This window comes from Globicephala melas, chromosome 12 (assembly GCF_963455315.2).
Source record: "Globicephala melas chromosome 12, mGloMel1.2, whole genome shotgun sequence".
Taxonomy (NCBI): Eukaryota; Metazoa; Chordata; class Mammalia; order Artiodactyla; family Delphinidae; genus Globicephala; species Globicephala melas.
Window position 1 is genome coordinate 29,609,807 of NC_083325.1, and position 144,179 is coordinate 29,753,985.

General features: G+C 37.4%; 1 protein-coding gene and 1 pseudogene across 8 annotated transcripts; both read right to left on the minus strand.

Moving 5' to 3' along the window:
* Positions 1 to 1,387: 1,387 nt before the first annotated feature.
* On the minus strand, positions 1,388 to 85,007 carry ZNF638 (zinc finger protein 638). 8 transcript variants are annotated; one of them, XM_030877502.2, is made up of 28 exons: positions 84,899 to 85,007; positions 72,299 to 73,811; positions 67,603 to 67,664; positions 61,475 to 61,513; positions 60,438 to 60,730; positions 59,030 to 59,304; positions 57,507 to 57,653; positions 56,465 to 56,587; positions 40,605 to 40,663; positions 40,334 to 40,386; positions 32,305 to 32,355; positions 30,356 to 30,427; positions 29,477 to 29,563; positions 29,132 to 29,200; positions 28,686 to 28,726; positions 26,825 to 26,956; positions 24,813 to 24,941; positions 22,870 to 22,911; positions 22,235 to 22,369; positions 20,961 to 21,086; positions 16,581 to 16,618; positions 10,916 to 12,140; positions 10,259 to 10,324; positions 7,441 to 8,395; positions 6,523 to 6,627; positions 4,067 to 4,165; positions 3,207 to 3,325; positions 1,388 to 1,704 (listed from the first exon to the last, which is right to left on the minus strand). In XM_030877502.2, the coding sequence occupies exons 2-28, from the start codon at positions 73,607 to 73,609 to the stop codon at positions 1,639 to 1,641; spliced, it is 5,919 nt and encodes a 1,972-aa protein (XP_030733362.1). In that variant the 5' UTR covers positions 73,610 to 73,811; positions 84,899 to 85,007; the 3' UTR covers positions 1,388 to 1,638. The 8 variants fall into 8 exon arrangements, with proteins under 8 accessions (XP_030733362.1, XP_030733363.1, XP_030733361.1 ...); XM_030877503.2 differs by having other exon boundaries at positions 28,686 to 28,723; positions 84,889 to 84,999; XM_030877501.2 differs by having other exon boundaries at positions 84,889 to 84,999.
* Positions 85,008 to 100,204: 15,197 nt separating this feature from the next.
* Positions 100,205 to 110,894, minus strand: LOC115864185 (ATP synthase F(0) complex subunit C3, mitochondrial pseudogene; annotated as a pseudogene).
* Between the last annotated feature and the right edge of the window lie 33,285 nt (positions 110,895 to 144,179).

Genomic DNA, 144,179 nt, shown 5'->3' on the forward strand with positions numbered 1-144,179 from the left:
GAGTTTCACATTTAAATTCTTAAGATTAGGGAGTTCCCAGGTGGTCTAGTGGTTAGGACTTGGTGCTTTCACTGCCGTGGTTTGGGTTCAATCCCTGGCTAGGGAACTGAGATCCCACAAGCCACATGGTGTGGCCAAAAATAAAAAAATAAATAAAAATAAATTCTTAAGATTAAACACCAAGGTTGATCCAGGCAAGATTAAAGAAGTTCCTAACTTCTCTGGTTTTAAAAGCTTCAGAAGCAGCCCCAGGAAAAGATTCTTTAAGAGTCTTATTTACTCTACTGGTGTTTTTCTTTTTTGGGGGGGGCGGGGGGCGGGCTGCACTGCACAGCTTGTGGGATCTCAGTTCCCAGATAAGGGATTGAATCCGGGCCTTGGCAGTGAAAGTGCCAAATCCTAACCACCAGACCATCATGGAACTTCCCTACTCTGCCACCTTAACTTGCCAGCTCCTTATACTCCAACCTTTTAATAGCTCTTCTCCCTCTTAGTACCTCATTCACCTATATGGTTTTAATTACAACAGACTCTTGGCATTCACAAGCCATCCCTCTCCCCACCCTATTCCTTACTCTGTGGCGTGTAGTATTTTATCATTTTGCTCAGGCTGTGGCTAAGTGTGAACTGAGTGTGCAGTGAGTTTGGTGAGCAACAACAAAAAGATGTTGTGTTCTTCACTCCACTCTTGCTGACTGTGAGCTAACTCTTGTGCTGTGATGGGAGTAAGAGATCTAAAAAAGTAGTTGTTTTTGTTTCCCTCCATTCACCCTCTATTGTTAATTGGTGCATTCTAATCTAAAGAGATAAAGAATCAGATACTAAAAATTCTCAGTCAGTAGGCTTATGTCTGAAGCATGGCCTCATCTAAAACTTTACAGTACAGGGCTGTGTCCAGCACCTAACAATCCAGTGAATTATTTTTTTGTACCTTTACAACTCCCCACAAACATATTAAATAATAATTCAAGTGGTTTAAAAAGCAATTCTTGTGGTCTACAGAAAGTAAAGGCTACTCTGTCTTTGTAGTTTCAAGTTAAAATTAAATGACTTGCTAGGAGCTACCTTAAATGGGTCCTGGCAAAAATAGCAGATGTTACCAGACGCAGAAAAAATGTCTTTCTAAGCCATTAAAAAAGTCAAGCAAGGTTTTACTCAAACCTACCTGAGCCAAACATGCTGTAATTGAATTTTACCCAGAAAAATTGAGAGTTTTAAGAAATCTTTGACCTGTACCAGTTGAAGCAAAGTCAAACACTGTCACGCCTATGATTTCCAGTAACACAAGAAGAATCACCAAACATCCCAAGTCTCAGTGGTTGTAGAGAAAGAAGCCTGCCTGCAGAGGCCAGCAAGTCTTTAATCAATCAGCCACAAACACAACATGGTATTTTAAATATACAGTAGGAACATTTATTTTAACACTTCTAAAAGATATTTCTCCATGCCTGATGATTTGATATAAAAATCAAACCCATCATACTTTCCCCTTCAGTCTCTACATCAAGGGCAATCAAAATTTGTACAACATGAATATTTGCTTCTGAAACAAAAATTACAAATTAAGTGATAACAAAAATACACAAATCAACTGGACCCTAAACGAATTTCTAATGAATTTTTTCCCCTTTCCCCCAATCACCTAGAGCTTCTTTCTTCAGCCTCATTCTGCTCCTTTTCCTTTCTTTGCTTGGCCATGAACTTCTGTTAAAAGCAATTCATAATATAAAATATGTATTAGATGTTGCTTTGCTGTGTTACAAATGTATCTAATATATTTCACTGTATTTATAATTTAAAGAGCTTGATCCTACAGAATAAAGATTAGAAACACAGTGCCTTACATTAACATTCCTTCCTTCCATTTGTGAATCATCTGATATTTATGATATACTTATGCATTATCTTGATGCTTGGGGACTCAGTGGTCAAGAAGATAGATAAGGCCCCTTACCTCATGGAGCTGACATTCTAGTAGGGGAAGAGAAACAATAAAAGAATAAACAAGATAATTTAGGGGGTGGTGGTAAGTATTATAAAGGAAAGAAAGACTGTAAAGCAAATGAGATTGACTGCTTTTTGGGTTGGGAGGAGTGTTCTACTTTAGCTAGGTCTTTCTTTGTCAAAGGCCTTTCAGGGAAGCTGTTACTTGAGTTGAGACCTAAAAGATGAGGAAGAATCAGCTATACAAGGGGGGCTGGGAGAGGGCAAAGGAACAGCAATATAAAGGTGCAAAGGCAGCAAAGGGGCCTTTCATGTACGAACAACAAGAGAGCCAAAAAAGCTGAAACACAGTGAGCAATAACAGCGAGGTCAGAGAAGTAGGAAAAAAATCAGATCATGTAGGGCCTTACAGACCCACAATAAGAAGTTTGCATATTATTCCAAGTGTAATATGAAGCCAGTGGAAGATTTCAAGTGGAAAAGTGACATGTTAAGAGCATAGGTAGCACAGCACAATGTTTAAGGGCATAAGCTTAGAATAAAACAAAGGTAGGTTCAAATCCTAAATCTGCCACTAACTAGCTATGTGATCTTGGGGATTAGGTACTCTTTAATCCTGTTTCCTCATCTTCAAAATTGGAACTGATAGCATCTACCTCATAAAATTGATTGGGGGACTGAATAAGCTTCCAGCAAATAACAGCTCAATGAATGTTAGATGAGTGTCTGTGCCACAAATTCAATACAGAGGATATATAAAGCAACTCTCAAATATTCAGGAGGAATCAGAACCACTGTTTCAATTATGGCTAATGATGATTCTCTAGAGTTCTAATCTAAATGTGTCCCAAAGCCATGTACAACTAAAAACAGGGGTGGTAGTAGTGAGGAAATGGATTAAATAAAGTTAAGTGGATTCTTTGGCTAGACAAGTCTGAAACTTTAACATGTTATGTGTCCATGACTCTGCAAGAGGGCATCAGAATATACAGTTTCCCACACTTTAATGGAGTGTCACATGGGACTAGTGATATACAAAATCTACTCTGGCAAACGCTGCCAGAGGAAAAGGAATAAAAACTAGGAGTTACTGGCAAGATACAGTGAAGGACATGAATAGTACTTTGAACTTAAGAGGAATAAACAAACCTTAAAAAGTTCTTCCAAAAGGAAAGAATGTACATTTTGTGTGGACACTTCAGTAGTTTGACTATAATACCACCACCTGAAGATTTGATGAGTTAAAAATAAGAAATATCTACCTCTGTATTTTGCTTATGACGTGTACTCCTGCAGTGATTTGTCATTGCTTTTTCACCTGAGTAGAAGAGGGAACAAATTGGACAGAAGAATCCAGCCTTCGGTACAAGAAAGTCTAAATCTAGAGGACAGGAAGAGAGAGGGGGAAGAGGAAGGAAAAAAATTAACGATAATTTATCTAGAGCTGTGTTAATTTATCTGAACATGATAAACATACTAAGCACAGTATACATTTATGTACAAACATAATACACACTGTTATATATCTAGGGATCAAGAGCAATTAAGCCTCTAATCACAAAACAGAAGTCTTTATTTTTAAACAAATTCTGTAATATTCCAGAGCCTCCAGGAATGGCAGGGAATTCCTTCAGAATAGCAGTTCACTGGAAAAGAATCTGGTAGTCTTTGAAATAAACCTCTTAGGAATCCACTGTTAAAATAAAACAGGGAGAAGAGGCAAAATGATAGTCAACTGTCTGCTTGAGGAATACAATGGGTAAACAAATAAGGTGCCCCTTAGCTCATCTGAGCTGGCCATGAACAAAGTTTGCTAGCTAAGCTTTTCCATCATGTCCTACTCAACTGGAATTTCTGCCTGGGCAAGTATAACTCAATTCTTACCAGAGCAACAAAGAGAGTACATATCCCAGACTTCACGAGTGCAATAAAAATATCTTTGTCAGGTAAAAACACAGCTTAATAAACTGTTCTCAGAAATGCCAGTGTACAAAGCTTGCTAATTTCCACTCTAATCATCTAAGCAAGGTCATTGCATTACTCATCTAAACAACAGAACACTTATTACGGTTCTGAATTTTTATTTCACATGGATAAGGAAAAAATGTCATTTTTACTTTACCTTCAGGGACATCAGGTGCCACTGATTTCCCCAAAGAGTCCTCAATCTTCTGGCGTTTTCTTTCTGGTTCTGAATCCATTAATCCAGATTCTTCATCGACTAAAGTCATTAAATTTTTCAAGGAAAAAAAAAAGTTATTCAAAATAGATTTATAGATTTTATACTAAGTGATGTTATCTGAGGCTGATATCAGATAATCTCTGCCTTCAAAGATTAATCTATGAAAAAAAAGATTAATTTATGGATCATCTCTCTAAGTAAACCCTTTCTTGGTTAATCCCACCGGACTATTCTTCCAAGAGTCTTTATATAAGGAATAAATGGGTAAATCTGTTCAACCTTATTAAATAGATTCAAGGATATGGGACTAAAGCTTAGCAGCATATTTTATTTACACATTGTTCAGGAAAAATTTTAAAGGTAATGAAAGAACTTCAAGTTCTATATTACTGGCAAGAGTTAACGTGTGTATGAAAAAGTGCTGGGGTGGGAGAAGAGTGTGGATCGAGGAGAAAAGGACAGGAGCAGAGAATAATTCTGCGGTCCTGTATTGAAACCCTTCCAACCAAGAAAAACAAAGCCTAAACTGATGGACTAAGACCCTTGTTAGACTGAATCACAAGTGAAACTACAAACATTCAAACTCAGCAAAGTGAATTAACATGTAAGAAGCACTCAATGTTATCAGCAAAATGCCTAACAGGATCTCGGGGGAAGACAAAAACAAAAACTGGTTCCAAGCAATTCTGGTTACCCTCAGCAGCTGAAATACCTAACTGTTGTAAAGCACTGGACAAATCTCTCTCACATACATATCATTCATTTAGCTTTTATCTCGTGTGAGACAGGCAGGTCAAATCATTATTATCCCTATTTCTTCACAGATGGAGAAAAAAAAACCAGAAGAGGTTAAGAAACTGATTATGTCCAAGGATGCATAGCCAGTAAGTGACAGAGACTTGTGACTTCAAGTTCAGTGCTCTCCCCATGTAACTGGGCTACTCTTTCCCTAATCTGAGGGGATGGTTAGAAACTATGAAATCGTTATTTACTGTTCTCTTACTCCTTGCACTCTACCAGTCATCAAGTCCCAAAGAGTCGATTAAAAAGGCTGTCTCGCTTTTCTTGACTTGATGCTTAAAACAGCCTCCAGTGTCTTGCTACAACCCTCAACAGAGTAATACTTTCTCAAACACATTTGCTGCTACCACGCCAAAGGCACCTTTATCTAATAATAACAACAACAATAATACATATTATATATAATTACATAATTAAGAGATTAAAACAAATATTTTAAGTTTAAAATTATTTTAAAAATGACTTTTTCTTAAGCTAGGTTCTTTCATCAAATATATTGTCTATTAATGAAAATAAATGGTTACAAAAGCAGTAAAGAAATGATTCTTTTTCTGTTCTTCTGTTGAGATGAGGCAGTTCTAAGCAAGCTGGTAGCTGAAGCTGCCCTATCACAACAGAAATCCCGAGGGGGGAAAGCCCTCATGAAATTATGCTAGAAGCATTTGTCAGTTAGTAAAACCATTGACTATGGCTTGGTATCAAGGAGAGGTTAATGGAGAACAATAAACAAAGGAGGAGTACCCACTTAGCCAAGGGAGAGAGCATCAAGAAAGAGTACATAATCAACAGTAACAAATGATGCAGAGAAGTCAAATAAGACTAAATTAAGAAGGAAAAAACTTAATCCAGTATGACAACAAGCAGAAGGGTTTTAGGTTTTTATTACACCTGGTTAGGAAATGGGAAAGGAAGGAGGCCTAAATAAACTGTGGAGCAGCACTGAGGACCCAGCTGAGAGCTAGGTCAATGAGATTCCACTGAATCACAGGTGGTAGTTTTTCCTTAGAGAACATAGGATACAAAAGCAGGAGGGCAATGAGGGTGCTGTTTTCAAGGAGAATGGTACTAGGGATTTAGGATTTTGCTATGAATATATGGACACAATGACAAATACTTGTTAAGTAACTGCAGTATTCTAGACACTGTTCCCTATTTCTTTCAACATAAACTGTATTAATGTTATTAAGACATCTTCTTTAATTCATGGCTGCCTGCTTGGCAGCATCCACAAAGCAAGGGACCTGGTACACAAATTAAAGCTAGTTAATAAATAATTTTTACTTGATGCTGCAACATGGTCAGAATAACCTTTCACAGATCATTTCCACGAAAATTTGTCACATTCTATTATAATAGGATCACATATTATTCTCTATTATCCCATTCCATTATGTTCCATTATCTCTATAATTGCAAAGATAAAAATCTTTATCCAGATCTAATCATTAATGGGCTGCCTTCCCTCACTCCCTCAACTCCCATCCCTGCTCTGTTCACTCTTTTTCTACTTTTCTTCTTAGACAGTAGATCTTTGGAACTTTAACCACCTCCTCATATTGTGTTACTCTCCCCCACTTCTATCGATCCTGCTTTACCTTCACTAATTTGGAAGGCCTCTTCATCTTTTGCTGGTTCTGCCGTAACAGCTTTTTCTGATGGTGGCGTTTTCCCAATTCTAACTCTCTTGGCTGGCACTTTAGCTTTAAAGAGAAAGTCTAATTTATTGCTACAGTAACAGTGTTTAAATTGCTTTTAACTCTGAATAACAACTTTAACACCTTTTTTGCAAACAAGATAGATATTACTCAAATTTGGGAAGGAAACCTATTTCTAATATAAAATAGAAGAATTCTGTTTTTAAAAATTCAGCACTAGTCTAAGCATTCTCCTTTTATTTTCCCACTTATCCTGATCAAAACTCCACCTTCCCACCTGCTTTTCTCAAGGAGCCTACACACATTTTTCTATTTTGTTCAAGACTGTGGGACCTTGCTAGTATTTTTTATTCTTAGTTTGGTTAAATCTTTCAAGATTTTTGTATTTGAAATTATTTTGATCTCCCTAAAGTACTGAAAGTGAGCTGACCTATTATTCTATACCATCAAAATATTACTTAAAAGTGAAATGGTACCTTCACAAATTTTCCCAAATCCTAAGTCTAAGCAAAAACTAGGAGGCAGGCTGGTATAAACAGCCTTCTACTTATCAAAAGCTGTATTTTCTCAAAAATACAAACATATCATTTTCATTCCAATTCTAATCTGGGTATTTTAGTTTGCTTTCTGGCTTTGTTATCTTTTCTTGAGATACAGTAACTTGGGGTAGGGTCTGAACTAAGAGAAATTTGTGAAACTTGAACATATTTCTTTGGAAAGTATCACTTGGCCATAACTATCTGTTGGCTTCTTATGTCAATACACAGTGAAATTATTGGTAATGCTGTAACATATATTTAAAAAAATTTTTAATGTAGTCCCCTCATAAAACAAAAGCTACCACTTCTGAATATCTACCTGCTAAGTGTCTTTCAATCATGGTTTTCAGATCTTCTTCCATAACATTCTCATTTACTGGACCCACTTGGGACAAAGCTTCAAGTTTTGTCTTCTTTGTGTCCATAGCTCTCTTTTTTCTATCCCCTCTTTTATCGGTGGGATGGTCATGTTTGCTTTGTGTTAATTCAACTTTTAAATCGTTGTCTCCATCTTCCTCCTCTCCAACTTCATCAACAGTAACAAAATTAAGCTCTTCTTTAAGGTTGTTAAAATCTGCCAGAGAGTCTTCATCCTCTTCAGTTACTTCATCTAATGTCACTAAATGCAGATCACTGCTGTCATCCTGTATTTCATCTACCGTAACTAAAGCAGAAGGGTCTTCAGGCATATGAGAAGAAATGAACCCAATGGAATCCCTTCCAGTATTTTCCTCATCTCCTTTAGTATTTAAAGCAGCAAAACTTATGTCTGCTGACTCATTTAAAGGTAGCTCTTCCACTTCTCCAATTTCATCCACAGTTACCAAGCGTTCCTGTTTGAGAAGATCTTGTTCTTCAGCCACTGACAGTACAGTAACATCTTTAGGTTCACTGTGGGAAATGCAATCATCTTGATCAATTAACTCATCTAATGTAAGAAGTGAATTTGAATTTTTTACCATTTCTTCCATATTTATTTCTTCTTCATCAATTACTTCATCCACAGTGACTAGAGCTTGTGCTATATGTGCAGCTGCATCTTCTTCTTCCCCAATCTCATCCAATGTTACAAAAGATAATTCTCCCTCAACAACACGAGAAGCAGAGACTTTCCCCTTCTTCTTCTTCAAGTTAAGTTCAGAGGAAGGGGTATTTTTGAGAGCTTCTTTCCTTTTTCCCTTCAGTGGATTCTGCTTGGCTTGAAAAGGATTCACTTCTTCTATAACTTCATCCACAGTAACAAATTCATCCAAATTAAATGGAAATAAGGGTTCCTGTTGGAAAGGTAAAAAAACTCACAGAATTGTGAACAACTACTGATAACTGGCTAGATTCCATACAGTCTCAATAAATGTGCATGACATATCTATCATTTGTGAGAATTTCAGTATAGAGATGTTTCCAAAAGCTGAAATTAGTAATTTTTCAAAGCCCCACAAACAAATCCAAAGAGTGAACAATGCCAAAGGTAAAATCCTAACAATATCAATCTAATTCCACCTTTACTTAATTTCAGTAAGATTACAATTATTTCCTAAATGATGTGCGAATTGGAAATATGATGTACAAAAATACTACATTAAGAGCATTTATCAAACAATTAATATAATATAAAGAATTTACTATTCCATACGTTAAATGATATCTACCAAGTGTTTTGGAGACTTCATGGACTACTAAAAGCACCTCAAATGCAACTAGAAAGTTAATAGCTAACTAGATTGTTCCATCAATCAATTTATATACATATTTTAAGATGTGTAATACTAAGATACAGGCACATTTTGCTTTATTGCACTTTGCTTTATTGTACTTTGCAGATACTACTTTTTACAAATTGAAGATTTGTGGAAACCCTGTGATAAGTCTAATGGCGCCATTTTTCCAACAGCACTTGCTAACTTCATGTCTCTGTGTCACATTTCAGTAATTCTCACAATATGCAAACTTCGTCATTATTATTATATTTGTTATGGTGATCTCTGGTCAGTGACCTTTGATGTTACTACTGCAAAAAGATTATGATTCACTGAAGACTCAGAAGATGGTTAGCATTTTTTAGCAATAAGGTACTTAATTAAGGTATGCACATTTTTTTAAAGACACAATGCTACTGTACACTTAATAGAGTACAGTATAGTATAAACATAACTTTTACATGTACTGGGAAACCAAAAAGTATGTGTGACTCACTTTTATTGAGATATTTACTTTACTATTCTGGTCTGGAACAGAACTTGTAGTATCTCTGAGGTATGCCTATATAAGATTTATATTTTGAGAAAGTTATATGGAAAATTTATTACTAAGACTTAATGACAAATATGACTGCACTTGAAAAAAAAATTGTATCTGTAATTTGAAAAATGGTGCCAATTACTAAAGAAAATAAATTCCTGGCAGGCCTCCTACACATTTAGTACACTATCAATGGTCAATTACTGGTAAATATAATAATGGCATTACAATACATACCCAGTAAATTTAGGGCAGGAGGGGGAATCTGTAAGCAACTGTACTATCAATTTATTAAGCCATGGAAGAACCATAATCCTTACTTCTGCTTCTTAAACTACTAACATTTCTCCTTGCCCTAATAAAACAGACCCAAATTTATGCCCTACCAGGGGAAAAAAGTAAAATAACTGAAAAAATATTCTATGAATAACAGAAATCTAAAATACCAAACAGCCAAATATATTGTAACATGTTTATTTGGCAGCAGAAGTCAGTACCAAGAAAGTAAATCTTAAAGCCCATCTAGTTAGGATAAATTGAGCCATACCAAAAGGATAACAAAATGGAGAGGACTCAAGTCAAATGTCAACCTCCTTTACATAGATGATTTTATTCTGTGTTACAACCCATTCCTACTGATGTGAGACTGGACGTGTCTTCCTACTCTAATCCCCTTTCCATCCCTGTGTAACTTTTTGCCCCACACCAAGAACAAACTATTTAGCCTAGCTCAAGGTCAGAAAACGAACTGGTGGTGGGGTCAAAAATATACTATCTCATTCCTGTCCCTTGCTCTATATCAAACTAATTATTACAGGAGAGACACAAGTTACAAGGTGGACGAACTCTTTTATGGAATGATGGAATAGATGGGTCTGTGTCAGTAGATTGTTTCTTACCTCTTTGGGTTTGGAACTTCTACCAGTGGTGCTTTTAGAAGTCTTAGTGTTTTGCCCAGTCAAAGTCTGAAATATTAAATAAGAAATACAGAAAAACAGAATTTACAACTAGGTTATTAATATTCTTTAAAACACAAAAAGAATTCAAACAGCAAATACTACCCAAACACATTCAATTATACAAATATTTAACAGGTATACCAAGCTAAGTCAACAATCATTTAACAGTATAGGCATCATCTCCGTAAGCTGTAGTTAAATTCAGTTTTACTGTCTAAGTTGGGCCATCAGTAAGCTGATAAAGGGAGCTTCAATTTAAAAGAGAAAACTGTTTCCCACTTCAGGAGCAGAGTGCTAAATCACCTCAGGAGATTCAATGCAGAATTTTTTTTTTTTTAAATACAAAGTTTTATTTCTGACCACACTTTATCCAAATAATGCTTTCACACCTGTTAATAAATTATAGACTTGAGCTTATTATTCTAAGTGTCTACTGGCTTAAATCAATGGAGTCATTTAAGAAAGGGAAAAGGGAGCTTGGGGGCAAAGGGGAGTGAGGAGATGAAAGCATAAAACAAGATTACATCTCCTACTCCTTAGCTACAACAGAGATAATCACTTCATAGATTCTCTGAACATTCTTCCTACCCTCCTCACCTTATTGTTGCTGTCATCCCGTTTCATGGCAGAAGGTTTAGCCTCTGTTTCCTGAGACTGTTTCGTAATATCCCTGTAATCCAGTTTAGAATCTTTGCCTTGCAGGGCTGAGATCCTTCCACTGCCTCCTCTGGTGACACTGCTCTGAGTGGGTTTCAATTTACTGCTGTTTTCAGCCAAGCCTGATCTGGCACTTGTAGGTTTAAGGAGACCCAATTCCTTGGCTGAAAGTTTCTTTTCAGCGTTTATTTGATCTCTGAGTACAGATTTTAGAAAACTTTTCTGGTTTTCAGATTTTGAAGCTGTAGCTTTTGCCTTTAGAGAAGAGACCATACCAGCCTTGATGCCTGATTTACTGCTAGATGCATTTGATGCAGGCAGCATACTAATTTTACTAGTTTCATCAGACTTACTGGCCTGAACCACTCCTTTATTTGGGCATGCCTTGGTCACTGAGTTTTCTGCAGGCTTTTCTTTCATTGCAGCCACAATCTTTTCCAACTTCTCTGCAACCATCTTATCATCATTCTTTTCAGCCTTCTCCATTCGTATTTGCAGATCCATTCTGGTTTCCTTGGTATTTAATTCATTCTCCTCCTTTTCATCCATATTACTTTTTGCAGAAATTCCCTTTGTGCTCACTGCCTGCTCATCCCCAGTGGAAATTCCAGGTACTAAGGCCACAACACAAGTAGATGGTACTATTTCTGAAACAGTTTCATGTTTGTCTACTTCAGCTACAGCTTCTATCATAGACTGTGTAATCTTAGAAAAGAAATCTTCTGCTTCAGATGGAGAGTCTTCTAGAATTCCTTTGATGTTCCTTTCTTCTATAAATGCACTATCAGATGATGATAATTCTGTTTCAGGGTTAATAATTTCTGCCTCTTCCTTCTCAAAGTCACTGGCATACACCTGCTGATTTAAAACAGACTGCTCTCCATTTTCAGTGAATAAGTCAATACTGGCTGGAGTGGATGCTACAAGAGGAATTTCCACTTTGACCTCCTCTCCCTGAGTTTCAACTTCAAATGTTTCAATAGCAAAGTCAGAGACACACAGTGCTTTTTCTGGTTCTTCCTCACAAGGCTCTTCCTGTTGTATAAAAGTTTCTATTTGAATGCTGGGAATAGATTCTTCTTCAACTTCACTAGGTTTAACAGAGGGACTATCAGCTGCTCTTTGCACCTCACTTTCATCAACTGGACGGTTTTTCAAGTCAGGGCTAAAAGTATTTAAAAACAAAAAGAACACAAACAAAAACACAAACAAAAATCAAACTATGATGAGAATTCAACCATCATAAATAGTCCTGTCGATGCTAATTGTTAAGACTTCCTGATACAAGAGCAATAAGTATTGGGAAATCCAGTCAATCAGCATTATAATGGTTAAGAAGTTTTGATGTAAATATACAAATAACATAAAATTTTAAAAAGATCCTCATTGCACTAAAGATTTCTTTTTAGTTCAAAGGAAATTATGGCAATATTATGACCACTGATACAATCATTTTACTCATACAAGTTATAATCATTTTTTTTTCCTTCTGTGTCAAGTTGCCCCTGAGACCAGAAGGCTGAATGTGAATTTGAGACATCTCAAATTATTATTAGGTCCTATCTCCCCAACAGTGGTAACTGAAATAATAGAATATGTTTATGGTTCGTGAAACTAATGATCCATGCATTAAAATTTACAATTTTATAAGTGAGCCTTACCTAAAAGGAACAGAAACTGATAGGCCACAGTTATCTTAACCACGTCACCTCTTTCTTTTGGATGTGAAACAGATTTGTTTTCAATTTCCCAAGAACTGTATTTATTAGTAATACTTAAAAGAAAACTTTCTTTGGAAATGTCTTTTAAATACTCTGTTGGAGATTTAAAGTTAGAGGCAAAGCTGATACAATCACCTTAACATAAACATGTATTCTTATTATAAAGTATGTGCCTTTGGCTATATCACAAGAAGAAATTTGTTAAAAGAAATCCTTCCAGTTACAGAGACTAATTTAAGATTCTAATATATAGCTTAAAATTTTAAGTAAAATTATTTAGAAGAAATGGAGGAAATACATGGCAAATACATGCAACTGATCTAATTCATCGAGGTCCTCCCAAATCCAACATAAAAATAAAAGTGTGCGATACAACTATTTTCACTGAGACAGAGACAGAATAAACTGTTTTTATATTAATGCTCCATAGATAAGAGATTATCCTGAATAGTAATAAGGAAAATCTTAGCTTCTGAAGACACAGCCAGCACGCTGTCAACACAATAATGTTTAACAAATACATCTGCTTAATTACATTAGAAGGTACAGCTTGGAAAAAGACTCCAGAAAGTGATCCTGCCATATCAATACCTCAGTGTTGACTTTTTCCTCCTACTCTTCAAGGAAGGAGGGGATGAGACATCCCTTTTGATATGCTTCTCAAAGGGTGGCTATATACTCTTTAGTTACTGCAAGATGGTGTCCGTGTCCTGAGACATTAATAATATTTCAGAAGTTTGGAAAAAGTGCTACCACATCAGGGTCTAATCATATGAGCCAATAAACTATTCCTCCCTCCTCCAATGATGGTAAGTTTAAACTTCCAGAGGAGAAAACTTTTCTAAGAGATCAGAGAAACACCTCTTAAAGAAAAGCCATTAAGGCAAAGAGTTTGAGGAATTTATTTAAGTTAAAAAGTCAGTAACCATAGACCTTTATCAAATAATATTCTAGTCAACTGTATAAGCTATCCTTTGTATGCTGAAAGGGTTTAAAGGTTTGTATTTGAAATGATTCACATCCCTTATATTAAAAAATACCAATGGGGGCTTCCCTGGTGGCACAGTGGTTGAGGGTCCGCCTGCCGATGCAGGGGACACGGGTTCGTGCCCCAGTCCAGGAAGATCCCACATGCCGCGGAGCAGCTGGGCCCGTGAGCCATGGCCGCTGGGCCTGCGCGTCTGGAGCCTGTGCTCCACAACGGGAGAGGCCACAACAGTGAGAGGCCCGCGTACCGCAAACAAACAAAAAAAACCAATGGCTGATTTTTGGTGTTCCAAATTCTTAGGAAAAGTAAAAAAAAAAACTTGCAGCCAAGCACAAGTATGACAAAGAAAAAGTTGTGATATTCAGTTAAAGCAGTTATGTAAATATTATTTCTCAAGAAATAAGCTTTCATTTTTAAGTTACAAGACTCATTTCCAATAATGAACATTAAATTCAAACTCCTGCCTCAGTACAGAACTGCATATTAACCCTAAAGGCTTTACAAACTAGAGCTATACAAAAACACCAATTTACTGGGCTTTAGAAGGAGAACAATGGAGATTTTGATTCCTGGCTCTAGGATATAGCAAGTCCTCCCCCTTTACCACATTTAAAGTTTGTCAGTAAATTTAAAAAGCTGTTATCTTTTATATAAAATGAATCACTATGCAGTTTCACACTTGAAACAGACAGCATGAACCTACTTAGGAAAATGGCTTAATTCCATATTTGTTCTTGTGTGCCAGTCTTTTAAAATTATAGTGCTTTCTTCATAGGATTTATTTTCCAAAACTTAGTACCTAGTTTTCTGGCTGATATGGTAAAAACCTTCAGTGTTCATCAAGTTAGCTTGGAAAGTCAGTTTGAGATGTCAAATAAATGAAATTATTAACACCAGAATATAAAAAACAGTCTTTTAAAAGAACAAAGAAAACAAAATCATATTCTGGAAACTGGACCGAAAAAGGATTCCAGGAAGGCTGGGTTCAGGATAGGGGTATCTAATTTCCCACTCCCCTGTCCTACCCCACCCCTCCATAAAACCAGGGTTTCAAAATCTTCAGAGAAGGTATATAGTAAAAGCTGGCCATGAGAACAAAGGTTAACACCATACCATACACTTTCTGAGAAACTTTAGACTGAGACATAACACTGAAGATCAGTATTTATTTCAGAGGGCCACTGAGTACTGCCCAACATTATTAATGAACTGGTGAACATTTCCTCTTGCACCCTTATTTGGAGCCTTAATCATATGATAAATAAATAATGTTCACATGGGGTTGGTTAAAACAGGGAAAATGTAGAATTTTATTAAATTATTAATATATCCATGTGAGATTTCTTTTAAAAAGGAAACAAATACTCTACATTAACTATAAACAAGAGGATCATGTTAACGAATTAGCATCCACAAGTGCTTAAAAAAAAAAAAAAGGACCAGTATTTTCTCAGGATCAGCTTACTCCAATAAAGAAATGTGAAGTATTCAGCCACATCCCATGTCTTTTTTCTCTAATGTCATACAAGTCAGAAAAAAACTGCAAAGTGGGAATTAAGAAATTATTAGTGCTAGAACTTTAAAAATTAATAAGATTAGACAACTACTTGTAAATTCATTAAGACATATCTGATTTTAAAAGATAAGTGAAAACAATGAAAGAGAAAATGACCAAACGCACACAATAACTATTCTTTTGGCCGTGAAAGAAACTGTCAAATGAAACATATAAAATGGATTTTTGGAAGAGCCTGCTTAATTACCAGCCAGAGTTACTACAGCCAAACTGCAGGTCTATCTATACTACTACATGCAGCATCGTTACTTATTCAGCCCTTTGCGGGCTTTTGTAGCAAACACTGCTTGCTGTTGGTTATTACTTCTTAGGCATGTAAATATAATTGGTATGCTGATGTGCAACTTAAAAAAGTCTGTGTGGATACATATAGCCAACCTATTGCTTAAAGTTACCGATATATTTTAATGTACTCATAATCATCTTTATCATTTAAAAGTCTCATTTTATAAAAATTAATTACTGAGAAGAAAAATCTATAAGACATCCTGTTTTTCAGGCATCTTATAATTAGGCAGTGTATCAAATAAAATAAACTTTCCATATTTAAACACTCAAACTCCTCTTTCAAACTGATAAGCTCTTACTCCACTGACTAAGAAATAAGGGTAAACCACTTAGTATGAAAGAGAGAAAGAATTCTCTATCAGTGATTCCCAATGAAGAACAGTAAAAGGGAGGTTATTCATTGGTGGGACAAGGGTGGTGATAAGTGTGGTATTCATCAGGATGAGGAAGTCACTACGAAAAGGATATACTATATGTGGTCAAAAAAAGTTGTGAGTTACCAGTTTGTATAGACTCTGAAGAACAAGCTTTCAACCTCTGAAAATATAAAGCAGTGTACATATTATTTTGTTTTATACCAAAATACACACTAAATATTATCTTTCTGGTTTTAAAAACTCAATGAAAATTTAAAAGGATTATACAAACTTAAAATTTACACTGTGCCTATTCTGGAATAGAAAAATCTAACAAGAATATAATACTGATAACAGAGTTGAGCTGTTCAAGAGTCTTAGCAAAACATTTCATAAAGAAGGCAAATTTATATATTTAATTCAAACTGTGTGTACACATTCACTTCTCCTAAAAAAAAAAAAATCAGTAAATATCTGAAAGAGACCAAAAATAATAACAAAAAAAGCCCCTAGGTCAAACAGAGCCCTCCAAAAACCCCAAAACAAAAAACACCCTCATAACACTCATAAAAGATACAAACTTTTTGTTACTAGTGAACTACCATAAAATACAGAAATAATATTCAGTAATTAACTACGTACTATAAAAACTGTTAGCAAACTTAAAGCAACATACCTTTTTTTCCCTAGTTCTGGGTCTTTCTCAGCTTCAGCCTGTAATATAATTCCACATTTTATTAGAGGTTATTCTACTGGATTTAAAATATTTAACTCATCAATGCAGTGTTTTCAGTTCTTAAAATCTAAGCTAAAAAAAAAACCCATACCTTAAAAATATATCAAAACAGATAGTTTTCAGTGTCCACATAACCATCAGCTTCTAGAATTTTTTTCCCATTTTTAGATAAAGATCTCTAAATAAGATTATACAGAATAAATGACACACAGAAATTAATGAGAAAAATAAGTTTCCATAATGTTTATAATAAATAAGAAAATTTTAACTTTAAAAGCCTGGAAATACCACCTTTTGCTAAGAATAAAAACAATCAACCTGAAATATCAACATATTTTTGTGCAATTATTATTTTAAAAGACTTCTATTTATGAGAGACTAGTTGACTTAGAAAGCTTTCTACTCAAAACACATAGAAGTGCTGGACAAAATTTAACAATAATCCTTTTAAACATGAACCTGAACCACCAAGAAAGCAATGTCCTGGGGCCCAAAATGAAAGGAGGAATTAAAATTCAGTGCTTATGTATCAAGCACTGATCCAGGTACTTAGGATACATCACTGAACAAACAGCAAAAATATCTGCCCTTTAGAACTTACATATACTAGCTGAAGGCTTTTTCTGTGGGGAATCGTGTGCTGAGTTGAGAATTATCTTTCTCTAGATTTTCTCAGATTAAAAGCCAAGAATTATATTGTATAGAAACTGAATAATATTTCTAGAGAGGTTCCCGGTGGGGTGCTGGAGTCCCAGAGTAAAGACCTTCTTTACTAGGGTATCTGGTAAGGTATCCAGTCTACACTGTAATGGTATATAAAGAAAATTAAAGATGGCAGTTGATAAGTCCCATCCACAGTGCTTACAAGCGGTCTTCTCATTCACGGGAGAAACTTGTTAGAGGAAACTGAAACCGAAACCAACCTATATAGTAGAGAAAATCTATACCAGATACCTGTATTAGCTAACTTGCTTCTTTATTCATAAATTAATAGAAGAGAAAAACAAATGCACAAGAGAGAACAAATTAAGGATACAAAACTGACTCAAGATATTTCAGAGAACTGCTTTAAAAACAACTCTAAAGAATACTCTCTAAAAAATTTTTCTAAAAAAAAATTCAATAGGATATAGCATCCATAATATCAGTACAGGTGCTACTTCCATAAAGACAGAACATTAAAATTTGAAGAGAAGAAATATTCAAAGACATAAGAGGAAAATTTTCCTCAGGTGAAGAAACACACTAATTTTTAGATTTCATAAATTCAATGAAGGATCTAAGCAGGATATACGAAGTAAGTCCCAAACCAAGTTAAAACCTTGCTCAATGTAGTAGCCATACTGATCCTCCTTGGAATTCCCGAACCACCAAATATGTCCTTAAGGCCTTAGCTCTTGTTCTCTCTAAAAACCTCTTCTCTTTGATACGTTAGTAGAGTTCGCTCTCTTACTTCTTTCTTTCAGGTCTCTCAAATAACTCTTTCTCAGAGGGGCCTGACCACTCTAAAATACACATATCCCCCTGTACACCCCGCCATCCAGCACACTCTATCATTTTTTCTTGATTTTTCTCCACAGCACTTCATAGCACTTTTTACCACCTCACACTACGTATATATACGTGTGTGTGTGTATTTGTGTGTGTGTGTGTGTGTGTGTGTGTGTGTGTATATATATATATATATATATATATATATAAAATAAGCTCCTTGAAGACTGGGCCATTGACTCCTCTGTTTACCAATGTATTCCAAAGTCTAAAACAGTGCTGGCATAGAGAAGGAATTAGATAACAATTTGCTAAATGAATTAGGAATAAATGCTAAAAGGTTTCAAAGAGGAAAAAAAAATTACATAGAGGTAGGATTGGAATCAGCCTTCTCCTTAACAACACTGGTTAAGAAAAACAAAACAATAAAAGCAAGAACAATCTGAGCACAGAATTCTCCACCTGGACACACCATCAATGAAACATGTAAGAGAAAAATAAAGTCATTTCTAAATATGCAGGGATTTAGAAAGTTTACTGGCCATACATACTTTCTGGGAAAATTATTTGACAATATATTCTGGCAAACAGAAAGTAATCCAAGACAGTAGGAGATACAGAGTCCAAGAAATAACAGAAGTAACTCAGAAGAGCAATAAAAAGAAAATCAAAGGTATATAGATGCTTTACAAAGCAAATGGCCATAAATTTAGAACAGGGTGTCAGAAGGATAGCTCTAAGAAGAGAGCATATCCTATTCAACAAATAGTAATTAAGTTATGTGACCCGAGTAACATGAAGACAGTCTTCTTTTTTCCTTTCGACAACAAAAAACAACTCCTTAACTGTACAGGAAAGCCATAACCCAAATACTGAACAAAAACACAGCATCATTTTGAGAAAAGACTGCGAGTATAGGAGAGTCACTTCCAAGTGTGCAAATTACACGTATTTCTTTCTTTATAGAACCACTCTCATTACTAAATTCTGCAGTAAATATCTTCATAATCAAGATATCAAAAATGCAGGTACTGGGTTTCAGTACTTAGAATTATGCCTTCATACTCTGTATGCAAGGTAACTATAGTTATAGAATTAAAGGTTGTAACGTATTACATGTGGAAGTAACATTACAGGTAACAAATATGGGGGGAGGATATTGAACAGAGGGTAACATAGGATACTAATTAACTCATAAACATGGTAAATTAAAAACTGTTATTAAAAAAATCTGGGGGCAGGATTTATTTCCACCTCATAGTCTAGCTTAGGCTTTCATTACCTCTCATACAGACTATTACAACACCTTGAAATTAGTCCACCTGCCTCTACTATCCAATTTATGATTTGTTAAATGGATATAATGGACATTATGTGACATGCTCAAGATTACAAGGCTAGCTTATCAGTGGTTGAGCTAATAAGTCTTTTACAATAAGTTAAATGTGCTCTTCAAGAATGAGGTTGAGTTAGGATGTGGGAAATAAAGCATTAATTTAGGCAGAAGTTTCATATAATTTCCACTTGTTTCATTTTCTTTAAGTCTAAGAATTTGGGACCACAATTCTGGAAGAAAAATTTCTGTGTAGTCTGTGTTTACTGTAATTCTGAACATAGTTGAAAGTAATAACTTGAAACATACCACAACACAAAGTTTTAAAAATACAATGTTCTGTTAAGAAAAAAAAAAAGTTAAAAACTTCAAAAAATTTTCTTCTGAAATCAGGTTAAACAAGGCACACAAATTTGTGCTTAAGGACTTCCCTGGTGGCCCAGTGGTTAAGAATCCGCCTGCCAATGCAGGGGACACGGGTTCGAGCCCTGGTCTGGGAAGATCCCACATGCCACAGAGCAACTAAGCCTGTGCGCCACAACTACTGAGCCTGCGCTCTACAGCCTGCGAGCCACAACTACGGAGCCCGTGTGCCACAACTACTGAAGGCTGTGTGCCTAGAGCCTGTGCTCTGCAACAAGAGAAGCCACCACAATGAGAAGCCCGCATACCATAACGAAGAGTAGCTCCCGCTCGCTGCAACTAGAGAAAGCCTGCACGCAGCAACGAAGACCCAATGTAGCCAAAAACAAATAAATAAATTTATTTTAAAAAATAAATTTGTGCTTAAATCAGTATCATGATGCCTTCATTTACTTATAGGTGATCTATTTAATTTGGATTTAGATGGTGGAATTTTCTCTTTCTTGAGCTAGCACAAGAGTTTTGCAGATTAACAAAAACCTGCAGACACCAAATATAAGGCCCTATTTACCTCTTGCTATTGAGATACAATGAAACTATTAGAAAGAGAAAACATCTGAGTTTCAATTTAATTCTTTCAAAGGTAAACTATTCATAGTTTTCAAAGATTATTACTGTGCAAGCCAAGAACCTGTAAAATCTTCTTTCTTATAGAAGAAGAGAGTATAATAATTTAAACAAGTAAAAGAAAAAAACCAAACTTTTAACAGGAGGAAGTCAAAATGGACTCAATCTAGAGCTGCATTCTGGAGATAACCATGCTATGTATATGGCATCACTCTGCACATATGTCCATAGCAAGCATCAGAATGAATATGCTACATTTTCTAAAATTACCTCAATTTATTCTCATTTATACAAATTTATACTGTTCCATAAACCATGAAAATTGGAATAATGATTGCAAAATAAATTTTTAAAAGAAACAGTATCTAAACTCAGAATGAGTTTGACTACTGTCCAAGAATAATTCTCGAAATCAGCTTCAGAGTGTATCTTCTAGCTTTGGGAGAATGATCTTTATGCTTTCCTCATATTCTAAAAGCACAGAAGTTGATACAAAATAATCTTACCTCTGATGAGTCTAGCTTTGGAGATAATGTGCAGATCAATACATGGTTACCTATGTTCTGTGGATTTTGCTTCAGAAAGCTGTACATTGACTGAGCAGATTCAGGACTATCTAACTGAAGAATTGCCTTTGGAAAAGACAGAAAAGTATTAATTACTAGTTCCTAAAAGAATTAAAAGTAGAATTACCATAAGATCCAGCAATTTCATTTTTTAGTATATACTAAAAGAATTGAAAGCCAGAACTGGAACAAGTATTTGTATACCCATATTCATACCAGTATCATTCACAGTCAAAAGGTAGAAGCAACCCAAGTGTCGATCAACAGACGAGTAGATAAACACATGTGGTACATGCATACAATGGAATATTATTCAGCCTCAAGAAGGAAAATTCTGACATATGCTACAACACATGCTGGAAGACATGCGAAGTGAAATAAGCCAGACACAAAAGGACAAAAATTGTATGATTCCACTTATATGAGGTATCTAAAGTAGTTAAATACAGAGACAGAAATTTAAGTTGTAGAATGGTGGTTGCCAGGGGCTAGGAAAAGGGGGGATGGAGAGCTGTTGTTTAATGGACAGGGAGTTTTAGTTTGTGAAAATGAAAAAGTTCTGGAGATGGACAGTGGTGATGGCTGCACAACAACATGAATATATTTAAATGCCACTGAACTGACACTTAAACATAGTTAAAGAAATTTCTTAAACATGTCGAAGAAATTAGTATCTACTACTTGGTCAATTAGGTATCTTTTATGAAGCAAATACTGTCAACTTTGCTATGAAACCCTTTCTACCTTTCTAGGTAATACATGGTTGACCAAAATCTAATTTTCATGGACACGACTGAATTAAATAGAGAAGACAGAGGGCACAGAAAACGTAAAGGGACTTTAGAAATACCTGGCTGACATCCTTTCATTTTATAAGTAAGAACTAAAAGTGTAAACCAACTTAGCTAAGGTCACAAAGGTAGTTAAGGCTAGATGAACACAAGTCTGCACTTCCCCAAAAGATAATGCTCTTTGCACGTATTACCCTTCTCCCTTGTGCAAGTTTTTATTTCCCCTTCAAAGTAAGAGTTCTTCTTCCTGCCAAAGCCCAGGAGAAAATATGATGGTATATCATAATTCTGCTAAGAGGCTGAATAATGTTTATAGGTGCTTCAGTTCAGAAGCTGAATTAAAAGTTACAGACCATAAGAATATAGGGTTCAATTATATATTCTTTACAGAACATACAGCGAAAATAGAAGGGACCTTGTTACCTTGTTTTTATTACTCATGTATACGTGGTGATCCACTTTTCCAAACTGAAGTCCAACACAAAGTACACACTGAAGTCCATCTTCTGGTAAGTTATCAAGATGTACAAATCGATCGTAAATTTTATCTACATTTGCCTGTAGTTTTTGTTTTTGTTTTTTTTAAAGAGACAGCACAGAAAAAGAGAAAAACAGCTAAAGTATCAAAGTGTAAAACACAGATTAACAATTTATTTTTCAGAGGTCAGGTAATGTCCTCTCCCAAGAGTAAGAAAATGACCATATAGGTAAAGATAGTGAGGTCTTAGTACTAGATGTGAATAATCAGTGAAACAACATACTAAAAAAGGAAGTATAATCTTTCTTCTATCAACATAATATGTACCCAAAACACTTAATATACCGAATATTTACCCAAGTCAGTTAGGCTCCAGAATCTAAAAAATATTGCACATTAGGACTCCTTTACCCTCTATTTCTTATTTTTACCAAGAGAAGACTCATCTGACATCTCCATCACCTCAATATTTTAAAACTAGTGCTAAGATTTTCTTCAATTCCTGACAGGTGAACAATAAAACAACTAATGTTTCTATCAGTTAAACAAGTGTACAAAAGCATTTAAATGCAAAACTCACCTCTGGGTCGTTTTCTCTAATCAAGGTTGTAAACATAGCTTCCTAGAAAGGCAAACAGAGGAAGATTGAAGGTGTAAGCTATTTCTTATTTGTATATTTAATTCGTCAAGATTTACTGATATAATAATCTATATGAATAAGCATTAAGAACTATTTCATAAAATGAGAAGTAAGCAAAATTTCTGTTCCTTCCAACAATCTTTCCCTCTTCCTAAAACAAGTTATCTAAGTCCCACCCTACCCACAGACTTTTTTAATTCTTCCTAATCCCCTAAGTACATTAAAGACTAATAAGGTGGTACCATTTAGGGGAAGACACTCAAATTCATATACAAGGAATAAGAGATTTAATTTAGCAGACAGTAAGAGAATTCAAATTACACAACAAAAAGTCAGCTAAGCATAATAGGGGATGAGGAAGAACAGAGATGTAGGCTAGTAAAAAAAACATCACAGGGTATTAAGTGTATAGTGATTTGGTGCTGCTGAATTATATAAAGAGGCCAAGACTGGCACAACACAGGGATGTCAAAGCTGGGAGAAGCTAGCTGATAAAAGGCTTAAATGTTTGGAAAAGGAACTTTATCTTATGAGACTATGGTTCTTAAATTTTTTTTTCTCTTCGACACTACTGTATATAAGACCACCCCAGCAATTACATCACATTAGAATGATTCTCAGTGGAAGGCTTTTTCAAAATACATGCATTTTCAATGTTCATTACAGCACTATTTACAATAGCCAGGACATGGAAGCAACCTAAATTGTCCATCGACAGAGGAATGGATAAAGAAGATGTGGTACATGTATAAAATGAAATATTACTCAGCCATAAAAAGGAACGAAATAGTGACATTTGCAGAGATGAGGATGACCTAGAGATTGTTATACAGAGTGAAGTAAGTCAAAAAGAGAAAAACAAATATCGTATAATATCACTTATATGTGGAATCTAGAAAAATTGTACAGATGAACTTATTTGCAAAGCAGAAACAGAGTCACAGATGTAGAGAACAAACATAGTTACCAAGCAGAGGTGGTGGGGTGGGACGAACTGGGAGACTGGGATTGACATATATACACTACTATGTATAAAACAGATAACTAATGAGAACCTACTGTATATCACAGTGAACTCTACTCAATGCTTTGTGGTGACCTAAGTGGGAAGGAAATCTAGAAAAGAGTGGATATATGTATATGTATAACTAATTCACTTTGCAGTACAGCAGAAACTAACACAATATTGTTAAGCAACTATACTCCAGTAAGTATTAATTTTAAAAAATACATGCATTTCCACCTTCCTCTAGAGATTCTAGCATCTCTGTTTCATGCCTCTTAGCAGTAAATGTTTGTAGGCCACACAGAAACAATGAAGGGTTTCTAAATCAGTTTAATTTGAAGAGGTTTGAATTGTATGCCAGTCTCATGACTTTGGGAAAAAGGTTTCGAGGGAGATAAAACTGAAGGTAGAGGATATAAAGAATAACTATTTTAGCCGGCATTTTAAAGAGGTGAGGCAATGGTGAATGGGATGAAGAGGGAACAAATTCCAGAAATATTCAGGAGTTAGAACAGACCAGACCTAGTGACCAGCTGGTTATGAGAAATGAGAGGAAAAAATTATAAAGGTAACCTCTGGAATTCCAGTTTGGATGACAGATAATGGCAGTGAGATAAGAATAGGGTTCTTTACAGACTACCGTTTTCAACTTTTCTTTTCCATTCCAACATACATGAGGGATTGGATTCCCTCAATATGGAGGTAACTCTCAAACAATGAGATGGGCAACTATGGAGAAATATAGGAAGATGCTTTCTCAGTGTTTGAGAGAAAATATGTGACCCAAAGAAAACTAGAAAACATAATGGACTATAATAAATCTGTTTTAAAAATTTAATAATATTCTAGTGAATAAGATGGTAAGTCCATTATTTACCTCGTCTTTTAAATTCATGTTGTCAGGAGCCATACTTATTGAGAGTTGATTCCCATCCAGTGATATTGGGAAGCAGGTATAAAATTTTACCATAGAATCTGCAGATTTTCTGTTTATTTCTATAAATGCCTTTTAAAATACAAATTATAAGAATGAAAAAATAAATCTTAAGTTACTTTTTCTTAAAAAAATTTAATACTTAAAGAGTCAAATGAATTGAATAACTTAGTAAATGTTTTTAAGATAAAAAAAGCATTCCTTAGAACATTACGACCATAACCAAGAAATAATGAATGAATGAACTCATAAGGCAATACTAAAGAGAAATAAGAAGGGACATTGTAGTAAATGACACTAGGGAAATTTTATTTATCTTATTCATCACTATACCCTTTGTACCTAGAGCAGTATCTAGCATGTAGCAAACATTTAATGAACATTTACTGAGTAAATAAATTTAATGATTGACAAAATATGAGAAATATGAGGAATGAAAGAATCAAAGAAACATGTAATGGTTACCAAGTTATTTTTTATTTTGTTGTTTTCATAAGTGTCAAATTGTAACTCCATACGTTTTGGTTTTAATTTTCATACCTGGGTAAGTAAAGAGATTGAACATTCTTCCATATGTCTGATAGTTAATGAGGTGGAAATAGTCCATATTTTTATTTATAGTTGTAATTTTTAAAAATAGATTCTCTTTATGTCATTTGCCAATTTATTTATTAAACTTTTAATATTTTATAGCATGTTTATATGAACCGTGTTTCTCATTTTACATATTTTAAATTTTTAATTTCCATTTTGCTTTATATTAATTTTAGTTTCACAAATGTTTAAAATGTTTATATGACTGAATCTGATATTTTTCCATATAACATCTAGAAAAATATTAAATCTCCAAATAATTAAATTAAATCTCCAAATAATTCTACTCAACTCTAATCAAAACTGGGCACAAATAATCTAGATTTTCTGTATTTGGATTCTATATTTATCTATATACACATCCACTTTGGTATATGATGCAAAGTATGAATTTGAATTATTCATTCCCAGGTTCCCACAATTTCCCCCTATTTTAATGTATCATCACATAAAATTCTTACATTAAATAATGTATTCTTATTCTTGTCCATCTCTAAACATTACAAATAATGTGTTTTAGAAAACAGCTTTATTGAAATACAGTTTACATATCATAAAATTCACCTGTTTAAGTGTACAATTTAATGGGTTTTAATACATTTATAGAGTTGTGCAACCATTCAAATAATCTACTTTTAACATAAGGTAAAACTGCATATGACTACTTACACTTACTCTCCCCTCCTACGTTGTTTTCTTAAGCACACTTGCTTGACTCTCAAAAATCTCTAGTGATCATTAACTCCACTCCTTCCTATAGTAAGAACACTACTCCCCACCACTCTAACGGTGTTGTTTCCATTATTTAAACTTCCCTGAAATTCACCTCCTATAAAATACCTTCCAAAAGTTGTTCATTATTAACAATATTTTGTTTTGTTTTTAAATTACAAAAGCAATATATACTCATTATAGAAAACTGAAGACATACAGATAAATCTAGGTTGTTCTAAATACTGATGACTTCACTAGTCTGAGTCTGAAAATGGTTATTTCCCATTTGAGTATAACGGGTAAAAAAAACAAACAAATAGTAAAGAGTGCTCAAAAAAATTTTATAAGTTGTTGAAAAACTTTGTATTAACATATTACAGACGTAAAGTATTTTCTGTTAAACTAAACGTTCGAGCAAAACTTCAATGGGGAAATCCATCCTTCCCAACGTAAAACTACATCTGATTAGAATAATGTATTTTTAAAATAAAGGATTATCTGTGTTTTATATTTTAAAAATGCCTTAACTTGAGACAGCTTATTCTGAGGTGCTGCTCTTAAACCCTTTCGTCCTAGTTTTGTGAAGTTAATGTTTTTCAAAATGTGCTTGCGGACAACATGAATTCACAACTATTTTCAACTCTTACCTTTTTATGAGATGATAAAATCAAAATATCCTTTAAACCACCAAATGGTTTTACTAGGTTGTAAACTTCTTCAATAGAATATCCTTTATTAGGCAAATCAGAAATAAGTACCACACACATTTCTTCTGTTTCCTTCAAAACCAATTTAAGAATTGACATTAAAACTTAACTGCTGTTATATTTACTTAAATGTACACTGCAGATCATATGTTATGTTAGTATTTAAATTATATTTAATACTAAATCTGATTAATTCAGAAGGCTGGTCTAAACCACAAATTAAAAACAAAACAAAATGCACTTTTCCACTCTTCAAGTACACAGAATAATTCAGTCATACCATCTGTCATCTAGTCAAGGTCTTCAGTTCTCTTCTGCAACCACTGCTTAAAAATAAATTTAAAAACACAGGTTTGCCTGTCTCTGACTACAGCTCCTTCCTTTCATGTACTGTTGCCATTCCTGTGCCTTGTGATGCTAAGATCCCCATGCTCCAAATTGGTCCATATTCTTTTATCTTACTGAGTAAAATAATCCCTTGTTGGCAATATAAAAAAGCTTACCGAGTCTCTTAGGATCCTTACCCCATAACCCAATCCCCACTACAAAGTAAATACTTTAATTTCTGCCTTCTCTTCTCTCAGATCTATTTTATTCTTCAAGATCACTCTCATAAATGCCAACTTTTCCTTTAGTGGATGTTGGCGAAATCCCCAAAGGCATAAATGTGGCAACTTGCGACTTTTCTTTTGGTGGGGGAAGGTGGGAAATTATAATTTTCATAAGCTAGTTGAGAATGATTTTTAACTAGCAAGTAAATTGTGTTCAAAAATGATTCCTGGGCTTCACTGGTGGCGCAATGGTTAAGAATCCGCCTGCCAATGCAGGGTACACGGGTTCGAGCCCTGGTCCAGGAAGATCCCACGTGCCGCAGAGCCCGTGTGCCACAACTACTAAGCCTGTGCGCCACAACTACTGAGGTTGTGTGCCACAACTACTGAAGCCTGTGTGCCTAGAGCCCGTAGCTCTGCAACAAGAGAAGCCACCGCAATGAGAAGCCTGTGCACTGCGACAAAGAGTAGCCCCCGCTCGCCACAGCTAGAGAAAGCCCGCGTGCAACAACGAAGACCCAACGTAGCCAAAAATAAAATAATAAATAAGATGAATAAGTTTATATATGTATAAAAAAAAGATTCTTTCTAAAGTGCAGTAAGTAAATCTAAGATACTCTACTGGTGTTTTACAATACTCTTCTTAAAACAAAACAGTAAGTTAACACATACTACTTAGTTAGTTACTACTTGAAGAATGGAGCAACCAGTCTAAAATAAACTTACCCTGAGCACCTGAAGGATCTCAAGATCGTAACCAGTAAAGTCTAAATTAATGAAATCTTAATATATTCATAATAACAGATATAAGCACATGAAAACAATAAAGTGAACTTTATGCCCTTCAAATAGAACTGCAAACTCCACTTGCTCCTCTAAAAACACAAAAAATAAATGGTATTCTAAATACTAACATATCTCCAATTAGCTTCTAAGGAAAAAGAAATTTCACAAAATTCCATGGGTTCTCATTTGACAACCTGTTATCTATTCAAAAACCCAACTGGCCTAACATTTTCTTCTCAGTGAAAAGTAATCCTCAATAACATGTACATTTATTGATAATCTGCACCTAAATTTTTGTAACTCAAGATTTTTTTTAACTCAAACCATATTTTAGAAGTCTCCAATGACCAGGATTTTTCACCATACCAAATCTGTGTATTTTTTACCTAGGTTTATAGTAAGAAAAATACATTGTGTCAAAATTTCTTAAGCTTTATAAAAATAAGTAAAATATAAAAGCTGACCTTGTTAACTGGTTCATTTTCTGTGGCCTCCAAAGCAGCTTCTTAAGATACAAAATAAAATAAGAATTCATGCAGATATACTTTATTTATCAAGATCCCACTTTATTCCACAATGGATTAAATAGTAGCTACTTGAAAATGTATACAGTGGGCAAAAGACTAGAGAATTTAAGTAGGATATAGCTACATAAGTAACACTGGCTTTTCAATAATACATTCAGCTTTATTCTTTCTGAGAGCAAAATTTCAGACTAATCAAGAGACAAGGTGAAGATGTGAATCATAATACTCCTAATTTCACTTAGGTATGACTCTGGTATTGAAATATATATGTATATATATATATACACACACATATATATATATATGACACAAAATTATTTTCCTAAAATTTAATTTTCTATCTTTAAACATAAAAGAACAAAATAAAATTTCTATTAACCTACCTGAAATAGTTTCTTTAGCACCATTTTCAGTGGCTTTGACTTCCACACTCGTCTTTATTTCAGAGTTTTCTGCATGAAATAGTCTGCTTTAATAGTCTAGAAAAATACACTAATATAATTAAACTAATGAATCTAAAGAGGAACTTAAGCTAGTTTATTTTGTTACTTCGAGTCTCCTTAGGCTGACCTGATTTAAGACAAAGCTAATACAAGTTTTCCTTTGAAACACCAAATAATCCTTTTGAAGATTTTTAAGCAAAAAATTTTATTTCAAAATATACCTAGAGTGTATACCAATAGGATTTAATGAAAAGAAAGCACTGCATGACAGCATTTCCAGCTTACCTGGTACAATCACAGGTTTATTGGCGTCTTTGTATTTGACAATTCCAGCCTTTTTGACTTCTAGAGACTTCTTTCCACTAGATTTTGCTTTTAAAAGTAGAGTTGAACCATTATTCTAAGGGTCTATTCAGTCATTTAGCATGTTTCATACTAATATATTAGTAAATAAATAGTTCAACTTCATTATAAAAGCAGCTCTTTTCCACATATTTATTTCCATTTATTTTCAGTATCTGTTTACCAATAAGATTAAAAGCAAATTTAAACTGAGATACAACTTTTGTTGAGGGCTATTAATGATTCACAAATTATGAAATCCTCATGTGGCAAAAGTACACCATAATCACACACATAAAAATCATTATTTTATAACTTCCACAAAGATTCTTTAAAATTACATTAGTCAATTGGAAAAATATATTAATAAACGGATGTTATTTTCAACATGTTACAATTTAGTGTATGGATGTATGGAGGATACATCCTTGTAACATGGAAAGAAAATCTTTAAAGTAACAAGTATCAGAGGAATTTTACAAGCTGGGGAAGGTAATATGAAGTGACAGCTCTAAAAAAATGAGTAAAAAAAAGATTAAACGGGGGGAAAGTGGCAGAGCAACCTATGATTATATGGCTGTCAGAAATGTTTCCTAAACAAAAATGTAACCGCAATGGCAGATACTGTCAAAGACCAAAGCATCAAAAAACACAAGTCATATGTGTGTCAGGTTCTAAATATCAAAGAATTATTTACTAAACTTTTCAAGATGTTATTACATACTACAAATTAAAACTTGCTTTTGATATCATATTTATTACATTCTTTAACACAGAATTAAGAATAAACTTAATATAACCTCTCTTTTCCAACAGTCTTACCTGTTTTGATTGAAGCTTTATTACCTTTAGCAGCTACTGTTACCACAGATTTTACAGAACCCGCTGATTTCCCTAAATCACAAAAGCTTAGTCAAAACTGATTTATTTAACTAGTATCAACAATTCCCAAAGAACCTCACAAAGAATATAAGAGCAACAAACTATATTTTATTCAAAACAAAATGCTATCATCTTTAGGGACACAGGTCATTTGCTGAATTAGAAATGATAATTTCTTTAGGAAGAAAAATATCATTGAAATAAGAATTCACCTCCCCTTTGGGGTACTTAAAAACAGCGTTCAGGCAAGTTACACAGATCTCTAAATGTGTGTATCAACTTAGTAATTAGAAGCAAAATTACTAACCTCAAGGATATAAACACAATCCCATGATGCCTTTAATGGCTCCAAAAGCAGTTATATTGAGGACCTCCCAGCTCATGCTTCCTTGGCTCCCAGTTGATTAAAAAGCACTTAAGAATACCTACATCATTGTCAGGCCACATAGAGACTATTTTGACTCATTCCTAATGGGCCCTATCTGAACAGGATTATTTAAACTGTCTGACCCTTCTTTCTACGTATGTATATTACTGTTGCTTATATTCCAAAATGATGCTGTTTATAAAGACTGTGATCATCTAAGTGTCACTAAAAAGATTACCAGAGTCAAAAACCTCTGCATTCAGAGAGCAACAGGAGGTTTAGCTCTGAAAATTAGGATGCCCAATGAGCAAGGTAGTATAAGGAAAAAGCCCAGGATCACAAGTCAGTGAATTCAGGTTGAATTCCAAGTCAAGGTGTGAAGCCTGGGGGAATTTACTGATTTCTGTGCACGTTTCCCCATTTATAAACCAGGGTGGTAACTGCCTTAACTACCTAACAGGACCTTCTGTGAGAATATGACCATGCTTTTGAAGTTATTAAACAAAAAGAATTACCGACATCTGCAAAATTTAATCAGAATAGTTTACAAATCCACACTTTATATCCAAAGACAGACCTTAATTACTGCTCATAAGAGAAATACCAATCTTTATAGATTGTCACTCAACCAGTCATTTCTTAGTAATTCCCAAGTTTTGTCACACTGCAGTAACCTTAGCCCCATGAGCTCTTAAGGTGTTTCTTTCACTATCCTGTGTTACTACCACAAGTCGATTCACTTTACTACTTCTAGTTGGGTACCAGAACTTAAGGAAAAAATATCTAGAATTAATTTCCAACACTCAAGGGGGAAGCTACTGGTTTTAGCACCCACTCCCCCAGATTTCCACCAATGACTCCTATAAACTTACTATTAAAGTAATATCAAACTGTTTGCTAAATAAGTGCATCTTCAAAACATGTTTTCTAGCCACACCTGACTCCCTCAGATTACTGCTTCTAAGAAACTACTATATGATAATTATGGATCTGCCACCAACAGTGGTTCAAGACCGCCTCCTTTCCTTCCTACCATTATAAAGACAATGTAATACATTTATCTCTATCCTCTTAAAAAGATGACTCTGAATTAACCGGCATTTCGCAGAAATGGGAGGAAAAACAGAAATGGGGATAATGCTAGAGGAAGGAGAAAAAAATTAATAATTACTTTAAAATCCACTATGGCCCATAAAAATGCAAAGAGAACATAATTTGCTGTAAGTTTGTTTATAAAAGAAAGTAAACAGAGAAGACCTCAATAAAAGAGAAAGACGGAAATATCGCCAATATTCATCATGAGAAACAGTTTGCCAGTTAAATTATTTTATTTTGATAATCACTGCAAGGAAAGAGCATTATCTACTAAACTTGCTTTCTCAAAACTTCTAGATGACTATAAATTTCACAGATTGGTATATACTCAGCACACACTGTGTCACATGAGATCCAAAACTACTGATAAAGACTGCTTAAATAATTTAAAGTTAACATGTTTAGGATCCTAATATAGAAAACATACCTGAAGATTTATTTACTTTGGCTGCAGATGTCTTGGTTTGTCCAGGTTTGGCTAAAATAACAAGAAAAATATATCAGTATCACATTACAAAAAACATCACTTAGATTTAGGAAAGAGCTAACTTAGCATAATTTTGGTAAAAACACTGCAAGAAACATCCTTACACTCATCTTTGTATGCCCATGGAACTATAACTATAGGCAAATTCTTAGCCATGGACTTGCTGAGACAAAGGGATAGATTTAAATTTTAACAAACATGAAACTGTCCTCCAGAAAGGTTGTACCAATTAATATTCATCAATAGTATACAAGAGTGGGGCTTCCCATTTCCACACAAACACAGTATGTAAAAGAAGTTATTAATCACTCCAATCTGAGTTAGAAACTAGGATGATTTAATCTTTGTTTCTTAAATTTTAAGTAAAGCTGTGTCAATTTTCATATGTGTAAATTTATCTCTATTTCTTTGTGATCTGTCTATTCTTAATATCTGCCAATTTATCTTTTGGGTTTTGAGGATTTTCTTATTAGAGTTCTTTATACATTAAAATTAATTTGTATCATATAGGTAACAACCTTTTAAAAAGTTATGAGAAATACTTATACAAAAATATTTTCGTGTAATCAATGTCTTCCTGATAGGGGAGGACTTTCTCATTCTGAAATTAAAAACAAACCAAAAAACCCTCCACATTTTCTTTCAATACTTTTAACTACTGTCTATGTATCATGTTAAATCTCTGATCCAGCTGTAATTTATTTGTTTATTTATTTGGCTGCGCTGGGTCTTCGTTGCTGTGCGCAGGCTTTCTCTAGTCGTGGCGAGCGGGGGCTGCTCTTCGTTGAGGTGCGTAGGCTTCTCATTACGGTGGCTTCTCTTGTTGCGGAGCACAGGCTCTAAGCGTGTGGGCTTCAGTAGTTGTGGCATGCGGGCTGCAGAGCGCAGGCTCAGCAGTTGTGGCGCACGGGCTTAGTTGCTCCACTGCAATGTGGGATCTTCCCGGAGCAGGGCTCGAACTCGTGTCCCCTGCAGTGGCAGGCAGATTCTTAACCACCGCGCCACCAGGGAAGTCCCTTGTAATTTATTTTGATACTATAAACTATATACTTTACAAAGAGGCTAGTCAATTTAATGAATAATTCATCTTTTCCCTGCTAATTTGAAATATTACCATAATGATTTACTGATATTCCATATGCTTGGGGGAGTATTCATGGAATCTATTCTGTCCTACTGATCTTTTGTCTATTTATGCAATTATATGAAACTATATGAATCTTTTAACTTTGTAATATATTTTAATATCTGTTAGTGCTGTTCTGTCCCAATTACTCTTCCTTTGCAGAATTTTCTTGTCTATTCTATGTATAAACTTTATTATCAGCTTATATAAATTCAAAAAATCTTTACTGGTATTAGGTTCCTAATATTTATCTTTTAATATAAGAAAAAAAGGCATATTATAATGGTGAAAGGCTTTCTATCCAAAAATGAGCTGTTTTCTCATTTAAGTCTTATTTTATGCCTCTTAGTATTTAAAAGTTTTCATAGCTTCTACCTTTTTTATTATAAATGGAATATTTTATTAGTATATTAATATTTTATTAGTATATTAGTATGAATGGTTCTTTTTTATGTAATAAAGCAATTAAAACTTTATAGTAATTTAGAGAATTAAGATGTCTAATTATTTAATAGCATTTCAATAGATTCTATTGGGTTTTCCATCATACGTATATATTTGCAAACAATAATGTTTTATCATACGTTCCAATTTTTATGCCTCTTGACTTGTAGTGCACCAGCTAATGGCTATTAGTTTTAGAACAGTATTTATTTTAACTCATAGAAGTGATGTTGAGTATCCCTTGTTTTGGTCCCAACTTTAATGGGAATGCTTCTACTGTTTAACTCTTAAGCATATGCTGGCTTTTGACTTGATATATGCGTATTTGTTATGCATATAAATAAATAAAGTATGTATACACAAACACACTATCATATTAAGGAAGTAGTCACCTACTTTAAGAGTTTCTCAGCATTTATCTCCCTCTATTTAATATAGTAAATGGAATTGACAGATTTCCTAATTTTGAACCATCTTTATACTTCTGACATGACCCTCGTCCCCCTCTTGGGCATACTATGTTATTCATTTAATATACTTCCAGACACTAAAATTTTACTTAAAAACTTTACATCAAATATTCAGAAGTGAAACTGTTCTATAATTCCAATTTAGTATGATAGCTTTATCAGCATTTTAAAACATTTCTCTAACTTTTAATTTTGAGATTACTGTATATTCACATGGAGTTGTAAGAAATAATAGGGAGAGATCCCATATACCCTTCACGGACTTTCCTCTAATGGTAATATTTTGCATAACTAAGTATTATATCATAAACAGGAAACTGACATTGATGTAATTTACAAACATTCCAATTTCCCCAGATTGCATGCGCGTAACGTATATTTAGTTCTATGAAATTCTATCATATACGTGTAGATTATGGTGATCATCAGTCAAAACAAAGAGGAGTTCCACCACAAGTATCTTTCCTACTACCCATTATAGAAAGAGCCATCTCCTCCCTCCCCTAGAATCCCTGACAACCACTAATCTGTTCTCTATCTCTTTAATTTTATCATTGCAGGAATGTTATGTAAATAGAAGCTTACAATACATAATTTTTTTAGATTGAGTTTTAAAAATCAGCACAATTGCTCTGTAATCCATCCAAGTTGTTGCATGTATCAATAATTCATTCCTTTTAATTGCTAAGTGGTAGGTATTCCATGCTACAGACATAACACGGTTTATTTAGTCAGCCATTCACCTACTGAAGGACATTAGGGTTGCTCCCGGCTTTTGGCTATTAATAGAGGCTATAAATATTTGTGTACTGGTTTTGTGTGAACAGGTTTTGTGTGAAATGTAATTCACTTGCCTGAAATAAATGCCCAAGAGTGTAACTGCTGGGTCTTATGGTGAGCACACGTTTAGTTTTGCTAAAAAACTACAATACTTTTTTCGAGAATGGCCATACTTTTTACATTCCCACCAGCAATGTTCAAGTTTCTCCACATCTTCAATAGCATTTGGTATTACTATTTTCTTATTTTAGCCATTGTGCTAAGTGTGCAGTGTCTTTGTCAGCATTCGATGTTGGTATTAGCCTGTTTTTTCCTTCCTGTTTCCCCTCCCCCTCCATACTCCCTTTTAAAGAATGTTTTCCTTTCCTCTGCATGCTACGGAATAGTTGAAATCAGAACTAGAGTTATTACTTCCTTTAAGGTTTGCTGGAACTCACATGTGGGAACTATTTGGGCAGAGTGCTTTTACTGGGGAAATAACTGACTTAAACAAAAAAAGTCATTTTCATCTGGGAATTGAAAAGATAAAGAGACATGCACTTAAAAAAAAAAAAAGAGTCCGCCTGCCGATGCAGGGGACACGGGTTCGTGTCCCGGTCCGGGAAGATCCCACATGCCACGGAGCGGCTGGGCCTGTGAGCCATGGCCGCTGAGCCTGCGCGTCCAGAGCCTGTGCTCTGCAACGGGAAAGGCCACAACAGTGAGAGGCCCACGTATCGCAAAAAAGAAAAAGGAAACCAATAAAATCTTAGAGAAGAAAAAAATCATTAATTCAAGAATGACAAATCAGAAAATTTTGGTTCACTATGTGTTTTTCCAAGGGTTCAGTTATTTTTTTTTATTGAAGTATAGCTGATTTACAATGTTGTGTTAATTACCGCTATATAGCAAAGTGACTCAGTTATACAAATATATACATTCTTTTTCATATTCTTTTCCATTATGGTTTATCACAGGATACTGAATACAGTTTCCTGTGCCATACAGTAGGACCTTGTTGTTTATCCATTCTATGTATACCAGTTTGCATCTGCTAATCCCAAACTCCCAATCCATCCCTCTCCTGCCCCCCTCCCCCTTGGCAACCACATATTCTCTATGTCGTGATTCTGTTTAATAAATAGGTTCATTTGTGTCATATTTTTGACTCCACATAAATGATATCATATGGTATTTATTTTTCTCTTTCTGACTTACTTCACTTAGTATGATAATCTCTAGTTGCCTTCCATGGGTTCAGTTATGACACTAATACAAATGTGATTTGAGTATCCCTATACTCTTCCTCCAGCAAATATTTATTCATTAACCCTTACACCACATTAGATATTAGGGTACAGAAAAATAAAACTACAAATATTCCCTTACCCAGCCAAGTGAAAGAGACAGACTTATTAACAACCTATTAATACCAAGTAATTTAACGTACACAATACAGTATTTCTAGGAGGGAGTTGGGAGCATTTAACTGCCTAGGAGTCAGGGAAGGTATCACAAAGAATCTTCATCTGAGATGGGCCTTGAAAGATAAATTAGAATTTGCCCCACCTCGACCCTCCAAAAGGAGTCTTAATTGACTTTGTATTTTCAATACCTTGCACGAGGCCTGGCACCTACTAAATAGCTACTTCATAAGCGCTTACTTAGTGAAGTTAACTGGAATTTAGACAATGATTCCACACAAATGGATAGCATAAAGACCCGAGAAATGAAATAGCACAGCTGGAAAATAAACCATTCTGAGTAGCTTAAACATAATATACAGTTGCGTGACAAGAGATTGAAAAAGTCATCTGGGCCAAAGGGGAAGGGGTAGTTATGAAGAATTTGGGTTTTCCCCTGTGGGTCACTAGGAGTGGAATGATCAGATCTGCTTTAAAGTGACCTCAGGGCAAGAGTGTTAATACCGGAGCAGAGTAGAATAAAAATCGCCAGTCGGGAGGCTATCTTCAAAAATTCAAATGTGAGTCTAAACTAAAACATTTACAGCTGTGATGGAGTAAAGGTGAGATAATTCGAGGTATATTCAAGAGAGAACTAATTTGAATCAGCCACCTATTGGATGAGAAGAGGAAGGATGTTATTTAAGTTTGAACTGGATGGGACAAAAAAGAAGACAAGACAGGGTAAAGGATTACTAATAGATTCCTACACTGGATAACTAGTGGTGTTGTTAGATAATATAAGAAAATGAGGCATAAACTTGAGGGGGCAGAAGAGGTTTATGTATGTATGGGAGATGTCACTGGTCCTTAAAGATATGGAAAGGAAAGAAATCAACCAGCAAGAAAAGTAGGACATGAGAAGAGGAACAGACATTTAGGGAAACAATGAAGGTAAGATAAAAGAAGAGCAATCAAAGGAGATATAGAACAAGTTTTCATTCTCAGAGAGGTACTTTAGTATAGGTGAAAAGCCTGGGAAGCATACAGTTTTGGGTTTGAATACTAACTCTTCCATGTGACCTTGAGTAAGTCATTTAACCTCTCTGAATCTGTTTCCTCATCTATCAAAGGAGAACAGTATGAACTATACTCATACGGTGGTCTGAAATATTAAGTGAAATAACAAATTGCCTACTATAAATAGTGTAACCATGGCAAGTTTCTTTCCCTTGTTTTCTGTCTTCTGGCACAAGTTAAACTATAAACTACTTAGAAATAACTCTCTGATGTATCCTAACCACTTTATAAAACGCATCTAATTATGGGCATATAGCCGAGTGCTAAGTAATTAGCACTGGGTAAAAGTTCTAAAGTTTCCCTTTCTGATAAAATTAGGCTTTTGCTCCCTCCCTGTACTTTCCTACATCCTTTTAGATTTGTGCTTATAACCAAAGTTCTCTTTGTTTTTTAAAAGTAAATTTATTTATTTATTCATTTATTTAATTTTTGGCTGCATTGGGTCTTCGCTGGTGCACGCGGGCCCTCTCTAGTTGCAAAGAGCGGGGGCCACTCCCCGCTGCGGGGCACAGGCCCCTTACCGCGGTGGCCTCTCCCGCTGCAGAGCACAGGCTCCAGGCACACGGGCCTCAGCTGCCACAGCACACGGGCTTCAGCAGCTGTGGCTCGCGGGCCCCAGAGTGCAGGCTCAGCAGCCGTGGCGCACGGGCCTAGCTGCTCCGTGGCATGTGGGATCCTCCTGCACCAGGGCTCGAACCCGTGTCCCCCGCACTGGCAAGCGGATCCCCAACCACTGCGCCACCAGGGAAGCCCCCAGGGAAGCCCCCAGGGAAGCCCCCAAAGTTCTCCTTAAAACTACCCTGACTTCCTATCCCTCTTCAATCTGACATTGCTGATCTCAAAAAGCTATCTTATCTTTCTCACCTGACACTTTCTCAGCCTTGGGCTCCTCTCTTCCTTTCTACATTTATATTAGAAGGGAGGAAGTACTTAACTTGAAGCACTTCTCCCCCTACGCATTACTTTTATTATGTTAGGGCCATTCCCAAAATTCAAACCTTAAACTTAACAAAAAATTTTCCTAAGTATCCCACTTTCAATGCCATGTGATTGACTAAATGATATCTCCCATAGATATTCCTTGATACCTGATATTTAGCAATGTTCTCCCCCAGTTCAAAGAAATCGCCGCAGCTAAATTTTATTATAATCAACATTACCACATTCGTTTAGAAAACTCCATCCGGCCTGAAACATTGAAATTTTTAAATTATTTTTTTAATTTTTATATATTATCCACTAAAAAATTCTGTATAATAAAAATTCAGATTTTAGCATCCCAGATCATTTTAATTAACCTTTTAATATCAGGTCCTAATTACCTGAAAGTGAATCCCAAATGTTTTCTCAATAGGATTTTTCAATCACTCCATGTATCCAATCTACATGAGAATCCTAAACAACTAGTGGTTCTTTATTCTCTAAGGAAATTTCCCGGAGTTTGTACCAATTATTACTAGGTCTTACACAGAAAAAATGGGGTGCACTTATCCAAGCTTTGGAAACAGTGGGTTAAACAAAGTTAAATAGGTTTCTTTCCTGCAGGATTTCATAAAGTGAATGGGTTTGTGGATTATTTTTTAAAGGAAAAAAAAAGGTATAATACATATCCTAACCTTCATCTGATCCAAAACATGTTCTATGAATAAGTCTTTCACGCAACACATTTTGAGAAATGCTGTTAATGGGGTCAAATTAAAAAACACCCCAGCACTAATCTTCAAGGCCTTTCTGTTACCTTTTTTATGTCATCTGCTTAACTGAAGTAATCTTCTGCCTCTAAATATTATCCGTTTACACGTTCACATTTAAAACTTTAGTAAAAATTTATTGCCTTCCAGAAGCCACTCATAGTCACCTCCACTAACTTCCAATAACTTCAGGACACTATCCAACTAAACATTATGGAAAATTGAGATATTCTACACAATCCAATTTTCCAGTCACTTGAATATTAGTTCTAATACCAAAAACTCTTTTATCTATTCTGAATATAAATCCATGAACTACCTATCTTTCAAAAAGATAACATACAAAACACAATTTAAGTTTCCTAATATATTGTTTATGTCTTGTCCTTCACTATCACACTGTTTACTAGATTCAAGAGTGTATGTTTTGGCAATAACTTTTTTCTCTCGACATTTCCAATCCTAAATGGACTGAGAAAAAAATAAATGAACTGGGTTTAAAATTGTATGCAAAATTCATTTAGCTAGATTCATAATAAAGACCTGAAGTATTTGCCTGTGTGTAAAGAAATAACACATGAGTGTAATATCATCTATTTCTGTTTAGTCTTTTTTGTTTACTTTTTGGTTCTTAGCAGACTTTCAAAATCAAAGGGGACCACACAAGCAATCTTAACATACCTTTATGTTTTGTCTTACCAGTTTACTGGGAGGGAATGGAGACAGACACTGCAAAATTAACCTAAATAGCTATTAACTATGGAACTATGATAGGTACTTTGCATACATTATCTCATTGAGTCCTTATATTTATTCCACAAGAGATTTCATAATTAAACACTTAACATTAACCATTAGCTTAATACAGGAGCCAGTGTGGGTCCCCCTTGTCCTAAAGCACAATGAATAATGTTTTCCTAGCATCATCTTACAAGAAGTTTCTAGTCATCTGACAAAACATACTCATTTGGAGGAGTACTGAAAGTAACAACTTACTAGCAGAAGCTGAAGTCACAGTTTCAACAGCCTTGGAAGCATCTGTATCTTTTCTATTAAAAGGAGAAAAAAATTTAGCAAAGAATAAAATTCTAACTTCTAAAGATGCAAAGCTTAAATCTAAAAAAGTTTAAAATAATTCAGTTTGAATGATGCCCCATTTAAACTGGAGTCAGGATGATAAAATATATTAAAAATGTCATTGTAAAATTTAAAAATTTTAATTCATATGCATAGTCATTCTCACATAGGAGATGATGGAATTACTTACTTTAAAGTAGATGCAGATGTTTTCTTTGAATCTGATATCTTTTTCTTCACCTCTTTGTTCTATGAAAGAAAAATATTTTGAAAAATTTAGTTTCTTCCCCAATTATAAAAAACCATTTAGAAAATACACAAAAGCATAAGAAACGCACACGTACATAAATCTAAAATATTCCTACCCTAAAGTATAAATGTTAATCACCGTTTTCTATTTATAGATAGAAATTCTTCAATTTGTGATCATACAGTGTAATTTTACATCCTGCCTTTTATCACTTATCTACATTTTCTTATCACTACCTTTCAAAAACATTATTTCAAATAGTTCTATACAGGGAGATCAGCTCGGAGCTTTGTGACCGCCTGGAGGGGTGGGATAGGGAGGGTGGGAGATGCAAGAGGGAAGAGATATGGGGACATATGTATATGTATAACTAATTCACTTTGTTATAAAGCAGAAACTAACACACCATTGTAAAGCAATTATACTCCAATAAAGATGTAAAAAAAAAAAAAAAATGGCAGTGCCATGAGGGCAGGGCATTTCCTTTTTTGCCAGTATTGAGCGTCCGCGGTCTGGTGCCTAGCATAGGCTAAATACACGGCATTTTTGTGAACAGAAGCCGGGATTCTGGCTGTCATATTTAACGAGGAATTATAGTCTTATTATTGGGGGGGAGGGGGTGTAAAAAAAACACAAAAAACAAACAGTGCTATAATATTTCTGATGTCTAACTGCTATCACTCTGGTCCAATCTTTTCCTTTAATTACCGTAATAGACTCATAATGGTCTCTGCTTCTGTCTTTGCCTTTTCACCCACCCTCACTCCATTTTAAACATAGAACCAGATTGATCTTGCCATTCCTAAACTCAAAACCTTTCATCACACTCAGAGAAAAAGCTAATACTTAAGCGTTTACACCACACATTCCATGCACTCTCTACCCCCAAACTACCACATACTTCTCCCCATCCTCTACTTCCAATCCTAAAGCATCCTTTATACTTCTCAAACAAAACAAACTACATAGGCATGGACCTGAGAAGCCTTTTGCAGTTGCTGTTCCTTCTCTCCGGAATGCCCTCAATCCAAGGAACAGTTTGCTCCTTCACCTCCTTTAGGTGTCTGTTCAAATATCACCTATTCAATGAGAGCTTCTATAACTACCTTATGGAAAGTTGCACGGCTCCTCATTCCCCAAAAAGAGCACTTCTATTTCCCTTTTCTGTTACTTTTCTCCACAGCACTTGCTGTTAATAGACATAGTATATATATATATATATACGTTTAATTTCCTTGTGGTCTTTCTCCTCTTCGCTATCACTGGTGCCTAAAATCATGCTTGGCAATTAGTGAACATTCAATAAATGTGTTAAACTGATCTGAACTTAACAAAAATTGTTGTCATGTTATTTTATGTTTTCTGTTCTTTTGGGGCAACCTTGCCATTTCCTTTTGTTCTATATGGGATTTTATCCCAAACATCTTCCTCACCCCAATGGTTTAGAAGATAATCATCCTCCTACTTTTATTCTACTAATGGGTATCTTCAATGTTAAAAGAAATGTGAATCCCCTAATTTCTTCTGTATAAATTTAAAAGCCCTTACACCTTGGCTTACATGCCACTTAAAAAAAAAATTTATTTATTTATTTTAGGCTGCGTGGGGTCTTTGTTGCTGCGCGTGGGCCTTCACTAGTTGTGGCGAGCAGGGGCTACACTTTGTTGCGGTGTGCAGGTGTGACTTCTTTTGTTGTGAAGCACAGGCTCCAGGCGCACAGGCTTCAGTAGTTGTGGCTTGCGGGCTCTAGAGCGCAGGCTCAGTAGTTGTGGCACGTGGGCTTAGTTGCTCCGTGGCATGTGGGATCTTCCTGGACCAGGGCTTGAACCCGTGTCCCCTGCATTGGCAGGAGGATTCTTAACCAATGCACCACCAGGGAAGTCCCCATGCCAATTTCTGATGACATATTTTAGACCAAAATTATTATTGTTTTTAATTTTAAGTAATTTTTTTTTTACAATTTATGTTATTTTATTAAGATACGAACTATTTGGATCTTACTCTACACTTAAATGGTTTCATTACTCATCACCAATCATTTTATATCATAACTTCTCCATTTCTTAAGTTGTTCATTTTGATAGCAATATTCTCGGAAAGATAGACTGATGAAACGTTCTTCGAGCCCATACGTGTCTGAGAATACGATCCTAACATACAACTTGGGATTTGACTTGAAATGCATGTACTGCATTACAATCAATCTTTTTTTCCACTCAACCTTGAGAATGTGTTGCTTGGCTATCTAAGGCTAGTCTACTTTTTACGTTTATACTGTTTCTGCCTGGATCACTATAGCTTGCACCTTTATAACTATGAAAATTAACATCTTTACCAGTTTTTAAGTGATGTTCTCTTTCTGAAATTCCAGTTATATGCAGATTGGGTCTCCTAGACGTATCCACCATGCCTTTCCTCTTAATCATTTTAGACTTTTTAACCTTCCTTAATAGACAATAAGTTCTAAGAAGAATGGAAGCACATCTGCCTCGTTCATCACTGCATCTTCTTCATGTACCATAATGCCAGACACATAACAGATGTTCAAGAAATAGTTTCTGAATTAAAGTAAAACTAAACTCTCTTCTGAATTGCTTGTATCTCTGCAGTTTTATCTCTGTTATTCATTAGATTTTCCATAACACTCAAACCACTGTTCACTGCTTCCCAGCACTGCTTTTGTTTCCATTCAGTCTTCTTAAATCTAAGCTGGCTGCTTGCTCTAGGTTTTAGATGTAATGTCCCCATGAATCTTGCTGAAAACAGTAAATTAAAAATTTTAAAGTCTTGTTTGTTTTGTTTTTGCAAAGGGTTGACCTGCAGCACTATTTTACAATTACAAGGGTACTGTTTGTTGGAAAATCTGATTCTACTTTTTTATCAAGGGCTCCTGCTCCTTTAAGGAAAATTTTCAGTATCAACTTGTGTCCATTTCTCTGGAAAAGAAGAATGCTTGCTTTCAGGAGATTGGTTAAGAATCATTATTAAGGATTGAGGTCTATGCTGGCTTATGATTAAAAACAAGGTTACTGAGTTTGGCAGAGTTGTGCAGACCCATATTTTAATCTTTCAGGCTTAAATACAGGGATGTAGAAAATTTTAACCTTTTCTCTAACATTTCATTATTGACTCCAAGAAGTAGCAAAATGAAGAGAATGTTCTATGAATCACAGCCAGAGTCCAAGGCTATCCTAACATGAGATATCAAACGTGGGCAGAAAAGTTTCATCGTAGTTTTGACTGTTCATGCCAAAATTAAGATGTGGATCAAGAAAACTTTAGGGCTGCCCTTTCTTTTCTAGTTTGAGTTTCAAGCCTATTTTGGGCTTGCTCTATTAGGAAAACTTAATGTCTTCCCCTGTGATAACAGGCCAGGAAGATTGTCCCATATACTTCTAATCTGAAGAAGCCATAACCAGAGTTCTGTTGGGGATCCCCTCTGGTCAGTCACAACACAGAAGTCAGGAGTTAGCATTCTAAGGCTTCAGTTCAGCACCATCCAAACCATATTTAATTGAAGAACATCAACGTTTTTGACAGGTAGATGGCATGTTTTCTAGTTTCTAGTGCTGATACTTAGCCCATTCATTACCATGAAAATCAAAACAGTAAAATATGGGGACTTCCCTGATAGCGCAGTGGTTAAGAATCCGCCCGCAGGGGACACCGGTTTGAGCCCTGTTCGGGGAAGATCCCACATGCCCCACATGCCGCAGAGCAAGTAAGCCTGTGCACCACAACTACCGAGCCTGTGCTCTACAGCCCGCGAGCCACAACTACTGAAGCCTGCATGCCTAGAGCCCGTACTCTGCAACAAAGAGAAGCCACCACAATGAGATATCCACGCACTGCGACTAAGAGTAGCCCCTGCTCTCCACAACTAGAGAAAGCACGTGCACAACAACAGACCCAAAGCAGCCAAAAATAAATCAATATGATTGGGCTATCTGACTTGCACTGCTGCCTTACCAAACTTATCAATAAGTCACTCTAATACCCTAAATGTATCCTTAGTCACCCATTTTCCCAGATTAAATGTTTTAGAATTAAAGAAGACTTATCTCCCCAGTTCTCCAAATTTAATGATCAGCCAGTCTTGCTTGAGAGTCACTGGTATAAGCTACTTCTCCTTTCTATTCTCAAGGTTACTATCTACCCCAAACCGTTACTATTATTAGTAATAGTCTGGCTGGCTAGAGGAGCACTCTAACTGGATCAGTGATCTTTTCTCTTCTTTCCTTTAATCAATTTGCTAAGCTTTCTTTGCCTTCAGAGTCATTTGCCCAACTAATTCATTCTGCAGATCACTTCCTGATGAACCTTTCTAATCCATCCATTTCATTATGTCATAGCACTGCTGAAAACCTTGAGTAACATTTAACTGTCTACAGGATAAAGTTTAAATTTTTAAATTATGCATTCAATTCTTGATTCCCCTTATTATCCTCTGCAACTAGACATGGCCACGTGTCACAGTTCTGGTAAATCAAATGTAGGTTAAAGTTGCTGGGGAACTTGCTCTTCCTGGAGGGGTTGGGGGGGGGGATAAAAATCCATTCTGCTCTTGATTTTTATTCCTTTCTTTCTGCTTGGAAGACAGAAACAATACCAGAAGGTACAGCAACCATCTTACAAACAAGAATGAAAGGTACACGCTAACGATAGTGGAGGAGAAAACCAAGAAGGCTGGGTTCCTGAAGATAGTATGGAGCTGCTGCACCAGCCATGGACCGCCTGCCTGCAGATTTCCTGTTATGAGATAAATAAACCTCGGATTTGTTTAATAAAACAATGGTGAAGTTTTCTGTTAATTGAAAATGAAAGAAATTCTAAATTGGTAATAACTAGGGTCACCACGTAATTCATTATTCAAATCAGGACAATGGGACAATGGAATGGGCATGTATATAGCGGGTGTTAGTAAACTAGGACGATGCGTTACTCTGGTAGTAACTAACCAGAAAACATAAGAGAAAAAAATAAATAAAAACTCTTTTATCTAATAGCAATTGAAATAATATTTATGATGTATATAAATAAATATAAATAAAAGTTAAATTTAACACTTCCTCCAAAATGTACGTTATGGAAACACTACAAAAGAATGTCATGGAAAACAATGTGGGACTTCCCTTGTGGTGCAGTGGTTAAGAACCCACCTGCCAATGCAGGGGACACAGGTTCGATCCAGGAAGATCCCACATGCCGTGGAGCAACTACGCCTGTGCACCACAACTACCGAGCCTGCCCTCTAGAACCCACGAGCCACAACTAGTGAGCCCTCGTGCCACAGCTACTGAAGACCACACACATAGAGCCCATGCTCTGCAACAAGAGAAGCCACTGCAAGGAGAAGCCCGTGCACCACAACGAAGAGTAGCCACTGCTCACCACAACTAGAGAAAGCCCGCGCACAGCGATGAAGACCCAATGCAGCCAAATATAAATAAATTTATTTAAAAAACATGTAAAACTTGCTGAGGGACACTAGATGAAACCTAAATAAATGGAGAGATAAACCACGTTTCTGACAGAAAGATTTAGTATTGTAAAGACATCAATACAAATTCAATATAGTATCATTTAAACTCTCAATAAGATTGTTCAGAGAACTTAAACTGATTCTGAAACAAATACTGAGGAGTAAATGTTTAAGATTAACCAAAATAAATTTAAATAAAGAACAAAGAAAAAGGATTCTATTAGAAAACTAAGCAAATATTATAAAGTTACAGTTGTTATAATAATTGAAACCATACAGTGTTTGTAAAAAATAAACAGACTGAAACAGATCTGTGTGTATAGGATAATTTATACACATAAAGACAGCTTTCCAAATCAATGAGGAAAGACAAATCAGGCATAAATGGTGTTCAGTTAATTGGTTACCCATTTTGGAAACAATATTGATACTATTCACACATATACCACAAATCACGGATTTAAAACATAATGGAAGCATATCTTTTTGGCATTGGTACAAAGGTCTTCTAAAACAAGATAAAAGAAAGAAAGCAAAAGCCATTAAGAGGAAAAAAGGTAATAAACTTTAGTACACTGAAATTACTTAAAACTTTATATATGTATACATACAAGCAACAGTCTAAAAGAAAATACTTCTCATTTATAACACAAAGTTAGTGTCTAGGATAATGAACATCTTCAGATGAAATTTTTTTAAAAGACAAATAACCTAAAAACAAAACAAAACAAAAAAGACAACCTAACAGAACAATGTGAGAAGATATATACAACAAGTAATAGAGATAGCTAGTAATTATATTAAAAGATGTTGAAGTTCAATAACAATCAGGAAAATGCAGCTTAAAACTAGATACCAGATGGGATCAAATGGTGGAGGAGTTAAGACATGGAATTCCCACAGGTACATCAAAAATACATCTACTATAGGGCTTCCCTGGTGGCGCAGTGGTTGAGAGTCCACCTGCCAATGCAAGGGACACAGGTTTGTGCCCCGGTCCGGGAGGATCCCGCATGCCGCGCAGCGGCTGGGCCCGTGAGCCATGGCCGCTGGGCCTGTGTGCCCGGAGCCTGTGCTCTGCAGTGGGGGAGGCCATAGCAGTGAGAGGCCCGCGTACCGCAAAAAAACCCCAAAAACCAAAAACCAAAAAACATCTACATGTGGAACAGCTCTCACAGAACATCTACGGAACACTGACAGAAGACCTCTGACTTCCAAAAGGGCAAGAAAATCTCCAGGTAACTGGGTAGGGCAAACGAAAATAGAAAAGAAAGAAAGGAAGAATCTGCCTGCCAATGCAGGGGACAAGGGTTCAAGCCCTGGTCTGGGAAGATCCCACATGCTGCGGAGCAACTAAGCCCGTGTGCCACAACTACTGAAGCCTGCGCACCTAGAGCCCATGCTCTGCAACAAGAGAAGCCACCGCAATGAGAAGCCCGTGTACTGCAACGAAGAGTAGCCCCCACTCGCTGCTACTAGAGAAAGCCCGCACGCAGCAACAGAGACCCAATGCAGCCATAAATAAATAAATAAACAAACAAACAAACAAATAAATAAAAATTTAAAAAAAAGGAAAGAAAGAAAGAAAGGAAATCGGGACAGGACCTGTGCCTCTGGGAGGGAGCTGTGAAAGAAAAGGTTTCCACACACTGTGAAGTCCCCTCGCTGGCAAGTACATCTTTCAGATGGGTAGGCTTCAGAGGAAAGCACAGCAACAGGTGTGGGGAGTGCAAAGTGCGGAGAGACCTGCACAGAGGCTCATACCGACTGGCACTCCCCAGCCCGAGACGCTTGTCTGCTCGCTCACCTGCTGGGATGGGTGGGGGCTAGGTACTGAGGCTTGGGCTTCAGAGGTCAGACTCTGGGGAGACTACTGGGGTTGGCTGAGTGAAGACAGCCCTGAGGGGGCTACGGTGTAATGCACCACAACTGAGGAAGTCCAGGAAGAAAGCTGGGCCCACCAGAGAGGCAAGGCACCACTGTTGTTGGGGGGTACGCAAGGAGGAGGCTGGCCCACCATAGGAGCTTCTTTCTCTGTGCACTCGCAGGCGGCAGGACACTGCCTACACAAGCTCCAGGGGCGGGTGTGCAAGCCACTGCTGATGCCAAGGGCCCTGTGAGTGGGTGCAGGTCACTGCCCCCACCTTCCCAGGAGCAGGCACAGCCCACCACTGCTGAGGGTCCCATGATCGGGGCCAACTGCCCTGGGAGCGTGCATGGCCCGCCATTGCTGCTGAGGGTCTCACGACCCAGTGCCAACCACTGCCCCCACCTCCCCGGGGGTGTGAAAACCACCCCTACCACTGTGGAGTGACCCACAACTGGGAGCCAACCACTGTCCCTGCCTTCCGGGGAGCTTGCAGGAGCTGTGCACCTGTGCAACCCCTATCAAGGGGATAACAGCCAGCACATGCTAAGGAAAGAGACAGCAAGCATCCAAACCAAAAACAGCCCTCATGCCAAAAAAATATTAAACCCACACCAGCTACACAGGGACACTCCCACTTATAAATCGCTCCCCAAGACTACAGTAGATAATTGTTTCCCCTACACTCACAAACTAAGAGATACATAAACAAAATGAAGAAGCAGAGGAAACACTCTCAGTTAAAAGACCAAGAAAATTCCCCTGAAGGAACCAACAACGAAACAGACCACTTCAGTCTAATAGATACTAAGTTCAAAAAGGAGGTAATGAAAACACTGAAAGAGTTAAGAAAGGCTATTGACAGAAATGCATATTACTGTGAAAACGAATGAAACTATACGGAGGAGCCAAGAAAAATGAGAAACTTCATTTGCTAAGACAAAAGCTGAGCTCAAGGCAATGAATAGCAGAATGAATAATGCAGAAGAAAGAATAAGTGACCTGGAAAAAAAGACTAACAGAAATTACACAACCAAAACAGCAGACAGAAAGCCAAATGAAAAAGAATGAAAGCAATATACGAGACCTAAGGGATAACATAAAGCGGGTCAATCTACACACAATAGGGATTCCAGAAGGAGAAGAAAGAGAAAGGGAATTGCAAATGTATTTGAAGAAATTATGGCTGAAAATTTCCCAAACTTAAAGGAGGAAACACATATCCAGATACAGGAAACACAGAGGGTCCCAAACAATATGAACCCACAGAGACCTACTCCAAGACATAATAAAAGTGGCAAAAGTTAAAGAGAGGATTCTAAAGGCAGCAAGACAAAAACAAAGAGCTCATTACAAGGGAACCCCCATAAGGCTATGAGCTGATTTCTCTCAGAAACACTGCAGGCCAGAAGGGAGTGGCAAAATACATTCGAAGTCTTGAAAGAGAAAAATCTGCAACCTAAAATACTCTACCCAGCAAGACTATCATTTAGAACAGGAGGAGAAATAAAGAATTTCTCAGACAAGCAAAAACTAAAAGAATACAGCAATACTAAACCTATGCTAAAATAATATTGAAAGGTCATCTCTAAATGGAAAAGAGGCAAGAAGAAATAGGAGGGAGGAAATCACAATTGGAAGGTAAATCACTTAAATTAGCCAGTATACAGATCAAAAAGAACAAAACAAAACAAAACAAAACACCCCATTTGTGAAAGCAATGATAAACACAAGGAACAGCAAAAGGATAAACATGAAGATATAAAAAGGGACATAACATCATAAAATGTGGGGAAGGAGAGTAAGAAAATGCAGATTTCTTTTTTTTTTACAATGTGTTTGAGCCTATCTGACTATCAGTCTAAAGCAAGCAGACATAGGAGGGGGTTAACATACTTGAAAAACAGGGCAACCACAAATTAAAAACATACAATAGATTCACAAAAACCTAAAAGAAGAGAACACAAGCATAAAATAAAAGGAAATCATCAAACCACAAAAAGAAAAAGAAAGGAACAGAGTAGAAACAAAGAATCAACTGAAAAACACCATTTGTAATGGCAATAAATACATATGTATCAATAATTACCTTAAATGTCAGTGGACTGAATGCTCTGATCAAAAGACATAGAGTGGCAGACTGGATAAAAAAACAAGAGCCTACAATATGCTGCCTTCGAGAGACCCACCTTAGGGCAAAAGACACACATAGATTGAAGGTGAGGGGATGAAAAAAGATATTTCATGCAAACGGAAATGACAAGAAAGCGGGAGTTGTGATACTCATATCAGACAAAATAGACTTTAAAGCAAAGGCTAGAAAGAAAGATAAAGGACACTTATATAATGATAAAAGGATCAATACAGGAAGAGGATTTTACACTTATCAACATATATGGACCTAATATAGAAGTACCCAAATACATAAAACAAATACTAACAGACATAAAGGGAGAAACCAATAGGAATACAATAATACTAGGAGATTTTAACACCCACTCGCATCAATGGACAGATCTTCAAGACAGGATCAATAAGGCAACAAAGGCACTAAATGATACAACAGAACAGTTAGACTTAATTGATATTTTCAGGACACTACATCCAAAAACACCAGAATATATATTCCTTTCAAGTGCACACGGAACATTCTCTAGGATTGACCACATCCTACGTCACAAAACTAACCTCAACGAATTTAAGAGTATGGAAATTATTTTGAGAATCTTCTCTGACCACAGTGGCATGAAACTAGAAATCAACCACAGGAAAAGAAACGAGAAAAAAACTATTACGTGGAGACTAAATAACATGCTAGTAAAAAACCAATCAGTCAACAAGGAAATCAAAATGGAAATTAAAAAATGCCATGAGACAAACAACAATGGACAGAAAACACAACCATACAAAATCTATGGGACAGAGCAAAAGCAGTTCTTAGAGGGAAGTTCATAGCGATACAGGCCTTCATCAAAAACAAGAAAAATCTGAAGTAAACAACCTAACCTACCACCTGACAGCATTAGAAAAAGAACAAGAAACAAAACCTAAAGTCAACTGAAGGAAGGAAATAATAAAGATCAGGGAGTAAATAAATAAAATAGAGATTAAAAAAAAAAACAAGAGCTGGTTCTCTGAAAGGGTAAACAAAATTGACAAACCTCTGGCCAGGCTCACCAAAAAGAAAAGAGCAAGAACCCAAATAAACAAAAAAAGAAATGAAAAAGGAGAAATCTCAACTGATACCGCATAAATACAAAAAACCATAAGAGAATACTATGAACAACTATATGCCAACACATCTGACAACCTAAGAAGAAATGGACAACTTTCTAGAAACATACAGCCCACCAAAACTGAATCAAGAAGAAATAGATAATTTGAACAGACCGATCACTATAACTGAAATAGAATCTGTAACAAAAAAACTGCCCACAAACAAAAGTCCAGGACGAGATGGCTTCACAGGTGAATTCTACCAAACATGTAAGGAACTTATACCAATTCTTCTCAAACTCTTCCAAAAGACTGAAGAGGAGGGAACACTCCCAAAGACATTCTAAGAAGCCACCATCACCCTGATACCAAAACCAGACAGACACCACCAAAAAAGAAAATTACAGGCCAATATCTCTGATGAATGTAGATGTAAAAATTCTCAACAAAATATCAGGAAACCAAATTCAACAACACATAAAAAAGATCATACGCAACAACCAAGTGGGATTCATCCCAGGTTCATAAGGATGGTTCAACATATGCAAATCAATCAATGTAATACACCACATTAACAAAAGACAAGTCAGAAACCACATGATCATCTCAATAGACGCAGAAAAAGCATCTGAAAAAATTCAACATCCATTCATGATAAAAACTCTTACCGAAGTGGGAATAGAGGGAACATATCTCAATATAATAAAAGCCATTTATGACAAACCCAGAGCCAATATAATGCTCAGCAGTGAAAAGCTGAAAGCCTTCCTGCTAAATCTGGAACAAGACAAGGATGCCCACTCTCACTCTCTCTTCAACATCATATTGGAAGTCCTAGACACAGCAATCGGACTAGAAAAAGAAATAAAACATATCTGAATTGGAAGGGAAGAGGTAAAATTGTCACTACATGCAGATGACATGATACTATATATAGAAAACCCTAAGGATTCTACACAAAAACTACTAGATCTAATAAGTGAATTCAGCAAATTAGCAAGATACAAGATTAACATTCAGAAATCGGTTGCATTCCTTTACACTAACAATGAAATATCAGAAAAGGAATGTAAAAAAAAAATAGCTTTTAAAAATTGCACACAAAAAATAAAATACCTAGGAATAAACCTGACCAAGGTGAAACACTTATATGCTGAGAACCATAAAACATTAATAAAGGAAATAAAAGAGGATTCAAAGAAATGGAAAGCTATACCATGCTCTTGGAATGGAAGAATTAATACTGTTAAAATGGCAATACTACCCAAAGCAATCTACAGATTTAATGCAATCCCTATCAAACTACCCATAACATTTTTCACAGAACTAGAACAAATAATCCAAAAATTTATATGGAACCATAAAAGAGCCAGAATTGCCAGAGCAATCCTGAGGGAAAAAAAGAAAGCAGGAGGCATAACTCTCCCAGACTCAGACAATACTACAAAGCTACAGTAATCAAAACAGTGTGGTACTGGTACAAAAACAGGCATACGGATCAATGGAACAGAATAGAGAGCCCAGAAATAAACCCACACACATACAGTCAATTAATCTTCAACAAAGGAGGCAAGAATATACAATGGGAAAAAGACAGTCTCTTCAGCAAGTGGTGTTGGGAAGTTGGACAGCTGCATGTAAATCAATGAAGTTAGAATACACCCTCACACCGTGGACAAAAATAAACTCAAATGGCTTAAAGACTTAAACATAAGACGTGACACCATAAAACTCCTAGAAGAGAGCACAAGCAAAACATTCTCTGACATAAGTCATACCAATGTTTTCTTAGGTCAGTCTCCAAAGGCAACAGAATAAAAACAAAAATAAACAAATGGGACCTAATCAAACTTACAAGCTTTTCCACAGCAAAGGAAACCAGAAACAAAATGAAAAGACAACCTACAGAATAGGAGAAAATATTTGCAAATGATTCGACCGACAAGGGCTTCATTTGCAAAATATACAAACAGGTCACACATCTCAACAACAAAAAAACTAACTGAAAAATGGGCAGAAAACCTAAATAGACATTTCTCCAAAGATGACATACAAATGGCCAATAGGCACATGAAAAGATACTCAACACTGTTAATTATTAGAGAAATGCAAATCAGAACTACAATGAGGTACCACCTCACACCGGTCAGAATGGCCATCATTAAAAAGTCTACAAATAATAAATGCTGGAGAGGGTGTGGAGAAAAGGGAACCTTCCTATACTGTTGGTGGGAATGTAATTTGGTGCAGCCACTGTGGAAAACAGTATGGAGGTTCCTCAGAAAACTAAAAATAGAATTACCATATGATCCAGCAATCCCACTCCTGGGCATATATCCAGATAAAACTGTAATTCAAAAAGATACATGCACCACTTTGTTCATAGCTAACTGCTGGACAACGATCATCAAAAAAATGTTGGAAGCTACCAAAAAAGATACCCAACATCCAGAGACTGAGAAGAAGCCACAACGAGGGGGCAGGATGGGTGCAATCGCGATAAAATCAAATCCCATACCCACTGGGTGGGAGATCCACAAACTGGAACCTGAGCCCCATGTCAGGCTTCCCAGCCTGGGGGTCCAGCAACAGGAGGAGGAGTCCCCAGAGAAACTGGCTTTGAAGGCCAGCAGGGTTTGATCACAGGAATTCCACAGGGCTGGGGGAAGCAGAAACTCCACTCTTGGAGGGTGCACACAAAGTCATGTGTACACCAGGACCCAGGGGAAAAAAGCAGTGACTCTATAAAAGACTGGGTCAGACCTACCTGCCTAGTATTATAGGATCTCCTGCGGAGGCAGGGGGCAGCTGTGGCTCATTGCGGGAACAAAGACTCTGGCAGCAGCAATTCTGGGAAGTACACACTGGCATGAGCCCTCCCAGAGGCCGCCATTAGCTCCACCAAACATCCTGTAGGCTCCAGTGCTGGGTCGCCTCAGGCCAAACAACCAACAGTGCAAGAACACAGCCCCACCCATCAGCAGACAAGTCTCCCTGAACACGGCCCTGCCCAACAGAGAGACAAGACCCAGCTCTACCCACCACTAAGCAGGAACCAGCCCCTCCCATCAGAAAGCCTGCACAAACCTCTTAGATAGCCTCATCCACCAGAGGAGAGCAGAAGCAAGAACTACAATCCTGCAGCCCGCAGAACGGAAACCGCAATCACAAAAAGTTAGAAAAAATGAGACGGAAGAGGAATATGTCCCAGATGAAGGAACAAGATGAAACCCCAGAAGAACAACTAGGTGAAGTGGAGATAGCCAACCTACTAGAAAAAGAATTCAGAATAATGATAGTGAAGATGATCCAAGATCTCGGAAAAAGAATGGAGGCAAGGATCAAGAAGATGCAAGAAATGTTTAACAAAGACCTAGAAGAACTAAGGAACAAACAAACAGAGATGAACAACACAATAACTGAAATTAAAAATACACTAGAAGGAATCAGTGGCAGAAGAAATCATAAATGACCTGAAAGAAAGAATGGTGGAAATCGCTGCCACAGAACAGAATAAAGAATAAAAAGAAATGAAGACAGTCTAAGAGACCTCTGGGACAACATTAAATGCACCAACATTCACATTATAGGGGTCCCAGTAGGAGAAGAGAGACAGAAAGGACCTGAGAAAATGTTTGAAGAGATAATAGCTGAAAAATTCCCTAACGTGGGAAAGGAAACAGTCACCCAAGTCCAGGAAGCGCAGATAGTCCCAGGCAGGATAAACCCAAGGAGGAAAGCTGAGACAAATAGTAATCAAATGGACAAAAATTAAAGACAAAGAAAAAATATTAAAACAAGGGAACACCCATAAGATTATCAGATGATTTCTCTGCAGAAAGTCTGCAGGCCAGAAGGGAGTGGCATGATATATTTAAAGTGATGAAAGGGAAGAACCTATAACCAAGAACACTCTACCCAGCAAGGCTCTCATTCAGATTTGATGGAGAAATCAAAAGCTTAACAGACAAACAAAAGCTAAGAGAATTCGGCACCACCAGACCAGCTTTGCAACAAATGCTAAAGGAACTTCTCAAGCGGGAAAGAGACCAGCAACTTAAAACAACCTTGTACATATATAGACTGCTATATCAAAACCTCATGGGAACAGCAAACCCAAACACTACCACAGATACACACACAAAAAAGAAAAAACAACCCAAATCAAAACTAAAGATGATCATCAAAACTAGATACCATTTTTTACATACTGGATTTTAAAACTGCAAATATTAAGATGTCACTGATAATAGAGAAACACCAGTACTCACATAAATTATTAGACTATAAATTATTAGTCATTTAACAGGCAATCTAATATTATTTCTGTATACCCTATAACCCAGCAATTCCACTGTAGATATCACCTTAAAAAACACTATCATAAATGCATTAAGAAAGGCCTGTGAAAGCCATATACAAGGAAGTTAACTTAAGTCCTATTTATAGCAATTTATAGTAAACTAGAAATAACCTAAATAGCAATCCATAAGGAACTGGTGAAATAACTGTGGTATATTCATAGGAAGTAACACCACATATAACCTTAAAAGAATAAGGAAAATCTATAACGTACTAACATGGTTTGATCTCCAAATCAAATTAGTAATTGAAAAATGTGTGCTCCAACGCAGGCATTCTTCAGTAAATAAGAAAATAAAATAAAAAGAACACATATACACAAAGCAAAACTTACTGGATATTTTAAAGTACTTCTATAGACATTATCTATGGATATATAAACTAAAGCAAAGAAAATGATCTACAAAGACTAAACTCCTAAACGTTGATACTTCTAAGGAAGCAAAAGGCCCAGAAGAATATATACACTATGATTCTGTTTACAGAAACTTCAAAACAGGCAAAACTCAAGTACGGTATTAGAAACCAAGGTGGGGTTACACACTCCCTTCTGCCCCGGAGTAAGTATTCAAAAGAAGTATGCAAGGGGCTTCCAGGGTGTTGTTAGTGTTGTAGTTTGTGACTTAGGTAGAGGTTTCACAGACTTTTGCTAATTCTGTTAAGTATTTTCCCCTAGTCTATTGCTTATCATTCAATACTGTTTACAGTGTGATATATATATGTATGCATAAAGATGTTGCTAAGTTCAATGTATTTGAATTTATACCTAATCTGTGGAGTGAACATTTTTGTTTTATGCCTTTTTCTGTATGTGCCATACTTAAACAAAAAATTAATCAACAATGAATCACATAAGAATTTAATTCAGTTTACCTGTGACTTTTTCTTTCCTGGAACACATACTTTCACACTTTTCCCATTTATCAGAAGTGGTGTTGTTTCAATGTACTTCATGACTGCAGTAATTGCCTCTTTAAATTCCATTTCCAAGTAAGCCTAAAATGAAATGCATTCCACTTTTAGTCAAAAAAATCTACCTTAAAATTCTCTGTATGACCTAATATAATACTTCTTTGTGGAATATAAAACTGAAATTACCTCAAGTCCTGGTTGCTTTCACCTCTTTTTGTTTTGCTGAAGTGTAATGTGGTGTTTAGGATGTTTTCACACATGAAATGGACACTTAACCTTATAGAATTTCTATACCATTACCAAGGTAAGAAGGAAGCATGGGTCCATGGCAGGATCATGGAACAATAAGAAATGGGAAGGAGGGCTCACTGAACAATCGAAGAGAAGGCAGGATCTGGTCTAGCTGCTGTAAGTCTGACCTTTTTAAGGGTTCTTGCAACAAAGAAAATAATACCAACTATGTTCCTTTGTCTTACCTCACAATTTTTTACGTTCTGCTTAACCTAGGGTTTGTAGTTCTGGTGAACTCTACTATGTGAGTTATAGGAATACAACTCATATGTAAAAAAATACTGTACAGATAAAATCATTTTTTTAATATGACCTTACTGGTGTACTAAAGCAATGAATGGCAAACTATGGCCTGCCACCTGTTTTTGTAAATAGTTTTTTTGAACACAGCGATGCTCATTCAGTTATATATCATCTAAGACTGTGTTTGTACAACAGAGTTGTATAGCAGAGTTGAATAGCTGAAATCCTATAACATGCAACGCCTAAAATATTATCTGGCCCTTCACGGAAAAAGTGTGCTCTTCTAAGAAAACAGTGTGCTGTTTGAAACGATATAAAGCAGTATTTAGGGACATTGTTCATTCAAATCCGACCATTTACATAATTCAATTAACAATTGTGTATGCAGGAAAAGCAGCTAAAAGATCCAACAACAGTCTTTATAAAATAATGACTTTGTATGAATTTTAGAACAGACTAAATAACTCACTTCCTTTCTATATGGAACAATCAGGACATCATTAACTTTTCCAAATGGCTGAAATATTTTTCTAATATCTTCTTCAGTACAGCCATCCTCTGGTAATTCAGATATAAGAAGAACGGGACCATAATGTGAAGACTGATCTTTCCGAAGCTTTTTTTGGGATGAAAGAAAATTAAACCAAATTAAGTGACAAAGTACAGTAATAATAATTCCCAATATAATTTCTTCTACCATTAATCTTAGTCCTTTAAGCAGTCTTTTCAACATATTTTAGCATATTTAAAAAAATTTTAAAGGCCAAAGAAAAGTAGTAAGAAATATGTTTTACATTTTACCACTCAAACCCAACAGTGGTCAGTTTATGGGTAACCAATCACAGACGCTCTTTTCTGTTTAGAAGCATTTTGTAACAAACAAGACCTATGAAATGAAATGGTCCAAAACTATTAAACAGTATTTTTCTATATGAATCTGCATGGCACATCACTAGTGAAGCTGAAATTATAGCTTTATTTACTCTGTGTTCTAATAATTAAAAATGTTATCTAGATAGGCATAATATTTTTAAAGATTTATACTACATACAATTTGAATATATTTTATCAAATTTGCCACCTATGTTAAAAATTGACTCAAAAAAAAAAAAACTTTTTAAAAGTTCCACTGCCACCATCTAGAAGTCTAGAAACAAAATGAAAGAACGTTACAGAATAATTAAGCCTCTTTGAGATTAATTCCCTGTACTCAACATTTCTTCCTAATTAATGCTCTTCAAAATCCTGTAATTGCAGGTTGATTATTTTAAGTTTATCCTTCTAAATATAAGCTCTCTGGGGCAGGGAACTGTAGTTGTTGAAAGTTAAGACAATGTTAAGAGAAATGTATACCTAAATACTTGAAGACTTGTTATTATTACAATATAATAAACATTTGAAAATCTGGCCTATCAGGATTTACTCTGATAGTCTCTTTATATATTATCTGCTATAATAGTAATTTCATTAACATATACAATAAAGCAATACCATCAAAATACACCAATAAGTTAGTACCCAGAAAAGAGACTAGTATTCTACACTGGATAATGATTTAACTTATGAACTGTACTGCAAAAAGTATAAAACAGATTAAAAATGACCAATTCTCAGCAGAGACTCACTAATAACTTACTAACAAAGATTATAAAACCTCATTAATGCTGCTGATTACATCCATTTCCCCAATAAGGGAGCAAAACTTATCACAAGGATGTGTTTGTATGGTTAGCCAAAAACACCAAACTGTCAAAATGTTCTCACTTTTGATATATCAAATGCCAAACCTCTAGGATTTGTAATCTACAGGACTTTAATTATTGGACTTTTATTATATTCAGAAGAGAAACCAATGAATATTCCATATCAACATAACAAGTCACGATTTCAAACTTTTGGAAATATGAAAATTAAAAATTCTGAAAACTTTGTTTTCTCTTTGTCATATTAACAAATGTATGCACACACTTCCAGTAACAAAGAACTACTGACCTTACGTTGTAGAGAAACAGCTTTATCAGACACCTGTTTACTTTCTGGTGAGGTGTCATCTTCAAGATTCTTTGATTTGTAACGAGTACAATGTCCTATATTTGAATCACTCTTTGTAGAGCTCGTAGATTTAACTGATGGCCTTGCTCCACTGACAGTTTTAAGTTTTTGTGCTGGTGAGTGTCCTTTATCAACTGCTTCAAGATGTTTCTGTTTACTGAATTCTGATCCATGCCCAGACCGTTGTACTACATCTTCTAATGCTTTTTTTCTGTCTAGTAAAAAGGACATAAATACTACTTCAACTGAAAAGAACTTAAGGTAGGAAACATCTCATCACATTATAAAAAAAAAAAAGAATCATCTCTCAACTGTCCAAATATTTACCACATTGAGCTACTGTTAGGCCAAACAGGTGGCAAACACACACACACAAAATTATTATTCTTTAATTCCTCACTCAAAAGTGAAGATGTAAAAACATGAAGATCCCTTATTCTGTGAGCTTCTCTTATACCAGTGGTACTCAAACTTTAGTTTCAGTATCCCTTTACACTATTAAAAATTGAGGACTCCAAAGAGCTTTTGTTCAATTTATCAATGTTTACCATATAAGAAACTAAAATAGAATTTTTAAAATATTAATTCATTTAATAATAAACTCCTATGTTAATATAAATAATATATTTTTATAAAAAACTTTAATTTCAAAACAAAAATTAGATGAGTAGCACCACTGTATATTTTCCAAACGCTTTAATGTTGGGCTTAAAAAAAGTCTGAATTCTCGTATCTGCTTCTGCATCCAATCTGCTGGATACATTATTTCAGCTGAAACATTTAAAGAAAAATCCAGCTTCACAAAGACATGTAGTTGGAAAAGGAAAGACCTCACAGACCTCTGCAAAGATCTCAGAAAAGAATTACGTAAGAGCTATTTCCAGAAAGGTCACTAAACCAATACAAAGACACAGGTTGAAAATATGAATAATTTTTTAATGTTTTAAATTAATTCACCGAAGAGAAGTCTATAATCAATTACTAAAGCAAACTAAGATGTTTGTATATCCTTGGTTTTTAAGTTTGATGTTGGGTGGATAGATACAGTCTCCCACACTTCTTCTGATACATAATAAAGGGAAGAAGAATGAAATAGGTTGGGATGTGGGTTGGATTTCATATAGAAATTCTAAAATTTAATAAAGTAGAACATTCCATTTCTTAAAAACCTTGAAAGTTTTAAAAAGAGCTGAGCCAAATACCTCAAAATGTCAACATTTAAAAATATCTTGACAGTAGTATAGAAGTCACCATTTCAAGCTTAATAGAAATAAAAAATTCAAACAAACAAAAAAGCTAAAAAAATTTAGTCAAAATAAGTACTTATTATTCACAACCATAAGTGTACCTGATGATCTCACTGATCTCCTTGATGTCCTTTCGGGGCTAACTGATCGATAGCATTTTGGACTAGCTCTAAATGGATTTCTCATTCGATACGGTGAACGGGATCTGGATCTGTATCTAGGAACGAAACGATGGCAAATTCTTGGACTTCGACTTCTTGGTCTGTACATATAACGTATTGGGCTTCGGGATCGACGGAATCTGTGACTTGAGCTTGATCTCCTAGAATGTCTAGGACTGGGAGAATGAGATCGTCTTCTTGGAGTTTCGTTTTCTTTTCTATTGCCTTCATTTCTACAAAGTGCAGGAAAAAACCACAAGATTCATCAATTTAACAAAAATTTAAATCTATACTAAATGACAGATTTCTCTTCTTAAAAACAGACTATTAACAATGCCAAATTCTGATACCACGTATTTACATAAAGCAAAAACCTGTTTGACATGATGCAATTCAGCCTTGTAGATGAGTAAGAAACAATCAGAGCAGATGATCACCTCTCTCATTGCTTAGATTCCTCTGTTTTGTTAATTTACAAAAGAATATTATCATCCATTTCTTGCATTTTTCCTATACCACTATTATATCCAATTATGTTTTGAAAGTATTATATTACATGAAGAATTTAGGAAATGACTTACATAAACAAATGTTTTTCAACAATTTTTCCTGAAACATTATGCCATCCACAAATATTTCTTTGACTGTTGTACTTGTGTACCTACACATTGAACCGGGAACCCCATTCCCAGCCTTCAAATCTAAGATCCCACAAGCATAAAATAATAATAAAAGTACAAAGTATTTTCAGAACAGACTTAAAAAAAAAAAAAAAGTTCACAGATGGGAGCTATCACACTTAAACTGGGGTAACTAAAGAAAGATTCATTGAGCTGGTTCCATTTGCCTATTGTTTAAAAGTAAAAATGGTCAAAACAGGACTCTATTCAAAACAGTACCTTTAAAAAAAAAAAGTACTTGTTTACTTTTAAAAGAAAATCAAATTTCAATAATACCACTATTAAAAAAATAACTACCTTCTTGATGGGAGGATCTCAGGATTCCAATCGGGATACCTATTTTGAGAATAAACAATATTAATGAACAGTTAAAATAAGATTATAAGGCTCAATCTTTCCCTGCAATATATCAAGAGGTCTGTTCAAAACCAAAGTTAAGGGAATTCCCTGATGGACCAGTGGTTAGGACTCCGTGCTTCACTGCTAAGGGCACGGGTTCAGTCCCTCACTGGGGAACTAAGATCCCACAAGCCATGTGGCGCAACAAATAAATAAAAATTTTAAAAATTTAAAAAACAAAAAAATTTTTAAAAATTTTTAAAAATTTAAAAAGTATTTTTAAAAAGATTAAAAAAGGATAAAAAACAAAGTGAACACAGTGATTTATTAGTATATTAAAATATGAATATTTTCTTCAAAGTAAAATATTTTGAGTGTCTAATTCAATAAATAAGGTATTAGGCAATTCAGGGAAAAGAAACACATTCCCTATACTTCAAAGGCCTCGACGTTTATTTAGGTAAAACAAGCAGTACATATAGAAGTGTTGAGATGTATAGAAGAGGTATACAACACAAGCTTAGGTTGGGGTTAAAGACAGTTCTCCCACTTTGCAGAACTCCAGGGGACACCACTCTACAGAATAAGACATGAATAGTGCCCCTTACACTGTACCAAGTGCTCCTCAAGAGAGGATCTAGTGGGAGGATTCAGGGGAGAATTCAAAGAAAAAGGTTGCTTTTCAGGGGAACTAAGATCCCACAAGCCATGTGGCAAAAGGTCTGTTAATAGGCATGGATCAGGTTAGGTTTCATACAGTGGTGATACATAAAAGAAGCACTGGAGGCAAAACATGTGTTCTATTCCAGGAACCGGTATGGCTGCAGCATGGAAGTGATGAAAAGCAATTATGAGGGGGAAAACCTGGAAAGGCAGCTCAGAGACAAACTATGAACGTCCTTGAAATCAGGTTAAGGAGGCTGCACATAATTAAAAGGCAACAGGGAACAATAAACATTTCTGAAATGAAGGGAACATAGGAATGTTTTCAGAACAACTGGAAATAAATATCTGGATTAGAGAAAAAGATGAGGGCTGGGATATTTAGAAATCAGGCATCAGCTATACTACTAAGAATGAGTGAGATAAACAGAGAATAGAGTTTGTGGGGAAAAAAGAGGGCTGAGGACAGAATCTTATGCACACTAACACTTAAGAGTAAAGCAGACAAAGATACACCAATGAAAGAGATTAAGGGTTAATTACAGAAAGAAAAAGTAGGAGGAACAGTAACATCATAGAAGCCTAAAAAAAAGACATCTTTATCCTCATCTTTTCTAGATTTTCTGGACTCTTAAAAGTTAACTGGAAATGGTGATTAAATTAAATTATTGAATCACTGATGTTCAAAAATACAATTTCAGTAACCAAGAGGAGAGCCAGGTAAGGAAATGAAGGCAGCAGACTCAACAAGTCACCTGGCAGGAAAATAAAGTGAGGTCAAAACCTTACTAAAAGTAAAGTGGTTTTTATTTGTTGATATTTATCTCAGACATCGTTAGCAGGTTAACTCAAAAGCAATTCTCAACTCTCTTTTCCCATGCCTGCCTCCACAACAAAGGCTTAAAAAAGCTAAATATTTGCTTTCTCAGCCTCCTTAGAAGATAGCCAGTGATAGGTTCAAACCAATGAGACAGACACAGGTACAAAACCACTGGCAGACTTCTGAGAAAGCTTCTGCCCACTTCTTCCTGCTTTAAGAGCAGACATGATGCATCTTATAACTACAGTGTGACAAACTATGAAGGCAAAAAAACTTAACTTTCAATCCAATGTATCTATCACCCAGCATCAACAATTGTTAAAACATGAACAATTTTGTTTCATCTACTACTACAGTTTTTAAAACTTTTGTTACTCTGTACCATGTAAGAAGATACATTTCCGGTCTTACGTTACTGTGTTTAAAAGCAAGACCTTTGAGAGTTCCCTGGTGGTCTCCTGGTTAAGATTTGGCACTTTCACTGCTGGGGCCTGGGTTCAATCCCTGGTCGGGGAACTGAGATACTACAAGCCATGTGGTGCGGCCAAAAGAAAAAAAAAAAAAAAACAACTAAAGCAAGACCTTTGGAATCAAACACAGCTGGGTGTATAAGTGTAGGTACTGCCACTTAATGACCATGTATCTGAAAGCCAGTTACTTACTATGAGTAAGGCTTAGCTTTCTCTTATGTACAATGCTGGAAATACAGCTGGTTGTCGACACACAGAAGTTATTAAATTTCCAGATCTTTCCAGTTCAAGAGTGGGTAACCATGTTTCAGATGTGAAATGATGTTTCAGATCTAGGTTAACTGCTAGAATACATATTCTTGTCTCTGCTGCCCAGAGCAGAAAGATAAAGCATACATACTATTCTGCAAATAGAGTTTGGACTGCCTGTATACTGCCTAACTAGTTTTTGTGGGTTTTTTAAACATCTTTATTGGAGTGTAATTGCTTTACAACAGTGTGTTAGTTTCTGCTTTATAACTAAGTCCATCAGTTATATATATACATATATCCTCATATCTCTTCCCTCCTGCGTCTCCCTCCCTCCCACCCTCCCTATCCCACCCCTCTAGGTGATCACAAAGCACCGAGCTGATCTCCCTGTGCTATGCGGCTGCTTCCCACTAGCTATCTATTTTATGTTTGGTACTAACGAGTTTTTTTAAATGTGTTTCAGAAGCATGATACATAAGCAATTTAAACATAATGGCTAAGAACAAGGACCTAAGTAAACGACATTATCTGTATCCCAATGTGATGCAGTAAGTATACACATCACCTATAAAGTTTTTGTGACAAAAATGTTCAACCTGAATTTAATGAAGAGGAAAAAAACTAGAAAGGTGCAGAATGTGGAATATTCTACAAGACAACTTTTGTGGACATTTCAGAAGTCAACCATTGTGAAAATATCCTCCTCAAAAGGATATTGGGATTGACATACATACACTATTGATACAATGTATAAAACAGATAACTAGTGAGAACCTGCTGTATAGCACAGGGAACTCTACTCAATGCTCTGTGGTCACCTAAATGAGAAGGAAATCCAAAAAAGAGGGGATATGTGTATACATACAGCTGATTCACTTTGCTGTACAGTAGAAACTAACACAATATTGTAAAGCAACTATACTCCAATAAAAAAAAATTAATGCTAAAAAAAAAGTGTAGGGGCGGGGTAGGCAAAGATAGTTATAAAGGCATTTTGGAAACAAATGGGAAAATTTGAACTTGGCCTATGTATTGGAAGGCATTATGAAATCATTGTTAATCACTGTGTTATACTGTGGTTATAACAGATAACCACTGCAGAAAAATGTCCTTATTCTTAAGAGACAGATGTTGAATTAAGGAGTAAAGTGTCATAATGTCTAATTTATTTTCAAGTAGTTTTCAAAAACTATAATATTAAAAATGTGCATATAAAGATATAATAGATATGTCAAATGTTAATAATTGGTTAATAAAGACAAAGACTCTATGAATGTTTATTATCCCTTCAACTTTTTTGCGGCTTAGAAACTTTTCAAAATAAAATGCTGAGAGAAAAAAAAGAGCAAAGATCCATTAGTTAGATTAGTTGTGCCAATTATTGGCTGTGTTATAGTAGGGAAGTTGCCTCTCAGTTTCCCCACTGGTAAAATCACAAATAATCATTATACATATATCTCATAAGGTTGCTTTGAAGATTAAAGACACTGTGTAAAGCACTTAGAAGAATGCCCAGCACACAATAAGCATACAGCTCTTATTATTTATTATTTTTAATACTAAAACTTTAATGCACTGTATCTTTTCTCAAGTTAACCAACTACTCTTATGTCATAATCCAGAAAGATCCAAGACAAAGAGAGAGAAGAGATAATCAGCCTTAAGAAAAGGAATAAGAACCTAAATATACACCAGCAGAGGAATGACTAAACAGATTAAGGTTTAGAAACACAACGCAGCTTAAAAAAAAAAAAAAAATGAAGTAGCATATATTTTGCCATGGAAAGATCCAAAGCACCTAATCAAATCTAACATATTTGTTAAATTTTTTTTTGCAATAGAGAGAAAGCCATAAAGAAACTATTCAAGAGCATATAACCTGAAAAAGATAAAAATGTAAAACAAGCAATGAAGTAGCAGGCATGGAAAGCACATGCTTTAAAATCAGCGTCCTGGAGACTTCCCTGGCAGTGGTTAAGAATCCGCCTGCTAATGCAGGAGACACGGGTTCGAGTCATGGTCCAGGAAGATCCCACATGCCGCGGAGCAACTAAGCTCGTGTGCCACAACTACTGAGCCTGTGCTCTAGAGCCCATGGGCCACAACTACTGAGCCTGCGCTCTAGAGCCCATGAGCCACAACTACTGAAGCCCACATGCATAGACCCCGTGCTCCGCAGCAAAAGAAGCCAGCACAATGAGAAGCCCACGCACCGCCACGAAGAGCAGCCCCTGCTCGCCACAACTAGAGAAAGCCCACATGCAACAAAGACCCAACGCAGCCAAAAATAAAAATAAATATATGTATATTAAAAAATCAGGGTCCTGTGTGCATTAAAAAAAAGGCTTATCTACACAAAAGTCTTTAAATAGGCATAAATGCCATGTGATGTAGTAAATTAATGGCAGTGCATGTAGCTAGAATCCTCTTACTAGCATTAATGCCTACCTACAGCAACTAACTAACTCCCACCTAAATCCCTTACCTTCATAAAAATGAGACATCCCACTGGGTATCTGTGGGAAAATTTGTGGCGTAGGAGAGATTTTCCACTTACAGTGGCAGTAAGGCCTATCCAATTCAAGTAACAAATTATCTCCGCATGATAACCAATGTTTGTGTGCACACATCTATACAGGTAAGCAACTCTATTATTAGTCTATACAATTAAGGTAGGACTTATATCACACTCAACACATGACACCAACCGAGGTACAGTACCCTATTCCTGCAACCATTATAACTGGTTTAGAGATGGACAACTAACCCACAGTGAACCAAAAGAGTCAAACCAAGGACTTCTGCAGAATTTATGAGGAAAGAAGTGTTTTTATTTATTTTTTAACTCCTGGAATTGCTAGCTATACATATCACTTAACTCTGGAACTAAGGGGGTCACCGCTTTGTGGAGAAAGGTGTGCCTTTCTCATGAGGCTAAAGCAGAAGAGAACAGCCAAGAAATGAAAATATTTCTGACACTCTGATTTTTGTTTGAGCATCTAATTCAGCTGTTCACACTCCTTAAGCTTCCCAGTTAAACGAGCTAATAAATTTCCTTACTTTAAAAAATTGGTCTGAGTTAGGTTTATCACATATGACTAGAAGAGTCCTGAATATTCTCAAAAAAATTTTGTTGGTATTTTCATAAAGAACAATAAGAAAAAACCAAAACAGCTGCCACAAATCCATTTGCTCAAGAACATGTTATTATCATCAGTATAGTGACCGGGAATTTGACACACAACTATATCAGCATATTTAATGATGTTAAAAGGAACACAATTTAATTTTATGTAACTCCAGGTGATATTAGAGAATACTGTTAATATCACACTTTTCACCTTCATAGGTGCCCTGTCTTTAAGAAGGAAAAGGTCAGAGAATTGAAGAACCAATGTTGAGGAAGCACCATATCTAGCTTGTTCATCTCCCACTTAAGGTTTTTTCTGAATATAGGTTCTAAACCTGGAGAGGTTTAGACCTGAAATTAAAGACTAGTGTTTGGTTTGGGTGGTTTTTAGTTTTTTATCCTTTGGGAAAGGGGTGGGGATGAGGGGGAAGAAGTATAGGAGAAGGGTAGACTATGTGCTCTGAAAAAGATAAACCATCCCAAGGGAAGGTTAAGCCAGCAGGAATGAACCAATGATACTAAAGTTACCTACTGGGATTAAATTAGGAAGGAGTCAGAAGAAAGGATCATATTTAATTCTCTCCTTTGGGAAAAAGATTAAATATGTTTGTATATAAATATTTCAAATAGACAATAGCTTTCTAAAAAAATATGTTTCTCCAAAGTACCACACTAAAGGTATTAAGCAGTCATACCTGAAACATTATTTTGTAAATTTGCTACTTATAAAAAAGGAAAAAATTGTTCTTACTGTTGACGTAACTGTCGGCAGCTCTCAATATGAGTAGATGTATTTTGATGCTGAATCCAATCCTATTGTAAAAGGAGAAAAGTGCACAAATTAGAACATTCCTTATTTGACTAATGAAATTAGGCTTTTTAACATGACACAGCATTCTTTGTTTTATCAAAAATTAACCAAATCTAGTTATAAATACCATTTGGCTACAATAAAATTTTCACAAACAAAAATAAAAGCCCTCCAAATAAAAGCACTTAATACCAACTCACTGATACCATTTTAAAACATTTTAGTATAGAAAACATTTTAAAAATCATACCCATGGATACTCGTTTTGAAGTCAAATATACATGTAAACTTGGAGAAAATAAAAGCATGGATCAGAAATAACTCATCTCAAATATAAAACACTACTACAGAGAACACCAAAAACTCTATAAATAGAATGGTATCATTCTATAAAATATAGTCTAAAATACAGTCTCTAAACTACAGTCTCAATGCCTTACAACTCTAAAATTCAAGCTAACAACATTAACAACAAAAAATCCTACCTCTTAGGCCAATACTATTCCAAACAAGGTACTCACTATGTATTGGCAAAGGATAAGATTAGTAAAAATAAGAAAAAATGCTGCTGATCAAATCTAATTTATTTTCAGGATATAATGGAAAGTAACATCATTTCAAAGACATAATATCCCTTACATATAGAGCTTTACAATGAACAAAATGCTTTCTTATACATAACTTCATGTGTCACAAAGCTGCCCTAAAATTACATTCCGTATCCATAAAAAGCTCCTGGAAGATACATCTTATTTTTTTTTTTAAAGGCAATACAGTTTTCAAAGATACAGTCCCCCAAATGAAACAGTTAGTTAAAAGCAATGTGCATATTACTCAATGTTTTATTGTTTCTCCAACATTTGGAAAGGCAGAAAACTTACTGAACAGTTCCATATTTTAACGCTTTCCTTGAGGAAAATGTTATTCATTTCCATTTCAAAAACATTTTAGTTTGTCATTGCCAAAGATGAACTAGAAATATCCAGAGTTAAAAACAACAGTTGACACTAATTTTGGAATCTGCCTTGTCGAGAACTATTTGAAAATAAGTGCATGCTATTTGCAATGCTCAGCAGCAGGTTATGACAAACCCTAAATTATTTCATTAAGCCATGAAACTCATTGTGGATTGCAAAAAAGAAATGTCTGTATATCCTGCTCAGTGATACAAATATTTAGAAAGCTAGAAGAGATTGGCAGTTAAGAGTCTTTAGTACTGTTAAACCCATGTCTTTGACATTAACTGGATATTGTTTACATCAGACACACTGGCAGGTATCAAGTTGGGCATGATTTATTTGGACCATAAAGTGTTTTATTTGAATAAGTTGCCGATATTTAAAAATCCAGAGATTTCCAGCTTTTCTTGAAAAAATATGAAGATGTAATTAATACTAGACATGTATTTGATATAGCAACCATCAGGTGATGCTGACAGCTAACTTAAGGTATACTCTCTCCAGTTCTACACACACACACACACACACACACACACACACACACCCTTTTAACAGGCCCGCTTTACTCACTGACATCACTCGCTTTTAAGCTCAGTAAATATATGTACACCACCCCAATTTCTAGACTCTCCAGTAAGACAAGGGTCCAAGAGCAGTACTCCTCTCCAGAGAAGAAGTGATAATTATCTATCTACTAAGCAGGAGATGCTACAAGGACTGTAGACTTGAGTGGGCCCAGAATCAAACTGTGAAAATACCTACCCCTATCAGAGCTCACTATCCACCAACTATTCCAAAAATCTTTTGTCAGTATTTTCTCAAACTGAATTATTTCAGTCAAAAAGACATGGCTGGGGTTTCCCTGGTGGCACAGCGGTTGAGAGTCCGCCTGCTGATGCAGGGGACACGGGTTCGTGCCCCGGTCCAGGAAGATCCCACATGCTGCGGAGCGGCTGAGCCCGTGAGCCATGGCCGCTGAGCCTGCGCATCCGGAGCCCGTGCTCCGCAACGGGAGAAGCCACATCAGTGAGAGGCCCACGTACCACAAAAAAACAAAACAAAACAAAAAGACATGGTTTCTAAACCCACTGTGACAGTCAAAAAGACGTAACTTCTAAACTAAGGTCGGCTCCTCCTCTGTCTGAAACCCAATTTAGAAAAAACATAATTCCACATTTTCTTGTGGTCTTTTTCAGGCTATAGTTTTAAAGACTCAGAGATGGGAACATACTGTCAGATATTACTTAGCAAGAAAAAATTTGCAGTTGGTAATTTATATTTATTGGTTACATATTTATAATGTCAAATACATGCACACTTACAAGGCAGCAAGATACATCACAGAAACAAGAGAGGTAGTTTGTACTACCTAAGTCCATGTTCACAAATCCCTATGATTTGTCATCCAGTAGTGAAGAATTCATTAGTTAGGTCCATTGTGTTGTTCTGACTATTAAAAGGTATCTGTTCATTTAAGATGGCAATCAATCTCTGTGAATTCTAATAATCATTAAATGATTTTTCCTCTCTAACTTTTACTTTTATCATAGTAATCCGTACTTTCACCAACTTATACTTGAATAACTAGGGAACCTCGAATTAGGTGCCCTACCCTATCTCTTCTCATTTCTATTCATCTTGTACACGTCAGTCAGACTTATCTCCCTGAAATACATTTTTAATGTGTTAGTTCACATATCAAGAACCTTAATTAGCTTCCTAATGCCTCTCAACCTCAAGTCTAAACTCCTTAGGCTAGCTTTTCAAGGCCCCTCAAACTTACTGTTGTTGCTCCTATCTGAAATGTCACCCCTCCTCCCCTGGGTATATCTAAGCCTACTCATCATTCAAGACCCATCTTCAACCTACTCCATGAAGTTTTCCCTCCCAGACCACTCTAATCCAGACACTTAGCGCAGTAGTCACTCAATTAGTCTTCTTTAACTAGATTTAACTAGAATACAGAAGCCTTCCGATGTCAGAAAGTATATTATACTTTCTAATTACATACTGCTAAATACACAAGTGTCAGTAAATTGATAATGCTAGCCTGAACTGATATAAGTCTGCAATCAAGATAGAAATATTAAACATCTCTCCCCCTACAGCATATCTAAACAAGTTAATTATGAACCATTTGTTACCCTCCAATTTTTAAAAAATTCTTTAGGTGTATAATTTTTCTCCTCAGTGAGACTGTAAAAACTGCTTAGGAACAACATTAAACTTTATATAGTTCTTTATTTCCATCCCAGCACCTAATATAGCCATGTACAAAACCAGTAATCAGTAAATAGTTACTGAATAAATGTATACCTTTTCTATTCACCAGATAAAAAATTAAAACATTTAAGATATTTTTCTTGGGTTTATCATGACTAACTGAAAGTTCAAAATAAATGGAATACAGGGGACCTAACACTCAATTCAGTACTTAGCCCAGGACTACTTACAGATTTTAACTAAGTGCTATGAATTATTCTGAGATTTTTCAAGACTTTGCTATCGCTATCCCCTGTGATAGGGCAAGGCAATTATTATTTTATCAGAACTCAGCAAATATGGCTAAAATGAGGTAGAATGCTGATTTCGTTTGCTGGCATTAACCTTTATGACAAAAGCATCAGTTTTAGGTATCAGATTCTTGTTGGCTGAAACCTGGTGAGTGGGTAATAGAAAGACAATAAAAGGGCAGCACTGGAAGGAGAAAAAACAAGAGAATTAACACCAAAAGACTTTTAGGCCTATTCAAAGTATACAACCAATGCTATGGCCTTGAATCAAAGGCCAATCATGGGCCTTTTTCCCATGGGAAGTACATTCCTTCCTGACCACTTGTATTGAATAATATACATCTTCAAATCACATTAGTAAATAGAAGAAACAGTGGTTTCCAAACATATGTAAGTAAATAAAACATACTTGGAAATTTCTACTCAAATCCACCAATGATTACTATCAAACAGTATAGTCTACATTCCTCTTCGGCACCTCTGTAAAACACTTCATTCTAACTATACTAACCATGAAGACACCTAAGGCTTCTTTGTTTTTTAAAGACTCTTCTCTCTAAAGTTCTATCATTCTATAATCTATGCTCTGAGCCCACAGCTGGTCCGAATAATTCATCCTGACTGAACTTTGCTATGGATTAAGTTATTTTAGGAAGCTCCTTCTCATGAAATGCTAAAAATCCTATTTCAGACAGAATCAGAAAATATTTAAATCAACATTAATTGTCTTTAGCTCAAGACCAATAGATACATGCAAGGCTACAATAGACTGTCTCTTAAAAGTGTGCAGTACAAATGTTTTATTCCAAGTTTTTATTTTTATACTAACAGATTCTCTTATTTAGATAAAGGTAACTCATGTGACATTGTCTTCTAAGTACGGTTCACGTCATATCAATTTTATGTTGCATTTTCTGGGATAACTTCTCAGAAGCTCAAAATAAATGGACAGACCCATGTGGTGTGCCCAGTCACAGGAATACAGAAAGCCTAACACCCAATTCAGTACTTAGGCCAGGCTACTTAAGATTACAACTAAGTGTTGATGTTGCAATCAAAATTTCTGCCTTTTCCTTAATGACTAGTTAACACCAGCATACATGAGAATTTAGAGGAAACTTGGGCGCTGAGTATCATGATACAGTGATCTTTAAAAACACTCACCTTCAAATGACTACATTCTACGTTACACAGAGAACACAAATGTGGAAATATTCTTGGAGACGCTGCATAATAATCATTCATCATAGAAGGAGTTGGAAGTCTCTTCATCTTCTGGGCATCAGCATGTGAAAACTTTGGTAGCCATGATGCTTTCACAATCCCAAAGGGAGACTGAATGGGGATGTCAGCCTCTGACTGGTAATTCTTTTTACTTCCTCCCGATCCATGTACATTAGATGAATTAATGACAGGTTCACGCGGGATCCGATCTTGTTGGCTTACAGCTGAAATTAATTCCGATGAAAACGGTTGCTGGTTCATAGGAGGAATCAGAGACTGACTCATTGTCTGGTTAACTGGCTGGCTAATGGATTGGCTGACAGATTTTACAGGTTCAAGGACTGACTGTCCTCCTGAAATGTGTAAGCCTGACATCTTGCTTCCACTCTCAACTGGGAAAAAGGACTGATTATTGGAGGACTCACTGGGGAAGTCCATCTGTCGAAACACATCTTCAACAGGAAACATAGAATTACATATCACATTTGGAGCGGGAACAGATGCAGAAATGCTTGGCTGTGACCGAAATTCGTTCTTGACCTCATCAGTTGGAATTTCAGGATCGTAAATACGTACTTCAAGTGGATCTTCTGTGTAGCCATATTTGCTTGCATGCCCATAATCAATCACATTACTCGAAACTGCCTCACTACCAAGTGTTTCTTTATTTCTGCTCTGAGAAGGTAAATTAGGTAATCGGCGCCCCATTTTTCGCATTCTTATATCCCTCAAAATTAATGGCATATTTTCAGGAGTTAGTTGTTCATCAGGATAGCGACTGAGCTCTTCTAAGTCTTCATTAGATAATCCAAAACTTGCTAAGATACTTGAGGCACTCTCTTTCGTATAGCGGCTCTGTACTTTAGGACTCTGCTCTGTAACCTGTGTTACAGAACTCTGTTTCACTCCCACTGATGCAGACATATGAGGCTCATCATCCCACCGGCTACCATGAGGCTTCCCCTTCTTTTGTTGTGCTTCGTGAAAATCCAATTTTTCTTTGGTCAATCTTGGATCAGTTCGGTGCTGAGTTACCTGAACATTCATTCTCTGTGGTCCCATGTTCTGGTAAGATTCATGGCCAGCAAATCTGTGTGGTATCCCACGGGCTCTCCCTGCTGGGTAAAATCTTGGAAGACCCATAGATCCAGGCCTCATAAATGGTCCTGGAGGCCTCATCCCAGAAGGGTTAGGTGCTCGTGGCCTCTGAAGTGGAAAGTTTCCTCGAGGATTAAACCTGGGTCTCGACATGGCTATTTTCAAGAAAGCCTGATTTAATAAAGTATAAGGTGGTGTTGAACTATGTGAGGCAACGGCATTCAGCTGCTGAAGCGCCAACTGAGTCTTAATCTGAGCAAAGTGCAAAGGAGATGGGCCCAACAGAAGTGGGTTTGCAATGCCCAGGTTCAAGGAATTCACAAGTGGTGCGAAATTTTCCAAGAATAACACAAAGCTGAAAGTTAAAACACAAATATTAGATCATTTTAACTCAAACTACTTCATGAAGTGGGTTCTACAGCCAGTGTAAAACATTTTGAAACAAAGCCATGAAACCATTCTGCATTTCATACACTTTTAGGGTGTTTACGAGGATATTAAACTTTCCCCAAAACTTTCTCTTCTTTTCTTTCCCGAATCCAGAACACAAACCCCAAACCTCAAGCCAGAGTTCATGTACACTGTGTTGCACTGGGTGCTGTCCTAGGTGCTGAGCGGTAATTACAACTCCTTTTAAAACTTCTTAGAAGTGTCCAAATCCTGCATGCCATTGGGGGATGGGGTGAGAATATACATTCAGTTGCTGTGGTCAGTAAGTTCTCAGAAGTTGTTTCTTTATCATCATAGATCTTTTTCCCCCTTCTTTTTGATTTTAGTGGAAAGGAATGAGTACAGAATCATTCAATTTATTAAACATTTTTTGTCTAATGTGACAGTCATTATGGAGTTTTCAAGCCAAATAAAACATGATTCCTGCCAAAGTGCAAGCAATCTAACAAGAAAAACAAAATAGAGTTTTTCATTATTACAACAATGCTAAAAAGCATCATAAAAGGATTTATTTCTGGAAGAGGTCATGAATGCTTGAGTTGAGTTTTATGAGTATCTTCTAGAGTTTTGAGGGAACTGGGATAAGAGAGATTTCAGGTAACAAGGTCTTACTAAACATGTGTTTATCAAATTTTTTAAAATGTAGAATAGCCTAGGTTAAAGCTTCTGAACAAAACACTGTAATAAGATGAAACAGCTTGCTGGGATGATTTAAAATTTTTAAACTAATTAAACTTATTAACTGCGTGTTTCTGACAAAGCTATAAAATTCTAGACCAAGACAAAATATAGTTTCAGTTGAGACACGTGATTCTTCATTAACCCCAGGACTATTTAATAAAATTATCTATGAAGACAGAAAAAATAAAAATTGCCAAGAACCTCTCTCCCTTATGCCAACTTTTAGCTACTGTTTTTACTAACTTTGGAACTTTCTCCCAAAACTATCCATTTTCAACCCTCTGTTCTCTACACCAATTCCTTTAGTCAATGAGGCTCAAAAACATTTCATTCTCCATTTCTAACTAAACATAAAATTCTACGTATTCCTGTCAATGTCTCTAACATATACTTTCCTTTTTCCTTTCACCACCACCATCACCCTACTGCAAGCTCTCATCACTCTATACCACAGCTGGCCTCCACCCCAATTCATTCTGTCGTTACTGATTAATATCCCTAAAACACTTTTTATTATCACTCCTCTACATAAAAATCTTCACCACTTTACTGCTTCTCGTAAGATAGTGTCCAAACTTGTCAACCTGGCATTTAGTATATAACCTAATCCCAATCTACCTTTCACACTTTCCTAGCCTATACTTAATGAAAAATTTTTGCTACAGCCAAATTGGTCTATTTGCAATCTCCTGACCACTTTCAACACATTCCATACTTTATTCATACCTCACTACCTAGAATACTCCTAGGTCTCTGAATTAAACTCAATCTTCAAGATTGTTTCCAAGTCCCACCCCACAAGAATCTCTTTGATCATCTCCTATGGCACACATTAAGCTGTTAATCTAATAAGTGCAGTAATACATGCCATGTTCAAATTCATTTCTAAGCTAGTAATGTATCTCTATATGTCAGATGAGAAGGGTTTGAATTCTACCGGATTCACCATTTACTATTAAGATTTTGGGCAAGCTACTTAATCTCCAGAGCATCAGTTTCCTCATCTGTAAAAAAGGAAAGTATCTTCCTCTACAGATTATTGTTAAGGACTAAGATGAAATACAAATATGTACAGTGTCTAACAAATGAGCTGCCCACTAAATGTCAGTTTCACTCTCCCTCCCCTCATTCCACTGAGCAGGGGTCTTTCAGGCAGACAAATCTCACTCCTAAGCATCAATATCTTTTAATCTCTGCCTCTGCAAAGCAGAGGGTAGCTAAATTTAGGGGGGCAAAAAGGGTAAGAGATGAGTAAAAGCAGAAATCATAAAAATAATTTCTCTCTATTCACATACAACCTCTTTCTATCTTAACAGATTCAGAAGAATTAGAGTTAAATCTCTTGAACACAAAACCTATCCTGGAAGAACTACAATATAATAGATGCTCTGTAAGCCCAAAAGTAAAAGCAATCCAAAAAGTCAGCTGTGCTTTATAAAAGTATTTTGAAGCAATTAATGCCTGCTAATGTCAATGTCTTAAAAAAAAAAAACAACTCAAAATGCAAAAAGATCAGAAAAAGGCAAGCTTCCCAGCTACACAATAGTATGCTCCAGTCTAAAGTTAACACTTTTTCCTTGGCTGTTATAAACTGAAAATCTACAGTTATCCACATAGATTTGTTGATGCACTGGCATTTAAAGAATCAAATGTTGACTCAAGTATCTAGCAAGTGAAATGATGAATTTGGGATTTTCATTAAAATAATCTAGGAAACAAAGGGTGCATGTCGGCGGGAGTGAGGGGTGGGGTTTGGTGAGTGAGAAGTTAGATGAAGCACAACTGGCAAAAATATCTGTTGTGGAAGCTGAGTGACGGGTCCAAAAGGATTTATCACCTTTCCTCTCTACTTTTTTACATGTTTGAACATTACCAAAATAAAAAATTAAAGTGCTAAATATTAAGTATGACATTTTTAACAAAACAAAAAAGGAGGGTGGGAGAGTATAAAACCAACGTAATTTCATACTTCTCAATCTAATCTAATATTATCACACCAAAGTCTAACAAAAGCCAAAATCAGCTGATTTGCTATGATTAACAGGCAATGTATAAATAACATGCAGATTTAAGTCTAAAATCTCATTTTAGTTCATTCTCTCCTACATCATTCCTTCCCACCTGACTCAACTGACTTATTAGTTATTAAACAGTTTCATATTTCACTCTTTCTCTGTGTGGAAAAAAAACTATTTGTGAGATGAAAAAAGTAAAATTAAGCAAAACAAGCAAAGGACTCTTGATATGAAACCCCTGATTAAGAATTAGGTTATGCCACACCAAAGAAAATAAACCCTCAGTCTTTTGAGAATGAAACTGATATAACCTAAAAACAATGTGATAAGAAACAAGAACCAGGAAGACAAGGGTAAATTTGGCACTAACACCTGGAAAACAACTGAACAAATAAAGACAACAATTATAAAGCCTTCTTCACTTAATTCTAGGAGTTCTGGCCATAAAGAGGTTCATTCACCTAATGGAATTTACAGAGAGCCAACACATCAAATCATAAAACTAACCTGGAAAAATCTGAGTTGAGATCTGAGTTCTTAATTATTAACTCCACTGAACACAACTGCAATTAAATAATACTTACCCTTTAAAATAAATTTTTATTCCTGATGATATAACAGATGTTTGTTAAACAATAAAAAGTAGCAAATGAAATGCTTACCAGTAAAACCATTACCAACACTGAACTAATATTCTGATGTAATTTCTTCTAGTTTTGTGTATGTGCATACATACATGGATGGGAAGGGGAAGAGGGTACACCAAACTTTATCGTATGAACTACACTATTGGCTATTTTCAATCAACATTTTATTTTCCTAAATTTAATGGTTTTCAAAAACAAGATATTTAATGGTCACAAAACATTCTCAACTCCTGAAGGATTATTATTTTGATAAGTAGCAGTTAAAAACTCTTTTCTATGTCCTATCAAGAACTAAAATATGCCACTCTGAAAAGAAATGAAATATTCAACAAAATGTCAACCATACAAATTCTTTTAGAAGCATCTAGTAGAAACTGAGTTCTTGAGGCAGACATGAAGAAATGGCTTAACAGATTTTTTAAAAATCGCCATGATATCCCATGAGATATTTCTGTGATGTCCACTACCTATTTTGATACAGTCTTTCAGATGGAAGGGAATCCTTAATTTTCTTTACAGATATTCATAAAGAAATCTGAAATCTAAAAATATAAAAGCATCATCGAAAATTAGTCAGCCAGATCATAATGGCTCCATTAGATTCATAATGAAAAGACTTATCAAACCCCATACTTGAACTTTATAGCACTTCACTGTTTAAAAAGCAATTTGATATCCGTTATCTCATCTGAGCCTTACAACAACCCAGTGAGCAAGTGAATCCAAGTTTACAGGTTAAGTAAAGCCTTAGAACTAAGTGGCAAGGTCACAAACAGAACCTGTGACTCCTCTCGGTGTTCTTTCCATGCTGTATTCTAGATATACAAAATTTAAATTTTATAGCTTTGTTTTTTCTAATTATTAAAAAAGGCAATACATGTTCATTAACACCCTCCCCCAAAAGAAAGATCATCCCCTTGACAAGCAGAAAAGAATTAAAAGTCTTCTATAATCTTACCATGAAGGGAAAACTACAATTAACATTATTTTCTAGGTATATACCCACATACTTCATTTGATACCCTGTGTTAGAGCAACTGTTTGTCTCAAAATATATAAAATTTACTTTCACACCTAAGAATGCAAGCATTACACTGGCCAGTTAATACAAGAGTACATGTCATTCCGTGCTTTTCTCAGTTTGACTGGTACTCAACCTTCTAATCTCCTCTAGTATATAGGTAGATCCACTCAGCCAACTCTTTTCTACCTTTAGTTTTGTCCCCTCATGTCTCACAAAAGGTACACAAGTCATAATTCTGAAGGTGCCACGAGTACCATGCTGGATGTTAAAAATGCCAAAACGTGGTACACCTCAATGAAATCGTGAAAGAAAAAAATAAGCAGAAAACTAGCAACATTGTTTTTATCATGAAGGGCATCATCAAACTTCACTGCTACCTGGAAGGATTGGTAACCATCATGATTTCAGATCTGAAAGAAAACGGAAGATCAACTTGCTAATAATGCACAATACCAGGAACAGGTCACCATTAACAACCTTATACAGCAATGATTTAATAGTTATTATTTCCAGGAAGACAACTTTTTTGATAAACAGGATATGTGAGTATAATCAGATGCTTTTTTCTTTTTCAGGAATATGTATACTGCATACATAAATGGGTCTCTACAGACAACACTGTGTTCCCACAGTAAATGATGCCCCCCTGAGATGTTCACTGGTGGTCCTGCTTATTACTTTGCCACCCTCAACAAACAGAACACATTAGTCCAAGAGAAACCACTAGATCCAACTTGGAATAAAGAAATCTTTTCTGAGATTTTTTTTTAAACTAGAAATGAGAAAAATGGTGAATACTGATAAAACTCTGTTGTCAAAATGCTGTTGACGGCATACTCACTGCCTTAGTGAGAAAGCACGAAAACTGAAAAAAGGAAAGCCAGTAAAACAGGTAAGCAGGACCAAGAGGTAAATATAGTACTGAAGACTACCAGTTCCAACTGTTCTTGAAGTCAGACTGCATTCCTACCCTTCCTGCCATTTGGTTGTTCACTTCTTTCATGAAGTGCATGAGCCAGAAAATGTTCCCATCTGCCTAAAATGGGTTTCCAAAATCTTCAATTAAGTGTACCAAAATTATCTGGCCAAATGACTTAAAATGCCAAATGCCTTAAAGTCTTTACAAAGTACAAAAGAGCATATATAATGTTACTTTATATAAAAAATGGAAATGAGAAAACACATGTATCTGCTTATGGTTACAAAAAGAAATATAGGTAGGATAACACAGAAAACAGGACTGAAAAGAAATAAATGGGAACCATATTTCATGGAGTATGTCTTACTACATAATTTTGACTTTCAGAAGCATGTCAACAAACTAAAGTTTTAAAAAAATTAAATCAAGGATGGGAAGAAGGAAAAAAGCTAAAACTGAAAGCAAACTAATTCATTTTTCAAATGAACACCATAACTCACTGAAGGGGAAAAAGAAAACTAAACTAAACTAAAAACAAGTAATTTATGAACCCACTATTTGATTTATATGCTCTCAGTTTTGGTGGAGCTAGGAGAAAACTGAGACCTACAAACAAATTCTTACTCTTTTTACTAGTTTGTTTTGTCTTTTGCTTTTTTTTTTTGCAGTGGTATGGATAAAACAATTCTTAAATTACTTTAGCTATATCATGGGACTGAGCATGTAAGTAAATGTTTTGATAGTGCTGGGGACCAGGGTTCTCACTGTGGAAAACAAGATATATACATGGAATAAGATAAAGCAAGAAAGGACTGGGCAGTAACCACTGAGAAAGCCAGGAGTCCGTAACACCATACCAATCAATCACTGTAAATGTGGAGAAAATGCTAAGTTGGAAAATCATTTTATAACCATCACAGTAATGTAAAGATTGGTTCAGGCAAGAATCATCCGTGCATGTTAAATCCTGAGTGAAATTCTGATGAGGAACAGGACATTTCCATGGTCTTAAAATATCTCTCCACAGATCAATTAGTTCAAGGGAGAAAAAACCTCAAACATTTTGACCAAACATGTGATCAAACATCATATTATCCATGAGGGGCAGATGGACTTCCTGCACCTCCAGATCTGATACCATGGGGGAACAAAGCAATTTGATTTTTCTCTCCAGGGATGCATAATCTGAATCTATTCAAGAGGAAACATCAAAAAAATCCAAAATGAAAAATGTTCTATTAAAAAAAAAAAAGAAAGCAAATAGTATTCTTCGAAAATGGCAATTTCACAAAAAGATTAAAGGACTATAGAAATATTCCAAAGCAAGGAAGACTAAAGAAACACAACTAAATGCAATTACCTAATCCTAGACTGATCCTGTACTGGAGGGGAGAAAAAACTGCTATAAGAAACATTATTGGGCCAACAGACAAAATCAGAATATGGTAAAAAATATTATCAATATTAAATTTACTGAGATTGATAACGGCACTATGACTACAAAAGAAAACATCCTATTCTTAGGAAATCAACTATTACGCTAATTAATAAACTAATAAAGGGTAAAGGAACACAATACATGAAACTTACTCTCAAGGTAGTTCAGGAAAAAAATAAGGGTGCATGCAAGCACGCAAAATGATAGATAAAGGGAAGGGAAATACGGAATTCCCCTGTAAGCCAGCAGTTTAATTCATTCAAATAGTAAATGACCCAATACCAGGCTATCTAACACCTTAGTACTAGGTCAAAAAGGGACTATAAGCAAGTATGGCAACAGGCAGAAAGCTGGCAATGATAAAGAGCATCAGTCCTAAGCACATTTTTGGATTTGGCTATTCTTCTGCAACATGTTCACTCCCTAACTATTGACTGTTAGCCCATTATGCAATCCATAATTATCTCATTTTTGGGGAAATTTCCACTTATCTGAAGATATCCACCCTGCTACAAGGAGTGCCAGCAAGTGACTTCATGCAAAATTGGGTAACTCCCATAAGTAAAATTTAACACTAACATAGCATAGCGTTTTTTAAGAACTTAGACCCTGGACTCAGTGCTTTAGTTCTGATCCTGTTGCTTGCTAAAAATGTGAGCCTCAGCAAGCTGATTAACCCAAGACTCAGTATAACAGCACAGAATGTTGATGTGAAGAATGATTAAAATTATACCCCGTGACATGCAACAGATGCTCAAAAAATGTTAAGACAGTAAACAAAATGCTTTACCTAAGAAGCAGGTAGTTGTTTGTTCCTTTTATTAAGACATGGGTAATTTCTGAAAATTTCAATATGGTAGTAGAAATAGAAATTAAATTAATACATGTATACACAGACACGTGTGTGGTGTATAAGAAACAATTAGGGAGATGTGAATACTGACTGAATCTCTGATATTAAGGAACTATTATTACTTTAGGTGTGATATGCATGTTTTTTCCTAAATATTTTGGAGAAAAATTCTAAACTATAAATTGATGAATGATATGTTATGGGATTTGCTTAAAAATAACAGGATGGAGGGTAGAGACAAGACTGACCATTAGCTTATAATTGTTGAAGCTGGGTGATAGGTGAATCATTATAAAATACTCTCTGCTTTTGCGTACCTTTAAAATTTTCCCTAATAAAAAAAAATTTTTTTGAAAGAAGTGAAGAAATTCAAAAGAATAGAAAGTTGGCAACATTCACTCATTAGCAAGAACAACAGGGAAATCAGTTGCAAGATTAATAAAATGAAGACTGTGGAAGTAAGGCAAGAAAAAAGTATGAAAACTTAAGAATGACTGTAACAATAAATATACTTTGTTATTTAAGGGGCTCAAAAGAGTAGAAAAATAATCCAAAATGTACGTACCCCAGGGTAAGCACTAAGAAAACATCAAAATATATGCACCTTAAAACCCCTTCTCCTATACTCCCTGAACATTTCTCTTTTCAATACAAAGCCCGTTACTCTTGATCCTCACTGATCATAAGAGCTGTGTTTTATTTCTGTACCTCACCTTTTCCCTACCATTATTTCTTCCTTTCCATTATTCTCTTATTTTCCATATACCTATCTTCCTTCCGTTTTCATTTCAATCACAAATTTCAGACTACAGTAAATAAAGTTGAAGCAATGAAAGAGTAAGTAAAGTTGGATACAAAGAAGGCTTATTGGCTTTAGCCACAAGTATAATTACTTTCAGTTTGGAGGATCTCTAAAACCACATTTCAACATTCAGTAGCTTGTTTCCTTGCACAACAGCCCAAAATATATTACTGGGTACCCATACTGGAAGCACTGTTTCTCAGTATATAAAGCATTTTATTAATTATTTGGACAGATATTTTCCAAACCTTGACCAGTATACATTAAGTCACAGTAGAAAGAGCACGATTTGCACTCCCAAGGGCCTGTGTTCTTATCCAGACTCTGGCAACCACCACCTGAGTTCATTCACTCAACGTAGGAGCATCTAATACATACCAAGCACTGGGACAGATACAAAGATGAACATAATAATCATATAAATAAATGGATACAATATTATTTTGATAAGTTTATATCAATAGATGAAAATATTTTAATGAAAGATTATATGATCTTTCAGCTTCAAAATTCTATCAATTTAACCTAAATTCCTTTAAGCCTCTTCTTTTTAATTAAGAGGTAGTATCCACAGGTTGCAATTTTCTATTAAAAGATGCTGCCTAAGCACTTAAAAATTTGCAACAATAGTAACAGCTAACATTTATTAAGTACCTACTACGTGCCAAAGGATAGGGGCTTTTTATACCTTTTCTAACTTAATCCTCACAATAATCCCAAGCAGGAAGTAGTGGTATCACCATTTTACAGATACGGAAACAAAAGTTCAGAAAGACTAAAATAACTTACCCCAAATCTCACTCATACAGTTAAGAGGAAAACAGGGATTCGAAGCCAGATCTTCTGATTCCAAAGCCTATATTCTCTTTCCACTAAACTATTTGTCTCTCATTTTCTTTCACTACATAAAAAAAATTTCCAGAGATCACCTTCCTAAGAGCACCCAAGAGAAAAATTTTAAGACAGCCATGAAGTACAAAGTGATCACTAATTGTAAGTATTTTTTTAAACCTGAGTATATGCTGTATACGCCCCCCATAACAAAATACAAGAGATTACAAAACTAAAATACAACCACTACTCAAGGTAATAAATATGTGTGACATGAAAACCAGTAAATAAAAACGAACGAGATTCTGTGGTTTCTTCCAACTGTTTTATCTTTACCCTCACTTGGTTCCAACACAATCAAGAAGGCCCAGCATTATTTCTGTGTATTAACATGTTAATTTCACATGATTATTTAAGTGTATATTACCGAGTATGAGAATATAGTGTATATGAAATGCTGTCAAATGGAAAAAGAATGCAACATAAGCCCACTAAGTCTAGAATACCTAATCATCAGCAATATTTAAAGCTATATTGAAATAATGTAAATTATGTGTTCATTATTCTGTATAAACTTCATTAAACTCACTTTTTTTGTAAATTGTTTTTCAGATTATCAATTTTAATTGCAAATCTGAGCCAGCAAACATCCTTGAAAAATGAGTTAACCCTTTATAACAAATAAAGAAAAAAAAAATTTTGTGCACAATTCCAAAGCTGGTTAGAAAAAGAATCTGAATCAACAGAAGTCGCCGGATCCTGCTAACAAATTTTTCTTCAGAACTCCTCCAGATTAAAATATTACTTTCCCCCCAAATTTTGCCTCAGAGCAAATTTTAAAATTAAGAGAAAACAGCTTGAGGAAGCCTTCGTTGTCTACTTCAACTAAAGATCTTGTAATAATATGTCTCCCTTATTCACAGTTATCCCAAACAACAAAAGATCTGTTTCAGATGTCCTCCAGGATTCTTGTGTGTGGTACACATTCTCCTCCCACCTTGAACAGAACGGGGCCCAAAATCACGCAAACCTAAATCACTAACGATCCGCATTCTGGATTCCTCTGAGTAATTTGGAATTAAGTATCAGAGCAGTTCACGAGCCCTCGGTATCCCGCACAGAGGTGACACTCTCTTTGCTTTCAGGCCCGCACAAGGCAGGGAGAGAAAACCCCGACCAGCAAAAGCCGCTGGATCGTAGGTTCCCTCTTCACCCCAACTCCCCCTTTCCCAGCCCCAAACACAAACACGCTCTTCTCTCCACGCTTCTTGCACAATATTGCTCGCCAAAGGGCTCAGCTCGAGCTCCACCGCCTCTCTTCCAGGCCCGACGGGAATGGTTACTCCCTCCGCGACGCTCCCTCACCACCGCTTCCTCCGTCTGTCAGGCCTGGTGCGCTCTCGGCAGGCCCTCCGCGGATGGGGAAGGGGCCGCCACGGCCTTGCCGAAGGGCTGTTTTCGTTCCTCCGCCCAGTGCAAACGGCGTCAGGCGGCTCTTCCTGAAGCAGGGTCCTAACACGGGCCCCGACCCGGCCCTCCGGCGGGGGGCAGTGCGGTGAAACGACGCGGTGGAGAGGCAGCCGAGCTCCCTTCCCATCCCGGGGGTCCCCCAACCTCCTCCCGCCCCCGCCGTCAGCCCGCCGCCATTTTGTGCGCAGCCGCTGCGACACAGATACAATAGTCGGCCCGGATTGCAAAGGAAAGGCTCAGGACCCCCACGCTACGGACTCCCGCCTTCCAGCCCCCTGCTCCCCACAAGGCAGCCGTCCTACCTATGCCTACCCGACTAACAGCCGGATCCCATTTGCGCCCCACACAGTTTAGACTCAGCCTCCAGTCTCGACGCCGAAGAAGCTACCGCCTCCAAAGAGCCGCACGCATGCGCGCCGGTCGAGCCTTTGCGAGCCCTCAGCTGCTCGCGGCGCCTGCGTACCGCCGGCACCGCGCTCGCCCGGAGGCACGAGAAAGGGGCAGGAGGAACTCGGTTCCGGAAGGGGGCGCTCTCTCGTGTGGCGTTCCAGGCCGCCCCGGCAAAACTCGGGCACCGGTATCGGTGCCTCTGCCTGTTATGTGCCTGTCCTCTATTGTCCTGTTCAAATCATGCGCATATGTGAGACCTGCATTGTCTCACCTCCATGAAGTCTTCCCTGATCATTTTTGCCTTCAATAATACATTAAAATACATGGTATTCATCTGGCATTGGATATCGTAATGCTTTGTATGATTAAGATTTCACCTGCCTTTATCCTTTAAACATAGATATAGAAATACTTAATATTTCAATATCAAATCAATAGATATAAATTTACAATGATGCGAGGTATATCATAGCCACTGAAAACGTCAAGAAATTTGAATTCAATTAAAGCTAATTGAGCTAAAAGCTTAACACCTGGAAAATCCTTTGAGTCGTTTCGTAATAAAAATACCTACCTAATGTGATAGATATTTTTTACCTTTATTTTACCGATTAAAAACCTTGAGTTAAGAGACTTTGAGTAACTTCTCAAAGTACCTCTACTACACCAACAAAACAATTCAATCATTGGGCAAAATCTGGTAGAATTCACAAGTCCTGCCCCTTGGATACCATGCAATTCACATCACCTGCGAGCAACTGCTAGTTGTGATGCAACACAAGTAGATGCATTTCTTTTATTCACATTAAGCATAGAAAAGGCTGAAAGAAAAGTCTTCTATAAAATAATCTTACCGGATTTTCTTTTCAAACTTAAAGTCCTGATAGAGGCAACAAGCCAAAAACAACAAAGAAAAAGCCAAGAAGCTCTCCCCAAACTCCAAATAACCAATGTTAAAGTGTGATTATTTCCTTCCATATATTTCTTTATATTCATACAAACATACCCAAACGTGTTAATTGCATGTAATGGGAAATGTTCTTCATTCTTTTTTTCCCAAAGATTTACACATTGGCCTGCTATTTACTTTCCTGATTACTGACATTTCTCCAAGTAAATCATATAAATCCTCTTTTTTTAATAGTTGCATAAGACTCACAGTATGACTCTATCATCAATTCTTCAACCTGCTGAACACTAAAGTTGTTTTCAGTCTTTTTGATACTTACAAACATTGTTTTATACAAACAGCCTTACCAACTAATATTTTTATTTCCAAAGGCAAGTGAGACAGCTAGATTAAAGGACATGGATAGACAGATATTTAATTTTACTAGATATTGACAGAATACTTTCCAAAAAGCTTATACAAATTCCCACTGTCACTAAATATGTAAAAGAATGACCATTTCTCCACAACCTTACTTCTTTTTCTAAACTGACGTAGTTTAAAAATCAATGACCTGTCTGCTTTCTAAGTTTGGTAGAATTCATCTTTGAAATATCTCTTCTGGTGCTTACTCTAGGGGCTGTTCTTGAACAACTTTCTCTAGATTTTTTTTTTTTTTTTTTTTTTGCGGTACGTGGGCCTCTCACTGTTGTGGCCTCTACCGTTGCGGAGCACAGGCTCCGGACGCGCAGGCTCAGCGGCCATGGCTCACGGGCCCAGCCGCTCCGCGGCATGTTGGATCTTCCCGGACCGGGGCACGAACCCGTGTCCCCTGCATCGGCAGGAGGACTCTCAACCACTGCGCCACCAGGGAAGCCCTCTCTAGATATTTTATGATATATAATTTGATTACAATTTTTCTCTCTCCTCCACAATCATTCCTATAATTTACATTCTCCCAGAAAAGCATCCATTTCACCTAGGTTTTCTAATTCATTTCCCTAGAGTTGGGCAAACTAATTCATTTCCTTTATGCTTCCCCCTTACATGGCTTTATTTCTATAGCACATATCACCTTCTAACATACCATATAGTTTATCTCTTATTATTTCTTATCTAGCTCCCTCCACTAAAACATGAGCTCTATGTTAGGGATATTTGTCTGTTTTCTTCACTGCTTTATCTCTAATACCTAGAACGATACCTGGCACACAGTAGAAAATCAGTGTATATTTGATGAAAGGGTGAATGACCCTGATGGGTAAAAAAAAAAAAACCTTTAATATTCTTTGCTGGTATTTCTAATGAGCTGATTGTCTCTTTTTTTATCAGGAGATGGTGCTTGTATATAAGGAATATAACCCTTTGTCAAATATGTTGCAATTGGTTTCTCCACATTGATATTTTGTTTCTGAGTGTCTTTTGCCATTATAAAATTTAAATGCAATCAAACTTGTCATCTATTCCTTTATGACTTCTAAATGGTGTGGGTTTTTGTTTTGTTTGTTTCTGGTCTAAGAAGGCTCATCTCACCCCCTCCAGAAGCATATACACCCGGAAATTATACAAAAATTCTTCTACAATTTCTATATTTTTGCTTACAATTTTATAACTTTATTTTTTACAGTTAGATATTCAATTAATTTAAGATGTATTCTTTTTGTGACATGAAGTAGCAACCTAACTTTGTTTTCTTCCAAATGTATTAGATCCATCATGAAGCTTCCAGATATTAAATAAACAAACCACCATTTTCCCCCTTCACTGAAATGCTCCTTGCCCTTAAAAAACAACCACAAATTATTAAATTCCTGTATATAAAAATGGATTTAAAAAAATGGATTTATGGACTCTCTAGTCTATCCTACCAATATATTTGTCTACCTATGGGCCAGTACCATTTGTTCATTCATTAACTGATCCAACAAATATAACTCGAGGGCCTACTCTATGCCAGAAACCCTTCTGGGTACCAAACGGTCAGTGGCAAACCAGACAGCAATGCTAACTCCTGCCCTCATGACACCTACAGCCTTGATTGGGGTGACAGACAATAAACAAGTAAGTATGTAGTATGTCAGATGGTGTTAAGTGCTATGGATAAAAACAAGCATAGGGATCAGGACATAGGGAACCAGGAGGCGACAGAAGCTATAATTTAAATAGGATGTTCAAGGAGGACTTCCGGGAAGATGGCAGAAGAGTAAGACGCGGAGATCACCTTCCCCCCCACAGGTACACCAGAAATACACCTACACGTGGAACAACTCCTACAGAACACCTACTGAACACTGGCAGAAGACCTCAGACCTCCCAAAAGGCAAGAAACCCCCCACGTACCTGGGTAGGGGAAAAGAAAAAAGAATAAACAGAGACAAAAGGATAGGGACGGGACCTGCACCAGTGGGAGGGAGCGGTGAAGAAGGAAAGGTTTCCACACACTAGGAAGCCCCTTCGCGGGCGGAGACTGCGGGTGGCGGAGGGGGAAAGCTTCGGCGCCGCAGAGGAGAGCACAGCAACAGCGGTGCGGAGGACAAAGCGCGGAGATTCCCGCAGAGGATCGCTGCCAACCGGCACTAACCAGCCCGAGAGGCTTGTCTGCTCCCCCGCCGGTGCGGGCGGGGCTGGGAGCTGAGGCTTGGGCTTCGGTCGGAGCGCAGGGAGAGGGCTGCGGTTGGCGGCGTAAACACAGCCTGCAGTGGGTTAGTGCGCCACGGCTGGCCGGGAGGGAGTCCGGACCTGCTGAAGAGGCAAGAGACTTCTTCCCTCTTTGTTTCCTGGTGCGTGAGGAGAGGGGATTAAGAGCGCTGCTTAAAGGAGCTCCAGAGAAGGGCGCGAGCCACGGCTAACATGGCGGCATGAGACGCTAAGGCTGCTGCTGCCGCCACCAAGAAGCCTGTGTGCGAGCACAGGTCACTATCCACACCCCCCTTCCGGGGAGCTTGTGCAGCCCGCCACTGCCTGGGTCCCGGGACCCAGGGACAACTCCCCCTGGAGAACGCACGGGGCGCCTCAGAGTGGTGCAACGTCACGCCGGTTTCTGCCGCCGCAGGCCCGCCCCGCACTCCGTGCCCCTCCCTGCCCCTGGCCTGAGTGAGCCAGAGCCCCCGAATCAGCGGCTCCTTTAACCCCGTCCTGTCTGAGCGAAGAACAGACGCCCTCCTGTGACCTACACGCAGTGGCGGGGCCAAATCCAAAGCTGAACCCCGAGAGCTGTGAGAACAAAGAAGAGAAAGGGAAATCTCTCCCAGCAGCCTCAGGAGCAGCGGATTAAAGCTCCACAATCAACTTGATGTACCCTGCATCTGTGGAATACATGAATAGACAACCAATCATCCCAAATTAAGGAGGTGGACTTTGAGAGCAAGATTTATGATTTTTTCCCCTTTTCCTCTTTTTGTGTGTATGTGTATGCTTCTGTGTGAGATTTTGTCTGTATAGCTTTGCTTCCACCATTTGTCCGAGGGTTCTATCCGTCCGTTTTTTTCTCTTAATTATTTTTTTATTTTAATAACTTTATTATATTTTATCTTACTTTATTTTATTTTACTTTACAACCTAACCTTGCACCTAAAGCAATTAGAGAAAGAAGAACAAAAAAACCCCAAAGTTAGCAGAAGGAAAGAAATCATAAAAATCAGATCAGAAATAAATGAAAAAGAAATGAAGGAAACGATAGCAAAGATCAATAAAACTAAAAGCTGGTTCTTTGAGAAGATAAACAAAATTGATAAACCATTAGCCAGACGCATCAAGAAAGAAAGGGAGAAGACTCAAATCAATAGAATTAGAAATGAAAAAGGAGAAGTAACAACTAACACTGCAGAAATACAAACGATCATGAGAGATTACTATAAGCAACTTTATGCCAATAAAGTTGTCCAATAAATGGACAACCTGGAAGAAATGGACAAATTCTTAGAAAGGCACAACCTGCCAAGACTGAATCAGGAAGAAACAGAAAATATGAACAGGGCTTCCCTGGTGGCGCAGTGGTTGAGAGTCCACCTGCCGATGCAGGGGACACAGGTTTGTGCCCCGGTCCGGCAAGATCCCACATGCTGCGGAGCGGCTGGGCCCATGAGCCACGGCCGCTGAGCCTGCGCATCCGGAGCCTGTGCTCCGCAACGGGAGAGCACAACAGTGAGAGGCCCGCGTACTGCAAAAAAAAAAAAAAAGAAAATATGAACACACCAATCACAAGCACTGAAATTGAAACTGTGATTTAAAATCTTCCAACAAACAAAAGCCCAGGACCAGATGGCTTCACAGGCGAATTCTATCAAACATTTAGAGAAGAGCTAACACCTATCCTTCTCAAACTCTTCCAAAATACAGCAGAGGGAGGAACACTCCCAAACTCATTCTACGAGGCCACCAGTACCCTGATACCAAAACCAGACAAGGATGTCACAAAGAAAGAAAACTACAGGCCAATATCACTGATGAACATAGATGCAAAAATCCTCAACAAAATACTAGCAAACAGAATCCAACAGCACATTAAATGGATCATACACCATGATCAAGTAGGGTTTATTCCAAGAATGCAAGGATTCTTCAATATATGCAAATCAATCAACGTGATACACCATACTAACAAATTGAAGGAGAAAAACCATATGATCATCTCAATAGATGCAGAGAAAGCTTTCAACAAATTTCAACACCCATTTATGATAAAAACCCTGCAGAAAGTAGGCATAGAGGGAACTTTCCTCAACATAATAAAGGCCATATATGACAAACCCACAGCCAACATCGTCCTCAATGGTGAAAAACTGAAAGCATTTCCACTAAGATCAGGAACAAGACAAGGTTGCCCACTCTCACCATGCTTATTCAACATAGTTTTGGAAGTTTTAGCCACAGCAATCAGAGAAGAAAAGGAAATAAAAGGAATCCAAATCGGAAAAGAAGAAGTAAAGCTGTCACTGTTTGCAGATGACATGATACTATACATAGAGAATACTAAAGATGCTACCAGAAAACTACTAGGGCTAATCAATGAATTCGGTAAAGTAGCAGGATACAAAATTAATGCACAGAAATCTCTGGCATTCCTATACACTAATGATGAAAAATCTGAAAGTGAAATCAAGAAAACACTCCCATTTACCACTGCAACAAAAAGAATAAAATATCTAGGAATAAACCTACCTAAGGAGACAAAAGACCTGTATGCCGAAAATTATAAGACACTGATGAAAGAAATTAAAGATGATACAAATAGATGGACAGATATACCATGTTCTTGGATTGGAAGAATCAACATTGTGAAAATGACTCTACTACCCAAAGCAATCTACAGATTCAATGCAATCCCTATCAAACTACCGCTGGCTGTTTTCACAGAACTAGAACAAAAATTTTCACCATTTGTATGGAAACACAAAAGACCCCGAATAGCCAAAGCAATCTTGAGAACGAAAAATGGAGCTGGAGGAATCAGGCTCCCTGACTTCAGACTATACTACAAAGCTACAGTAATCAAGACAGTATGGTACTGGCACAAAAACAGAAAGATAGATCAATGGAACAGGATAGAAAGCCCAGAGATAAACCCACGCACATATGGTCACCTTATCTTTGATAAAGGAGGCAGGAATGTACAGTGGAGAAAGGACAGCCTCTTCAATAAATGGTGCTGGGAAAACTGGACAGGTACACATAAAAGTATGAGATTAGATCACTCCCTAACACCATACACAAAAGTAAGCTCAAAATGGATTAAAGACCTAAATGTAAGGCCAGAAACTATCAAACTCTTAGAGGAAAACATAGGCAGGACACTCTATGACATAAATCACAGCAAGATCCTTTTTGACCCACCTCCTAGAGAAATGGAAATAAAAACATAAATAAACAAATGGGACCTAATGAAACTTCAAAGCTTTTGCACAGCAAAGGAAACCATAAACAAGACCAAAAGACAACCCTCAGAATGGGAGAAAATATTTGCAAATGAAGCAACTGACAAAGGATTAATCTCCAAAATTTATAAGCAGCTCATGCATCTTAATAACAAAAACACAAACAACCCAATCCAAAACTGGGCAGAAGACCTAAATAGACATTTCTCCAAAGAAGATATACAGACTGCCAAAAAACACATGAAAGAATGCTCAACATCACTAATCATTAGAGAAATACAAGTCAAAACTACAATGAGATATCATCTCACACCAGTCAGAATGGCCATCATCAAAAAATTCAGAAACAATAAATGCTGGAGAGGGTGTGGAGAAAAGGGAACCCTCTTGCACTGTTGGTGGGAATGTAAATTGATACAGCCACTGTGGAGAACAGTATGGAGGTTCCTTAAAAAACTACAAATAGAACTACCATATAACCCAGCAATCCCACTACTGGGCATATACCCTGAGAAAACCATAATTCAAAAAGAGTCACATACCAAAATGTTCATTGCAGCTCTATTTACAATAGTCCGGAGATGGAAACAACCTAAGTGTCCATCACTGGATGAATGGATAAAGAAGATGTGGCACATATATACAATGGAATATTACTCAGCCATAAAAAGAAACGAAACTGAGCTATTTGTAATGAGGTGGATAGACCTAGAGTCTGTCAGAGTGAAGTAAGTCAGAAAGAGAGAGACAAATACTGTATGCTAACACATATATACGGAATTTAAGAAAAAAAAATATCATGAAGAACCTAGGGGTAAAACAGGAGTAAAGACACAGACCTACTAGAGAATGGACTTGAGGATATGGGGAGGGGGAAGGGTAAGCTGTGACAAAGCGCGAGAGAGGCATGGACATATATACACTACCAAACGTAAGGTAGATAGCTAGTGGGAAGCAGCCGCTTAGAGCAGGGAGATCAGCTCGGTGCTTTGTGACCGCCTGGAGGGGTGGGATAGGGAGGGTGGGAGGGAGGGAGACGCAAGAGGGAAGAGATATGGGAACATATGTATATATATAACTGATTCATTTTGTTGTAAAGCAGAAACTAACACACCATTGTAAAGCAATTATACTCCAATAAAGATGTTAAAAAAATAAATAAAAATAAAAACCAGTAAATAAATAAATAGGATGGTCAAGAAAGGCATCACTAAGAAGGCAGCATGTGAGCAGAAATCTGAATGAAGTGTGGGAATAAGCAGTAGAGATATCCAGGAGGAAGGGTATTACAGGCAGAGTAAATGTAAAACACAAAAGCACTGAGGTGAACGCCAGCTTGGCATATTTGAGAAACAGCAAGAAAGCCAGTAAGGCTGCAACAGCATGAGTAAGAGGAGACAGAGGAGGTAAGTGGAGGGGAACAGGGAATACTTACAGGTTGTATTAGTCAGCTTGAGCTGCCATAACAAAATACCACTGGCTGGGTGGCTTAAACCACAGGAACTTATTTTCTTACAGTTTTGGGGGCTGAAAGTCCAAATCAAGGTGTGGACAGGTTTGGTTTCTCCTCAGCCTTCTCTCCTTGGCAGCTGGCCACCTTCTTGCCACGACCTCATGTGGGCTTTTCTGTATGCCTACACATCCCAGGTGTCTCTCCCTCTTCTTATAAGGACACCAGTCATATTGGATTAGGGCCCACCCATATGATCTCATTTAACTGTAATCACTTCTTTAAAGGAAAATAAAGGAAGTAAGGGAAAATGATGAAGCAGGGGCTGGGTAATGCTTTCAATAAGGTAATCAGAGAAGTCCTCCCTGGTGAGGTGACAGCTAAGCAGAGATATAAAGGAAGGGAGGAGGAAAGTCACACAGAGATCTGGAAGAAGAGCTTTCCAATAGAGGACACATCAAGTGCAAAGCCCTGGGACCAGAGCATGTTGGGTGTGTTTGAGGAATAACATGAATGCCAGCTCAGCTGAGGTGAAGTGGTGTAAAGAAAGGACAAGTTGAGGTAGCAAGGAACCCGATAATGCAAAGGCTTATAAACCCCTTACGGCAATATAGAACACTGAATAAAACCCTAGATTAGCAATCAAAAGAGTTACCTTTCTAGTCTCTGCTCTGATACTAATCTCACTGGATTTCAACTTCTTATAAGGGAGGGGACTAGATTAGCTTGCCTATAAGATGTGAGCCTGGAAATCTGTAAACTGAAAGATGCTTACCAATATTCATGGCATTCCAAAGCAAAATATATGTTTACCCTTAGAGTCTACTGTATTCATGCTTTTATGCCAAGCTTTTATGTCATCTAGTCTCTTTGGACCACTTACAGAATTTCTCATTCCCATCTAAAAATGTCAATTTTCTTAACAGAAAAAAATGTATCCTACTCCACATCTTCTCACCATTACTCTATTTTACAATTCCCCATCCTGTACTTTTACCCACTCTGTTTTCTGATTGGCCAGACAAGTCCTGAGCAGCTCTATCCAAAGCTCAGCTTCTGCCTGTTCAGCATAGCCACAGCTCAATGCCTGAACGTATTAGAAAAAGAATAGTCATCACAAACTGTTTCCTGTGATTTGTTAACATAAATGGGGCTTTGTTTCAATGACATAAAGAATCTCATCACCATTTCATCTCAATTGCAACTGTCCTAATAAACAGGATTTGGGGGCAACCATTGCCTTCCTTCTGTCTTTAGAGTCCAAATCTAATGACTGGATAGACACAGGGCCATGATGAAAGTTTGAGAAATCCCACAACATTTCATGTCCTGCAATAGAACATAAACGTCGAGAATACTTAGTTCTGATACTTTAATTTTGCAGCATTCACGCCAGACTATAAGGTGTAACATATATAGAATTTTAGAAACTAACTCAAGAAAACAAGCAGTTGAGACTTCCCTGATGGCACATTGGATAAGACTCCGTGCTCCCAATGCAGGGGGCCTGGGTTCAAATCCCTGGTCAGGGAACTAGATCCCACATGCATGCTGCAACAAAGGAGCTGGCGAGCCGCAACTAAGGAGCCCTCCTGCCACAACTAAGACCTGGTGCAACCAAATAAATAAATATTTTTTAAAAAAAAGCAGTTATTTTTCTGAGTTTTTGTCAAGGCTAGTGCAATGGTGACCAGAAATCTGTTTGCCTCTTCTTGTTAAGGTGGTTTCTAAACCTGTCCACAAATTCTTTGATAATTTCACTTCACAAGGTGGAGCCTAATTCCACTTCCTCTGAATGTAGGTCAGACTTAGAAGATTGTTTTTAATGAATACAATGTGGTGCAAGTGATGCTATGTGACTTCCAAGGCTAGGTCATGAAAAGGGTAGCCTCTGACTGACCCTCCCTTCTCTCCCTTGGATTACTCACACCAGGGAACGCCAGCTGCTATGTCATGAGGACATCCAAACAGCCTTTGAGAAGCCCATAAGGAGAGAAATTAAAGCCTCCAGCCAACAACTACCACCAAATTGGCGGCCATTTCATTGAGCCACTTGGGAGACAGAACCTCCAGCCTCAGTGAAGCATAAATGACTGCAGCTTAAATCAACAACATCCTGAAAGCAATCTCATGACGGACTCTAAGGAGGAACTACCCAGTTATGAATTCCTTATCCATGGAAATGGTAAGGATAAAAAAGTATAGTTTGGGGACTTCCCTGGTGGTCCAGCAGGTAAGACTAAAAGCTCCCTATGCAGGGATCCCCGGGTTGATCCCTGGTCAGAGAACTAGATCCCATATGTATGCCGCAACTAAGAGTTTGCATGCCGCAACTAAGAAGTCCACATGTCGCAACACATGCCACAACTAAGAAGCCTGCACGCTGCAACTAAGATCCTGCGTGCTGCAACGAAGACCCAGGCAGCCAAAAATAAATAAATAAAATAGTTTTTAAAAAGTATATTTTTGTTTTGCGCCATTAGGTTTTAGGGTAATTTTTTACGTAGCTGTACATAACTAATGCATTTGTTATCTGAAGAGTAGGGTCTCAATTCATTAAAAATACAAATCAAAAGCATGATATATCAATCAGTGAACAAAGACCTGGGATTTAGAAACAATAGAATTTTGACTTGAACTCTAATTTAAGTGATAACAATAGTTTCCACAAGCATAAAATGAGAATAATCCTTTCCCTTCAGGATTTTCATCTTATGAATTCCTTACCCCTATACATTCTGTGTAGAGTCTACATACCAGCTACAAAAGCAATTCCAGAAAAAGATCCACTTCGAGTGGAAGCATGAAGAGTTCTATAGACATACTCCCCAGTGAACCAAACATACTGGTGAAAATTATTTTTAAAAAACAATCATTTAAAGTGTCTGTAAATTGTCCTAAGTTTAGACGCCAAATGAAGAAATATTTATTTAAGAAAATCTACTAAATTTTGATAAGAAGTGAGCGTTTGTGGCAGTTTACCCATGGCCCACTCACTTGCCACTCCCACCAATCTCAGTGTGATGGAAGCTCTACTCCAGTTGCTACTGATAAGAGGATGGGGCTTCCTCTTCCCCTAACTCCCAAGGGATATGGCATCCCCCTCATCAAGAAGGATGGGCCACCAACATTTCTGTTCCTTCCCAGCTCTGTGTTATAGAGGCTAAATTTCAGGCAAGTGCAGCACAGAGGTTTAGGGCTCCCTTCTTAAGCCCAGAACACACTCATAAATTGGAGGCCCAATCCCAGATGAAGCAGGCCAAAAATATGGTGGCCCTAATTGCCCTTGTCCCAGTCTGTTGGTAAGACAGAGATTTTACTCCAGGAGAGGCAAGCCAAGAAGACCAGAGGCTACTGCCCCCACTCAAAGTCCTGTTCATAAGCAAAGTTGTCATTCCAAAAGAAGTGGGCCACTGTCCCCAACACCTGCTCTGGAGCAGTGGCTCAGAGATTTTGCCTAGGGAGGAAGGCAGTCATAACAACAGAGAGCTCTTAAGCTCTCCTCAGAGGAAATGACTTTATTTAATACAGTGTAGGGAACTTCAAACCTACACTGGCAATCTCAGAAATAATGGAGAAATTGGGTAAGAAATTAGGAGGAAGGCTGATAGCTTCATAATATCAGCAAGTTAAACTGGCAGATCAGCAAGTTTAACAGAGAGAACCAGGGAAAGAAAAAGTTAAAATAGCCTCCTGGGGACAGAAGACATGTCAGAGACTAGTCTCAAAAAGTACACCAGCCAAGGAGCCCAAATTGAATTGGACCAGATTATGAAGAAATTTATGTCTGAAACAATACAGAAATCAGCCTAAAAGCTGGATGTGATACCAACAGAGGCAGACAGCTTAACAGAGAGATCAGGGAAAGAGACAGTCAAAGAGAGCACTGCTAAAACACTGTCATCCCAGAGCAACTTGTGCACATTGAAGGCTATAATCTCTAAGGAGCAAGTACAGAGTCTGCACACTGCAGGGGCAACAGACTTCACTAAAAAGTTAAGTCACTAAACAAATAAATAAAGAACAACAAACAAGTCCCAGGGGAGAGGGATAATCAGTATCAGATTTGCTACAATATATTACCTTAAGTGTCCAGTTTTCAACAACAAAAAATTACAAGACATACAAAGAAACAGAATGTGTGACTGACTCATACATAGGAAAATAGATAGGCAACAGAAACTGGCTGTGAGAGGGTCCAGATATTGGATTTAACAGACAAAGATTTCATAATAACCATTATAAACATATTGAAAGAGCTAAAGAAAACCATGCTAGAAGAAGTAGACAAAGGTATGACAACATTGCAACAAATAGAGAATGTCAATAAAGAGAGAGAAGTAATTTTTAAAAAGAACTACATGAACATTGTGGAGGTAAAAAAGTACAATAACTAAAATGACAAGTTCACTAGAGGGGCTTAACAATAGGTTTGAACTAACAAAAGAAAGAATCGGCTCTCTTGAAGATAGACCAATGGTAATTATGCAACCCAAAGAACAGAGGGAAAAAAAGAATGAAGAAAAGTTAACAGAGCTTCAGAGAAATGCTGGATACCAGTAAGTGCACCAACATATGCATAATGTAAGTACCAGAAGAAGAGGAAAGATGAGACAGAGAAAAGAGCAGAAAAAAAAAATTGAAGACATAATGTCCAAGTGCTTTCCAAATTTGATGAAAAACATTATTCTACACGTACATGAAGCTCGACCAAGTCATGTAAACACAAACATATCCACACACAAACATATCATAGTAAAAATGTTGAAAGACAAAAAGAATTTTGAAAGCAGCAGTACAAAAACAATTCATCGCATACTGATTTCTCATCAGAAACAATGGGGGCCAAAAGGCACTGGAATGACATATTCAAAGTATTAAAGGAAAAAAATTGTCAACCAAGAATCTTCTATCCAGCAAATCTTTCAAAAATGAAAGTGAAATAAAGACATTCCAAACAAACAAAAACTGAGAATTTGTTGCAAGAAGACCTATCTTACAAGAAATGCGAAATGAAGTTATTAAGGTGGAAAACAAGAGACTGCAGACAGTAATTCAAATCCTTATGAAAAAGCAAAGATACCAGTAAAGGTAATTATGAAAGACAATATAAATGCCTATTTATTCTTCTTTCTTCTCTTAAGTGGTTTAAAAATCAACTTTTAAAACAACAGGTATATAATTGTTTTGTTGGCCTACAACACATAGAAATGTAATCTATTTGACAATAATAGAAGGAAGTGAATGGAAGCAAATTTGTATTTCAGTAAGGTAATGACACCAGGTGGTAACTTGAAAACACAGGAACAAATGAGGAGAACCAAAAATGGTAAATAAGAAGATTACTATAACAAACTCTATAAATATATACTTGCTGTCCTTTCTTCTCTCAGCTTCCCTAAAAGACATAAAATTATATAAAATAATACTTATAGCAATATATTTTGGGGTTTGTAACATATATAAAGTAATGTTATTTTAAAAGCACCAAAAAGGGGAAGAGGCACTAGAGCTACACAAGAGTAATGCTTTTAAATAACACTACAAATAAGTCAGTATAAATCTGAATGGATTCTGAAAAGTTAAAATGTACATGGTAAACCCTAGAGCAACAACTAAGAAAATAATTCAAAAATATATATATAATGAAAAAATTATTAAAAGAATTAAGATATTACAGTAGGAAAACATCCACATAATACAAAAGAAAGCAATAAAGGAGGGAAATAGTTATGAGACTAACAGAAAATTAAAAGTAAAACAGCAGACATAAATCCAAACACATAAATAATAACATTGTATGTGAATGGATTAAAGAATCCAATCAAAAGGCAGAGATCATCAAAATAGATAAAAATATATCTCCAAATATATTTTGTCTATGGGACACACACTTTAGACTCAAAGATACAAATAGGTTGAAAGTAAAAGGATGGAAAAACATATATCAAGCAAATAACAATAATAAAAAGCTGAAGTGGCTATATATATATATTTATTTATTTATTTATTTTGTTTGTTTTTTGTGGTACGTGGGCCTCTCACTGTTGTGGCCTCTCCCGTTGCGGAGCACAGGCTCCGGACGCGCAGGCTCAGCAGCCATGGCTCACGGGCCCAGCTGCTCCACGGCATGTGGGATCTTCCCGGACCGGGGCACGAACCCGTGTCCCCTGCATCGGCAGGTGGACTCTCAACCACTGCGCCACCAGGGAAGCCCATGAGGTGGCTATATTAATATTAGATAAAATAGACTTTCTACCACTTCAGTGTTGATTATATTAAAAAACTCTGCTTGTTTACAGCTCCACCCTCCTTATGTTGCTGCTGTCACCAACTATATACAATGTGTGCCCATTAATACAGATTTATTGTTATTGCTTTACACCATATATTTGATTTTTAAATTATATAGGAAGAAAGGTTACAAACCAAACTTGCAATAATGTTGACTTTTACATTCACCTATGTAGATACTTCTACTATTTTTCTTTATTTCTTCATATAGCGTTAAGTTACTGTATAGTGCTCTTTCATTTCACCCTGAAGGACTTCCATTAGTATTTCTTATGGGGCAGGTCTACTCATAACTAATTCCCTCGGTTTTTGTTTATCTGGGAATATCTTCATTTCTCCTTCATTTGTTTTTTTTTTTTAACCTTCAATAAAATAACTTTGGAAATAACATACATCTCCATGACACCAACACTATAGTTTTCAGAGTCACAGTAAGATACACAGAATTCCATCTGTAATTAATACAAATGACAACTTTTTTTTTTTTTTTTTTTTTTTGCGGTACGCAGGCCTCTCACTGTTGTGGCCTCTCCTGTTGTGGAGCACAGGCTCCGGACGCGCAGGCTCAGCGGCCATGGCTCACGGGCCTAGATGCTCCACAGCATGTGGGATGTTCCCGGACCAGGACACGAACCTGTGTCCCCTGCATCGGCAGGCGGACTCTCAACCACTGCACCACCAGGGAAGCCCACAAATGACAACATTTTAAGCAGTAGTTTTTGTTACAAGGCAAACAAAATCAAGAAAGCAACCACCAAACAAAAGAGAACCAATGCTTCAGAGAAGGCATATCCAAGAATAGCACATGAGAACAGTTATTGTTTCATGAAGGGTTTCTGACATAACCAATGATAAGGTCACCAAGGACTGTTCCAATACCAGCACCAGACCAGTATTCCTACTGTTGCAGCACCTGCAGCGATAAATTTGGCTGCAGTATCAATGTTTCTGCTGATTGCACCGGTCGGAAACTCCCACTGGATTAGTTGAGACACCATTCTGGGCCCCATTAAATACTGTAGAGCTCTCTCCAGTCAAAGAGCATATCGATGATGCAGAAATTCCTCTGGATGCAATCCTGGATCCAGCTTGGATCAGAGTTGGGGTGCAGACAAGCTTGGCATAGGTGAACTATATCTTTGGGGTGACATAGTTGGAGGACTTGGGTGACAGGTGACATGGGCTCCTCTCCCACTTTCCCTCTTCCTGGGGGTGGCAGCAGTGGCAGTTGAAGGAGTGAGGCTCTCTTTCATTTTTCAAGGATAGTTTTACCAGATATAGAATTCTTGGTTGACAATTTTTTCTTTTAGCAGTTTAAGTCATCCCATTGCCTGCTAGCCAACATGGTTTCTGAAGAGAAACTGGTTGCCAGTGTTGCCGAGGCTTCCCTGTACAAGATAGGTCCCTTCTCTCGTTCTGCTTTCAAGATTCTCCCTTTGTCTTTTCTAACAATTTGGCTATATTGTGTCTTCATGTGTATCTCTTTGAATTTATCCTGTTTGGAGGTCATTAAACTTTTTGGATATGTAATTTCATGTCTTTCACCAGATCTGGGAAGTCTTTGTATATTATTTCTTCAAAACGTCTTTCTGCCCTATTTTCTCTCTCCTCTCTCTCTAGGAATCCTATAATACATTGGTACATGTGATGATGTCCCACACACTTCTTAGGCTTTGTTCTTTTTTAAAATTTTTACTTTTTCTTTCCTGCCCCTCAGACTGGAAAATCTCAATTAACTATTTTAAAGTGTGTTGATCAAATTAGCTATTGGGCACTTTGTTTTAATTTCCTCCTTAATCACCCATTAGTGAGGGTGGGACACCCATTCTAGAATTAAGGGCATGCCTGAACACATGACAACCAAAACAGGACAAATGAGATTGAGAGCAGTTTGTTACACATATACTTACAGCCTGGGGGAAAAGGACATCACACACCACACAGGACCCCATAGGAGTTGTACTCAAGAACTCCCATGTGGGAGGTAGGCTTTGCAATTTCAAGAAGGTGGGTTGATACCTGGTTCCTGCAGTAAGTTGTGATTGTCTTGTTTGAATACTTTCACAGACTTGCAAAGAAAGGAAATCTGTTACTCAGGGATAAGCAGGAACTGTGCCTGGTCCCTATAATAAGAAAGGTTGTTTGGCTATGGGCATGGAGTTTCTTTTTGGAGTGATGAAAATGTTTCTAATATTGATTGTGGTTATGGCTGTATAGCTCTATGAATATACTGAAAAACAATGAATACTTTCAATGGATGAATTTTATGGCATATTAATTATACCTCAATAAAGCTTTTATATTAAAGGTTGCTTTCATAACTAATGAGAGTTTATCTTAAGGCTACACAGAAAAGAAAAAAAAGTATAAGTTTTCAGCTCAGCTACTGGAAGGCCAGTTTTCAAGGAACAATGGGCTATGAGCTTTTCATCATTCCTGATCCGACAGCAGCTCTGCTGACTTCTCTTTTCATTCCCTCTGAAACAGGCAACTGTTGTCCCTTACTTTAATAAGTCTACCACACAGGTGACTCAGTATTTCTAGATTTCTCCTTCACTTCTAATCTTGGCTTTTGCCTCTCTTCTTCTTCTTCTTCTTCTTTTTTTTTCGGTACGCAGGCCTCACTGTTGAGGCCTCTCCCGTTGCGGAGCACAGGCTTCGGACGCGCAGGCTCAGCGGCCATGGCTCACGGGCCCAGCTACTCCGCGGCATGTGGGATCTTCCCGGACCGGGGCACGAACCCGTGTCCCCTGCATCGGTAGGCGGACTCTCAACCACTGTGCCACCAGGGAAGCCCGCCTCTCTTCTTTTTGAGAGTCTCAGATTCAATTTTTTCGGATATTCTTGTCCCCTTTTCTGCAGAGTTCTCATGCTAGTCCCCTCATAAGTCACTGGTCTGGCTAATGTAATATACCTTTTAGCTAAGGCAATTACCCCTGATTTAATTAGCTGTGGCAAGGGCAGTAGGTAATATGATACATTGCTGGTGGGAATGCAAAATGATACAGCCACTCTAGGAAATGGTTTACTCCTTTCTTGTAATGCTAAATGCATTTACTCTATAACCCAGTAATCCCACTCCTGAGTATCTACCCTAGAGAAATAAAATCTTATGTTCACACAAAAACTGTACACAAATGTCCATAGCAGATTTATTTATAATGGTCCCAAACTGAAAACATCCCAAATGTCCTTCAAAGGGTGAATGGATAAAGAAATCGTGGTACATCTATACAGTTAACACTACTCAGCAATAAAAAGGAACAAATTACTGATACATGCAACAACTTGAAAGAATCTCAAAACATTACGCTGGGTGAAAGAATCCAGCCTTAAGCGGTTACACACTATACAATTTCATTTATTTGACATCCTCAAAATTACAAAACTATAGTTATGGAGAGTAGATCAGTAGTTGTCAGAAGTTATGGGTCGAGGGAAAGTATGACTACAAAGGGTTAGCACAAGGGAGATTTTTGGAATGATGAAACCATTCTTTATTCTGATTATGGTGGTAGTTACATAAATCTACACGTGTTAAAATGCAAAAAAAAAAAAAAAAAAAAAGAGTACACCAAAAGAAAAAAATCAATTTTTCTATATAGTAAATTAAAAAAACTAAAAACTAATGGGCTTAGAATATTGTTATGGACTGAATGTTTATGCTTTCCTCCCACCAAAATTTCATAAATTTAAATCCTAATCCCAAATGTGATGGTATCAGGAGGTGGGGCTTTTGAGAGGTAATTAGGTCATGAGCGTGGAGCCCTCATGAATGGGATTAGTGCCCGTAGAAAAGAGACCACAGAGAGCTCTATAGCTCTTTTTCTGCCATGTGAAGATACAACAAGAAGATACAACCTAGAAGATGGTTCTCACTAGACCCGACTATGCTGGCACCCTGATCTTGGACTTCCAGACTCCAGAACTGTGAGAAATAAATTTTTGTTGTTTATAAGCCACTCATTCTATGATATTCTGCCAAAGCCCAAACTAAGACAGGTATTAACAAGCAAGATATAGAAGAAATGCAAATAGCCAACAAAGAAAAGATGTTCAGGTGTATTAAAAGTCAAAGGAATGCAAATTAAAACAGCAACAAGGTATTGTACATTTTTCAGACTGGCAAAAATGAGAAAGATTGATAGTGTCTATAGTGGTGACGAGCATGTGGGGAACTAAGCAGCCTCACATGCTGGTGAATATGTAAACTGATAGAGCCGTTTTTAGAGGGCATTCTGATGGCATCTTTAAAAATATGCGGGCTTCTCTGGTGGCGCAGTTGTTGAGAATCTGCCTGCCAATGCAGGGACACAGGTTCGAGCCCTGGTCTGGGAAGATCCCACATGCCACGGAGCAACTGGGCCCGTGAGCCACAACTACTGAGCCTGCGCGTCTGGAGCCTGTGCTCCGCAACAAGAGAGGCCGCGACAGTGAGAGGCCCGCGCACCGCGACGAAGAGTGGCCCCCGCTCGCTGCAAGTAGAGAAAGCCCTCGCATAGAAACGAAGACCTACACAGCCAAAAACAAATAAATAAATGAATTTTAAAAAATATGCATATAGCCTTTAAACCAGGGAGTATAATTCATTTAAGCAATTCCAGTACTTACCATGGTACTTACCTGGTATATAAGGAAACCATTCTTTATTCTGATTATGGTGGTAGTTACATAAATCTACATGTGTTAAAATGTAAAAAAAAAAAAAAAAAAAAAGTACACCTTATATACCAGTACCTGGTATATAAGGAAGCATTAAGCATGTGAAAATAGAGATTATCAGGTAAGATTTCCTGGAAAAGACAAAAGTTTGAGATGAACCTTCAAGGATGGCTAGGGTTTGAATCAGTGAAGAGAAAAAGAAGGATATTCTAGGAGAAAGAAAAGATGAGTCACAGTGGCTCAAAGAGGCAGGATAAATATGGTAAATTGGCATCAGCCAGGCTTCAGTGAAAAAGAAAAGTAGGAAGTTAGAGAGTACGAAATGGAAATTTCCTCACACAAGAGGTCCACCTCCTACTTTAGGACCCAAATAGATTCTACCTCCCCTAAGAAATCCCCCCATACCCAGAATTAATTGCTAGCTCCATTGCACTTCCATAGCCCCTGAGGAAAACCTCTTTATCACTGGATCTCAAACTTTATCCTGTATCAGAATCACCTGGTGGGTTTATTAAACACAGATTGCTGAGTTTCTGATTCAGTAGGTCTGGGGACCACAATTTGAGAGCCAATGCTCTAGCCAAATTGACCTCCTTCGAATTGCTAAAATACCATTATAGTGAGCAGCTGTTATTTTTGCCTTCCCAGCATTCATCCTGCCTTCTTCCAGTAACCAAACCTTTTTCCAGAAGGGAACCACTTCTAAATAGTTTAGGTGTGGCTGATCTGCCTCCCCTGACCATAGTAGACACATGACCAGTCAGAATATTCCATTCCCATGGTCACAGTAGTTGATTCAGGAATGAGGACATAGCCAATCAGAATCTTCTCTGGGATTTTTCTGCCAGACTTATCAGAGAAGATGCTCTCTTTCTGCCAAGGTTGCTAAGCTGATAACATGTGAGTCTTGAGCTTCTGGTGGCTCTCATGACTACCAAATGGAGAAAACCTATTAGAGAGAAAAGGAGGACGTAGATGACATCACTTGAGCCCTTATATCCAGGCATGCCCAAATCCAGTCTATTCCACAGCCCTGTCAGTTCCATGTGTAAATAAATTCCCATTTTCTTTAAGCCAGTTTGAGTTGGGTATTTGTCACTTGCAAACCAGAGTCCTAACTAATATATAAATTGATATGGAAAAGGGGAGGGGTGGCAATGATAGGCCTTATAGTATGGAATGCCATGAAGATTCTTCTATTCCTGGCTGGGAAGTAATGAGTCATTCTGTGGTTACAAAGGAGCTCGTTAAAACTGCTGTAACTTGGAACACTGACTTTGTGCCTATCACACCTAAAGCTTTAGAGGATTTTAGAAAATTTTAAATGTGAACACGTGACTTAGGTTGTTCCAATCAGACTAAGGGAAAAGATTTCTTTCATTTTAGTTGAAAGACCCTCCCTGCCTCTATTCCAAGAAATCACCAAGGAAGTCTCTGGTGCTCTCCACAGTTACTGGCAGCTTCCCTGCCACCACAAGAAGCCAGTCTTAGGATGAAGCCTCTACTGTAGGATGAAGCCTCTACTGATAATAGCAGATGAAGAGAGGAATAAACCTGGGTCTATAATGACATAAATGAGCCATTGCTGACGTTTAGCAGTTTGAAGCCCACCCTACTGCTGAGAACTTTCGGTTACATAAGACAATAAATTTGTTTGAATTGTTTTTTTCTGTATCTCAAAGTCAAAAACTATTCTAAGTCATATAATTGGCTACTTCTGGCATATAATTCTTGCAGGAAAGAACAAGCTTCAGTCAAACTGGTCCATCTGAAAGAAAATAGGAAATACGATAGATAGCCCTGCAAAGAGGTACCTTTATTGCCTAGACAGAAATCCCAAAATGGTGTGAGTCAGATATAATAACCTTACTAGGGTGCAAAGGCCAAAACTTCTACTGCATGCTAAAGTAAAGAAGGAGACAAAATGGGAGATGTGATCAGGATCCAGGAAGAGCCAAAGAACCAGGACAGCTGAAGGGCCAAGGTCCTTCCTGCCTCCTCCAGCCCACCCCAAAGGGCTCTAGGTGGGACGAAGGTAAATACCACATAGGTGAGCCAGTCTCTGGGATGCAGACTGGGGACAAGTGGAAGATAAGCTGTGCCTCCCCACCTCAAAGCTGCCTGAAGACAGAGGCCAAGACCGAAACAGTCAAATTGATTGAAGGAGCTTAACAGAGAAAGAGGCCTATTCCTAAGGAACAGAAATGAGCTTTCCCATTCAATATCGATGGGGATGCAGTCTTTTTAGAAGGCAATTTAGCTTAACAAAAACCTTTTTAAAAAAAATATTGTGGGGCTTCCCTGGTGGCACAGTGTTTGAGAGCCCGCCTGCCGATGCAGGGGACACAGGTTCGTGCCCCAGTCCGGGAAGATCCCACATGCCGCGGAGTGGCTGGGCCCGTGAGCCATGGCCGCTGAGCCTGCGCGTCCGGAGCCTGTGCTCCGCAACGGGAGAGGCCACAACAGTGAGAGGCCCGCGTAACGCAAAAAAATAAATAAATAAATATTGTGGCCACGCCTCGTGTCTTGAGGGATTTTAGTTCCCCAACCAGGAATGGAACCCGGGCCCCCAAAGTAAAGCACTGAGTTCTAACCACTGGACCACCAGGGAATTTCCAAAAAAAAAACTTTTTAAAAAATGTATCCACCCCTTGGACCTAGAGTCTATCATACAGAGTGAAGTAACTCAGAAAGAGAAAAACAAATACCATATGCTAACACATATATATGGAATCTAAAAAAAAAAAAAAGGTTCTGAAGCACCTAGGGGCAGGACAGGAATAAAGACGCAGACGTAGAGAATGGACTTGAGGACACGGGGAGGGGGAAGGGTAGGCGGGGACGAAGTGAGAGAGTAGCATGGACATATATATACTACCAAATGTAAAACAGATAGCTAGTGGGAAGCAGCTGCATAGCACAGGGAGATCAGCTCGGTGCTTTGTGACCACCTGGAGGGGTGGGATAGGGAGGGTGGGAGGGAGACGCAAGAGAGAGGAGATATGGGGATATATGTATATGTATATATGTATATATGTATAACTGATTCACTTTGTTATAAAGCAGAAACTAACACACCACTGCAAAGCAATTATACCCCAATAAAAATTTTTTAAAAATGTATCCACCCTGGATATAGCAATTTTATATATAGGAATTGATCCTAAAGAAATGAAGACTTATAAATAACAAATGCTGGAGAAGGTGTGGAGAAAAGAGAACCCTCCTACCCTGTTGGTGGGAATGTACATTGGTGTAGCCACTATGGAGAACAGTATGGAGGTTCCTTAAAAAACTGAAAATAGGGGATTTCCTGGTGGCGCAGTGGTTGGGAGTCCGCCTGCCGATGCAGGGGACACGGGTTCGTGCCCCGGTCCGGGAGGATCCCACGTGCCGCGGAGCGGCTGGGCCCGTGAGCCATGGCCGCTGAGCCTGCGCGTCCAGAGCCTGTGCTCCGCAACGGGAGAGGCCACAACAGTGAGAAGCCCGCGTACCGCAAAAAAAAAAAAAAAAAAAAAAAAAACCCTGAAAATAGAGCTGCCATATGATCCAGCAATTCTAATCCTGTGCATATATCCAGAGAAAACCATAATTCGAAAAGATACATGCATCCCAATATTCATTGCAGCACTATTTACAATGGAAGCAACCTAAGTGTCCATCGACAGATGAATGGATAAAGAAGATGTGGTACATATGTACAATGCAATATGACTCAGTCATAAAAGAGAGTGAAATAATGCCATTTGCAGCAACATGGATGGACCTACAGATTGTCATACTGAGCGAAGTAAGTCAGACACAGAAAGACAAATATATGATATCGCTTATATGTGGAATCTAAAATATGGTACAAATGAACTTATTTACAAAACAGAAATAGAGTCACAGATGGAGAAAACAAACTTATGGTTGCCAGGGTTATTATTATTATTTTTTAGTTTATTTATTTATTTATTTTGGCTGTGCCGTGTGGCCTGCGGGATCTTAATTCCCCACCAGGGATTGAACCCAGGCCCCCTGCAGTGGAAGCATAGAGTCCTAACCACTGGATAGCCAGGGAACACCCGTATTTTTTATTTTATTTTATTTTTATTGGAGTATAGTTGATTTACAATGTTGTGTTAGTTTCAGGGGTACAGCAAAGTGAATCAATTATACATATACATATATCCACTCTTTTTTAGATTCTTTTTCCATATAGGTCATTACAGAGAATTGAGTAGAGTTCCCTATGCTATACAGTAGGTCCTTATAAGTTACCTATTTTATATACAGTAGTGTGTACAATATATGTCAATCCCAAGCTCCCAATTTACCAAGTAAGTCAGAAAGAGAAAGACAAATACCATATGATATCACTTATATGTGGAATCTAAAATATGACACAAATGAACTTATCTACGAAACAGAAACAGATTCACAGACATAGAACAGACCTGTGGTTTCCAAGGGGGAAGGGAGTCGGGGGAGGGTTGGATTGGGAGTTTGGGACTAGCAGATGCAAACTACTATATATAGAATGGGAAATACATTCAGTATCCTGTAATAAACCATAATGGAAAAGAATATGAAAAAGAATATATATATGTATATATATATGTATAACTGAATCACTTTGCTGTACACCAGAAACTAACACAACATTGTAAATCAACTATACTTCAGTTAAAAAGAAATGAAGACTTAACTATACTATGAGAACATTCTCATAGTATTCAAAATGGCCAATCACTGGAAACAACTTAAATGTCCCCAAATTGCCGAAGTTATATCTTTAGTTTCATAAATACTTATTAATTTATTTATTCTATATGTCTTCTATATGCCAGGCATTGTGCTAAGCACTGGGGATGCGACACATCAAGTTACGTGCAAACATCAAGAGTGTTCAGAAACTTTCATACCAATTTGACAGAGCAGTTTTATGTCTGTTAAATCTAATAAAATGTGAGGCTTGTACTTTGTATATCTTTGTTAATTATTTCATTTTTTCCAGTAACTTATTTTTATTGTATCTTACAAAAAATACCTGATTGGGTCCAGGAAACCAGCTGGTCTGGCCAAAGATCATAGCAGAGACTAAGACGCTGGCATTGAAAACAGTAAGACAAGAAAGACTTGAGATATTTAAGAGGAAAAATTGGTATGGTTTGGTAATACAGTAGATAGAGGGGAGAGGTGAAATATGCAGCAATGGTGATTCCTAAGTTTATGGCTTATTCAGTGGGACAGATGATCTTGCTATTCACTTAGACAGGGAACATGGAAGACTGCCAGGTTTGGGGGAGAGGGGATTCATTAGTTCTGTCTAGCTTGGATACGCAGAGTTTGAGGTGTCTTTGACACAATTAGAAGTGCTAAATAGGCAGTTAGATATCTAGGCTGGGGCTCAGAAGAGGCTTAGGACATGTAAATTTGGAAGTCACTGGCATGTATCTAATAATTGAAGCTGAAAACCATGGATGAGATTACCTGGGGAGATAATATTGAGTGAGAAGAGCAGATGGCCAAGGCCAAGTGTTGACAATAGGCAATAATGAATAACTATGAAGAAAAGGATGAGCATGCAGCAATAATTGAGGACAGACCGCATAACTGTTTTATATTCATATAATAGAATATTATTAACCTATTACATTTTTTAGATTTGTACGATTAGCTGAAAAAGTTTAAAGTATCTATAGTATGTTCCCATTTTTAAACAACAAAATATATATGCAATTATATATCCAAAAGTATATGTCATAAAAAGCCTGGTGTTAACAGTGGAAGAGATTGAGAGAGTTTTTTTCCTGCTTATTTTTATTTCTACTTTTTTTTTTTTTAACAATGACAACAGTTTTTCCCTCGTGCCAAAGCAAACACTGCAAAACTTATGTGTCCATCAAGATACAGTTCTCAGATTTAAAATTTTACCTGAAACACAGAATAAGAGCCCTCAAGTTTTAACTAAAGATTGCCGAAGTCACATAAGGATTCTTTGAAAATACAATCTCTCAGGCAGGCTAAATTTCTATTTTTTTCTGGCTTGACACCTATCACAACTACATACTAGCACCAAGGGAAAAAAAACAATTTACAAAAAAATTCACAAAATCAGAAAGTGTGGAAAACGTTATTAAAGAGTAAATTATCAAGGAAAATATTTGTAAAGCATATTTCGAACAAAGGACTAGTTTCCCAACACAGCACCTATAAATCAAGAAGGAAAAAATAACTCATTGCTATTGTTATCAGATTAGCATAGATCAAAAAGCATGACTTACGTTGGTTAGAGTGTGGGTGATCAGCACCCCCATATATATATATTTTTTCTTCAGCTAAGATAGCAAGAGAGAGAATTTATTGTACACATGTTACATTCAGTCACAACTGAGAACAGAACTAGTCCAGAATGTCCCGGGTCCAGGGCAGAGGACCAAAAGAGGCTGTTTTGATAAGAGCAAGGTGGGACTCTCAAAGGTGGTCAAGGCCATCAGAATGGCCATAGATGTTTCAGATCCATTGAGACAAGTTCTAGACAGTAGGCATGCTGGACAGTAGTCCAACAATTTGTACCAGCGTCCCTGGCCTCTGGCTTTCCTTGTTTCTGCTCCTGTGGCTTCCATGTGTGTAAGAGTTTACTCTGACATCCGCTTGATCTTTCTTTTGCGCTTCGGCATGCGCATTCGCATCTTCCTCCACTCTGGTCCTGTGGTGCGGAGGTTTATCAGAAGATGGCGCTAAGGCCGAGAGCAGCACCCCCATATATTTCTATTTGGAGTGTAAACTGTTGTGATCTCTATGGAGGACAATTTGGCGATATCTATCAAAATTACAAAAGCACATGCTCTTTGAAACAACAATTCCTAGGAATTACTAGGAATTCTACTACTAGGAATTTATCCTGGAGATGTACTCATAATTGTACAAACATATAAGATTATTCACTGAGCAACAGTTGTAACTGCAAAAAAACTGAGAACATCCTAAATATCCACCAGTAAGGAATTAGTTTAAAAACTACGGTACATTCAACAAATAAAAATACTGTGAAATTGTAGAAATGTCCAAGGAATCTGTAGAATAATCAAGAATAATCACTGAGCTATATTTAGTGACAAGCAAAAAATAAGAGGCAGAACAGTGTGTGCAGTGGGTGGCTGGAGTATAGCCTTTTATACCTTTTAAATTTGAACCATTTAAATACATTGCCTATTCAAAATAATTTTTTAAAAGAATGTAATTTTTAAAAGTTCTCTCAGATTTAAAGCTAACACACAGACGCACACACACACACACACACACACACACACACACAGAAATTAAATAAATAAATACAGTACTAATGCCAGAAAAAAGATAAAGATGCCCATTGCACTAGTTTTCTGGGCTGTAATAATAAATCACAAAATGGGTGGCTTAAAACACAGAAATGTATTCTCACACTTCAGGAGACCAGAAATCGAAAAGCAAGGTATTAGCAGGGTTGGTTACTCCTGAAAGCTCTGAGGGAGAAACAGGGACATGACCCTCTTTCCTAACTTCCTGTGGTCACTGGCAATCCTTGACTTGTAAATACATCACTACAACCTCTGTCTTCATCTTCACATCACCTTCTTTTCTTTGTGGCTGTGTGTGTCCTTTCTGCCCTTATCAGAATGCTTTCATTGGAATTTGGGCCCACTCTAATCCCAATTATCTCATCTGGATCCTTGGTTACAGCCTCAAAGACTCAATCTCCAAATGAATTCACATTCTAAGCTTCCAGGCAGACATGAATTTTGAGGAATGCCATTCAATCACTATACCCATTTTCCTTGCTTTTTTTAGCATTACATTGCCGGTCCTAGCTAATGAGGTAAGACAAAAAAAAAACAAACAAACAACAGTATAAATCGTAGCAATTTTTTTTTTTTGGATCTCTCTCCTGAGGCAAAGAAAACAAAAATAAACAAATGGGACCTATTTAAACTTAAAAGCTTTTGCACAGCAAAAGAACCATTGACAAAATGAAAAGACAACCTATTGAATGGGAGAAGATATTTGCAAATGATATGACTGATAAAGGGTTAATATCCAAAATATATAAACAGCTCATACAACTCAATATTAAAAAAAAAAACACAACCAAACAACTTGATTTAAAAATGGGCAGAAGAGGGCTTCCCTGGTGGTGCAGTGGTTGGGAGTCCACTTGCCGATGCAGGGGACATGGGTTCATGCCCCGGTCCGGGAAGATCCCACATGCCGGGGAGCGGCTGGGCCCTTGAGCCATGGCCGCTGAGCCTGCGCATCCGGAGCCTGTGCTCCGCAACGGGAGAGGCCACAACAGTGACAGGACCGCGTACAGCAAAAAAAAAAAAAAAAAAAAAAAAAAGGGCAGAAGAACTGAATAGACATTTTTCCAAAGAACACAAACAGACGACCAACACGCGCATGAAAAGATGCTCAACATCACTAATCATCAGAAAACGCAAATCCACAATGAGATAGCACCTCATACCTGTCAGAAAGGCTATCATCAAAAAGACCACAATAACAAATGTTGGTGAGGATTTGGAGAAAAGGGAACCACTGTATACTGTTGGTGGGAATGTAAATTGGTGCAGCAACTGTGGGAAACAGTATGGAGGTTCTTCAAAAAACTAAAGATAGAACTACCATATGATCCAGCAATTCCACTCCAGGGTATGTATCTGAAGAAAACAAAGACATTAATTTGAAAAGATACATGTACCCCAATGTTCACAGCAGCATTATTTTTTTTAACATCTTTATTGGAGTATAACTGCTTTAAAATGGTGTGTTAGTATAACAAAGTGACTCAGCTATACATATACATATATCCCCATATCTCCTCCCTCTTGTGTCTTCCTCCCACCCTCCCTATCCCACCCCTCTAGGTGGTCACAAAGCACCAAGCTGATCTCCCTGTGCTATGCGACTGCTTCTCACTAGCTAGCTATTTTACATTTGGTAGTGTATATATGTCCACGCCACTCTCTCACTTTGTCCCAGCTTACACTTCTCCCTCCCTGTGTCCTCAAGTCCATTCTCTACATCTGCGTCTTTATTCCTGTCCCACAGCGCATTATTAGCAATAGCCAAGACAAGGAAGCAACCTAAGTGTCCATCAATAGATGAATGGATAAAGAAGATATATATGTACACAATGGTATGCTACACAGCCATAAAAAAAGAATGAAATTTTGCCATTTGCAACAACATGGATGGACCTGGAAGGTATGTTTAGTAAAATGAGTCAGAGAAAGACAAATACTGGATGTTTTCACTTATATGTGGAATCTAAAGAAGAAAACAAACAAATGAATTTAACAAAAAAGAAACAGATTCACAGATATAGAAAACAAACTAGTGGTTACCAGAGGGGAGAGGGAAGGGGAAGGGGCAAGATAGGGGTATGGGATTAAGAGGTACAAACTACTCTGTATAAAATAAGGGGACTTCCCTGGTGGCACAGTGGTTAAGAATCTAGGTTTGAGCCCTGGTCCGGAAAGATCCCACATAACGCGGAGCAACTAAGCCCGTGTGCCACAACTACTGAGCCTGCGCTCTAGAGCCCGTGAGCCACAACTAGTGAGCCTGCGTGCCACAACTACTGAAGCCCGCGCGCCTAGAGCCCGTGCTCTGCAACAAGAGAAGCCACCGCGATGAGAAGCCTGCTTACTGCAACGAAGAGTAGCCTCCGCTCACTGCAACCAGAGAAAGCCCGCACACAGTAACAAAGACCCAACGCAGCCAAAAATAAGTTTAAAAAAAAGTAAAATAAAATAAATAAGCTACAAGGATATATTGTACAGCATAGGGAATATAGCCAATATTTTATAACAACTATAAGTGGAGTATAATCTATAAAAATTTTAAATCACTATGTATTTCAATTTTTAAAAACCCTAAAGAAATATTATCCTGAAATGGTTAAATAAGTAAGCATAGTATCCTTTAAAAAAAAAAAAACCTTCTGGATTATTGAAAATGTCTTTCCTCTATACAGATAGCAAATATCTATAAAATAAAAATCTATTCTGCTTTAATCTGTCTTTTTATTTTCTTGTTTCACTTTCTGGAATATAACAACCCTAAACCCTTTAATAAAAGCCTTCCATATAAATAAACAAAATTCATGCCATCGTCTCTTCAGTGACTTATCTAAGGGTGGAAAATAGGAAAACATGACTGACAGAAAAAAAAAAAGCTATTAAATGCCACCTACACCAAAAGCAACTATTTGATTTAAAAGTTTGGTTTTTGGTGTGTTTTTGTTTTTGCTGCACCACGTGGCTTGCAGGATCTTAGTTCCCCGATCAGGGATCCAACCGATGCCTCCTGAAGTGGAAGTGTAGAGTGCTAACCACTGGACCACCAGGGAATTCCCTAAAAGTTTTTTTGTTTTTTGTTTTTAATGAGAAAATCCTCAAACAGTTAACTTCTCTGCTTAATAAATTAAAACAATGTAACTCTGTAAATGAGTAGAAAAATTTGAAACCTTAATTCCATAAAGATTTAACATTTATCTATGCCAGGCATTGTTTTAAGTGCTTTTACACATATCAATTCATTCAATCCTGAGAATAAGCCAATGAAGTGGGCACTATTATTATCCCTATTTTACAGACAAAGGAACCAAGGCACAGAGTTAAGCAATTTGCTGAATGTCACACAGTTAATAACTGGTGGTCTCTAATCGAACTCAAGCAGTAGGGCTCCATAACCCATGCCCTTCACCACTTTGTTATATTGTTTTCCTCTGGTAACGTCTTGGTGGAAGCAGAGAAAGGGTCAGAGGTCAGAAAAGAGAGAAAAAGGGGGCAGAAAGCTAAGGAGGCAATACTGACACCTGTTAAAGTCTGAGAAACAAATATCTAACTCATTTAACAATATTGCTTTTTTTTTTCTCAGCTTTGTTGAGGTAACTTGACAAATAAAATTGTGTAAGACTTTCAAAGTGTACATCATGATGATCTGACATAGATATAATTGTGAGGCTTCCTCCCACCTAGTTAATTAACAGCGTCCATCACCATATAACATCCATCATCATATATGTGTGTGTATATATACATATATATTGATATATTTAAATTAACACAACAAAGTTTATTTTTTGCTTGTGCTACCTGTCCAATGCAGTTTGGTAGAGGGTTCTGTTCCAAGTAGTCACACGGTGTCCATGTCCATGGAACCAAGAAATGGTTCCATCTTCTTGTGACACTGCCATCTCAACATGTGGCTTTACATATATTTTTTTTACTAAGATCCTTATGTATATATATTTTTATATATATTATAATATACTCTATATAGTGATGGATATATTAATTAACTCTATATATTGTATATATCTATATAAATGATATATATACTAGATTCACACACATATATATTATGAGAATATTTGTTTCACTCTTGGTAAATTTCAATTATACAATACAGTGTTATCAACTATAGTTACGTTTTATATTAGATCCTTAGAACTTATTCCTCTTATAGCTAAAAGTTTGTACCCTTTTACCAGCCTCTCCCTATTTCCCTCACCCCCCAGTCCCTGGAAACTACTTTTCTACTCTCTGTTTCTATGAGTTTGAGGTGTTTTTTTAAATTCATATATAAGTGATACCACAATATTGTTCTTTAACATGTATGAAATCCTTCACCTAAACAATAAGCAAGCATTGCAAAAATTTACCACAGCAAGTATTTTGATCATTTCATAAGTTTTAAAATATAGACATTCTTTTTTTTAATTTAATTTTATTTAGTTTTTTATACAGCAGGTTCTTATTCATCATCAGTTTTATACACATCAGTGTATACATGTCAATCCCAATCGCCCAATTCATCACACCACCTAAAATATAGACATTCTTAAACTCTTTTTCTTGTTTTCATCAAGGAACATCTGATCTGATAATCGCCTCTCCCAAATCTAGCTTTAAAAAAAAAAAAAGAAAAGTGGCATGTTAGAGTTCTTTTGTTGCCATCTTGTGGTCTTTTATAGTATCACTACTGAAAACTTTAAACCTTTGGGCTGGGCTCTGATCACCTTTCCACCGGCTCCTGAATTTATCTACATCATTTTAAAAGTGTAGAAACCAAAACTGGGCATAATCCAGTCTATTACTGAAGTGCTAGATGAAGGATTGCCATGCCCAAAACCATAAAGGGAAGTCCCACCAAGCCCCTTCTGAGGGGAAGTCTGTGTGACTTTTCACAGTTATAAGAGTCTCAAGACAGTTCTTTATGCAGAATTCATTCGGGGTTTCCTTAGTTTACACGAGTAACACATTGTATCAAATTAGAAATCTTAAATTAGTCTCCCCCTCAAGGGTATTTCCCCTTCCCTTCCTCTGGGAGGGAGGAGGGACCGGCTGGCACTGGGGAGACAAGGCAAGTGCAGGTCTCAGGGGAACACTCAGGGAACACCCTGAGTGAGGGTCAGGAGGGAAGACTGATGAGTCCCTTAGGCACAAGTCCATTTCCTGGCAGCTCTCTGGTGTTGGCAACTGAGAGCCCAACTTAAGCCCCAGAGAGAACTTGAATGAACCCACCTTACCTGCTTTTCTGCCTTGCTTATGGTCGAAATAATCTTTGAAAATTGCTTATTCAAATACAGCATTCACAGTTTTGTGTAACCAATGCTAAAGACCAGGTGGTCAGTTCCTCTAATTCTTCTTCACTCATCTTTCTTTCTCTATGACCTTATATTCTTTCTTCTTTTGTTCTTCTAGTGTTCTCAACCTGAGACAGTATGCTCCTAACCCCTGCCCCACCCACTAATGTTTGAAGATCTGTAAGGGTGGTTCTTTGACCCAATAACTCAGGAACTACTGGCACTTAATGGTTGAGGGTCAGATGTACTAAAAATCCTGAAATGAAAGAATGTATATATACATGTATAACTGAATCACTTTGCTGAACAGCAGAAATTAACACAACATTGTAAATCAACTATACTTCAATTAAAAATAAATAAAAATCCTGCAATGGGCGAGACACTCTCTTAAAATTAATAATCCAGCACGATAGTTAAGGAAACCACTACCGTTCATTTGTCTGGCCTCTCAAATCATGCATAACTCTTCTTTATAAATGGTTAGTAAAACCCTTAAAATTATTCACACACTATTTCCAGAGACTGTTATAGAGTGGACTATATATTCAAAAAGTGGGAAAAAGGCAACGGCAGTCCCCTTGGCCCTCTCTAATAATATATTATTTTTCTTTCACCTCCATGAATTGGTTGATTTTGAGTAACTTAAATGAATTTTGATGAAATTCCACTATATCAACCCATTTTTAAACACTGTTCTGCACCTTCTTTTTGACTTAATTCTTTTTTTTTTTTTTTTTTTTTTTGCGGTACGCGGGCCTCTCACTGTTGTGGCCTCTCCCGTTGCGGAGCACAGGCTCCGGACGCACAGGCTCAGCGGCCATGGCCCATGGGCCCAGCCGCTCTGCAGCATGTGGGATCCTCCCGGACCGGGGCATGAACCCACGTCCCCTGCATCGGCAGGCAGACTCTCAACCACTGCGCCACCAGGGAAGCCCCTGACTTAGTTCTTTGAAATTATTCTATATTAATACAAAGGGCTCTACCTCATCCTTTTTAATGACTGCAGAATATTTCATTTTATGGAGGTATCCTAGAATATACTTAACCAGTCTTTGTGGAAGGATTTTAAGCCAAAGAGCATAATCAGATGTCTATTTTGAAACAGTCATTATTCTGACTGATAAATGCCAGATATCATTCAGTGTGGAGAATGGTTTGAAGGTTTGCAATAGTTTATGTGACAATACCTGTGAGAGGATACTACCATCATATTCCTGGTGAGCAATGATTTCTTTTTATTTTTTGCTCTCTAATATTTCCCCAGCAAGGCTAAACCTTGGAAGGAAGGAAGGAAAGAAGGGAGGGAGGGAGGGAGGAAAGGAGGGAGGGGGGCTTTTTGAGAAATATGACATATATACATGAAAAAAAGACAAAACAGAAATGTATAACTTAATAATTCATGACAAAGTAAATACCCATATAACTGTTACCAAGGTCAAGAAATTAAACATTGCAAAGATGGTCCTTGCCCCTTCTCAATAATATCCCTTCCCTCCCCTTCAGAGGCCCACTATTATGGGCCTGGCAATTATGATAATCACTTCCTTGCTTTTCATTATAGTTTTGCCACCTAATCTTGCATTCCTAAACATTTTAATTTCATTTCTTTATTTTTAAACTTTATATAATTATAATCATGCAGCATGTATTCTCTTGTATATAGCTTCTTTCACTCAATGTTATGTTTGTGAATTTCACCTATATGGTTACATTTTCATTGTTCATTTTTATTGCTGCCTAATATCTTATTATTTGAACATATTATAACTTAACTGTTCCACTGTTGGAGGGCATTTGGGTTTGTTAAAAACAAGACAACAGGCTCAAAATGGAGTTACTTACGCTAAGCCCCACATCACCAAACCAATACTTGATTATACTTTCAGTTTTTCCGGAAACAGAATCTTAAACTGGTCAATCTGGAATTACCTGGTCAAGGCTAGTGAGGTAATCTGTCACAGAGACCCCCACCATCCCCTAAAGGAAAGCAACCTTGACACAGTCAATCCACTTTTTGCTAGAAGTTCCTTGTCCTGCTCTCTTCTGCCTATAAAAATCTTTCATTTTGTACAGCTTCTCGGAGCTCATTTCTATCTGCTGGATGGGATGCTGCCCGATTCATGAATCATCAAATAAAATCAATAAGGTTTTTAAAATTTACTCATTTGAATTTTGTTTTTGAACAGTTTGTTTGCAGTTTGGAACTATTCTAAATAATGATACTATGAACATCCTTTGAATGCTTCCTGGTGCACATGTGTATGCATATCTCTTGATTATACACTAGGAGACCAAATGTCCTGGGGGGCCTAGAACTCTCACAGTTTTAGCACTGAAAGTCTTATGTCCAGGGAACATTTCCCTTCATCCCAGGCAAACTGGGATGGTTGATTACCCTAATATAAACCAAGGGAGTAAAAATTCTTGGTCAACTTTAGTAGATAATGCCAAATAGTTTTTCCAAAGTACTTTCTACCAATTTACACATGATGGGGTTCAGGACATGCCACCCCAAAATGTGGATCTTAAGCTGAAGGAGTTTGAGAAGACGGCAGAAGCAAGATCACTCTGACCACCCCCTCAGCCCCCACCCCTGCCCTTCTTCCATGAAAGCAAGAGATAAATCTTTTTATGTGAAAGGTATCCTCCCTGTACCAGGAGGAAGGGAGAAATCCCTGTCAACCAGAGTCAAGGAATATAGGGACCAGAAGGCTGCAGAAACCTTACTTCTTCACCATTTACTGTCCCTAGCCCAAACCTCTGCCTTGTCAATTCTTCACAAATGTACTGTTTCTTTGTCTAAATGTATAAAAGCTTCCTCTTGCTCTGGTCACTTCTTTGAGACTCATATCTTTGAGTAGCATATTGCAGAATTTCCTTCCTTTTTAAGGCTAAATAATATTTCACTGTATGTACATATCACATTTTGTTTATCCCTTCATCCGTTGATGAACAATAGGGTTGCTTCCACATTTTAGCTATTGTGCATAATTCTGCTATGAACATGTGTTTACAAATATATCTTTGAGACCCTGCTTTTAAAAATTTATTTAATTTTTGGCTGCGTGGGGTCTTTGTTGCTGCACGCAGGCTTTCTCTAGTTGCAGCGAGCGGGGGCTACTCTCATTGTGGTGGCTTTTCTTGTTGCAGAGCACAGGCTCTAGGGCACGCGGGCTTCAGCAGTTGTGGCACAGGGGCTCAGTAGTTGTGGCTCGTTGGCTCTAGAGTGCAGGCTCAGTAGTTGTGGCACACCGGCTTAGTTGCTCCGCAGCATGTGGGATCTTCCTGGACCAGGGCTCAAACCCATGTCCCCTGCATTGGCAGGCAGATTCTTAACCACTGCACCGCCAGGGAAGTCCTTTGCCCAGTTTTGAATTGGGCCATTTTTGTTGTTGAGTTTTAGTTCTGTATAGTTTCTGGATATTAATACCTTATCAAATATATAATCTGTAAATATTTTCTTACATTCTGTGGGTTACATTTTTACTCTGCTGACAGTGTCTTTTTTTTTTTTTTTCGGTATGCGGGCCTCTCACTGCTGTGGCCTCTCCCGTTGTGGAGCACAGGCTCTGGACACGCAGGCTCAGCGGCCATGGCTCACGGGCCCAGCCGCTCCGCGGCATGTGGGATCTTCCAGGACCGGGGCGCGAACCCGTGTCCCCTGCATCGGCAGGCGGACTCTCAACCACTGCGCCACCAGGGAAGCCCTGACAGTGTCTTTTGATGCACAGAATTCTTAAATTTTCATCAAGTCCATTTGTCTATTTTTTTCTTTTGTTACCTATGCTTTTGGTGTCATATTCAAGAAATCATCGCCAAATTCAATGTCGTGAAGATTTTGCCATGTTTTCTTCTAAGAGTTTTATTGCTTTAGGTCTTACATTTAGATCCTTGATCCATTTTGAGGTTTTTTTTTTCTTTTTTCTTTTTTTTTTTTTTTTTTTTTTTTGCTGTACGTGGGCCTCTTACTGTTGTGGCCTCTCCCGTTGCAGAGCACAGGCTCCAGACGCACAGGCTCAGCGGCCATGGCTCACGGGACCAGCAGCTCCGCGGCACGTGGGATCTTCCCAGACCGGGGCACGAACCCGTGTCCCCTGCATCGGCAGGCGGACTTGAGTTATTTTTTTATACGGTGTTTGGTAAAGGTCCAACTTCATTCTTTTGCAATGTGGATATCTAGTTTTCCTGACACCATTTGTTGAAAAAACTATCCTTTCTCCATTGAATGGTCGTGGCACCCTTAGCAAAAATCATTTGATCATATATGCAAGGGTTTATTTCTGAGTTCTCTATTCTATTCAATTGGTCTATGTGTTTGGCTTTATGCCAATATCACACTTTTGATTACTGTAGCTTTGTACTAAATTTTGAAATCAGGAAGTCTGAATCCTCCAGTTTTGTTCTTCTTTTTCAAAATTATTTTGGCTATTTGGGGTTCCCTTGAGAGTCTATATGAATTTTAGAATGGGTTTATCTATTTCTGCAAAAAAAAAAAGTCATTGGCATTTTGATATGAATTGCATTGAATATGTAGATCATTTTGGGTAGTACTGACATTTTTAAAATAGTAAGTCTTCCAACCCATGAACATGGAATATGTACTCATTTATTTACATCTTCTTTAATTTCTTTCAGTAATGTTTTATAGTTTTCATTGTACAAGTCTTTTGCCTCCTTGGTTAAGTTAACTCCTAAGTATTTTATTCTTTTTGATGCTTTTGTAAATGGAATTGTTTTTGAAATTTCCTTTTCAGATTGTTTATTGTTTGTGTGTAGAAATGCAACTGATTTTTGTGTGTTGACTTTGGAACCTGCTACTTTGCTGAATTTGTCTAAATACAATTTTTAAATTAAACTTTTCATAATTGTAGATGCATATGCAGTTGTAAGAAATAATACTGAGAGGTGCTTTGTATCCTTTATTTCATTTTCCCTAAGGTAACACCTTGTAGAACTATAGTACAATATCACAGCCAGGATACTGACATTGATAGAGCCTAGATACAGAGCACGTCCATCACGAGGATCCCTCTTATTGCCCTTTTATACCCACATCTACTTCCCTCTCACAATCACCTTCTTCCATGTAAGGGACAATCACTAATTTGTTCACCATTTTTGTATTCAAGAATGTTATATAGGGGCCTCCCTGGTGGCGCAGTGGTTGGGAGTCCGCCTGCCAGTGCAGGGGACATGGGTTCGAGCCCTGGTCCAGGAGGATCCCACATGCTGCAGAGCAGCTGAGCCCATGCGCCACAACAGCTGAGCCTGCGCTCTAGAGCCTGCGAGCCACAACTACTGAGCCTGTGTGCCACAACTACTGAAGCCTGTGCGCCTAGAGCCCGTGCTTTGCAACAAGAGAATCCACTGCAATGAGAGGCCTGCACACCGCAGCGAGGAGTAGCCCCCGCTCACTGCAACTAGAGAAAGCCCGTGCGCAGCAACGAAGACCCATGCAGGCAAAAATAAATTAATTAATTAATTAAAAAATAAATAAAAATTAAAAAAGGAATGTTATATAAATGCAGTCATATGGTGTGTAACTTTTTGGGATTGGATTTTTCCATTTAGCATCATTGTCTGGAGATCTACCTAGGTTGTTGCACATATCAATAATTCAGTCCTTTTTATTGCCCAATAGTTTTCCATAGTATGGATGTACCATAATTTAAATATTTACCCTTCAAAGAACATCTAAGTTGATTCCAATCTTTGTTTATTATGAATACAGCCGCTAGGAACATTGGTGTACAGGATTGTGTGTAAACAAAAGTTTTCAGTTCTCTAGGATAAGTAAATGCCCAAGTGCTACTGCTGGGTTGTATGGTAATTGCATGGTTGGTTTTATAAGAAATTGGCAAATTGTTTTCCAGAATGAGTGTACCATTTTATATTCTCACCAGCAAAGCATGAGTGATCCAGTTTCTTGGCATCCTTGCTAGTATTTGGTGTTTTCACTATTTTTTATTTCAGCCATTCTAATAATTGTATAGTGATATCTCTCTGTGGTTTTAATTTGCACTTCCCTAATGGCTAATGATGTTGAACATCTTTTTCATGTTCTTACTTGCCATCTGCATATCCTCTGTGTTGAAATGTCTCCTCATGTCCTTTACCCATTTTCTAATTTGATTGATTTTTGTTTACCTATTGAGTTTTGAGAGTTCTTTATATATTCTAAATACTAGTCCTTTGTCAGACATGTGGTTTGCAAATGTTTTCTCCCACTCTGTAGCTCGTTTTCATCCCCTAACAAGGTCCTCTGTCGAGAAGAAGTTTTTAATTTTGATGGATTCCAATTTATCAATGTTTCCTTTTCTAGACTGTGCTTTTGGTATTAATTCTAAGAACTTTTTGTCTAGCCCTGGATCTTGACATTTTCTACTATGTTTTTCTTTTCCTAAAAGTTTCAGAGTTTTACATTTTACATTTAAGTCAGTAATCCGTTTTGAGTTAATTTTTGCATAAGATGTGAAATTTGGGTCAAAGTCCATATTTTTGCCTGTGGATATCTATTTGCAGTAGCACTATTTGCTGAAAAAGCTATCTCCCCCATTAAATTGCTTTTGCATCTTGTCAAAAATCAGTTAGACATATTTGTGTAGGTCTATAACTGGGTTCTCTATTCTGTGCCATTAATCTATGTGTTTCTCCTACCATCAATACCAACAGTCTTGCTTACTGTAGCTAAAGATAGTAAGTCTTGAAGTCAGGTAGCCTGACTTCTCCCATTTTATTCTTATTCTTCAAAATTGTAGTTATTCTAGGTTCTTTGCCTTTCCATATAAACTTTAGAATAAACTTATCTAGATTTTCCCAAAAAAAAAGCTGCTGATATTTTTATAGGAATTGCATTAAACCTGTATATCAATTTGGGGAGAATCAACATCTTCACTACGTAGAGTCTTCCAATCCACAGTATTTCTTTCCAAAGAAGTATTTAGATCATTTTTGATTTCTTTCATCAGTGTTGTATAGTTTTTGGCAAACAAGTCCTGTACATTTTTTGGTAGATTTACACCTAAGTATTTCAGATTTTTGGAGCAATTGTAAATGGCACTATATTTTTAATTTTGGTGTCCATGTGTTCACTGCTGTCATTTAGAAATACAATCGAGTTTTGTATGTTTTTCTTGTATCCTGCAACCTTGCTGAACTCAGATATTGTTCTAGTTTTTCTTTTGATTCCTTGGGGTTTTCTATGAAGACAATTATGTCATCTGCAAATAGAGACAGTTTTATTTCTTCCTCTCTGATCTGTATGTCTTTTATTCTCTGCTATAACTCCCAGACCATTCTTGTTCCCAATCTTAAAGAGGAAGCATTCAGTCTTTCGCCATTAAGAATTGATATGATTTTTGCTGTAGGCTTTTTGTAGATTCTCTTTACGAAGTTGAGAAAGTTCTCCTCTCTTCCTATTTTTTGAGAGGTTTATCATGAATGTATTTTACATTTTGTCAAATGCTTTTTCTACATCGATTAATATGACCATGTGATTTTTCTTCTTAACTTGTTAATATGATTGATTACATTGATTAATTTTCAGGTGTTAAACCATCCTTGCATCCCCAGAATAAACTCTACTTGATCATGGTGTATAATTCTTTTTATACCTTGTTGAATTCTAATGCTAATATTTTGCTAAGAATTTTGCATCTTCAATATCACGAGGGATGTTGGTCTGTACTTTTTTTAAAATTCTTTGTCTAGTTTTGATACCAGGGTAATAATAGCTTCATAAAATGAATTCGAGGGGGAAAAACCACATGATCATCTCAATTGACACAGAAAAAGCACTTGACAAAATTCAGCATCCTTTCACGATAAAAATACTCAACAAATAAATGTATTGGAAGAATTAAAATGGTTAAAATCTCAATAATACCCAAAGGGATCTACACATTCGATGCACAGGTAATAAAAGATAAAAACATATAAACTGGACTTCATCAAAATTAAAACTTTTGTGCATCAAAGGACAGTATAAAAAGTAAAAAGGCAACCGACAGGATGGAAGAAAATATTTGCAAAATGTATATCTGATAAAGTATTAATATCCAGAATACATAAAGAACTCCTACAACTCAAAAACAAACAAACAAAAAATAACCCAATTAAAATAATGGGCAAAAGACTTGAAGAAACATTTCTCCATAGAAGATATCCACATAACCAATAAGCACAAGAAATCAATATTACTAATCATTAGGGAAATACAATCCAAACCACAATAAGGTACCACTTCACACACATTAGGGAGGCCATTATAAAAAAAAGAAAAAAGAAAAAATTTGGAAAAACTGGAACCTTTGTGCCTTGCTGGTGGGAATGTAAAATAGTGCAGTCACTATGGAGAACAATGTGAGTCCCTCAAAAACTACACATAGAATTACCATATGATCTAACAGTTCCACTTCTAGGTAAATACTCAAAAGAACCGAAAGCAGGGGCTTGAACGGGTATTTGTACACCAGTTTTCATAGCAGCATTATTCACAAGAGCCAAAAGGTAGAAACAACCCAAATGTTTACCCACAGGTGAATGGATAAACACAATGTGGTATATACATACAATGGAATTCAGCCTTTAAAAAGTATGAAATTCAGACATGCTACTGTACATGAAAGAACCTTGGAGACATTATGCTAAGTGAAGTAAGCCCGACACAAAAGTACAAAAATTGTACGATTCCCCTTATATAAGGAACTTAGAATAGTGAAATTCATAGGAAAGAAAGTAGAATAGTGGTTACCTGGGGCTCCAGGGAGGGAGGACTGGGTAGTTACTGCTTAATAGGTACTGAATTTCGGTTTGGGATGATGGAAAAGTCCTGGAGGTGGATAGTGACGATAGGTGCACAACAATGTGAATGTGCTTAATGCCACTGAACTGTACACTTAAAAATGATTAAAATGGTAAATTTCATGTTATGTATATTTTACCACAATAAAAAGAAATTAGGCTTCCCTGGTGGCACAGTGGTTGAGAGTCCGCCTGCCGATGCAGAGGACACGGGTTCGTGCCCCGGTCCGGGAGGACCCCACATGCCGCGGAGCGGCTGGGCCCGTGAGCCATGGCCGCTGAGCCTGCGCGTCCGGAGCCTGTGCTCCGCAACGGGAGAGGCACAGCAGTGAGATGCTCGCGTACTGCAAAAAAAAAAAAAAAAAGAAAGAAATTAAACACACGATTTTGCGTGCAAAGTCATATACTCAGACTTTCTTTTTTCTCTAGTGAATTACATACACTAACTAATCAGGATGAGAATAATTGGTCTCGGCCATGTCTCAAAACTAGGTTCCCTTCTGATCAATAGTTCCTGGGATGCCAGACCTAACTGACTTCTGGAAGTACCCATGGCATCTCTGTCTCATCCACTACCTCACCAATCAGTTTTATCATTCAAGGCAGTTCACTGAATGCCGGGACCACAAAGTCCCAGCCAGCTAGGATAAAGGTCCCCGGCTTACCACAATATATATACTTTATCTCAGACTCCCAAAGCAATGAAAGGAAAGCACAAAGACGCTAAAGGAGTTTGAAAACTTTTCTAGGTTTCCATGTACAAAGCTAAGAGAGGTATAATTCAGGTCACATAGCACGGTGGTTCTCGAACTTTAGTGTAAGCCACAATCACCGCACACTGCTGCCCACATACGCCCCAACCGTTTTTCATTCAGTAGGTTTGGGATGGCCCCCAAGATTTTGCATTTTCAGTTAGTATTCGCACAGGGACCACACTTGAGAACCACTGAAGAACAGATTCAGAAACATAACTCCCGTTTTACCTATCTGACCCCAAAGAAGGATCAAAAGGGAGCGAGGAGAAATGTGAAGAGCGGAGAGCTGTCATTTTACCCCTTGATATTGTCATTTCTTTAAATAAACGTATTTTTTCTAATCAGTCAGCAAAGTTAAAATTTAAACACCCAAGTAGACGCTGAACTTTAGGGAAGAACAAAGGAAATATGAATAGTGACAATTCAGTACCTACAAATTACATAAGATTTAGAAAAACTTTTTCCATCGTCCTCTTTTTCTGTTTTCATTGGACCAGTTTAGAAACTAGACAAAACCTTTTTCTTCTGTGGTCAAAAGTTTTACTACACTCTTTAAAGTCTATAATTCTATGAAAAGGCAACACACAGCAAGCAATTGAGAAGGCAGAGCCATAGCTGCATTGGAGCCAAGGCAAGGATAGTGCTGCCAGGGAGAGAGGAGTACCAGGCAGCTTCTCACAGATGGCATACGACTGATCCCAAACCAAAGAATTTCAATGAGGCAACGACAGAAACTCGGGAGTTATTACAAAACGTAGCACAGCCTCTGGTTCCTCACCTGAACAGAATTACCCATCTAAACAGTCTGGGTGGAGTCTCTGATCCTATCACAGCTTATGGGTGTTATTTTTCAATGCTTTGCCCAGAAGTTTTCACAGGGAATTTTCCCTGAAGATTCTACAGGGGGTGAGAGAAGGGTGAAGGGAAAAGCTCTTGTCCCATGATACTGAGTTGTCTAATATGTACTTACAATGTTGAAATAAATAAGCATAAATGCTCAATTTTCAGTTCCTAAAACTGCCACCATGAAACAAACCACCATGAAAATACATTTAATGCCTAAGTGAAGGAAAAGTGGTAACAGTGTAAAATTAATTAGAATGATGTGATCACCATGTTTTCACAGGCATCTTCCCCAAGGACACAGCTAAGATTTTACCTTTCAACTATGACAAAGGTCACAAACTCAAATACCTACAGGGGACAAGCTAGTAACATAAATAATTGAAGTGATCAAGATAACAGAAAATTCAATGCCAGAAATAGAATCAAACATTATTTTTAATGAACTATGATTTAGGCATGTAACATAATGCAAGCATTTATGATATAAGAGATCATAAATTTGAAACTCAAAAAATACAAATTAAAAAATAGGAACTTAATTATTAAATTTTTCTTGTAGCTCATATATGTTTGATATAAAACTGTAGCAAGACGTCAATGTAGTTAGCATGCAATGTATAATATAGAATTCAGCCCTGAATCCTTGAACTAAGAGCAGTATGTTTTTTAAAACTGAGTTTCATAAAAGAAAAAAACTCTTCTTAAACACAGGTACTTTCAAACAAAGATGAAGTTCTTGCATAGTTCTTTAAATTTAGGATAATTCAAAGCTATTTGCAGAGTTCTGTGCTCCGATGTTATAATATTTAGTTTTTAATACTTTCATTTGTAGCTATCCATTCACCTTATTGCTATTAATTGAAAAACGTTCATTTTCATAAAGTGTAAAATCAAAAAGCCTGCTTGGAATTCAGTCTTAAATTCCATAATTTGGGGAATGAAGTTAAGGCCATAATTTTCATTTCTGGAAACCAACTTCAGCATATGAAAGTGATCCAGATTGTTCCTTAAAAAGCTGTTTGCCAGGGACTTCCCTGGTGGCCCAGTAGATAAGACTCCGCGCATCCACTGCAGGCGGTGCGGGTTCGACCCCTGGTGGGGGAACTAAGATCCCACATGCTGCGCAGAGCAGCCAAAAAAAAAAAAGTTTGCCAAAAAGGCATATATACTTACTACATAGGGGAGAACTGAATCATATAAATGCTGCACTCCTTGTGAATGCCCCTGTATTTGAGGTAGTTAGATGAGCTGTAATGTCAACCAAACAAGCCAGATCATTGAGCCATTCATCACTGGTAAACTGAGGGCAAAGATTTTCCCTTGAATGACAAGTACAGATTGATTTCTTTGTTTTTTATCCTTTTTCATCCTTGCATTTTATTTTATTTTTTATTATTATTTGGCTGCACTGTGCTGCATGCGGGATGTGGGATCTTATTTCCCTGGCCAGGGATCGAACTGGTGCCCCCTGCGTTGAGAGCACAGAGTGTTAATCACTGGACCACTGGGAAGTCCCCAGATTGATTTCTTGTAACAGTTAAAAAAGCACTATGAGTTCTAAACTACATATTGGAAACTAGAGCTGTGCATACCATAAATCCTGCAAAGTCTTGAAATATTTTAAGTTCAGGAATCAATATCCAATTTATGGTGATAATTACTATATTGGTTGCATTTTTAAGCTTTTGGTCTAAAATTATTCCTAGTAAAATCTGCAATAAACAAATTATTAAATCTATGACTTCTCTTTCCAACATGGTCCAGTATTAATCCCAACTATTCACTATTCCAGGAGCACTACCTGTAATCAAGTTAATATATTTTTACCCATTTACATTAAATTTCCTTTTTAATGTGTGGGGTTTTTTTTCTTTCTTATGAATTTATTTATTTTATTTTATTTTTGGCTTCTTTGGCTCTTCATTGCTGCATGCGGGCTTTCTCTAGTTAGGGTGAGTGGGCGCTACTCTTTGTTGCGGAGCGTGGACTTCTCATTGTGGTGGCTTCTCTTGTTGCGGAGCAGAGGCTCTAGGCACACAGGCTTCAGTAGTTGTGGCACGCAGGATCAGTAGTTGTGGCTTGCCGGCTCTAGAGCACAGGCTCAGTAGTTGTGGCGCATGGGCTTAGTTGCTCCGTGGCATGTGGGATCTTCCCAGACCAGGGCTCGAACTTGTGTCCCCTGAATTAGCAGGCGGATACTTTTTTTTTTTTTTTTGCGGTATGCGGGCCTCTCACTGTTGTGGCCTCTCCCGTTGCGGACACAGGCTCCGGACGCACAGGCTCAGCGGCCAGGGCTCACGGGCCCAGCCGCTCCGTGGCATGTGGGATCTTCCCGGACCGGGGCACAAACCTGTGTCCCCTGCATCGGCAGGCAGACTCTCAACCACTGCGTCACCAGGGAAGCCCAGTTTTTCTCTTTTATAGTAATTCATCTAATCAAATTTTCTATTATTTCATGAGTCAATTTTTATAATTTATATTTTGCTGAGAAGTCATTTGTTTTCTTTTGGTTTTCAGATTTGTCGTCATGGAGTTGCACATGATATTTTCTTGCTGTTTATTTTAAGCTCTTTTACGTCTTCTTTCTGGTCCTATGCATTTTCGTTCAGCCCTCCCCCTCTTCCCCACTATTTACTGAAATCAGGTTTTTGGGTTTTGTTCTTCCAAAGAAAAGCTTTTGGATTTATATATCCTTGCTATTTTTTAAAATTTACTCTTAGCTTTATCTGTATCAATTCTTTCTTCCTACTGTATTCTGCTTTTTATCCTTTTTCCTTACTTTGCATAATAATTTCCTTACATTTTTTAAAAACCTTATTTAATGATGAAGGCATTTAAGGCTCTAAAATTTCCTCTGAGGACTGTTTTAGTTCCTAGAGTGGTATCTCATGGGTCTAAATTTTTCTCCTTTTCATCATCTTCAAAATGGTTTGAAATTTCACTTCTGATTTCTTTGATCGAAACATTATTTACTAGTATGTTTGTTAATTTTCAAATATTTATGAGTTTAAAAAATCTTTTTTACTGGGCTTCCCTGGTGGCACAGTGGTTAAGAATCCACCTGCTGGGCTTCCCTGGTGGCGCAGTGGTTGAGAGTCCGCCTGCCGATGCAGGGGACACGGGTTCGTGCCCCGGTCCGGGAAGATCCCACATGCTGCGGAGCGGCTGGGCCCGTGAGCCATGGCCGCTGAGCCTGCGCATCCGGAGCCTGTGCTCCGCAACGGGAGAGGCCACAACAGTGAGAGGCCCGCGTACCGCAAAAAAAAAAAAAAAAAAAGAGAAAAACTTGTGTTGTGTCTATGTATGATATATATACGAGCATAAAGAAAAGTGTAGCTATATACAAAATATATACATTGCTGAAATATACATATTATTTTGCTAATATAAGATTACATTGCTAAGATGTGGAACGTAAGAAGGGAAAGATTAACCAAAAAGTGACTATTAAAAAATATCAATATGATTTCATATGTGTAAAATTAAACATATGCACATGTATATACATACAGAGATGTATGAAAGGATGATAACCAGAATGTTAATGGTGGCCACCTCAAGATGAAAGGATACCCTTGCTTACACACCTCATTCCCATCTTCTGTGGCCCCTGGTGCCAACAAATACTGAGCATGGAGGGTGAGGGAAGGACAGTGGTCAACTGGCTTACTTTTCAAGGGAATCTCCATTCTCTGAAGGAAGTACTGCTCAAACTTGAACACACATCAGAATCACTTAGAGAGCTTGTTAAAACAGATTATTGGGCCCCATCCTTAGGGTTTCTGATTTAGTAAGTCTGAGATGAGGCCCCAGGATTTGCATTTCCAGTAAGTTCCCAGATGATACTGATGCTGCTGCCCCAGGGGCCACACTTTGGGGATCACTGCCCTAAAAGATGCTTGAAATTACTGTGGTCTCACGTTCCCCTCTCTTTTGCCTTTTTTATTCCCTTCTATTATCATTTTATTGAAGTTTGGGGAATTAAATTCTCAAATACTATCTTTTCAAGTTTCTGAAATGTACCTTAAAATGTTCATGAAGATCCTGTAACATGCTCCAAGTACACTCTACTGCTTCAAAACTAATGGTTAAAAAAACCCAGCAGGGCTTCCCTGGTGGCGCAGCGGTTGAGAGTCCGCCTGCCGATGCAGGGGACACGGGTTCGTGCCCCGGTCCGGGAAGATCCCACATGCTGCGGAGTGGTTAGGCCCGTGAGCCATGGCCACTGAGCCTGTGCGTCTGGAGCCTGTGCCTGTGCTCCGCAACAGGAGAGGCCACAACAGTGAGAGGCCCACGTACCACAAAACAAAACAAAACAAACAAACAAAAAAAAACGAGCAAAACAAAACTACAGCAAATCAGTAATACATGCTATGAGATACAGCATGGTAACACCTTGGTTTAATGATTATGAGATATCACTTAGAGGGGCCCAAATTTTGAATAAAATAATGTTAATACGTATATAATTTGCAGCACTGGTAATCATAAGGTGCTTGCAAATGGCAGAAGGGTTAATAATGTTTCTGTATCATGGGTAAGCAGATCTGGGTGACATGGACTAATAGAAGAGACATTTTTTAAATTTCTAAAACAATTTTGAAAAAATGGGGGGCATTTTTGTTAGTATACAGACTAAGTTGCTGTAATAAAGGCCCCCAAATAAAATGGGTCAAATGAGATCAGGGTAGGTTTCTTTCTCAGTTAACTGTCTAGACATAGGCTAGCAGCTTTGTTCTGTGATGATGTCTAAGCATCCAGGTTCCTTCTATCTTGTTGCTTGCATTCTCTTTTTGTCTGCCTAGCTGAAGTTAGCTCACTGCACAATTCTGCCCATGAGAAGGAAGAAAGAGAAGAAGGGGAGAACAAACCCAGCCCATTAAAGCATGCATCCTGAGAAAGGACATATTGCCCCCAAGGGGCAAAATCTGGTTCACGGCGGCGGAAGGGCAAAAAGTCTTTAGTCTTTTTATGGCTAAAGCACAGATATTTACATACAGTGCATAAATAGATATACATCTGTGGTATTAAAATTTCATGGGGGCAATTAGGGAAAAAAAGTCTAAGAAGGCTCCTTATGGAAGTGATAATGAAAAACATTGCAAAACTATGTTTTAAAAGCAAGTAACAGAAGTTGCACACCTCTCTTCTGCTCCCAAGAACTTAGTCACAAAGATAAAACTAGATTCCAGGGAAGCTAGGAAATACTCTTTGGCTGGGTAGCTGTTGGCCGAGGGTAAACTTGGTTTCTTCCCATAGGAGCCTCTTCATAGGACTGCTTAAGTGTTCCCACAACGTGACAGTTGGTTACGCTCAGAGCAAGAAAGCCAAGAGAGACTCTAATAAAGATGTAAAAAAAAGAGACCACGATGGAAGCAGCAATGGATTTTATGACCAAGTCTTGGAATCCATACGCTGCCACTTCCACCACTATGTATGTAAGTATACAAAGCAATGCTGATACAATGCTGAAGGAGCCTACACAGGCTGCGACTACCCCGAGGCCAGGTCTGGGGATCATCTAGGAGATGGGCTTTTTATTTGGAAGTACAATTGGAAGTTCTCATATATGTATGAATGGAAAAATCATTCTGGTTAAATTCTAGTTGTCCTCCAAGGCCCTGACAAAATGTTGACTCCCTAGCCAGATTGCATTGCTTCCTTGTTCGTAATTCTATCACACTATTCCCACTTCTGGTGCAGTACCTACCACACTGTACAATGGTTTGCTATGTATACGGCTGTCTCTCCAATGAAACTATAGGACTGAGACTTACTAAGTTTGATGCCCCCCCAAGCTCCAGGCAGTGTTGAACTTAAAAAAAAAACTGCTAGTCACTCTCAGTACTGTAACAGTAAAGAAACCTATCTGGGACCCAAGTGAGAAACCTTCTAAATTATCTATTCAGCTCATCACTGATTTGCCTTAGAAACCTAAACAACTTGCTTAAAATGAGCACGTAACCTAGCAAACAAAACGAACCCAGAACACAAATTTATTCAATTCAACGCCAGATGTAACTTCTCTGTTAACCAGAATTCTCATTTAGATAATTTTACAAGGGCAGGCAAATTAAAATCCAAAATTTGCTGGATGAGTTTTGTAACAGATGTGTGCTTCAGTGGAAAACTATGCTGCATTTAGATCACGCCCTCCCAGGTTATCTGATTCTAGCCTCTGATTGCTGTTGAGCTATTTTACTTTATTAGTTTCTACGGAAGAAAACTGATAGTGATGCAAAATAACTCTTGCCTTTAGGCGTGTGAATTCTGTCTGGTGGAGGTTCAACTGACTTCCCTCTACAATGGAAGAGGTCAGTTCTGCCTTCTCGGCACATTCATTTCAATAGTCCTGATCTATAAACGTGTCCGTTCTTTGGACTCTCCCTTTGAACTCTCCCTTTGAATTGGCTGTAACACCTTACTGGTTCCCTCATTTAATCAGTGAGTTAGATAAAATGTTTAACACTTGTTCATTTTATATCTGTATAAAAACCATGATTTTACCCTTTTTTTTTTTCCGGTACGCGGGCCTCTCACTGTTGTGGCCTCTCCCTTTGCGGAGCACAGGCTCCGGACGCGCAGGCTCAGCGGCCATGGCTCACGGGCCCAGCCGCTCCGCGGAGTGTGGGATCTTCCCAGACCGGGGCACGAACCCGCGTCCCCTGCATCGGCAGGCGGACTCCCAACCACTGTGCCATCAGGGAAGCCCGATTTTACCCATTTTTGAAAGTTTCCCTCCAAGACCACATATATTTAGGACAAGAGGGATTGATTGCGTGATCTTAACCAAAGTTTTTAAAAAGCACAGACTGTAGAATTACACAAACCTGGATTCAAATCCTGGCTCTTTGAGGCACTCAGGGCCCCTGCACTGCGTACCTCCAGTGGGAGCCATTCACATTGCAGTTTTTGTGAATGTGCTTCACTGCATAGTGTTTTGCACAGGTCTGCACTGCATATATGGCAACACCACCTCCACTTCACAAGTGTGCATGGGTGTGTGCACTAGGAAAGACTGTCCTGTCCTTTTGCTTTGGTGGTGATGAAATGTTTTATGAAACAATAATATATGTATATGGGCTCAGCTATCATAATGTAAGCAGAGCATGAGGGTAGAAAAGAATAAGGGGAAGAGATAAAAACAGCTTCTAAATGTTAACAGCTTTGATCAGCACTGTCCAACAGAACTTTTTGCAATGATGAAAATGGTCTAGATCGGTGCTGCCCAATACAGTAGCCACTACCCACATGTGGTTACTGAACACTTGAAATTTGGTTAGTATGACTGAGAAACTGAATTTTTTATTTTATTTCATTTTAATTTCATTTTATTTTATTTATTTATTTCATTTCATTTCATTTTATTTCATTTCAGTATGGCTACCATACTGGACACACAGGTACAGATAGACAACGAGTAAAAGGACAAATTGCTAGACTCAGAAGAATGGGAAATGTAGGTTTCTCAAGCTTTTGGGTCCAAGGATCTACGTATTTAAAAAGCATTGAGACTCCAAAGAACTTTTGTTTATGTGGGTTATATCTATCTAGATTTATTATCTTAAGAAAAACGGAGAAATTCAAATTATTTTAAATTTTTACTCCATTTAAAAATAATAAGCTAATGATTTTTATGAAAAAAACCCCGTATTTTCCAAAACAAAAAATAAATTAGTTAGAAGAGTGGCATTGCTTATAATTCTGCATTCAGTCTACTGTAACACTCTATAGCCTCTAGAAAACTCCATTGTATGCTTATAAGAAAAAAGCAAACATCATGTAAGTATTATTATGAAAAGGGTCTCAGGAGCCCCCTGAGACCACACTTTGAGAACCAGTCACATAGTTATAGGACAAGTAAACAGCAAAATGTTGGATATTCACTCACCCAGGGCCACTCTCTTACCCTGCTGCAAACAGGTGACTTTGTCACCTACAGCAGGTGAAAGGCTCTGGCCACCAGGTTACCAGTAGAGGGCAAGGATAGGGCACCAGGCAAAGATAAGGAGGTTAAGAGAGAGCCTATACAGTTGACCCTTGAACAATGTGGGGTTAGGGGCACCAACCTCCCTGATGCAGCAGAAGATCAACCTATAACTTTTGACTCCCCCAAAACTTAACAATCAATACTACTAGCCTACTGTTGACTAGAAGCCTTACCAATAACACAGTCAATTAACACATATTTTGTATGTTATATGTATTATATACTGTATTTTTACAATAAAGTACCTAGAGAAAAGAAAACGTTATTAAGAAAATTATAAGGGAGGGAAAATACATTTACAGTACTGGACTGTATTTACTGATACTGTAAGTTTACAACTGTTTATAAGTATCTACATCATATTGTCTTATAAGATACCAAACACTGTAGATATTATATGTGTTACTAACACCAGACATCAAAAATGAAAAGATAATGTGAAAAAGAAATTTATATTTATTTACAGGTATAACGATTCATGCATTGATAATGAAGAAGCAACATGATTGTTTTATGGTAGCCTAGTGTAATCAATGTGATTATTTCATGGTAAACCTAGTCTATACACTAATAAATAAGTCATTATAAAATTTTTATGGCATACAGTAATACAGTCATATTCATAATACAGTACTGGAAACATTGTTACCTTTTTAAAGAAACCACTTACCTGTGATGATAGGCTGATACACAATTTCTCCAATTAGGAGAGAGGAAGAAAGAGAGGCATACTGTATGGTAATGTAATTCTTTGAAATCAAAGTTATAAAACAGTAAGAAAACTAACACATTATTAATTTTATATTAAATATCAATCACCTTATGCCTAGTAGCTACATATATTTTATGCATACATAACATACATTTTTCTTAACTTTTTCCATGTTTCTAGTCTACAGAGTTTGTCTGCAAGTTTTTCAAATTGTCATAAATCTCCAAAAATGTTTCCAATATATTTATTGAAAAAAACACGTGTACAAGTGGACCTGCGCAGTTCAAACCCATATTGTTCAAGTGTCAACTGTATATTAAACTGTGGGGCCCTCAGTTCCTATTCAGGAAAGAATTCACATAGCAGGCCTAAGACTGCTATTCTTTGAAAGGCCTGTTTGCAAGGCTAGCCTTTGGCTGGTACCTGGAGACTCTGATTTCGAGAAGGTTCCCACCATTCCCTAACTGACAGAAGCGGTTTAATGTGCCTAAACACAAACAATGTGGTTTGTGCCGAACACCTGCTTTCCTTCTGGGAGTCTAGGATTTTGGTGCATAAAATTCAGCACAGCCTGTGTGACTCCAGTGGGAGAGGACTCTGGAAGCTGGTGCCTGCTTTCCTCTGGACTTTGCCCCACCTACATTTTCCTTTGCTAATTTTGTGTTGTATCCTTTCACTGTATTAAATCATAGCTGTGAGTATGACTACATGCCAAGACCTGAGGGTCCTCTTAGTGAATCACTGAACTTGGGGGTAGTCTTAGGTAATTTCGACATATTCCACTTCATTGGCCCTGCTCCCAGAATGTCGACACCTAGGGTTATATCCCACACTACAGAGGACGGGAGGCTTCTCCCTGAAGAAACTGAAAAGCCAAACAAACAGGAAAAAGGACCACAAAGGGCAGAAACAATGAAAAAAGCAAAACTCCAAAAATAAAACTACAATTCATATCTTTAAAAAGATAAGAAAATATATTGCATCTATAAAATGCAAAGAAGCAATCAGAGAACAAGAAAGGTTAAAATTTTAAATATGATAATCAAAAATAAATACTGAATAGAAGTGGAAGTGCTAGAAGAGTTGAAAAAAAATTGCCTTGAGAAGTTTAAAAAAAAAAAAGGAGAAGGATAAAAAACAGAAGACAGAAGAAAACTAAAGGATCAATCCAGGAGGTCTAAAATACTTAAGTAAGGAAAAAGAACGGGAGTTCTCTGGTGGCCTAGTGGTTATTTCTGGGCTTTCACTGCTATGGCCCCAATTCAATCCCTGTTCCAGATCACGCAAGCCACGTGGTGTGGCAGAACAAAAACAAAAACAAACAAACAAACAAAAAGAACAGGAAAAAAAAGAGAGAGGGCTTCCCTGGTGGTGCAGTGGTTAAGAATCCGCCTGTCAATGCAGGGGACACGGGTTTGAGCCCTGGTCCGGGAAGATCCCACATGCCGCAGAGCAACTAAGCCTGTATGCCACAACTACTGAGCCTGCGCTCTAGAACCCGCGAGCCACAACTACTGAAGCCTGTGCACCTAGAGTTTGTGCTCCACAACAGAAGAAGCCACTGCAATGAGAAGTCCATGCACCAAAACGAAGAGTAGCCCCCACTCACTGCAACTAGAGAAAGCCCGCACGCAGCAACAAAGACCCAATGGAGCCAAAAATAAAATAAATAAATTTATTTTTAAAAAGAGAGAGAGAGAGAGAACATTTTAAATGGAAAGGAAAAAACTTATTGAAATAAATTTCACCAGACTAGGAAAAAACAGGCCTCAGGTTGAAAGAGCCAAAACACAATAAATGGAAAAAAAAAGAACCACAGTAAGGTCACATAACCATAAAATTTCAGAATACCAGAGAGGAGTGTACCAGAAAAAGCATGCCAGAGAAATCAAGTGTAAGGGTAGAATAAAGATATTTCTGAGACACACAAGGACTTAGAAAATTTATCCTTTCTTAGAAAGTAACTGGACTAAGTGCTTCACCAAAGTGACTGAGTAAACCAAACCAGGATCCAAATAAAGGATCCAAACTAGGAGAGACGTGAAGGAAAGTCCCAGCTATGCACCAAATTGAGAGAACTTTATCTTCTCCCTTCAGTTCAAAATTCCATCTTGGCTATCATATTTTTAATTTTATAGAGCACTTTCCCCTTCTCTGATTGTTCCTTTCCATAGTATCCAATTCTTATTTCATGGGTGCAATCTCCTTTCTTATCTCTTTAAAGATCCTACTCTTTAGGTTGGTGCAAACCTAGAACCAGACCAGATCAGAGTATGAAGAATGAGATCTAACAAAAGTAAAGGCAAAAACCACATGATCATCTCAATAGACACAGAAAACACATTTGACAAAATTCAACATCCATTCATGATAAAAACTCTCATCAAAGTGGGTATAGAGGGTACATATCTCAACATCATAAAGGTCATTTACGACAAGCTCACAGCCAGCAAAATACTCAATGCTGAAGAGCTGAAAGTCTCCCTGCTGAATTCAAGAACAAAATAAAGATGCCCACTCTCTCCGCTTTTATTTAACAAAGTATTGGAAGTCCCAGCTATGGCCATCAGACAGAAAAAAAAAAAAAGAAATAAAACGTATCCAAATTTTAAGAGAAGGGGTAAAACTCACTATCTTCAGATGACATGATACTCTGTAGAGAACCCTAAAGTCTCCACACAAAAACTACTAGAACTAATAAATGATTTCAGCAAGGTAACAGGATACGAGATTAATATACAGAAATCTGTTGCATTTCTATATACCAGTGATGAAATATCAGGAGAAAGTAAAAAACAATCCCACTTAAAATCACATCAAGGGAAGAGATACGGGGATATATGTATATGTATAGCTGATTCACTTTGTTATAAAGAAGAAATTAACACACCATTGTAAAGCAATTATACTCCAATAAAGATGTTAAAATAATTAATTAATTAATTAATTAAAATCACATCAAAAAAAAAAAAACCTAGGAATAAACTTAACCAAGGAGGTAAAAGACCTATACACTGAAAACTACAAAACACTGATAAAAGAAATTGAAGATGATTCAAAGAAATGGAAAAATATCTCATGCTTTTGAATTGAAAGAATTAATATTGTTAAAATAGCCATATAATCCAAAGAAATCTACAAATTTAATGCAATCCCTATCAAAATACCCATGACATTTTCCACAGAACTAGAATAAATAATCCTAAAATTTATATGGGGACTTCCCCGGTGGCACAGTGGTTTAGAATCTGCCTACCAATGCAGGGGACACAGTTTTGAGCCCTGGTCCAGGAAGATCCCACATGCGCGGGAGCAACTAAGCCCATAAGCCACAACTACTGAGCCCGCATGCCACAACTACTGAAGCCCGCACACTTAGAGCCATGCTTCTCAACAAGAGAAGCCACTGCAATGAGAAGCCCATGCACCTCAATGAAGAGTAGCCCCCCACTCGTCGCAACTAGAGAAAGCCCGTGTGCCACAACAGAGATCCAATGCAGCCATAAATAAATAAATAAATAAATTTATATTAAAAATTTATATGGAATAACAAAATACGGAGAATTGCCAAAGCAAATCTGAGAAAAAAGAAAAAAGTTGGAGGCATAACCCTTCCAGACCTCAGACTACACACAACAAAGCTACAGTAATCAAAACAGTATGGTACTGGTACAAAAACAGAAACATAAATCAATGCAACAGAATAGAGAGCCAAGAAATAAGCCCATGCTCAATTAATCCATGACAACTAAGGCAAGAATATACAATGGAGAAAAGAGAGTCTCTTTAACAAGTGGTGCTGGGAAAGCTGTACAGCTATATGTAAAACAATGAAATTAGAACATTTTCTCATATACAAAAATAAACTCAGAATGGTTTAAAGACCTAAATGTAAGACATGACACCATAAAACTCCTAGAAGAGAACATAGGTGAAACATTCTTTGACATAAATCACAGCAGTATTTTCATAGATTATATGAAATCTATCTATATAGTCTCCCAAGGCAAAAGAAATAAAATAAGAAATTAAAAAATTGGACCTAATCAAACTTAAAAGCTTTTGCACAGCGAAAGAAACCATTAACAAAATGAAAAGATAAACTACCGAATGGGAGAAAATATTTGCAAATGATGCAACTAACAAGGGGTTAATATCCAAAATACATAAACATCTCATATAGCTCAATATCAAAAAAACCCAAACAATCCAATAAAAAAACGGGCAGAAGACCTAAATAGACATTTTTCCAAAGAAGATATACAGATGGCTGACAGGCACATGAAAAGATGCTCAACATTGCTAATTATTAGAGAAATGAAAATCAAAACCACAATGAGGTATCACCTCACATGGGTCAAAATGACTACCATCAAAAAGTCTACAAAAAAATGCCAAAGAGAATGTGGAGAAAAGAGAACACTTGCATACTGTTCATGGGAATGTAAATTAGTGTAGCCACTATGGAAAACGGTACAGAGGTCCTTTAAAACCTAAAAATAGAACTACCATAAGATCCAGCAGTTTCACTCCTGGGTATGTATCTGGAAAAAAAAAGTGAACACTCTAACTCAAAAAGATACATGAACCCAATGTTCACAGTAGCATTATTTACAGTAGCCAAGATATGGAAGCAACCTAAGTGCCCATCAACAGCCTATTGGCTTAAGAAGATGTGAGATATATATATATATATATATATGAGTATTATTCAGCCATAAAACAGAATGAAATTTTGCCATTTGCAGCAATATGGATGGACCTAGAGAATATTATGCTTAGTGAAATAAGTCAGACAGAGAAACACAAATACTACATGTTATCACTTATATGTGGAAGTAATACAAATGAATCTATATACAAAACAGAAACAGACTCACAGACATAGAAAACAAATTTATGAGTATGGGATTAACAGATACAAACTACTATACATAAAATATATAAAAACAAGGATTTACCGTATAGCACAGGAATTATACCAAACAGTTTGTAATAAGCTATAATGGAATGTAATCTGCTAAATAAATAAAAAACAGGAAAAAAAGAATGAGGTCTAGAGAAAGGAAGTCTTAAGGAAAAAATGAAATTGACAGATTTCTGCATTTGTTTAACTTATCTGAGTAACTGGAAAAAATCAACCATACATTAATAAAAAATTAAGTAAGTGAAAGAAACAATCTTAGTTTATCTTAGTCATAATAATATAAAACCTCACTACTGATTTAACTAAATATTGAGATAAAAATCTCAATTGACAGGATGGAAGAAGTCAAAATAGAATACAGAGAAAAGGAGCTAAATCCTCATCTTCATTTATTAGTTCTCAATTTATCAAAAAAGCCATTAAATCATTTAAATCAAGAAGTAGTTATAAAGTATACTTTTTAGAAAGACAGAGGTAAATACTACTAGGAAAACTTGCAAGAGTTGAAAGTAGTTGCCTCCCAGGAAATAAACAAGCACTCAAGAGGAATGTGTCCCACATTTCTGTAGTAAAATTTTAAGAATCGATTTATTTTTTCAATGATGTATATTATTACTTCAATGTTGAAGTAACATTTAAAAAATAATTTATTGGCTAACTAAACTGGAAGGTTTTACAATTCCTTACATCAGTACTCAGAGCAATTTCCTCTTCACTAAGCAAGGGAGTCTTGTACTCAATACCCCAACAACCATGAAGAAAACTCTTCTTTTAACTGTTTTTTCAATTTTTTGATCGAGGTGGGACTTCCCTGGTGGTCCAGTTGGTAAGACTCCATGCTCTCAATGCAGGGGGCCCAGGTTCGATTCCTCGTTGGGGAACTAGATCCCACATGTGTGCTGCAGCTAAGGAGTCTGCATGCCACAACTAAGAAGTCCGCATGCCTCAACTAAGTAGGCTGCATGCAGCAATTATGAGCCTGCGTGCTGCAACGAAGATCCCACATGCCGCAACTAAGACCCGGAGCAGCCTAAATAAATTAATTAATTAAATAAATGAACATTGTTAACCAAAAAACACAAAACAAAAAGAAGTTTTGATCAAGGTCCATTTTCTGTCTTTATTCTCCCTTTCTTTTCTGATCATTTTTTAGAAAAACACTTTTAGAGTCCTGAACCAAGATGGCGGAGTAGAAGGATGTGCTCTCACTCCCTCTTGCGAGAACACCAAAATCACAACTAGCTGCCAGACAATCATCGACAGGAAGACACTGGAACTCACCAAAAATGATACCCCACATCCAAAGACAGAGGAGAAGCTACAATGAGATGGTAGGAGTGGCGCAATCACGGTAAAATCAAATCCCATAACTGCTGGGTGGGTGATTCACAGACTGGAGAACACTTATACCACAGAAGTCCACCCACTGGAGTGAACGATCTGAGCCCCACGTCAGGCTTCCGAACCTGGGGGTCCGGCAACAGGAGGAGGAATTCCTAGAGAATCAGACTTTGAAGGCTAGCGCGATTTGATTGCAGGACTTCGACAGGACTGGGGGAAACACAGACTCCACTCTTGGAGGGCACACACAAAGTAATGTGCGCATCGGGACCCAGGGAAAGGAGCAGTGCCCCCGGGGGAGACTGAATCAGACCTACCTGCTAGTGTTGGAGGGTCTCCTGCTGAGGCGGGGGGTGGCTGTGGCTCACCATGAGGACAAGGACACTGGTAGCAGAGGTTGTGGGAAGTGCTCCTTGGCGTTAGACCTCCCAGAGTCCACCATTAGCCCCACCAAAGAGCCCAGGTAGGATCCAGTGTTGGGTTGCCTCAGGCCAAACAACCAACAGGGAGGGAACTCAGCCCCACCCATCAGCAGTCAAGCAGATTAAAGTTTTACTGAGCTCTGCCCACCAGAGCAACAGCCAGCTCTACCCACCACCAGTCCCTCCCATCAGGAAACTTGCACAAGCCTCTTAGATAGCCTCATCCACCAGAGGGCAGAAGCAAGAAGAACTACAATCCTGCAGCCTGTGGAACAAAAACCACATTCACAGAAAGATAGACAAGATGAAAAGGCAGAGGGCTATGTACCAGATGAAGGAACAAGACAAAACCCAGAAAAACAACTAAATGAAGTAGAGATAGGCAACCTTCCAGAAAAAGAATTCAGAATAATGATAGTGAACATGATCCCAGGACCTTGGAAAAACAATGGAGGCAAAGATCGAGAAGATGCAAGAAATGTCTAACAAAGACCTAGAATAATTAAAGAACAAACAAACGGAGATGAACAATACAATAACTGAAATGAAAACTACACTAGAAGGAATCAATAGCAGAATAACTGAGGCAGAAAAATGGATCAGTGACCTGGAAGACAGAATGATGGAATTCACTGCTGTGGAACAGAATAAAGAAAAAAGAATGAAAAGAAATGAAGATAGGTTAAGAGCCCTCTGGGACAACATTAAACCCAACAACATTTGCATTATAGGGGTCCCAGAAGGAGAAGAGAGAGAGAAAGGACCTGAGAAAATATTTGAAGAGATTATAGTCGAAAACTTCCCTAACATGGGAAAGGAAGTAGCCACCCAAGTCCAGGAAGTGCAGCAAGTCCCATACAGGATAAACCCAAGGAGAAACATGCCAAGACACATAGTAATCAAATTGGCAAAAATCAAACACAAAGAAAAATTATTGAAAGCAGCAAGGGAAAAATGACAAATAACATACAAGGGAACTCCCATAAGGATAACAGCTGATTTCTCAGCAGAAACTCTACAAGCCAGAAGGCAGTGGCATGATATACTTAAAGTGATGAAAAGGAAGAAACTACAACCAAGATTACTTTACCCAGCAAGGATCTCATTCAGATTCAACAGAGAAATCAAAAGCTTTACAGACAAGCAAAAGCTAAGAGAATTCAGCACCACCAAACCAGCTCTACAACAAATGCTAAAGGATCTTCTCTAAGTGGGAGAAACAAGAGAAGAAAAGGACCTACAAAAACACACCCAAAACAATTAAGAAAATGGTCATAGGAACATACATATTGATAACTACCTTAAACGTGAATGGATTAAATGCTCCAACCAAAAGACACAGGCTTGCTGAATGGATACAGAAACAAGACCCATATATATGCTGTCTACAAGAGACCCACTTCAGACCTAGGGACACATACAGACTGAAAGTGAGGGGATGGAAGAAGATATTCCGTGCAAATGGAAATCAAAAGAAAGCTGGAGCAGCAATACTCATATCAGATAAAAGAGACTTTAAAAGAAAGAATGTTACAAGAGACAAGGAAGGACACTACATAATGATCAAGGGATCAATCCAAGAAGAAGATATAACAATTATAAATATATATGCACCTAACAT

Coding starts and splice junctions, on each gene's coding strand:
- ZNF638 (XM_030877502.2), bottom strand. CDS start 73,609: ATGTCGAGACCCAGGTTTAATCCTCGAGGAAACTTTCCACTTCAGAGG. Junction 60,731..61,474: donor GAGATCCTCCCATCAAGAAG/GTAGTTATTTTT, acceptor TGCACTTTGTAG/AAATGAAGGCAATAGAAAAG. Junction 3,326..4,066: donor GGCACCTGATGTCCCTGAAG/GTAAAGTAAAAA, acceptor CCTGTCCTCTAG/ATTTAGACTTTCTTGTACCG.